This window comes from Melospiza melodia, chromosome 7 (assembly GCF_035770615.1).
Source record: "Melospiza melodia melodia isolate bMelMel2 chromosome 7, bMelMel2.pri, whole genome shotgun sequence".
NCBI lineage: Eukaryota > Metazoa > Chordata > Aves > Passeriformes > Passerellidae > Melospiza > Melospiza melodia.
In genome coordinates this window covers 8,432,645-8,576,136 of record NC_086200.1, presented here as the reverse complement: position 1 = coordinate 8,576,136, position 143,492 = coordinate 8,432,645, and positions in this window count along the sequence as shown.

The window sequence follows — 143,492 nt, the reverse complement described above, 5'->3', positions numbered from 1 at the left end:
CCCCAGGGCACAGAGTCAGGCCCTGTCAGGACCCAGTGCAGCCCCTGCCCAGTCAGGAGCCAAGGCTGGCTCTGGCCCTGGGCTCGCGGCAGGGCTCCCGCTCGGGGCTGCTCCTGTGCCTTGGGCCTCTGGGCACTCAGGGCCAGCTCCAGAGCAGCTGCAGCGGGAGGGACGTTGGTGCACGAGTCCCCTTTTCCCAGGGCTCTGAACGAGCTCCAAAGGCACCTCCAGCTTTGCCGGGCTGTGCAAGGGAGGCCCTGGTAGAAGAAGAAGAGCTGCAGCCACACAGCTCTGCCAATGGCTGAGCCCTGCTGAGCCTGGCACAGCAATTACCTTCTGTGCCTGTGCCCATGCCTGTGTTTGGCTCGGACTTCCTTCCTGCAGCAGGGGCTGCCAATCGGCCTCTGCTTTGTTGGGGAAACACCTCCTTCTGTCCTAACTTTTGGCCCATCACTTGAGAAACAAAAAGTACACCTTAAAAGATGGAGAAATTCTCCATTTCTTTAATGGCATGTTCAGAACGTCATGCTTATGCAAAATCAGATAAAATCAACAAATCATCTGGGCTTTTTCAGCTGGGCCATGGCCCACCGTCCTTCAAACACCTGCCAGTGCTGAGCAGAAGTTGTGAGTGGATCGTGCAGGGTGAGGGCACACACATGCATGGCTCTGTCCTGGCACCTGCAGCGATGCCCCCCTGGCCGAGCTTTGGGCTCTGAGCTGGCAGGTCTCACAGGGGAAAGGCCTTGGCGTACCCTCACCATCTCCCAGAGGCTCAATCCTGAACATGGGCTGGGAAGCCAGATCACCTTTAGCAACAGGCTCAGCTGCAAAGAAAGGCAGGACACAACAGCTCCAATGGCACTGCTGAAGATTCTCCTTCAGGCCCGAGTGGCAGTGAGGGCATCTGGGTGATTGGTGCCCTCCAAGGCACTCCCTTGGCTCTGCCTTCCACTCAGGAGCAGGGCCAGGGGGACCTCGTGCCTGCAGTGGCCCCACACTGGGATGGAAGGAGCCCCTTGTGGGGCAGTCGGGGCAGAAAGGACTCCCTGGAGCAGCCAGCAGCTTGAAACCCAGCCCCAGGCAGGGCCAGGGCTTAGCAGTGGCAGCAGAAGCAGCTCGGGCTCCCTGGGGGCTGCAAAGGAGCTGAGAAAGGCTCAGCCCCCAGGCACAGTCCTGGGCCCAGCCCCTTCCCTCTCTGCTCTTCTCTGTGGCTGCACAGAGCACACAGAAGGACACAGTGCCATTGCACACGGGAGGAGGATGGACAGCTAAATGCCCCTTCCTCCCACTGACAGTGATCCTGTGGGATCCCTCAGGGCTCCAGAAGGGAGCAGGGTGAGGTTTCCAGAACTGATCTACCTTCAGTGAAATTTAAGGGAACTGGCTCATGGTAAGCTCTTGGCATACTGACACAGATTATTCTGTCAGGAAAGGTACATTCAGAACATGCCTCCAACATCTGGCAAGGTCTTCAAAGCACCATTCACCAGCATTTCCAAGTAATCCCAGTCATGATCCCAGTCGAGGAGGGATCACAGATGCTACAGAACCATTTCCATGGTGTGTTGGGATCCCCTTCTCCCTTGGGGAATTGGGGACTGCAAGGGGGTGGGGTAAGGCTGTGGGAGCCTGTGGCTCCTGGTCACTCTGTACGCTCTTTGCAGGTCCTGTGCAACATGCCTGGAGGGGCAGCTGGAGCAGCCCAGGGCCCTGGGGCTCTCTCCCTGCCACACAGGAAACCCTCACTAAATGCTTGGGGAAATCTGCAGTGCCACAGCTGTCACTCCCAACCTCCGTCCCTCCCTCCTGCTTGCCCACCTGCCCATGGAACAGCTCCCACAGCCCACGGGCACATAGCCAGGCCCTCTCAGGACACACTGGAGCCTTGCTTTTCCCCTCTGCCCTTTCCCCACCACGGGCACCCTGTGCAGCTGCTCCCAGGTTTCGGGACATGTCTCCCACGGAGGGAGCCCAGCAGGACAGCTCAGTACCCGAGTGCCCTGAGCCTGCTCGGGACAATTCCTCTGGGCTGTGCCCATCTTATCCGGGCTGTGCCCGCAGTGCCAAGCAGCAGAGAGGGCAGCTCAAGCCTCAGCAGGGCTCAGGCCCAGAAGCAGAGCAACTACCTCCTGTGGCTGTGTCTGGCATCGCCTCCCTTCCTGCAGGAAATGCCACCTTCAATAGAGCCCCTCTGTCCATCCCTTGAGAAAGGAAGAGGCACAGCTGGATCAGATGGAATCATTGCACATCCAGGAGGTGGCCTGTTCAGGAGGCAATACTTGTCCAAAACATGGATAAGGATCAGGAAAATTGATCTTGGAAGGGCATTAAACCAAGAAACAAGTACTTCAAAACCCCTGGAGGTGGCTGCCATGGTGAGTTCCCTGAGGTGTCAAAGGCCAAGCCACACCCATGGCTGCTTTCCCTGAGGTGTCACAGCTGCAGCCCCAGCCCCATGGCCGGGTTTCCTGAGGGCTGGCAGTCCCAGTCTCGCTCCATGGCCGGTTTCCTGAGGTGTCAAAGCCCCAGTCCCACTCCATGGCTGGTTTCCCTGAGGGCTGACAGCCCCAGCCCCACTCCATGGCCAGTTTCCCTGAGGTGTCACAGTCCCAGTCCCGCTCCATGGCCGGTTTCCTGAGGTGTCACAGCCCCAGCCCCGCTCCATGGCCGCTTTCCCTGTGGTGTCACAGCCCCAGCCCCACTCAATGGCCGCTTTCCCTGAGGTGTCACAGCCCCAGCCCCACTCCATGGCCAGTTTCCCTGAGGTGTCTCAGCCCCAGCCCCGCTCCATTGCCAGTTTCCCTGAGGGCTGACAGCCCCAGCCCCACTCCATGGCCAGTTTCCCTGAGGGCGGACAGCCCCAGTCCCGCTCCGTGTCCGGTTTCCCTGAGGTGTCAGAGCCCCAGCCTCGCTCCATGGCCGGGTTTCCTGGTCGCTTTGAGGTGCTGTTCCTCTCTCTCTGTGGAGAAAGTAGAGGCCAAGGAGCTTGCAGAGCAAGCCCAGAGCCACGAGGGCTCTACTGCCTGCTCAGCCCTGAGTGAGCTCTGCTCCTTCATGCCTTCTCCTCCCGTTGTCAGGTCACACTGACACTCGGCCTGAGCCCAGTGTTCCCTTTTGGGGCCAAGGGAAATCTCTGCTCCTGCCTCTGGCACAGGGTGCTCTGCCAGCAGGTCAGGGAAGGAGACAGCCCTGGAGAGAGGCATGAGCAGTGGAGGAAAGCCAACATCACTGCAGTCTTGCAAAAGGGCACCAAGAAAGAGCCAGGAAACTGCAGGGCCATCAGCCTCAGCTCCATCCCCAGAAAGGTGACAGAACAGCTCCTCTTGGATGCCATCTCTAAGCCTGTGGAATAACAGGAATGGAAACCATGCTTGACCAATCCCATAGCCACCTGTGCTGCAGTGACTGGCTGGGCTTGTGAGGGGAGAGCAGTGGTTGTTGCCAGCTGGGACTTCAGCAAGGCTTTGTCCCTGCCTCCCATAACAGGCCCCTGAGGCAGCTCAGGGACAGTGGGGCAGAGAAGTGGACAGGGGAGCTCCAAACTCAGGTAGCTGTGAGCTCAGGGCGCCGTGCTGGGCCCAGCCTTGTTTGCCTTATTCCCCAGTGACCTGGCAGAAGGGACAGAGTGTTCCCTCAGTGTTTGCTGATGGGACAGAATTGGGAGCAGGGCCTGAGGCACCACAAGGCTCTGCTGCCCTTCAGTGAGACCTGGAGAGGCTCGAGAGTTGGGCAGAGAGGAACCTAATGAAGTTGCACTGGGAAAAGCCTCTAGAAGAGCTTCAGGCTTTGTAATTACCAGGCAACAGAAGTGTTTTAGTATAGTGGAGTCTATAACGTTGTCTTGTAATGTCCAGTCAGGGAAACCACTGCGTCTCTGTATGTCATAGGACCAGTCACTTGTATGTATGTCAAGAAAGTCTTTGGGAGAAACATGAATGAATTCAGAAACTTCCCCTGATATTATTTTGGATTTTCACGATTTTCTGGAATGCTGGGTGAAGTGTAAGGATGCCAAAAGGAAAGTGAAAGCAAACCAATAAATCTTTAAAAACTCAGAAGCCTCTCCTGTCTGTTCCTTGAAGAAGTTGCCAAACAATGTCACTTTTGCAATCCTTTGAAAGATCTTATAGGAAAAAGCATTGGCCAAAAGTGCTGCCCTGTGTTTCTGAACAGCAACATGCATTTTGTGTTGATGCAAGGTTTGTACCAGGGTTTGGGGTTTTTGTGTGTGCTTTGAATGTGAGTCTTTGCAGGACTATTAATAATTAGACCATGTACTGAAGAGAACATGTTACTGTGTTGTGCTGTTCAGTGCTGAAGAGGGTTGAGACAGAGCAGGTAGCTCTGTGTCTGTGTGTAATTGCATGAGCAGCACGGGAGCAGTGCCCAGGGCCTGGAGAAGCAAACGGGTTCCCGGTGCTGAGGACAAGGTGTCCAGAGCTCGGGATTGTCCGGCCAAGCTCTTCTGGCTCCTTGTGCTTCGAGACCTAGCCGGGAGCCCTGCAGAGCCCCGGGTGCAGCTTCCTAACTTCCCCCCTCTTCCTCTGCCTCCTCCCTGCCTCCAGGGTAAAGGCGCTCCCTGGCATTGCACTGGCTGTGCCTCCCTCCTAGACCAGTGAAGGGATCGTTTCCCAGCCAAGGTGGCTCTGCCATGGAGACAGGAAAATGGGCAAACTCCTGCTGCCCCAGCATCAGGCAGGTGCAGTGTGTCCTTGCCTGTCAGTCCCTGCCCTGCTTCCCAGAGATGCCACTGATTGTTCCAGAAGTCATGGATCTGCATTTCCAGGAGCATGTTTGCAAAGACACGAAAGAGAAAAATTGACAAGAATTGTTTGTGCTTCTCTTCCTAATTTTTTCCAATGTATTTTCTAGTAGGAAAGCATGGACCAAACTGGCAAAGTTCCTATAATGTAGGAAAAGCATCCTCCTGTATTTGACTTGAGTGGAGGACAGTTGCAAGCTCTCCTGTCAAATGTACACAGAAAATTCTCAGTGAATTTTCTGTCTTTCTGCTGAGTCAGTATAAAAGATGACGCTTCTCAGAAGCTTAATACTAATTTTTCCATTTATATGGAAAGTCAAAGTTGTTAGTTCATATGATGGCAGGATAACGGAGGCAGCTGTGGTGGTGTCCAGGTTTATCTCCTGTACCCAATGGTGATCAGCAGCAGCATCAAATCAGGTTCATCTTAGTTTTCTGCAGACAGGTCTTGATGAAAACATCAGTTCACCTAGAGCAGGGTTTGAATCCCTGTAGTGCAGCTGACTCCGCACGGGCTCTCTGGGCCACCGCCTGCCAGGGGCAGAAATTTCCCTTGGCCGGGGCCGGAGCCCTAGTGTGGCAGTGCCTGAACAGCACCTCCCTGCCTACAGTACCACCCTGGATGGCTGCCCCAGGGCCTGGCATTTGACCCTGCACTTGCTGCAGGAGTCCTGGCCCTGCTTCCACCCTGAGCAAACGCTCGGACCATTTTAGAAGCTCGGTGCCCAAGGGGGCCGCCACAAGTGGTTGCCAGGGACCTGGGGCCATGGCTGCCCCGATTTTGGGTACACGGTGCTGATGTCAGAGTGGCCATTGTGACCTGTGCCACCAAGGCCACAAAAGGGAACGCGGGGCTCAAGCCGAGTGTCAGTGCGACCTGACAACGGGAGGAGAAGGTAGGGCGGGGATGTGGCTGCCCAGGGACCAGAGGGGCCCCACACCTCGGGGCTCTGGGCCTGTGCTGCAGGCTCACCTGCCTCTCCCTTCCCAAAATCACAGAATCAGCAGAGGAACAGCCAGAGGACACTGCAGTGTTACTCAAGGCGACGACGGGAGGAGAAACAGACAGGAGCAGGGCTCACGCAGGGCTGAGCAGGGAGTAGAGCCTCGTGGTTCTGGGCCTGTTCTGCAAACTCCCCCCCCCCTTCTTTCTCCCATAGACAGAGAGGAACAGCACCTCGAAGTGACCATGTCCCTCGAGGAGATAGACTCAGCGTAGACAGCCGCCATGTCTGACAGAAAGCAGGAGGGTCCTGGTGCCAGGGAGCCAGGTGAAGGCAAAGCAGCTCTCTGATAGCTTGGCCCAGGGGCTCTTGTGGTAGCAGGCAGCGTGGGGATCAGAACAGAGGCAGGGGGAGGCAGGAGCTGCTCGGCCATGCCAGGGCTGGGAGCCTCCTTCCTGCCCAAGTGGGGCCCAGCTGGGCCAGGGTGCAGCTCCTGGGACAGCCGTGCCCACAATGGCCCCTGCTCTGCAAGGCCTCCAGCGCTGCCCATCAGCCAGGCAGGGACAGAGCAGCCTTGGGGCCGATGCTGCTGCAGGCTCAGAGCCCCGCACAGCTGCTCATGCCCGGTGCCATTGGCTCTGTCCCCTGCAGCCTGCATGCTGTGTCGCCGTGCCGAGGCTGACCCGGACATATGCGGTGACAAACTGCAGAAGGGTGGGCTCTGTGCCCACGTGTTCTGCATGGTGAGTGGCTCCGGGCGCTCCCTCCACCTTTGCAATGGGCAGCTCCTCCCGCCCCCTCCTCATCAGCTTCTCCCCTTGGCTGCAGTTCTTCGCCACTCTACTATTTCGGCAAGAGACGGACCGCGGGGGACTCATGGACTTTCTCCCTCGAGATCTCCTAATTGCAGTGCGGCGGGCGGCACAGAAGGTGAGAGCCTGACAAGAGCAGGGAGATTTGTGCCTGGCGAGGTTTGCCAGAGCTTAGCCCAGACTGCAGGAAAGAAAGGCCGGCCCAACAGTCGGGACAAAGTCTGGCTCCCAGCAGCTCTGGCACAGAGGCCCTGGCACAGCAGCATCCCTCCTCCAGCTGGCGGCTCTGTGGGCTGGGAGCCGGCAGCGGCCACGTCCTGCGCCCTGCCCTTAGCCCTGGGGCTGCCTGGGGAGGCCTCGAGGCTGCTGCTGCTGCTGCTGCTGCTGATGCAGCTGCTTGGCTCTTTCCAGCGCTGCTGCGTCTGCGGCCAGAGCGGGGCAACCATCATGTGCTGCAGGGAGAACTGTGACAGATGGTTCCACTTGCCCTGTACCAAGGAGGGCGGCTGTGTCAATCTATACGTTACTCCGTTCAGGTACCTCATCTCTCTTTATGGCCACCCCTGGGGAATGATCCAGCATTTCTCACTTTCCCCATCCCTTTGCCCCCAGCTCTTTCTGCCCTGAGCACCGTCCAGAGCAGGAGGTGGATGCGACTCCTGAGCCGGACACCGTTTGCCCCATCTGCATGGAACCTGTGGAGGACAGAAAGACCTTCACAACATTGGTGTGCCCAACGTGCAAAAAGGCCTGGTTCCACAGGGACTGCATCCAGGTAGGAGCCCTCCCCTGAGCCCTGGGGCACAGCAGGTGCTCAGCAGCAGCAGCAGCAGCAGCAGCAGCAGGGCCTCGCTCACCCTGCCTGTGTTTGCCCTGCAGGGACAGGCCTTGCGCGCTGGTGCTTTCTATTTCCAGTGCCCCCTGTGCAGAGACAGTGGGGAATTCCCTGTTGAAATGTTCATCTTGGGGATCCGAGTCCCCTTCAGGTTGGTGTCCTTCTGCCTGGCCCACCAGCCAGGAGGGTGCAAGTGCTGTGCTGTGCCAGGCCCTGCCCCAGGAGCCCTGGCCCTGCCCTGTCCTGTGAGTCTGGGCTTCAGCTTCAACCCCCAACTTGGAAAAGCGCTGGAGAAAGAGCTGGGACACCCTGGACCTCCGTGAGGGAGAACAGCAGAAATTCATCATCTCTTCCTTTCTCCATCAGACAGCCAACGTGGGAGGACAACGATGCCTTCGCAGATCTAGGAGTGAGGCACGGCCAATGCAATGCCAGGGATTGCCTTTACCCTGGGGGCAGGGAGGAGGCAGAGGAACAGGGGTAAGTTGGGAAGCTGCACCTGGGGCTCTGCAGGGAACCTGTGTCTCGACAAGGGCTCAAAGCAGGAAGAAGCAGAAGCGCTTGGTTAGACAACCACGTGCTGGTACACTTTTTGTTCTCAGTGCTATGAGCTTGTTTGCCTCCCCAGGCCCTGGCAATTGCTCCTGTGCTCCTCCTGTGCTGCTGAGGGCACCCACAGGCGCTGCTCTGGCCTGAGGAACAGCACACAGAGATGGGAGTGTGACAGCTGTGCTGGGCTCGGAACATGTATGAGTCAAAGTCCCCGGTGTCCCTGGGCTGGGGGCAGTGCCCAGGCCGGGCTTGGCAGAGCGCAGCATCCACTGCTGGAGGGCTGGAGGCACTGCTCTGGCCTGGCCTGGCCGGGGCCTGGGTGATCTTTGACATTCCTGCTTGCCCTTACAGCCTCCAGGGATGAGACAGAGCTCAATGGCCCCAGGCCGGCCAGACAGTCAGGACTACAATCTGCTCGTGGCTGGTCAGAATCTGAGGCCATCAGCCCCAGCTCCCACAGCCCTGTGCCATTGGTGCTGGTTTCCCCACCTCCATCTCCAGAGACGGGCAGCCACAGCAGGCCCCAACACGCAGCATGGCAGCAGGCGCTGCCATCTTCCTCACTGGACACCAGCAGCATCAGCAGATCAAGGGCAACACGCAGCACGTCCCCTGACCCTGAGGACAGGGTCCATTCCAGACGTGCTGGGCCCAGCCGCAGGCGAAGCTCCTCTCGCCAGCAAAGTCGCGCCCAGAGTCCACCTGTCTGGTCCAGGAGTCACCGTGACAGGAACAGTAGGACAGGGCCAAGGGCTGAGAGGCCCAAGCAAAGGGAGACACCATCACGGACATCCCCCAGACGCAGGTGCTCCCGCCAGCAAGGTCGTGCCCAGAGTCCACCTGTCCGCTCCAGGAGTTGCCATGACAGGGACAGAGGGACAGGGCCAAGGGCTGAGAGGCCCAGGCGAAGGGAGACATGGTCAGGGCCATCCCCCAGACGCAGGCGCTCCCGCCAGCAAGGCTGGGCCCGGAGTCCACCTGTCCGCTCCAGGAGTTGCCATGACAGGAGCAGTGGGACAGGGCCAAGGGCTGAGAGGCCCAGGCGAAGGGAGACATGGTCAGGGCCATCCCCCAGACGCAGGCGCTCCCGCCAGCAAGGCTGGGCCCGGAGTCCACCTGTCCGCTCCAGGAGCTGCTGTGACAGGAGCAGTGGGACAGGGACAAGGGCTGAGAGGCCCAGGCGAAGGGAGACATGGTCAGGGCCATCCCCCAGACGCAGGCGCTCCCGCCAGCAAGGCTGGGCCCAGAGTCCACCTGTCCGCTCCAGGAGTCGCCGCGGCAGCAGCAGTGGCACAGGGACAAGGGCTGAGAGGCCCAGGCGAAGGGAGACATGGTCAGGGCCATCCCCCAGACGCAGCCGCTCCTGCCAGCAGCGCCGGGCCTCGACTCAAACTGTGCGCTCCAGGAGTCGCCAGGACAGGAGCAGGACGACAGCAGCGAGTGCTGAGAGGCCCAGGCGTAGGGGGACATGGTCGGGGACATCCCGCAGGAGCAGCCGCTCCCACCAGCGACGTCGGACCTCAACTGGGACCTCCAACAGCAGCACGTAGCGCCGTCATCTTTTCTTTCTAGGCCGTGTGTTCCTTGCCAGAAGTGAAGGTGAGAACGGTCAGTGCAGGGACCCTGAGATGTGCAGCTCTGTGGGCAAACCCTATTAGCTCTTGATGTTTCTACTGGCAGGAAGAAGTCTGGGCTAAATACCTTGATTTCTGTGTAACTGTGTATTCAGTGAAAAGTCACTTAAGGATGTGGCTAATTAAAAAGGACTCTTGTTCCTGCCTTTAGACTTCAACCTCAGATGTTTCCCCACTGCTTACCCTTGATAATGAACCACTCCTTAATGGGCTTGGATATGCTTAGGGAGACATTCAGAGCAAGGTGGCTCTTAGGGAAGCTGTGTCCGAAAAGGACGTGTGCTGTGTTGCTATCCTTGAACAATCTCATTTCAGTAAAGCCAAAAAAAGAAGAAAGAGATGAGACACTGCCTCACTGTCTGAAGACAACTCCTACACCATTGCTGTGGATTTGAAAGAGGCCTTTCAAAGAACAAACCAGAATAGACGGTATTTCCTCCGTCTATTCTGGTTTATTCTTTGAAAGACCTTCAAAGAGCAAACCAGACTGAGGAAATACCCTGGGACAAAGAGGATGCACAGGACTCTGCCCCAGATGACCATTTGGGACCTTTGCCTGAGGATGATGCAGCTCAGGAGACGAGTTACTTCAAGTTTTCTTTCTTTGGAGGCACAGAGGAGTTGGGCATCAAAGAAGGTAACAGCAGAACCCTTCTAACAGTGCCATTGCTAAGGAAGAGCTTCTGGCAGGCACTGTAGGGCAATATGGTGTAAAAAAGGTCAGGATGCAGGGGATTTTCAGCAACAGAAGTCAGTAATTAGGCAGAAGCATTTTGATCTTCATTTCTGCTTGCTAGGGTTGTGGTAGATTATTGAGAGGTGCCTCATGCTTGCATCTCAGGAATTCTGAAAGGCATGCTTTGAGAAGGCATTGGGGGTTTTTGCTGAGTGGTGAAAAAGCTTGTTCTCATGCCCTGAATTCCTCAAACAGGGAAAAAGGTGACACACCAGTCATATCAAGTTTCATAGGAACTCACAAGGCTTTTAAGGAAATGTGCGTTAATGTAGAGGGAGGAGCAAAGTCCGAGAGCTGGCCCCAAGATCCATGAACATTCTGTTTGTTACTGAATTCTACTCTTGGACCTTTAGAAAAAGGAAATGGAATGACACATGATCATTGGGGTGTCCTAACCTTAGATAAAATGAGGCCGTCTGAAATGAAGATGAAACAACATTAACTCAAGTCCCAGTCATGTAGGAGAGAAAAGAAACCCCGTGAAGTTACCCAAAATATTAAAAAACCCAACGCAACAGCACAAAGCAATGAGCCCCCCAGACTTGCGCTGAACTGAAAAGGTATTCAGTGTCTTCTGAATGCAATGAGAAATGTTTAAGAATACATAAGGGATCCCTGGAACAAAGTGGAAAATACAAAGTGGAGCAGAAATGTAGCTTAGAAAATCTGGCAGGGTCAGATTCTGTCCTTCCTAAATCTCTCTTCTCCACTGTAAGTATTTCACGTGAAAGGAGGAATTCTTCCTGATGATTAGAGGAATAATCTGGTTTTGGCTTTTTTTCTCTATTGGTGCTGTCATTGCAGAGCTTCACGCGCTTGGGACAATAAAGCCAGTAAAAGCCACATGGCAAGAGGATCCACGTTTCCAGGACAGCAGTTCTGAGGGTGACGATGAGCCTGAGATGTCAGAAATTGAACAGGACCAAGAAATGCAAGTTCCATTTCTCTTTGTTGTCTACTTGGCTGTAGTAGTTGGATGCTGTGGGAATATTAATAGCAGCACTCAGGGAATGGGAAACTGACATTGCACACCTCTGAGCAATGAAAGTCATCTTAGAAAACCGTTTGTGCTGCACAGAGTCAAAACTCCCAGCAACCCATTGGATGTGAATGGGAATATGGAAAGAAAGAGCAGAGCACAGGAAATTAACTGGGTCATTTTGGTTTGACCAACTCCAAACTGAGTTTGGCCAAAAGCCAAAGACACAGTCAGTTTTCTCTTTAAAAGAGGATTTGGAAAATAAAAAGATTTATTTGGTTCCTAGGGAATAAAGCTTTTCAATGTATGGCATTTCTCTGAAGCACTACAGGATTAACTTGTGTTCATGAAATTTGATAGTACAATTTAGGATGCTCAAATCCCTTTGTCCTTTTCTAGGTTTCTTTCTTTACCATGCACAGGAAGTGCTAGAGTTTTTTTTTTTGTTCTCCAAAGATGATGAACGCCTAAGAGGTATGATAGAATTTCTTTACGCTCTTTTATATTTTTTTTTCCTTTTAAACCCTTCCTGTAATTCAGTGAGGAGGAAAAAATGCTGCCTAGTTATCAAAGTTTTCTAGTCAAAATTTGCCACCCTCACTTGTGATCCAAGTTGTGGTAGAATCCCGTGAGAAAGTCCTGGCAATATAAAGGTCAACCAGATTTTCTGGCTTTCTTTTCTTTCAGACAATTACCGAATAGGAATCTGGACTTTTAGAGGTTACCAAAAACTTAGTCACTTGACAGCTTATGTAGACATTTCGGATCCTTTCGGGTATTTAAATCATCTTTATCTTTTTCCTCTCTTTCTGGTGTTACCATTAGAAATGAGGAGTGTTCTTGTCAGCCACATATGTCCCTGTGGTTCTTTGTTCTAATGAATCTGGGGTTTTGCTTCTGAATGCAGTGAATTTTGTATTTAGAAACAAAGAAAACAACATCCAAAGGAAACATGCACAGTCCCCAAAACCTGCACAGGCCACCAAAACAATTGCTGGCTAGATTTTGTAGAATAGAGTCTTAAGCTTAAAGGATGTGCCTTCCATGAGACTGATTCCATAACTCTGCTGAAATGCACTGCTGTGTTCACACAGTTACCAGCCTGCAATCTTCCAGGCAGCCTGATTTACAGGGTGTGTTGAAATGGAGAGCTCAGGCCTCAGCAGGCCTCAGTTCTGGGGGAAGATGTGGGGTGCTGGTGCTGAGCTTCTAATGCAACAGCTGCAATTTCACTGCAATTCAGATTGCAGCATGTTGAGGAAAAGTGCTGCTGCCTTTGATTGTTCTTAGCACACCAGGCTGCAGTAGGGAACATTTCTGCTGGAGCCAAGGCGTGGTGGGGGCAGGAGAACAGGAAGGATGTGAAGAATTGATTTCTGATTTTAGTGCTGTGGTGGTCAAGATTGTTAGAAGTAGCAGCACAATCACAAGTGTTTAAGGCTATTAATTGGATGTTTCTTTTGTGCAGAGGGTCCAAGTTATTTTGTAGATTAGTAGAAGTCAGTGAAGAAAAAGAGGGTTAGGAAGACAGACGTAGATTATTGCTTGAGGTAAGTATGGAACATCTGTTCCCTGGTAAGTCTAGGTGAAAACTGAGCATGGGGAGGGATTGCAGGTATGAATGTGCATGTAAAATTAAGTCAGGACCTCGAGAAGAGCTTTAAATTTGTGATGAACAGGGAAGAGGAGTTTTTTAGTGTAGCGGTGTGTATAACATCCTGTTGTGTGGTCCAGTCAGGTAAACCACTACATCTTTGTGTGTTACAGGAGCAGCTACTTAAGTGTATGTAAGGATAGTGAATGTAGAGACTTCTCCTCATAGTGGATTCAAGAACTTCTCTTTAGAATTTGTTAGATTTTCATTATTTTCTGGAACGCCAAAGGAAGCATTAGGATACCCTATAGGAAGTGCAAGCAAACCAATAAAGTTTTTACTGATTAGAAGCGAATCACGTTTGTTCCTTGAAGGAGTTGCCAAACAAGGTTACTTTCAACATGCTTTCAAAGGTCTAACAGGGATCAATATCAGCAAACCCTGTTAGGTCGTGTTTGGGAGCTGGGGCTGAGGCTCTCGTGCCCTGGGGAGCCATGGGAAGGCTCCAGGCCTGAGTGTGCGGCCAGGCCGGGGCCATTGAGCTGCAGCCCATCCCTGGTGGATGCAAGGGCAAGCAGGAATGCCAAGGGACCCCAGGGCCGGGCCAGGCCAGGCCAGAGCAGTGCCCCCAGCCCTCCAGGAGCGGACGGGCTCTGCCAAGCCCAGCCTGGGCACTGCCCCCAGCCCAGGGACAGGCGGGTGCTTTGCCCAAGGGCTGGGCCCAGAGCAGCAGAGCTGTCACAGCCCCAGCTGGTTCTGGTCTGCGTGCGGCCCAAGCAGGGCCCGTGGGTGCCCTGGGCAGTGCAGGAGCAGCACAGGAACAGTTGCCAGGGCCAGGGGAGGCACAGGGCTCAGCCTCTGCACGGTGACACAGCATGCAGGCTGCAGGGGACAGAGCCAATGGCACCGGGCATGAGCAGCTGTGCGGGGCTCTGAGCCTGCAGCAGCATCGGCCCCAAGGCTGCTCTGTCCCTGCCTGGCTGATGGGCAGCGCTGGAGGCCTTGCAGAGCAGGGGCCATTGCGGGCACGGCTGTCCCAGGAGCTGCCCCCTGGCCCAGCTGGGCCCCACTTGGGCAGGAAGGAGGCTCCCAGCCCTGGCATGGCCGAGCAGCTCCTGCCTCCCCCTGCCTCTGTTCTGATCCCCACGCTGCCTGCTGCCACAAGAGCCCCTGGGCCAGGCTGTCACAGGGCTGCTTTGCCCTCACTTGGTGCCCTGGCACCAGCGCCGTCCTGCTTGCTGCCAGACATCGCAACTGTAAGCAGATAGTCCCTTTCCAGGAATGACGCAGTCACCTCCAGGTGCTGATCCTCTCTTTCTGTGGGATAAACAAGAGCTTGGGGCGCTGCCATGGCAGGGCTTCCCTCAGCTGTCGGCACTTCCAGCCCGGCTCTGCCAGGGGCTCTGGCAGTGCCACGGCGCACGGCAGCTCTGGCATGGCAGCTCTGCACTGCAGCCTCGGGCAGCAGCCAGATCTGCGGGCTGGGACTCCGCAGCGGCCGCACGCTTCTCCCAGAGCCCGAGCAGCGGCGGCTCGCTCCCAACACCGAGCCGGGAAGGCGCCGAGGTACAGCGCGGGCTCGGCTCTAGGCACGGACCGCCCCGCCCCTCACACCCGCCCGCCCTTTCCCGCCCTCTGGCCCCGCCGCGCGGCGCCCGCGCTGTCGAGGCGACTCTTGCCCACAAGGAGGCGCCCTGAGCCCTGCAATGGCGCCGCGAACCTTCTGGCGCTCTGGAAGGCGCGGGCCTGGACCTGTTGCAAGCTGGGCCCTACGTCCCATTTCCTGAAGAAAACATATCCTGTCATGCCTGGGCTGTCCGCACTTCCAAGCCTGATCAACAGGAAGAGACATTTAACCTGTGACACACATAGCAGCCTACAAGCTCGAAGTGATGGCCAGGTATTAGAAAAGCAAAGTAGTTGTTGCTAGAATTGTCTTTAAGACTCAGGGCTGGGCCCGTTTCACTGATCTCAGACCCAGAGGGAGGTTGACAAAGCTTGGGAAGAAGGATGCCCATTGATAGTGGACACAAAGGATGCAGAATTTAGGGGCCATAAGGACATCTGCTAGAACTGCCAAGTTAAGGAAAACAGTCCTAAAGTTGTCTCAGCAAATATGCTGAGCTGAGCACCAGCTGGGTAAAAAAGAGTGTGATGTTTGCAGGCAATGGGACTTTGGCACCCAAATTATCCTGGGCCTGGCCATGGGATGGTTCTGGTCACCAGAACACATGAAAAGACAGCATAATGCAAGCACTGGGCATTGTGCTTCATAGAACCCAGACAAAAAAGCTGGGAAGACTCTGCTGGATTCTTGTGTGGTATCTACCCCTTCTGTTCCTTCTTCTTCTCAAAATATATTGTAAGCCTGATTAAAAAACTTACTTAGAGCCATGGTCAGTGCCATATTCTGAAAACTTACAGCTGACTTACAGGTTTAGTATCTCACAGAGCAGGTTTGAGGCCCTGGAATTGCAGGGACAGACAAGTGATGAAGTGGGCAAAAGTCCTTCTGGAATAGAGGAGCACCTAGGGCAGGTCAGGCAACACCATGCATGGTGACCACCTCTGTTCCAAGGAAAGGCAGGGTCCCTTCAGGCCTTCCTAAAAGCATCCCAAGGGAAGGTTTCCATCTCCCCTGCCCTCTTTCCTTGACTTTAGCTGAATCTTTCTCTCACTGAAAGACAGGAAGCTCAAGTGTGTTAGGAGAATACTGTGAGCATTGGCAGCGGTGAACAGTCAGTGTGAAAAACACCAATCACTTGTTTTTAAAATTTTAAAAAGTTTCATAGTAATAAAATAGTTATAAAAATAGTAACACAATTAGAGTAATAACAATTTGGATAAATTGAATTAAGACAATATGAGACAATAAAAACAAAGAGTTACGGATGTCCGGGTACCTTTTTCTGGGCATCAGGAGCCTGAAAAAGGACACCCATTAACAAAGGATTAACCCTTAAGAACAATAGCCTGTTGCATATTCATATACTTCATACATGATGCATAAATTCCATTCAAATACAGGATTCTGTCTGGTCATTGTCAACTTCTTTCCTTCTAATCCTAACAGTGCCTCCAAGGTGAGAAGAAGTTCATTTTTTCTGATAAGAAGGCAAGAAATTCCCTTTCTCTGAAAGATTTAGATGTCCTGTGGCTGCTATCTCGCTGCAAGCCCTTTCTGTTAAACAAAGCATCTTACATAGCATAGTTTCTATTTTTATAACCTAAAACTATATTTAACACAGTGCTTAAGAAAATTAATACAGCATTGCTTTCTAACACAACACATATAATATTAATTTTAATATTTGCGAAAAGCCAATCATAAAATACATGCATTTTTCACAATCCCCACTCTTATTCTTTGTAAATCATTTGGCTTGAGCAATATTTTTTTTCTACTTATATCTTCTGGACTATGCTGGTAAAATAAAACACGGGATTACACAAGAAAGAAATATAAAAACAGTTGTAACACAAATGAAAGATCTTAATTTCTTCTAATACATTACCCCACCAGCTAGATTTTAACATTGTTTTCTAATTTTTGGACTGGTACCTGGGTTGTTATATGCGTATATATTTTTCTTTTTGATTTCTTTTGCTTTTGCTAGAATGACTTTTCTGTGGTCATCAATTTTCAACGATCTGATATATTGAACTTTCCACAAACACCCCCTTCTTTGGCCAATAAATAGTCTAAAGCGAACCTTTCTGATACCCTACAGTTTTTGTTTGGCTTAGCTGACTTAATGTTAACTCTAATGCCTGGGCAGCCTTATTTGCTATCATTTCTATAACTGCTTGGAGTCTTGTAATACAATTCAACAGATAATTTGGAGTCAATACAGAGTTAGATTGCTGTGCTGGTTTTACCTTTTCCTTTATTATTTGGGGTTTTTTTTCCAAATCTTGAACCGCATCTTCAAGATTAAATTTAAAACAAATCCCTCTCTCTCCTTTTGGACATTCAGTTCTAAATCTATTGCCACTTTTTCTTAAGTTTCTTGTAATCTAATAGTTTACTCTGTTTTGCCTACAAGTTCTTAATTTGGCTGGGTTATAACAGTGGCTGTTGACATAGGTGTGTGTAATAAAGGAGGAACTTTGGTTTCTTTCTATGTGATGCTTTCTGTAGCATTTGTGACACAATCCTGCTGGTATCCTGAAAGGGAAAAGACAACAAGTGAGTGCCAGAAACAGGAATAACAGAGGTCCAGTATGGCTTATACTCCCACCTCCCATGCCTGTGAGGTTGCAACCCACAGCAGGTTTATTTGATCTTCTTGGTGGTGAAATACAGAGGCCAATCTGGTCTTGCCCTCTATTTTCTTGTCACTTTCTCTTAACTAATTGCTAGGCAAATTGTTTTTGACACTCTTTAACTGTGGTCTCTTACTGTTCCTCAGGTATCTCTCATTTAACAGGCACTAATAATTCCCCTCCACAAAACCAAGTCAGTACTTTAACACTTTTTGCAATAAGAGCATAAATTTTGCGAATCACAACACTAATTACTCTTACAATTTAAGCATTTACTTATAACCCACCTAGCATGTCCAGTATTGGAATGAATCAAGTAAAGTTTACTAATGGAAATAGTAATTCCCCTTCTCCCTTGTACAATTCTAGGGCTAAGGTCAGAATACAAAAACGTTCTTGATCTTTCTATATGAGGTATTCCTCCCCCAAGGAGATGTTTTATTCAGGCAGTGCTCAAATCCAGTGATATAAGCATTATCTTATTTCTTAATTCAGTGTTATTCTTTGTACATTTCTTGGATCATTCGGGTTTTCTCAAACCATTACCACTCAGTCCCCATTGGAAAGTCAGTTCAGTATCACCCGGTTTAAATATGATAGTCCGTTCCTCAAGTTTCTTCACAAGTCCTTTGATTCTGCTGGCAGGAATTCACTCTCTTTCCGTGATTTTGATTGTTGCTTCAGTAGTACCTGGAAAGGACTTCTTAATAGCATAGATAATAAAAGAAAGATAATACTGCATTAACTTTTACGATTCGCTTTCCTTCTAAACTTTCTGGGTTTAGCTAAAAGCTTTCTCTACAGCAGCCTCTTCTTCAGGACAAAAGCCTTCTCGTTAACGGCAAACAAAACACACAAAAGAAAAAAAAAAAACAAAAAACCTCTTACTTAAGAAAAACAAACCGCTTTGTGAGGTTTGGAGAGTCAGCAATCTCTGCTTTGATTTTATCTTTTAGTGCTAGTCCCCCCTGCCTCTCTTTTCACAGCCCTGCTGTCAGTGCTGTTCTTGGCCCTTCCCCCGGTGCGGCCCCTTGGCTGCAGGGCCGGGGCAGGGGAGAGCAGCCCCGGGCATGGGGACCCTGGGGGCTGCCCTGGGTCTCTTTTGCCCTCTCCCTCTCCCTCTCTCTCTCTCTCTCTCCCCTTCTCTCTCTCGGCCTACTTCCAGGCTGACGCTGCCATCCTGGGCTCGGCACCCCGACAGTCTGGGAGCCCCCCGGCAGCTCTGCCCCGGAGCCAGCCCGCTCCTGGCCGCAAACCTGTGTCCTCTGCTGCCAGCCCCGCCCGGGGCACCTCCATGGATCGGTCCCTGCCGCAGCCCCCGAGACCCCGCCGATCGCAGGGAGCGCTCAGACACCTCCCAGCCTTGACAACCCCAAACCTGGCGTGCCCAGGTGCTCCTGACATTCTTTCTCTTTCTCTCGTCAACTTAGCCTCTTTTCTCTTCAAGGAGGGCCCGTTCTGCTAAGGCTTTTCCGGACCCCAGTGTGGCATTGAATAACCTCTTAACAACCATGTGTTAAGATACTTCTCTGCCTTTCATGCAAAAAACTTGCATTCACACTTCTGCTCTCTTCTATTACCAAGATGTCATCACTTCACATTCTAACATCTCAGAGTTTCCTACCTACTTCTCTACTTCAACTTCTCTCTTTCTCCTCTCTCAGTTGTAACCCTTATGGGGTCGATATTTATTCTTCCCCTATTTCTTTCTCCAGCCCAAACTTCTTTGTTGATTTTTTTTTTCTTCATCCTCTTGGCTTAATTTCAAAACTCTAGCTGTCATTTTCTTATTTTCTGATATAACTCTTACTCTTAATTGCACTTCTAAGACTCTTCCCAATAAATTGCTACCTGCCCCTGGGACCAATAACACATCTCCCACCTAAATTTTAGTTTCTTCCCTCAATTACCACATCTTTAATGACCAGAAATGTAAAACTTCCTCTTTTTGCCCCTGTTACTTTCACTATATGTTTGCTCACACTATACCCTTTTGGAATGTTTAACAGGCAGGTTTTCTCTGCCCCTGTGTCTATAACAAATTCCAATTCTTCTTCTTGGGGACCACTTTTAAAGTTATCACAGGCTCCTGATGGTATTTGTTCCCCCCCAAAAAAATTAAAGCCTATGACTTTTTTTTTTTTTTTTTTAATGGGCCCATTTCTTTAAAGATTTTCAGATCTTCTGCTTACTTAGGACCATTTTCCTTTTTCTCTAAAGTTTGTTTATCTATTTAGTTGGAGTTTTTTCTTTCCCCTCTAAAAGCTGTCTCTCAAAAATCTTTTGTTTTCACATTTCGCCTTTGATATGCTGTCTCATTTATTCTCTTGGTTATGTAATTACAATAACTGTTCATGTGTTTACTCCCCTCCTCATTATTTTAACCCCATTCAGGAGGTACAGTTGGCATTTTGTCTTCTCTGGGGGTCCCTGCAGATTATCTTTTTCTTAAGCTTTTATTTCAGTTGCTCTGATTAATTGCTTTTCTTCCTGAGAAAAATATTATTTTCATTACCAACCACATCTGTTCTCAAGTATACATGTTTGGACCTAAAAGTTGGTCTAATTGTTCAGCTATGCCTATGGGATTCTCCAAATATCTCTTTTATTTATTTCTTAAAATTTCAGACCTCAGACAAAGTCAAAGAAGCATTTACAAACTCTGATCCATCACCCCCCTTTGAGAACCTCTCTTAATGGAAATAGACCAATCTCTTTATCCCATTCTTTTTGGATTTTTATCTTCTACAGCCTTTCTCACGTATTTTTAGGAAGAATCAGGAGAGGGCTTTCTTCTAACTGATATTTTAGTGTTTCAATAAAGTGATTCCTTTAGAGAGTTTCCTTAAGCAGCCGGAGCTGTGGTTACCAAGGGAATGGAGCTCAGGGCAGGACGGGGAGGCTCGGCACAGCTCAGGGTCTGGGGGCTCCAGAGGCGGGGTCTGCAGCCGGGATGGCCCGAGGGGCTCGGCACAGCTCAGGGTCTGGGGGCTCCAGAGGCGGGGTCTGCAGCCGGGATGGCCCGAGGGGATCGGCACAGCTCAGGGTCTGGGGGCTCCAGAGGCGGGGTCTGTGGTTGGGATGGCCCGAGGGGATCGGCACAGCTCAGGGTCTGGGGGCTCCAGAGGCGGGGTCTGCAGCCGGGATGGCCCGAGGGGATCGGCACAGCTCAGGGTCTGGGGGCTCCAGAGGCGGGGTCTGCAGCCGGGATGGCCCGAGGGGATCGGCACAGCTCAGGGTCTGGGGGCTCCAGAGGCGGGGTCTGTGGCTGGGATGGCCCGAGGGGATCGGCACAGCTCAGGGTCTGGGGGCTCCAGAGGCGGGGTCTGCAGCCGGGATCGCCCGAGGGGCTCGGCACAGCTCAGGGTCTGGGGGCTCCAGAGGCGGGGTCTGTGGCTGGGATCGCCCGAGGGGATCGGCACAGCTCAGGGTCTGGGGGCTCCAGAGGCGGGGTCTGCAGCCGGGATGGCCCGAGGGGATCGGCACAGCTCAGGGTCTGGGGGCTCCAGAGGCGGGGTCTGCGGCTGGGATCGCCCGAGGGGATCGGCACAGCTCAGGGTCTGGGGGCTCCAGAGGCGGGGTCTGTGGCTGGGATCGCCCGAGGGGCTGTTCCTGTGCAGACCGAGCTGGAGCGGGGATCGCCCTCACTCGGCTCACGGGGGCTGATCCGGCAGAGACAAAGCCGGGACTGACCCCGGCTGCAGCGGCGGGAGCCGACAGAGTCAGGGCAGCCGGGGATGGGACAGACGGGACCCCCTCGGTGCGATCAGCGCGGTAACCACGGTGCACACGGCAGGACAGACCCCCACCCCCGGCAAGAACGCGGGCCAGGCGGCCGGACCGGGACAGACGGACCGGGAAAGACGGACCGGGACAGACGGACCGGGACAGACGGACTGTGCCGGAGCCGGCACAGGGGCTGGGAGGGCTGGTGCGAACGAGTGGGGGAACGAACGGGAATGGATGAGGTAATTTGTTCTCAGCTCTATACTTTCCCCGTTTTGCTTTTTGGATGCTTTGAAATGGTCGACGAGCTAACTGACGACCTTCTCATATTGTTTTTCTCATCACCCTTTTATTTATCTTTTGGCAAATTATACATGTTTCAGGTACTTGTTTTTTTTACTCTAAAAGTCTCAATGCACCCATAGTTCTTTTAAAAAAATGATCACACCTAGCCTGTGTATCCCACCGGGCTTTTTGATACACGTCCTCTGCTATTCCCTCGTAAGCGTTTTATTATCTAATTGTCTTCCATATCAAGATGTTTCTATTTCCCCGATTTATCTTGTTCGCCACAATCTTGTTTTAATTCCCCCCCCCCCTTTTTTTTTCTTCATTTGGAGTTAATATTAACTCTTTCAGCTCTATTTTCTGCTGCATCTTTAGCTTCTTGATCTGCCAGTTATTTATTTTATTTCTTCTTATTTCTAGGTCTTTACCTTTTGGTGTCCTTTAATATGTACTATTGCTATCTCTCTTAGGTAATTGTAATGCCTCTAAAACCTCGAAAATAAGTTTCTCATGTACTAATCTTTTTCTTCTTTAATTAAGCAATCTCCCTTTTAAAATTTTTCTTAAGGTATGTGCTACTCTAAAGGCATACCTTGAATCAATATATAACTCTTTTGTGTTAAATTTTCTAATGCTGTTTTTAAGTATATAATTCACAAGTTTGCATGTTTTTTCTCATCAACTTCTGCATACCCTGTATTTTGCAATGAGTTGTATTTCTGTTTGTTAACATAACTCCCAAAGTGCTGTCTTGGGGTATTTCTGTTGGTATTTTTTTTTCTGCTTTTCTTTTCCTGTATCCACCTTACTGAATTTCTGTCTCATTTTTCAGTTTTCTATCTATTCGTCCCCTGCTTCTGTTTTTCACTTTTTACTAACAACTTAAATACCACTTTTCTTTCAACTACTTACACCCAAAAAAACCCCTTTTTCTCACACTGCTTTTCAATACAATCCAACTCCCTCCAAGGAGATATGGTAAGGCTTAAAATGCACAATCGACATTACCTATACTTTCATTCGTCTACATTCACTCACTTTTATTTCTCATTCACTTTCACACATTCCTTCACACTCTCAAGACACAGAGTGGATCCTTATTGCTAGGAAATCACAGGTCCTTGTGGCCCCCTCTTTCGCTTTGGGGTTTACCTCCAGGTCTCAGTGTCACCAGGCCCCCTAGAAGGGCCCTGACTCTGGCTGCCTCTGGTGCCCGTTCCCCTGTGAGGCTGTCTGCGTGTCTTTCACACTCTTCAGCTACGGCCCCTCACACGCCCAGGGAACGCTAGCTTGGTTCGCAGGTCACTCGCTCCTCTTGGGCCCAGAAGCCCCCACCCAGCCGGGAGCTGCAGCCTGGTGTGCAGGTCACTCGCTCTTTCCACACCTCCCCCTTCCCACCTGCCCAGGAAGTTGAGGCTGGCTCTGTGTGTGTGTCACTCTCACACACCACAAAACAACAATAAGGTACCTTTTACTTTCACATCGCCTATTACAAGTTTAGGTGTTACTGGCCAGTCCCGGTGCTATTGGATATCCCTCAACCCAGCTGTGTTATCCAACCCCAAATGCTCTTGGGCAATTTTTCCCTCAATCCTGTCGTGTTGTCCAACCCCAGATGCTCTCGGGTAATTTTCCTTCAATCCAGCTGTGTTGTTCAACCTCAGATGCTCTTGGGCATTTTCTGTCCCTCAACCCAGCGGTGTGGTACAACTACAGATGCTCTTTGGCATTTAATTTGTTCTGCTGTGTTGTCCAACCCTGGATGTTCTTGGGCATTTTTTTATCCCCCAATCTAGCTGTGTTGTCCCACCCTGAGTGTTCTCGGGCATATCCTCACTCGGACAGAATTCTGCTCAACCCTGCTCTTGGATGCTCTTGGAATATAAATCCCTCAACCCAGCAGGTTTTAGGAGCCCCTCCTGTCCTGTTTCCTAGTGGATTGGGCTAGGAAACCTTGCTCCCCACCACCGAGGGGTCCAACCCCTCCCTGAGACCCAGTCCCAGTCACCCCCGGGGATTCTTTCACTCTCTTATGAGTCGCTTTGTCTCTTTACTGGCCGCTTTTCCAGCGCAAAGTCGGAAACGCAGCGTGGGAGACTCCGCACTCACTTGGCAGGTCTGGGACAACCAGCCCGCCTCTCATTCACACACATTCATCCCCCCGTACCTGCCCCCCGAGAAATACTTACCAATCCTTTTTCCTTCCCGGGTTCTTCGTGCGCACTACTACTCTTAGGGGGCAAATTACAGCAGTTGTAGGGACCCTTTTCCCGTTCTCTTTGTTTTATTGTCTCCTTTTGTCCACAGATCGTAACCTGCGTCTGTCGGTCACTTCAGGGGAAGCAGAGCGAGGCTGCCAAAGAGGGCAGGGCGCGCCTTCCCCACTCTGACTCTCCCAAAGCACCGGCAGCGAGGAGTTAGTAACCATCCTCTGCTACCAAATTGTGAAAAACGCCAATCACTTGTTTTTAAAATTTTTAAAGTTTAATAGTAATAAGATGGTTATATAGTAACACAATTAGAGTAATAACAATTTGGACAAATTGAATTAAGACAATATGAGACAATAAAAACAAAGAGTTATGGACGTCCAGGTACCTTTTTCTGGGCATCACGGGCCCAAAAAAGGACCCCTGGTAACAAAGGATTAACCCTTAAAAACAACAGCCCGTTGCATATTCATACACTTCATACATGATGCATAAATTCCATTCAAACACAGGATTCTGTCTGACCAGTGTCAACTTCTTCCCTCTAATCCTAATAGCACCTCCAAGGTGGGAAGAAGTTTGTTTCTTCTGATAAGAAGGCCGTAAATTCTTTTTCTCTGAAAGATCTAGGTGTCCTGTGGCTGCAAGTTATCTCGCTGCAAGTCCTTTCTTTTAAACAAAGCATCTTACATAGCATAGTTCTATTTTAACAATTTTTATAACCTAAAACTATATTTAACACAGTACTTAAGAAAATTAATACAGCATTGCTTTCTAATACAACACATATAATATTCATTTTAATATTTGTGAAAAGCCAATCATAAAATACATGCATTTTTCACACCCCATTCCTGGACATCAGGGCTCTCTGCTCCCCTTTTCCCGGCCATCCCATGGCTCCCAGCCTCCAGACTGGCCATTGGCTTGACCCTGGGATGCCCTGGAATGCCTTGGTCCCCCATTCCTGCCTTTCCCAGTCCCCAGCCCCAGCTGTGTGCAAAACCAGAGACCCCCTGAACTCCTCGTTCTCGAACATCCCTGGTGTCCCCACGCTTGTCCCCCCTTTTTGGGAAACCCTGGACTCCCCTTTCCTGGGCTCAAGGACCCCCTGGAACTCCCTTCTACCTCTCCACGTCCCTGCCCCTGTCTCCTGTCCCTCAGCTGTCCCCTGTCCCTCGGCTCTGTGGGCCCAGGGTTGCAGCAGGAGCCAGGGCAGCCCTGGGGGAGAACAACCCTGAGCCCCAGCTGGGCCAGTTCCCCCAGTTCCCCCCAGGTCACTCCCAGCATGGGCCCTGTGGCTCCCAGTCACCCCCAGGATGGTCCCAGTCACTTCCAGTTACACTCAGTGTGATCCCAGTATCATCCCAGTCACTCCCAGTATGATCCCAGGTGTTCCCATTCAGCCCTACTATAGTTCCAGACACTCCCAGTATGGTTCCAGTCCTTCCCAGTATGATTCCAGGATGAACCCAGTCACTCTCAGTACAGTGCCATTTGCCCCCAGTATGGTCCCAGTCACTCCAAGTCACCCAGTAGGATTCCAGTCACGCCCAGTAGGATTCCAGTCAATCCCAGATACTCCCAGTATTATTCCAGTGACTTCCTTTATGGTTCTTTTGTGATTCCAGTCACTCCTGGTCTCTCCCAGTACATCCCAGTTGTCCCTAATGTGTTTCCACTCACTCCCAGTTGCTCCCAGTAGCTTCCGGTATGATTCCATTTGCTCACAGCCACTCCCAGTCACCTCCAGCATGATTCCTGTCATTTCCTGTATATCCCAGTTGCCCCAACATGGTCCCAATTGCCCTCAGCCTGCCCCTAGTCACTTCCAGTATGATTCCAGAAGGATCCCAGTCACCCTCAGTGTGGTGCCAGTTGCTCCCAGTATGATCCCATTGGTCCCCAGCATGTCCCCATTTCCTCCCAGTGTGATCCCAGTTGCCTCTAGCACAGACCCAGTCCCTCCCAGTATGATCCTACTCTGATGCCATGATGATCCCAGTTGCTCCCAGCTTGGTCCTAGCTGCTCCCAGTTGCTCCCAGTCTGATCCCAGTTGTTCCCAGTGGCCCCTGTGTTACGTTTGGGAATGGGAGGAAATGTAGGGAAGTGATGCAAAGTTTTTTGTGTATCTGACAGTCTGTTGAGCTGCTGAAAAGCTAGACACGCTTTTGTGAAACACACATGGTAAAGACCAAAAAATTCAGAAACTTTTCTTTTCTTTGTTGGTCGGCAGGGAGGTGCTGGGTTTCGGTTTGGGCTTCAGCTCTGTGTCTGGGCTGGGCTGGGCCGTCTTGCTGCAGGCTGGGCTTCTTTTCTATTTCCTGGGCTGCTTGCTGGCTTCTCTCTCCATGGGCTCTGGTTTGGCCGGGCTGGGCTTCAGCAGCTGCCGGGCAAGGAGACAGGGGAGGCTGCGGAGCTTTAGCCAGAGCAGGGCTGGCTGTGGCTGCGAAGATCTCGCTGTCAGGCTGCTGCTTCTTCTTCTTAGCCTGGCTGAGACCAGAGACTTCTGTGGCTGGTGTAGAAAACTAAACACTAACTACAAAGCTGATCTGAACACAACTGAGCCACAGCTTTCTGTTAGTAGTTATTGGTGGGTTAGGTAGGCTTCAGGCGTGATGTTAACTTTTTCAGTGCTTCAGTCTTCTTCTGAGTGAGAGAAAAGAACAACATGCACGTATATTAAAAACAAGATGAAGATATTAAAGGTAATAAAGAAGAAGGTAAGTAAGTCCCAGATGGGAGGGGGAGAAGATGCTTTGTTTTTAGAGCTGAAATCCTCTTCTAAGCTATAAAGAAAAGACTCTTTTCCCTTATAACACATAAAACTATAAGGAAATGAAAGTGTTTGAATTGATATTAGGTAAAGGCTTCTATGTTAAAGTAAGCAGATGTTGAAATAGCTGTAATCTCATGAGAAGTTTGCACAAAGAAAGAGCACAGTCTTGTGCTTCTAAAAATGAAGATCTGTGCTCCCAGAGATGAAGATGATTTTAGAGATAGATAATGAGAACTTTTGCCTTTGAACAGTTCATCTTTAAAACAATACCCCATCAATCAACATAGCCCATCTCCAAGCTTTGGGAAGGTTTGTAGAAATAAGAAAGATTTTACGATAGCAAGGTTCCCCTGGCAGTTGTTATTCATGACAAAATTGAGAACCACGAGAAAACTGTTTTTTTCCTTTTGTAGAAAAGTCTCCATAACTTTATCAAGAGGGACTTCTCTCCCTAAGTGAACTAAAAAAAGACTCTTTGAGAGGTAGTAAACTGACTAGAAATCTTAAGTTTAGTTTCTTTACATTGTCAGTGAGAAAGAAAAAGTTGTGGGGAGAAATATTCTAAAAAGTTTGCTTTGATTCTTACTACCTTTTTTTTTCTTTTTACTTACTATTATTAAAATTTTTCTTTCTACCCTTTTAAAGTTTTGAGCCTGCTTTACCTTTCTCCTAATCCTATCTCACAACCAAAAATAAGTGTATTAGTAATAAACCAACACCAAACCCACCACATTCTTTAGTGCATTAGCCAAAAAAAATCTCAAAATTAAAGAGATCTTATATTAGCAAACCAAAACCACGACACCCTAGCACAGACCCAGTCACTCCCAGTATGACCCCGGTAGGAATCCACTGTGATCCCAGTCTTCCCAGTTGCCCCCAATGTAGACTCAGTGACTCCAGTCACTCTCAGTGTGTTCCCAGTCATCCCCAGTATGGTTGCAGTCACTCCCAGTATATCCCAGTGGGTCCCACTGTGATCCCTTTTGCCCCAGTTCTGGCCCTGCTGAGTCCCAGTGTGCTCTGATCCTGCTCCCAGTGGGTCCCAGTGCTGGGCACGGTGAATCCCAGGGTGTCCTGGTGTATCCTGGAGTATCCTGGTGTGTCTTGGTATGTCCCGGTGTATCCCAGTATATCCCAGTGTGTCCCAGTGTATCCCAGTGTGTCCCGGTGTATCCCAGTGTATCCCAGTTTATCCTGGTGTATCCCAGTGTATCCTGCCTGGTGTATCCCGGTGTCCCAGTCCATCCCTGCCTGTCCCAGTCCATCCCGGTCCGTTCCCTTCACTGGGAGTGACTGGGATCATACTGGTGGGAAGTGGAATCTTACTGGGCCAAGTGGATGTGACTGGGAATGACTGTGAGTATGCTGAAGGCAACTGGGATATACTGGGAGTGTCTGTAACCATGCTGGGGGTGTCTGGGAACACACTGAGAGTCCCAGCAGGTCCAAGGACACCGTGGTGGCACTATGGAACCTCATGGAACCAAGGGGAACATTGTGGCACCACTGGAGCCCATGGAACCAAGGGGCCTTGGTGACACAGCGGGGCTTCATGGACTCAGAGACCATTATGGTTCTGTGGGGCCTGATGGAACCATGGAGACCATTGGGACCCTTCAGGGCCTCGTGTCACCAAGGGGGCATTATGGCACCTCAGGGACACATGGAAGCAAGGGACCATTGGGTCTCATGGAACTGAGGGAACATGGAACAGGCCTGGCTGGCTTGGCCTCCCAGGGGCCACCGGACAGCTCTGGCTGATGTTGGAATGTCAAAGGCTGCCTTTCATCAGCTCCTGGGGCACTGCGGCTCTGTGCTTTCCTTGCTAGGAAAGGAACTGTCAATCTCTTCTAATTACTCATGGCCAGAACTGGGATTTCAACTCCAAATTTTTCCCATAGGAATATTGCCAGGACAAGTGTGGCAGGCAATGTTTTCAGGAGAGTCACCTCCCATCTGTCCCCAAAACACTGGGGAAGGCTCCGTGCTTTCCTCCCTATGAGAAAGAACTGTCCTACTTCTCCAGGCATGCATGGCTGAGATTGGTCTTCCACCTCCAGAATTCCCTAAATCCAAAGACTGCTCCCAAAAAAAATCTGCCATTCCTGACAAGTCTGGCTGGCCTTGGCCTAGTGAGACTCTCACCTGCCTTTCAAACACTGAGGCTCTGTGCTTTCCTTCCTATGGAACAAAACTGTCCTTCTCAGCCAGGTGCCCATGGCCACAACTGGGATTTCACTTCCAGCATTCCCTGTTGTGACAGACTGGAGGAGATTGTTGGCTCTAAACATTTTGTGTGGGGGGGAGGAAGGGGCAGGTCCAGCCTTGCCCTGCCCTGGAGCCCCAATCCCCCCAGAGCCTCTATCCCAGCCCAGCAGTGGCTGCCAGTCCCTGGCACAGCACAGGCAATGCTCCACAGCCACCTCTGCAGCCCCAGCCCAGCTCCTGAGGGACCAAATGAGCCCAAGCCCCACCTGGGGGAAGGGCCCAGAGAGACCAAGGGGTATTGAAGGCTGACCACAAGGCAAGCACACATCTTGACCCTACCTCCTGTTGTAATTTCTATCTGAACACTGCTGGAATCCAGGAGTTGGTAACTCTGTGTGTGCTCCTCTGTATCTTTTCAGCCAACAAAGCCAAGGGAAGGCACAGTTCCATCAAATGCAAAAGTCATTCCTCTGCTGGATATTAAATCCACTTTCCACAGCAGACAGCCTCAGAGCAGTGGAAAGCACCTTCTGTGCCCAGCACAGATCCCAAGGTCCCCCCAAACCCTCCCTGCCCCAATTCTGCCCAGATTTGCTCTTTGCACACACGAGTCACACACTGAAGTCAGGAGCTCCCTCCATGCCCAGAGGGAGGAAAAGAGAGAAAGGGGATGAAGAGCTCTCCTGTGCAGAGCCAAGGTCCAAGTGCTCTGGGATGTCCCAGCAGCATCTGACATGTCCACCATCCCCCAGAGATTTCCGCACAGGAACCGTTTTAGACAAAGGCAAAAGAAAAGGCAATTCTGTGAGATATAAACACAATTAAGATGTTGACTAATATGATATTTATTTCAGCTTCAGAAAGATTGGGCAATTCCCTGAAGCTCAAAGCATGAAACCAGTCAGCTGAAGGGCACTTGAATGACCAGAAAGCACCGGGAGGAGTGCTGAGGGTTTTTTGGAGGACAATGGACATATGCAACATGTTCACAATCCAGCCTTCATAGAACCTGAGTGAGGTCACCATGCCCTTGAAGGACACAAAAGAAGGAGAACACGCTCAGCAGCAGACGGTTCAGGATGCAAAGGCAGACAAGAAAACCACAGCGAGATGCATGAAGAAGAAAGACTAACTAAAATTAACTGGAATATCAAAATGCGTGCGTAAAAAGGATTTAACCAATCATGTGTCGACGGAAGGGAACCAGGACATCAGTTTGATCATCACAGGCTCAATTTTATTGATCAGTACGGCGGGTTAAATACAGTTAATAATGAGCTTCATACATATTGCAAAAGTTGAGCTCAGGATTGGTCAGCTTACATATCAGCACCTACGCCTACTTCTACATTCCTATGGCTCTACTTTTGATACTTTCTACATATTCTTAGGATATATTCAGGACTAATCTCAACTCCCTATCCTCATGTTGTAGCAAGGTCGCTGCTGACTCTTCCTTTCAGCTTGCTGACTGCTGACTTTTCTCCTTCAGCTTAACCAGTGGCATTATATCAGTGTGGCCTTTCTCAGCTAACCAATTATTAATAATACTCTCCACATTTCCCCCGTTTTCTTCTTGTGCAAGGAGATTCGTTTGCCATGTTTTTGCTATTGTACGGCTGACCATGTTTTGGATACAGTTAAAGATACAAGGCAAAATAAGCAAAAACAGTAAAATTACACCCAGCAGTCCTATAGCATAGATCACAAGGTTCCTCAGCCACGGTCCGAGTCCCAGGCCTTTAAGCCATTCGTCAATTCCTAAACCGTCTTCTTCCTTAAGTTTGTGAAGTCCCTGTTGTAATTCTTTTATCTTAGTGTGAATGGACACTGAATGATCAGACAGATTCATGCAACACATTCCCTCAAACTCTTCACATCCATGCCCTTGTGCTAAGAGCAAAAAATCTACAGCAGCTCTATTTTGCAAAACAGCATGGTTAACACTTTGCACATCTGCAGTTAACATGTCTAGAATTTGTGATGTCTTGTTCAGCTCATCCCTTGCCCAGCATCCTAATTGTTTTGCTAAATTCATGGCTTTATTGGCAGATCCTCCTGGTAAGATAGTTGAAACCACCACCTGTTTGAATGTGCCCCAAAACCGTGGATCTCCTATCTTGCTGCAGTCTAAGTCATGTATGCTACGTTTTCTCCTGTTTGAATTTTGACTCCGCTGCATTAGCAAGGACACATTAGGATGAAAAAGTGACAATTTTCCCAAAAAACAGGGTCCACCCTGTGGTTTAGCTGGTATACCATTCCATGCCCTGTCTCCACAAATCAAAAATATTCCTGTGGCTAATTTCATTGGTGCTGTGATATTTGTGCCGTTACATTGACTGTAATGCTGTGGAGAGAATTCACTCACATTCAGGGATGAATCTAGGGTGGCCCATGTTTCTTTAGGTTGGTTTAAATTCTGAGCACCCAAAAGTTTGAAGCTAAACCATCCACCAGCTGTAGTGTTAGATATGCTGTCATTTGTACTTCCAAAAAGATCCAATTCTTCAGGAGGAGAATGCAAAGAGGTGTTAAGTGATTGGATTAGTAAGCATTGACGATAGCCATCACTCTGACCTGCAGTATACCCTTGTTGCACCGGCAATGTGAGGTTTGACATGTTAGACATACATAAGGTTTGATTGTTTATCAAACTACAAAATTCTCCAGGAGACCACACCGGAAGTCCCACCAGGCATGTTCGAAATGGGTTAGTGACTCCTCCAAGACTAAGACAAAGTGATGATTGGTTAGTTTGATTAGCAAGCGTTACCCATAAATTTTCCCTTGGTTGACTAAAGTGTGTTACTCCTACTGCTTCACTTGCTACAGCATTGAGCAGTATAACAAAAACAAACCTCATTTTTCTTTCTGCTTGCTTTGCTTCTCCTTTTCTTCCTTCTGCTTACGTTGGTTTTTTTTTTTTTTTTTTTTTCTTCGCTGTCTTTTCCCTGGTTTGCTAGATTGTCTATTGTAAGGCTGAGTCAATTCTTGAATATACTGATCTAATTCTAAATCAGCATCCTTGCTCACAAGTATAGCACGAGGTAAGTTTGAAGGCAAATCAGCTTTGCAGCGAGCTGCTATGATGCGTGAGGCTTTAGTAATTTCAAATATTCTAAGGTTTTCCTGTAACTTCCACCTAAGATATGCTATAACCACTTGTTCTGCACTCTCAAAGAGCTGTAATCCTGTCCGTCCTGGCAGGCCAGTACTTTGTTCAAGAGCTCTAACCCAGATATGATTTCGAATCCACTTTCCAAAACAAGATGTACACCATAAATATCCTAATGACTTCTGTGAATACCAATAAACCTGATTACAATCTGCACAATGCAAAGCTACCTATGCATAGCATTTATCTTTATCCTTTTTGCAAACATAACAAGGAAGCGAATGTAAGTAAGGACCAGTATAAAATTGTGTATCTTCAACCCAAAGCAACCAATTCAATGGTGGTGATCGCAAAGCCTCTTCAGCCTTTTTACTATATGAGGCTAACAGCTCAAGGTCTTTCTTTAACACAAGGTGTATCTTATTTCGTAATCGTAGTTCTTGTTTGTTATCCTCCTCAACAACTATATCCTCCCGAGGGTCCCACAACAGTAAAATTGTTCTAATCATAGAAAATTAATTAGCAATCACTGATACCCCTATTCAAATGAGACCGTTCTCATTTTTGCCTTCTTTTTCTTATCAGTCTTCAATCTTGCTGCTCCTAATTTCACTGGTCCTGCCACTTTCAAACTTAATTTTTGCAACTTATCAATGCAGCAATCTAATGCTCTATCAGGATCCCCTTGGAAGGGTCCTACAACTGAATGCTGTGTTAAAGGCACTAATTTCCTACACCTTATAGAAACTATACGTGATTTACTTTGAACCTTAATTCTATTCACAATACATTGTATTTCCCATCGATAATAAGCAAGAACCTTCTGTTCAGGAGACTCATAAAGATTTAAAGCTATATATGCGTTTTGCCCCGTTTGTCTCCTTAATTCATCTTGCCAGCTTTTTCCCCACGTATGCTCGTGTTCACAAGTATGACACCACAAATCCCGTAATAATGATTGTTCTATCCAAAAAGTTCTTTTACAACCCCCACAACGTAGAGCTATCCAGGCAGCACAATGTGGATTGTGACAGTCAAGGCAATGTAGTGTCGCTGGATCTGTTAAGTGAAAAGTTGATAATGAGTCAATGAAACCAATCAACTCCTGGGCCGTCCGGTAGTGACGTGTCAGTGCTCTGTCCACCGCTTCCGAGTACCCCTTCAATTGAAACAGTAGTGGTTGTAGGACTAGAAGCAGTTTCTTCCCCAGTCGCTCCTTGTCCTCCTCTGTAAGGCAATCCACCAGAGGCTGCATCAAAAACAGGTTTAGTCCACTTAGCAGGCACCCACAAAGGCCCTGTAGGTGAGGAAACACAAAGATACCCCCGACCCCAATATAATACTTTTGCAGGTTTTTCCCATAATCCTGAACTTGGGTTCTTATACTTAACCCAGACCTCTGTTTCCTTAGTATTTTCCTGACCTGACCTCGGATGATGTTTCATTGCAGGGGGGTATCATCTTCCCCAAAAATGCATAAATGATTAATCACATACAAAACCTTAGCCAAACATGCTTGTGGATCTGTCAAATCTTGATGTTTTTCAATATACTGCTTAAGGGTACCGTTTGCTCTTTCCACTATTGCCTGTCCAGTAGAAGAGTGTGGAATACCTGTCACGTGCTTAACAGACCACTGATTCAAAAATTTCCGGACCCTAGCACTTACATAACCTCGACCATTATCTGTTTTGATACTTTTTGGAACTCCCATAACAGCGAAACAACTTAACAGATGTCTGATAACCTGTATAGCTTTCTGTCCTGCCTGAGCCGTAGCCCATATGTAATGACTATATGTGTCTATGGTGACGTGCACATGCTTGACTTTACCGAATCTAGCTACGTGTGTAACATCCATTTGCCATATCTCATTTATTTTTAAACCTCGAGGATTAACCCCGATGCCTAGACCTATCCCACCATTATGATAACTACATGTTGGACATGCTCTGACAATGGCCTTGGCTTGTGACAAACTCAGCTCAAAGTGTTTTGCTAAACCTCTTGCATTTTGATGATATCTACTATGTGCTTCTCTGGCCAATGTGTGCTTGTCAATAGGACAAGAATTATCAATGGGTAGGGTAACCAATTTATCTGCACGTTCATTGCCTTCTCCTAAACCTTCAGACCACTTATGGCTCCTAATATGAATCACAGAATATGCTGCCTTTCTTTCTCGTAAAGCCTTCCTTAACTGTATCAGTAACTCATACAATCGTTTATTATTCACTTCCTTAATTGCTGCTTCCTCTATTCGTTTGACTACTCCTGCAACATACATAGAGTCTGTGACCACATTTAAAGGCTCCTGTAAGTTTGACACCGCCCATACTACTGCTAACAATTCCAAAGTTTGTAAGCTATCTGCAGGGTCTGCTGTGAGGAGTTGATGCTTCCATTGTCCTTTTTCTTGCCAGGTAACAGCAGCACGCCTTGATTTCTTTCCTGCATCTGTAAAAGCTGTAATAGCTCCTTCTATGGGGTTTTCTTCTCTCAAAGGTCGAGTGATCCAGTTCCATTCTGTCATCCATTGCAAAACTCTAGGCACTAATTTACTAGTCTCTACTTTAGCAGGTGACATCAATAATGCTTCTTGTAAATTCTTTGAATTTATCAAGTACCAGTCCAAGGTTTCTTTTTCCATAGGTAATCTAATAGTAGCAGGTTCTCTACCATCCACTTCAAGAATTCTGAGACGCCCCTTTTTGATTAATGCAGCCAATTGTTCAATTTTTGAAGATATTGTTTTCTTATGCTGTAGTGGTGGTGACAACCATTCCAACACCCGTATCTCCCCCGTTTTCTTTTGCAACTGAGAGAGCACCAAGCAAGTGGCAAGGGCTATTCCAGATAGTAAGGTCAATGGGGTGGTCGAGTTGTCGACGAGACACATACCCTTGCTGTACACAGTTACTAATTTGCTGCAAGGCAAGATGATGCTCCTTTGTCGGGTGTACAGGAGTAGTAGGGTCCACACCTTTTAACAAAGGTCGTAGGGCTTCTAATAAGTGATTTGGTATTCCCACAATAGGCTTCAGCCACTGTAAGTCTCCCAGCAACTTCTGTGCATCATGTAGAGTTTTAATGTCCAATTGTAATTCCAGTTTTTGTGGTATCACTATTTGATCTGTCAAAGTCCATCCCAAATATTTCCAGGGCTTTGTAGTCTGAATTTTCTCTGCAGCAATAACAAGTGAATATGCAGCAAGAGTATTTTTAATGGTGTTAATCTGTAAAGAGGAGAATGGCTGTTGCTGTGCAAACAAAATATCGTCCATGTAATGATATATTATAGTTGCTGGCCATTTACGACGTAGTGGCTGTAATGCAGCATCAACATAAATCTGACATAAAGTGGGAGAGTTGCGCATGCCCTGCGGAAGAGATGTCCATTCAAATCTTTTATCTGGTTCCCCACGATTTATTGCTGGTAAAGTAAATGCAAATCTCTTCATGTCATCAGGATGCAGGCCAATAGTGAAAAAACAATCCTTTAGGTCAATAATTAAAAGTGGCCAGTGTTCTGGAATCATAGCTGGATTTGGAAGACCAGGCTGTAAGGCCCCCATTGGTTCCATTTGGTCATTTACAGCCCTCAAATCATGTATCAAACGATATTTCCCTGATTTCTTTTTGATTACAAAAATAGGTGTATTCCAAGGGCTTGTGGACAGTCGCAGGTGTCCCTTTGTATATTGTTCCTATACCAATTCATGGGCATGCATAAGACTCTCCCCTTTTAATGGCCATTGCTTAACCATCACCGGTGTATCTGTTTTCCAGGTGAGTGGAATGGGGAAAGTCCAAGCAATGGCAATTACCCCAAAGGGTGCTGATTAGTTAACACCACTCCCAATTGTGTTAAAATGTCCCTTCCAATTAAGCAGGAAACTGTAGGAGGCAGTTGAACAATTGAAAACACAGCAGATATTTGTTGATTCTCAATGCACACAGACAAAGACGGCGACCTGCTTGCCAATGTAAATCCTCCCACTCCTGTGAGCATGTTTGATGAGGGAAATAGAGGCCAATGTTGTGGCCAGGCTTCTGGAGAAATGATGCTAGTATCTGCTCCTGTATCCAATAATCCATAAAGGGTTATGCTTTGATGCCCATAGGTAATTTCAACCTTTTGTTTTGGTCTATTTTGTAAATCCACAGTTAAAAGTGTAACACCAGTAGAGCCAAAACATTTTTCATCCCGTGCTTGCCCAGTAAATGATTGTATTCCCGATGTCATTTGTGACAGTGGTACCAATTGTGCAATGCGTTGTCCTTTTGTAATTTTAATCGGAGGATAAAGGGTGTAAGCCATAATTTGTATTTCCCCTGTAAAGTCCGCATCGATAACACCAGGCAAAACAAATAATCCCAACATAGTTATAGAGGAACGTCCCAGCAATAATGCTCCACATGTTTGTCCATTTAATATAAGAGGGCCCTTTATTCCAGTGGGTATCCTCTCAGGCTGGTTTGTCATTAGTGTGACGTCTACTGCTGCTGATAAGTCCAAGCCGAGGCTCCCGGTTGTTGCGGGTTGCAGACAGGAGGTAGCAGCGATGTCACGGCAGTAACTTGTGTCTGTCCCTCATTGCCGCATCGGTAACACTTGATGAATGGTCTCGAGCCTCTTTACGTGACTGCCAGTGAGCCGCTTTGGAGAGGAGCAAGAGCAGCTAACACCCGATTTTGAGTAGACTATGCTTTTGCAACCCTAATCCTAATTCCTTTAAGGCTTCTGCTATAAATGCCTGTGAAGCTGTTGGCATTAATGCCATTCGCTCTAATGCTTCCTCAATAGTCCAATTTGCCCCTAAAGTAGCTAACACTCTTTGGGTTGCTGGATTGCTATTTTGCAAAGCACACCTGCTTCAATAGCGCCCTGCAACACCAGCCCGATCTATAGCAGTAGCTGCTCTATCGATAAAATTTCCAAATGATTCTTCTCTACCTTGTTTAATGCCCATATAAGCCGGTAACCCTCCTGGCTCTTTAACCATATCTATTGCAGCACGCACTAACCACATAGACTCTGTAAGTTTATCAGCTCCCAATATCATCTGTGCCTCTGTACGTAAAAATGCCTCTAAGCCCATCAGCTCCTCTACTGTCACCCCATGTAATGGGTCATGTGCATTAAACAATAACTGCTGATGCTGAGTAAATATCAACCGAACTATTCCTCTTAAATCATTAGGACATAAAACCTGAGTATTAAAAAGATAATCTAACATTTGCTTAACAGGTTCACTTTTTACTCCAAACTGACTAACCGTAGAACGTAGCTGAGTTAACAGCTTCCAATCTAAGGGAGTATATTCTGCTATATTATGCGTAAGGTTCCCCTGTGCATCATATTGTGGTGTGTATGTGACCGGACATGCAAGACTAGAAGCTATTTCCACCGCCTCACCATCCCCCATTTGCATTACTTCTTTCGCCAAAGCAGCCCAAGCTTCCCTCCTCTGTTTAGCCATCTCCCCCCATGGATCACGGTGTGCCCCTGGGATGGGATCTGGCCCTTTAAGGGTGCTATGCTGCTGGCGCTTCGGTGCAGACACCGAGGTTTCGCGCGGGGGGGGGGCAGTGAAGCAGAGGCTGGCTCGTGCGGGGGAAGCGGGAGCCCCCCCTCCCCCGCTGGAGCTGACAGTGAAACCGGAGCCGGCTCGAGCATAGCCGGCCTGCGGGGGGCAATCCGCCCCCCCGCTGGAGCCGGCTCGGGCGGGGGAGGTGACCCCCCCACCGAAGCTGTAACCTGAGCCGGCTCACTGAGGGGCACCGGCGGAGGCAAGGCTGGCGGCGGAGGCGAAGCTGGCTTGCCCCTACCCCCACCATCCGACCCACATGAAGCTGGTGGCGGAGGCAAAGCTGGCTTGCTCCTACCCCCAACATCCGACTCGCCCTCCCCCTCTGACAGGAAAGGTGCAGACGGTTCCACTGCGCCTATAGAGAAATCCTCCACACCACTTTGCTGGGGACTCTTAGGCATAAGTACCTTAGTTACAGAGGGTGCCAGGGGATCATCTTCACGACCATACCCTATATTCCTCTTATGAGCTTCTGTTGCCCTTTCTGCTGCCTTTCTCTCAGAGACCTGCTGAAGTAACGTGTTATACACCACCCGCCATAACTTCCCGAATTTCTTTGCTGACTTATCATCATCTAGTACTGTATCCCACAATATTTCCCCAAACTTTCTCCACTCTGATAACTCATGAACTGTATGAGGATTAGAAAAGATACCCTTAGCATGGCCATAAGCTAATAACCCTGGTAACTCCTTTTTTAAATCTATCCCTTTTATCCCACGCCGCTCTAAATAGGCGGTAAATAAATCATATGCCGCTTGCCTATCCATACCTATTAATCAGCGTGCGCTGTTGCAGCTCTCCAGGCTCCGGCGGACACGTATTGGCTTAAGTCACATTGTGAACCTTAAGGGTGCTTCAAATTCCGGCACCGTCCCGGCTGCTGGGACCCAAACCCAACTTCCGGACCGTGGCGTAATCCCTTTTTCTTTTAATCCGAGAAAAAGGGCAGAGATTCGGTTATGCCCGCATTCTCCACCATTTGTCGACGGAAGGGAACCAGGACATCATTTTGATCATCACAGGCTCGATTTTATTGATCAGTACGGCGGGTTAAATACAGTTCATAATGAGCTTCATACATATTGCAAAAGTTGAGCTCAGGATTGGTCAGCTTACATATCAGCACCTACGCCTACTTCTACATTCCTATGGTTCTACTTTTGATACTTTCTACATATTCTTAGGATGTATTCAGGACTAATCTCAACTCCCTATCCTCATGTTGCAGCAAGGTCGCTGCTGACTCTTCCTTTCAGCTTGCTGACTGCTGACATTTCTCCTTCAGTGTAACCAGCGGCATTATATCAGTGTGGCCTTTCTCAGCTAACCAATTATTAATAATGCTCTCCACACGCTGTGAAAGCAGGCATGTTGTTGCACTTTTGAGCTCCCCTTGGGATGTCTATCGCAGCTGCAGTGTGCCTTGAGATCAGGGCTTCTTCATTATAAAAATCATAATCCTACGACTATCCCTAAGGCTAACCCTAGGAAGGTAAATCAGGCTGGGATTAGGGATGTTCCCAAGGAAAAAGCCCTGGAGGGAGCAAGTTGAGGCAATTTTGCGCTGCCCTAGGGAAGTCTTTCGCAGCTGCAGTGGGCCTGGAGCTCAGAGCTTACTCATTTAAAAAACCCTTTCCCTATCCTGCACTGGAGGCAGGTAAATCAGACTAGGTATAGGGATGTTGCCAAGGAAAAAGAGGTGGAGGCAGCCATGTTGCACCACTTTTGCTCTCCCCTTGGGATGACTTTCGCAGCTCTGCAGTGTTCCTGGAGCTCAGGGCCTCTTGCTTTAAAAACCCTATCTCTAACCCTAACTGGAGGCATGTAAATAAGCCTAGGGGTAGGCATGGTCCCAGGGAAAAAGCTGTGGAGGCAGGCATGTTGTGGTACTTTTGCGCTCCTCTTGGGTAGTCCTTGGCAGCTGCTGTGTTCTTGGAACTCAGGGCTTTCTGGTTTAAAAACCACTAAAAATCCACTAGTTCTGGCAGGGAGAAACTCTGCCAGCACAGAAAACATCTCCCATCGTGTTCTAGAGTTTGCACGGAGATCTGCCAAGTGTTTGGCAGGGAGAAAAGGAAAGTTGTCCAAAACAGCTTCCAATCGAATGTTCATGTGATTGGAAAAGTCAGGAGAGTGGTAAGGTACTGTTTTCTACCAGTTGGCAAGCTGCGCACACAATCCCAGTGTTGTACAGCTTCCTTCTTCACCTTTCCGAAGCTGCCGCTCTCTCCGGCTCCTGGAGGGGAAGAAGCGGCTTCTTCGCACAAAGACGATTGTGCCGCTCACAGTGCTCTCCTTAGCGCGGCTTCTGCCGAAAGACGCCGGGAGCGACCCTTAGCTCCAGAGAGCACCGTACCTTCCCATTCTATTTTTAGGCTCGACAAACGAAATGGTATACTTGCAGCAGTAGGGCGGGACATTGAACTGGACTTTCTCCTTTTAGAGAGAAGCTAATGGAAAAGTTTCACCGGAATCAGAGCTGGCTGTAAAAGAAGAAAAGTGTCATGAAAATAAGCCAGCCTTATCCTCTTAGTCTTGCTTGTTGTGATTGGCCAAGAATGAAATGTGTCAACTCTGTGTTTTTGGGTTTCACATCAGTAACAGGTACTTCAGCTGCTGTACTTCTCTCCTAAAGTTAAGAACAGAATCCAAGGAATTGTGATTCCATGGTCTCAATTCACCCTATGGTGCCGAAAAAGGAGTGGAAGGTGCACGGGTCAATTAACTTGAATGGCCTATGTAAATCAGCGGCCACTGATTTCCTGAAGGCTTCAACAGGTTAGTTGCCTATGTTTTTCTTGGAATTGTTTTAACCTTTGGTCATGTTTTTCTTGCGATTCTTTTACCCTTTCCCCATTAGTTCAGCCTTTGCTCTCAAGCCTTTGCTGACATTTCCAATATCTCGGTAGCCTGGAAAAGTGTTGTCTTTATTGATCACATCATTATTCCCTTCCAAGGGTTGTTTGCCTCAAGTCTCAGTTTGGCTGGTTTTCTGCTAGTTGATTGTCAGAGGGCAGCAGGTGTTTTGTAAGAGCAAGTACACAATCCCATAGCTTGCTTTTCTTTGGATTTGGCCTGTCTAGAAAATGGAATGACTGAACATCTCTGAGAGGCTTTTCTCTCCCCATGAGGTTTCACTGGAAGGGCAGATGCAAATGGTCTACCTGAAGTCTTGGCACAGAAGAAAGTAGTGGTTTGCTGCTGCATAGAGCTAGAAGCTTACAAAAGGAAGGCCTTGGGCTGAGGCCCATTACTTTGGCTAAGTAGAAAAGGACTGTGGGAAGGTGAGGCAGCTGAATTCGAGGTAGATCAACAAGTTCTAGAACCATCGTGTGTTCACAGCGTGGTGCATGGTGGTTGGTTGAATTGTGTTTGTTATGGCTTAAAGCTATGGAACTGAGAAAGGCCTAAGTGTTTCAAAAGCCTGGTTTTTGTAAGAAAGCAGCTCTCCTTTGCGTCTGCCTGGAGACTCTGCATCACCACGGACCCTCACTGCCAGTTTGCCAAGGAGATGATCAGTAGGAATGTTGCAGAGCTGCTGTGTGCATCTGAATGGAATGGCAGAGAGCGAAGCGCTGGACATTTCTGGCTTTAGTTACAATGCTGCTGCATTGGTGCCAGTTGAGTTGGTTTTCCATCAGTGGCCTTTCTGTCTAGAAGTACACTGCCCAGAGTATTTGATGCCATTTCCTTCCTGTTGTTTTCATACCTTCCTTCAGTTGAAAGGATGATACAACTTTTCCATTTTGAAGATCCCTGTTAGGAAACACTATGCCAGAGGAGTCATCGCTCCCTTTTCTTCTGCCTCCTTTGCCATTTTCAGAGACTCATTTCAAATTTCTGCTCATGTCAAGAAGAATACTGAGACTACTTAGCAGGGTTGACGCTCTCAGCTGCTTTCTTTCCTCTTTCATACTGCTTCATACTGGATGTGACTTCAAGGCCTCGTTTTGTCATCTGCATTTTGCCGTGATCCAAAGCTTCCAGGCCTGTGATTCCAGGCCTGTGAACACAAAAAGAACTCTTAGTCTTTTGCAAGAACTACCCCTAGGAGGATTTGTGTTCACTTTGATCTCTACAGTGTTTCAGAAAAAAGGAGATTGTACTCTCTTCTTGTGTACTCTCTTCTTGTGCTCTCATTTCCCTCTCTCCGCCTTGCATGCCCTAGTTAATCTACCGGCGTGACTCATTTGGCATCATCTCACGGTGCAAATTCTGCATAGTTTCATGTCCTTACAAATGCCAGTTGCCAAGGAGCCTATCTAACCATTCAAGGGGCAAAGAATTGCAGGGCTGGCCAGTTCAGGTGCTGAAACTGTAAGTCATGCCATATCAAAGTGACAGAGCAAATCAATTGATCTAGGACTTTCAGCTGGACACCTCTGAGAACAGCAGCTTGTCAGCAATGACACAGCCATCTTCCTAGCTGTATTCCAGAAAGAGGAAAGGGATACCTTCAACGGTTAATATGTTTGGCATGAGAAAACAGCAAGAAATGTACCGCAAAATACTTGAGTCAGATCAAGTGCGTTTCTCTAGTGAGAATTTTGCTCTTGTTCTTTCTTGTCTGTGCCTTTACTTTTCACAGAAGACAGGGGAGCATTTCATTATTACCGTTCTTTTGTTTTCTCTTGTTGGCCTCCCTCTTTCCACCTGCAATTAACAAATTTGCCTTTCTTTACTGGCTTCTCTTTCTTTACTTCTACAAGTTGACATGAGGTCATCCAACCTTACCATCAATGTTCTCAGACAGTGGAGAGAAGTAGAAGGTACAGCTAAATGGATAAAAGAAACCCACAAAAATAGACAGGTTTTTACAGTCTTCTGTGAGAACATTAGGACACAAGATGTCTTTGAACTGAGTAATGCTCTATTGATTTAACTTTTAGTCCACTCTATTATTATTACTATTATTACATGTGTTTGGCCTTTAGTACAGAGCCTTGGAACTAATCCAGGCCAATACTTTGGCTAATTTTGTTTTATTTCTAGTGAGGACTTTGTTTCTTAAGGAATAGTCCAGAGAAAGAGCGTCCATGGTACAGTTACGGGTCATAAATTTCTGGTACAGTTTGTGCTGGTAATACATCTAGGAAAGAAAGGTTTGACATCTTGTTTGACTTTCAAATGGAACCATGATTTGAAAAACCTAAGAGTTGCGGTTCCCCCCCCACCCCACACCCCAAGTACTTCTCTTTGCACTGTTACTCAGGAATTACACATAAAAGCCCACCCTGTAAAATACGTTGCAGATACTTTGCAATAAGTGCAGCTTAGCAGCTAGAGATGATAACGTGGGTTAAATAACATTGCTTCTGCAGTGATGGAAACTCTGTCTACGCAGACATACTCAACAAAGGTTACGATGGCTTAGCTCCTGGGCTCAAGTGAACGTGCATTTTAGAACTTCCCAAGAAGGTGAATTCAACCTCCTTCATTGCTCTCTGCTGGAGTCCCAAGAGAATTTCAGTCTGCTTTTTGTCAGTTACAGCTGTCACTGCCTAGCTCTTGAACATGAGACTCCCTCATGACTGATGAAAGTTGTCTAGTTAAGAGTGGGTGAAAGACATGCTCTTGCTCTAGAAGGAGATGAGAAGGTTTCTGCAGTCTTTGTCATCTCTACTGCTTGTGATTTCTATACAAAACCAGCGGGAAGTTTTCTGAAGGCAGTCCAGAAGCTGGCAATATGGACAGCTTACAGCCGAACACTTGCTGCAGTGCAACCATGGTGACACCAGAAAGGACTTCAAAAATTTAAAAGGGCAAACAAAGCAGTTGGAAGGAAAAGAACATGAACCATTATTCCATTTTTCTAATCTATCTTTCTTTCAATCATCATTTTCGTGCAGTTTCGCGGCTTGCGTTGGTATCCCTCCGAAGGAATCTGAGACAGAGTAAGCTTTTGAATGGAGTAGAGGTGAGAAACGCAGGCCAAGTTGCCTTTTTTGCCATCAGATACCGGTTACGCTTGAACTACCCTTTGCTTAAGGTGCTTAGCTTACACTAAGAATTGATTAGCACATTTTGATGGGAGCAAATTTTACTGTCATGACTGAGTAAATTTTGCTGTCACTCAGAATGTTACTGTCGTCTGAATAGCAATGTTTGTGTCAAAATAGTATTTTGTCTCCTGTATCTGCAGCAGGTAAGCCTTTTGCTGTCAGCAGTGTTGCTTAACCTTTCATGTCATATCCCTCTTCACATCCATCTTCTGCTTAAGGCTTATTAATCTACTTTAGAATTGGCACGTGGAATAAGACTACTTTTCATTTTTGAAAGCTAATGTCATTTGACCTACTTACAGCAAATAATTCATTAATTGCAAGTCCCCAGCTAGCATCTTTTTGGCATATTCTAAACTTCTAAAGAAGTAACAAAAGCACTCTCCAATACTTGACTTTAATATCACAGTGGGAACGCTGGTCTTGTTTCCAATAAACAATCATGGGTATGGTAAAACAAAAGGAGGGGTTAGAGTTTTCTCTGTTAACCTATAGTGAGCTTGGATTTTGCAATATGCATGAAGTTAATTAACACTGTTATATAAAATGGCTAATTTAATCAATAAATTGGAGTCAATGCTGATCAACGACAAGGTGGATAGGCTTCCCTTCGCTTTCAACACAGTGCCAAGTCGGGCTGGTTTGATAGTACCAAGTGGCTCCAGAAATCTGCCATCCAGAAGCGGGGAAAGTGAGTTTTGTTTGCAAGGGAAAGGGGCCGTGGTTTTTGTTTGGGGGCCTGTGGATTGGAGTGGCCGGCTGGCTCCTGAAAATCCACGATACGCAGCATGGTTCCTAGACCCAAGGTGGCACCAGTGCCAAGTCGGGCTGGTTTGATAGCACCAAGTGGCTGCTGCAATCTGCCATCCAGAAGCGGGGCAGGTGAGTTTTGTTTGCCAGGGAAAAGGGCCAAGGTTTGTGTCTGGGAGCCTATAGCCTGGAGTGGCCGGCTGGCTCCTGAAAATCTACGATACGCAGGATGGTTCCCAGACCCAAGGTGGCACCAGTGCCAAGTTGGGCTGGTTTGATAGTATTAAGTGGCTCCTACAATCTGCCATCCAGAAGAGGGGCAGCTGAATTTTGTTTGCAAGGGAAAAGGGCTGTTGATTATGTTTGAGGGCCTGGGGCTGGAAGAGGCCGGCTGGCCCCTGAAAATCCACGATACGCAGGATGGTTCCCAGACCCAAGGTGGCTCCAGTGCCAAGTCGGGCTGGTTTGATAGTACCAAGTGGCTCCTGCAATCTGCCATCCAGAAGAGGGGCAGGTGAGTTTTGTTTGCCAGGGAAACGGGCGGAAGTTTGTGTTTGGGGGCCTGTGGATGGGAGTGGCCGGCTGGCTCCTGAAAATCTACGATACGCAGGATGGTTCCCAGACCCAAGATGGCACCAGTGCCAAACTGGGCTGGTTTTATAGTATCAAGTGGCTCCTGCAATCTGCCATCCAGAAGAGGGGCAGGTGAGTTTTGTTTGCCAGAGAAAAGGGCCGTGGTTTGTGTTTGGGGGCCTGTGGCTGTGAGTGACCGGCTGGCCCCTGAAAATCCACGATACGCAGGATGGTTCCCAGACCCAAGATGGCACCAGTGCCAAGTCGGGCTGGTTTGATAGTACCAAGTGGCTCCTGCAATCTCCCATGATCACATGAAGAAATACTTTCTGGTGTCTGTACTGGCCCATATGCTCTTTCTTCTCTCCCTCAACTTCTCCATCATCTCTCATCTGTTTCACATGCGCTATCTTCAAGGTCCACAGGCTTCTTTTCACAGAATCTTCAGGCCTGATGCAGTAAGATCGATGAATAAAACAGAGCTGGGATCTATTTTCCAGTTTGGATAAAATGCATTCTGCACACAAATCCAAGGAGAAGGTGCTGCCCGATGCCCAGAAAAACTTTCACTACTGCTAGTGTTCTACGTCAACCGCAACTTAGTCTGAAAGAAAAGCTTTTTCTCTGAGAGCATCTGAGAGGTTTGCATGAAGCACTGATATCTGACATATGCCATTTTGAATTGGAGAGGAAAAAGAAAATGGCAAGAAGTTTTTAATTTTAGTGGTTTCAATTTTAATTTCCGTGCACTTTTTCAAAACTTGTCAGCTCAAATGGCCATCTACATCTTTTAGTCATCTGTAAGTCAGTATTCATATAAAATGTGCTTCAAATCAAAAGAATTTCAAATTTGCACTCCAAGTTTCTATGCCTAGATTTATGATTTCCTACACATATTAGATGAAAGGAAGGCCTTTTTTACTGAGGGAGTGCTGGAACACTGGAACAGGTTGCCCAGAGAAGTTGTGGATGTCCCATGCCTGAAAGTATTCAAGGTCAGCTTGGACGGGACTTGGAGCAGCAACAAAGGAGAAGCTTGACGGTAGAGAAACAAAGTTGGACTATAGAAGAAACTGGGATTGAAGTATAGGAGCAAGTTTTCTCTCAGCTCTTGGGGTAAATTCAAAGTTGTACAAAATGACATTTATCTGTGATATTCACTACTGTAACAGAAAGGTTCATGAAAACTGTACAGAAGATAGCAAATTTTAAAAGAGATAAGAATTACAGCATAAAATCCACGGGATGGGTTACAACATGAGACACTCTCTAAGAGAAAATCTCTGTGTTTCAGCACTTCATCATGGTAAGATTTCATGAAGTGCCAAAGAAGGCGGCAAAATATCATTCGGGACATTATTGACTGGAATTCAGCCTGGCCATTAGTAGGAACTGGCTTTGAACACATCATGTAGATATACCACACACACTTTCCCTTCACTGAAAAATGACTGTTTACAACCAATAAGCAATTGACGATCACAATTGATTGAAAGCATCTTAAACATGTCAAGTATTTCATTGTAGATGATCTGTGATCCAAATGCTTCTTCCACCTTAGAGAGGGACAGAACAATTCTTCCATATCATGATGGTTTAAAATTGTATCAACCAATGTTTTCTGCTGAAAAGATATCATCTATTTTTTTCTATTTTTGGAAGAAAATATTCCTAGACATACAACAGGTGAGAACTAAGTAATTTTAAAGAAACAAATGAAATGAAAGTATTCTGTAAATAGAATTAAATGAAAAGCTGTGTTTTAAATAGGAGCTAAATATTAAACAGAATTTTTGTACCAGGCATTTGAATTACTGCACCAGCTCTTTTGCCCATAAAGAGAGCATTTCAGTCTTTTCCTGCCTGCTGCCCCTTTGGAGACAGCTGTGGCCCTAGGATTTGCGTCTGAGGGAGAGCTCCATCCTTGGACCTCCTGATCTTTCCCAAGTGGCCAAATGGGGATGCACCAGCAGCACTGCTGGGAAGGTGCTGGCTCAGTGGCTGTTTTTTGAGACTGTGCCCCCCATATCAGCTTTATGTGTGTGTGTGTGGGGGGGGGGGTGCTCTGGTGGCTGTGGTTACACACTCACTGGCCTTGGCAGAGCACAAGTCGGAACCTTTGAAGGTTCCAGCTGCTGTGAGGCGCAGGAGGCAGAGCTGGTGCTAGGCACAGTGTGGTACTGTGCTGAGGGAAAGGTGAATACAGTTAATAATCCACCCTCAGCTAATCACTGAGGGCTGATGGGAGGCACAGGCTTGGTGGAGTGGCTCAGACACTGCGGCTCCGCCGTGCAAAGCAGCATGGCTGAGCTGGTTGTTGGTCAGGTAAGGGCTCAAATATATTTCCTGCAACTTGCTCCAGCACAGTTCAGCCTGGAAAAAAGGCATTTTTCCAAGTGTAGGGGAGTCAAGCTCCAATAAATGTCAGCTGAGCCCTGGTGCTTGCTCCCCTGCATGAAGCCTCAGTGAGGCACCAGGGCCTCCTGTCAGCAGGAGGGGAAGGGAGATCAGAGTTGTTGGAAGAATACGTGACTGAAGGCTGAGCACAGGGTTGGTGGTGCTTTGCGTGGCTCTTGCATGACATCCAGGCTGGGTGTTGCAGTGTGAGCTAACCTTTTGTTTTGCATCAGGCGTTATGCCAGAGCCAGCCCCAGGCTGCACATTTTCACCCAAATCCATTTTTGTTGTTGCAAGACTGCTATACCTGCCACTGGGTTTCAACCAGTGTTACCAGCAACACAGGTCTGTTGGTGTGAGTGAAACACCCACACAAGCTCTTTACAGCTTCAGCACAAATTGCAATACAGGAAAGAGGCCTTCTCCTCACAGCCCCAACAGATAAGGCTGAGTAAGAATCCCAAGCCAGGACAAACTTCTCTGCCATCCCTAACCCATGCCACACATAGATTGAGGGATAGGAGTTTGCAACAACTGGAAACTGCCCTTGACCCACTGCTTTACCTGGAGAGGATGCAGCTGTTCCAGCTGAGGGTTCCCACACGGGCACAATGGCTGGTCATGGTTCGGAGACGTTTCTGCTGCTCAACGTCCCATAGCTTATAGGGGCCTGAGTAAATATATGTATTGCAGTAAAAGATCTCTGTATTGTATAAGTGACCCTGCCCTGATTCTAGTTATTGTAAATGGGCTGCAGCTGCACTGTCCTTGATTGGGCAGTAGCCTGTGGAGGTAGCTGGGATAAAAGGGGGTGGGGCATTCAGGGAGGGCTGTAGAGGAGCCCTGGCTGAGAAGGAACAACAGCACTGCTGTGAAGAGCTGCTGTGAGAAAACCACCCAGAAGGTATGAGACCCTAGAAATATTATATACAACAATGTAAATGCAACAATAGCTGGAGAGGCAAAGTAAAAAGTTCTTCAGAAGAAACCAAATCCTGTTTCTATGCCCTAGGAACCTCACTGCACAGGCTCTGGCATTCAGCTTTCTCAGTAAGGGAACAGAGAAAATGTGTATCTCATGACTATAGCACAGAAGGTAATGCTGCTTATCAGAAAACGCCCAAATCAAACCCTGCCTTGCACACTGGGCAGTTCCACCCCACACCAGGGAAGACAAGTCAGGTGCATGGCATCCTTCCTCTGCCAGCCAAGGTTTTGTCCCCAGGCCCCATAGTTCTGTCAATCCCTTGAAAACACCTCTAGTTTTACTCCTGCATTCACCTGAATCTCAGCACTACTTGTGCCAACAGCAAGGTAGTCTCCTTCTTTAATCCATGATGCAGAGGAAATGTAAACATCTGGATGCTCCGTCTGCAGCAGGGGGATAATCTCCCTAGTAGCGTGATTCCACAGATAAACAGTGTCATCCAGAACCACTGCCAGGAAGTTCTGGGAGCTCCAGTCTATGACATTCAGTTCTACAATTTGAAAGAGCAATGCAGGTCACACCATGATGGCTAGAGAGCCCTGCCCTTCACCCGTGCTGCTGCAGCAGGTGTGGGTGCACACGTGCACACACACACGTGCAGGTGAGGGGCAGCCTTCTGAGTGTCACTATGCCCAGCTGCTGGGGCCAGGTACCCTGCTCCAAGGCACCTACACTGTGCCCTAGACCACTGTGCCTGTAAGGCCACACAGGGACACTCCAGAAGTGGTCTGTGCTAGCCTGGGTACACAAAATAATACAGACAGCCCAGTTACCCAGTCCTAGGAACAGCAATCCAGTTCAGAATGTTCTGGATGCCCAGCACTCAACCCTGTAGCCTACTTACAGTAGTCGTTGAATATCTCTGGTGCATCCAAGACCCGTTCTGGCTTTGAGGGAATATATCTGCTCTTCTTCCTGCTCAATCCAGGTGCCATTTTCTGACTGTAGAGCACTTTCAGGTTATTCTGATAGCCTGTGTGCAGGGGAACAGGTTTGTTAACCTGAGTTAGTTTCCTCCCAGCTGAGTGCTGCTCACCCAACTAGGAATCCCTTGGAGTGAAAATAAAGTCCTAAGAGAAACACTCACAAGCCTGCAGTGCACTAAAATCACTGGCAGAATGAACTGCTGAGCAGGGGTGAGCTACAATTTCCTCATTCATGGAAACAAATTTAACAAACACTTGGGTTTTTGAATCCCATTATATTTAGTTGCAGTTTAAGCTAGAAAGTGCACAGCAGAGGGTTTGATGCTCTTACAGACTTCATGAACGTTTGGAACCTGCAGTACCGGTAACTGTCACCGACATCTTTCCATAAAAATCCTTTCTTTAGGATTTTTCCCCCTTCTGAGAAGCTGTGGCCTCAGCAACAAAAGGTAAACAATGGTTATCTGCTGCTGGGGAATGCAACAGGTGGATGCGTGATCAGTCTTGGGTGAATGTTTGGATTTACTGACCACTCACAGCGGAGCTGGGTCTCACCCTCTGCTGAGAAACAGCCCTTTGTTTATTCATTCTTTTCCTATTCTTAGCTTAGCTAGCTTCTGAGAACTTTCCTTCTATTTCTTTTAGTATAGTAATAATGTAATATATATCATAAAATATTAAATCAAGCCTTCTGAACATGAGGTCAAGATTCTCATCTCTCTCTCCACCCTGAAGACCCTTGCAAGCCCTGTAACAGGTGACCAACTGGCAGTCATAGCAACTCTCCTAAATAAATTCACTTTAACTGTTATGCCCTCCCTCGACCTCAGGAACCTTAAGAAAGGAGACTCCAGCCTGTACAGCTCTCAGAAACCAGTTGATTTCTCCTGTGACCACACACAGAGCCTCTGTGTTGCTGTTCCCCTGACCTGATCCCTCCTGCTGATTCAGCTCACACGGAGCCTGTATCATACCTTCTGGAGCATTCTGTGGTTTTCCTCTGAGGTGGAGGATCTTTGCCTCTTCCACATCAAAACCATTCAGATTCACTGCCCAGGCTTTCTGTTGCTCCTACAGAGACAAATCACCCTCAGTGCAATGCATTTAAAACAATTCCCACACTACAATTTAAACAGACATCTAAGTCCCCTTCTCTTAGAATCTGAAGATGTTTGACTGTGCTGCAAGGGTCAGTCACACAGAGGCAGGTCAAAGCAGTTTTCCTCAGACTTTCATACATTGTCCTGCTCACATTTTCAAACAATGGCAAATTCAGTGTCATTGCCAGAGGGAAAAGCCACAGCCACAAAGCGACCAAATGCTTCACAAACAGATTTCAGAACACAGTGTAAAACATTCCAGAAGTGTTCCCTGTGGAGACCTTGTCCTAGAATAGCTACCACCAGCAGTTTCACTTTGCATAGGCTTACAGCTTTGTGTTTTTGTTGCCTGCTACATTTTAAAGCCTCGTTAGTCAAAAGCTAAATTTTGCTACCAGAAGCAGCATAGGCTTCGAGTGCATGGCAGTCTCTACAGCTTCAGTCTCATCCTAGGCTCCTGAAGCCCAGAGCTGCAAGTAGTGATGGCTGGGACTTGTCAGTGCCGTGTGCCCCCTTGATAGAACCTATTGTTCACTGCTCTGTAAAGGGGCAGGAAGGCGTAGCAGTTATTGAAGTAATTGTAACTTAGCAACATGCTCACCTTCTTGGTAGGGGAATCCTCAGCAGGGTCATTCTCTTTGGTTAGGAGGAAATTTGCCATCTCCATCTGCATAGTGCTGCGTTTGGGAATGTAGCGATCCCCCCCAGCCTTTGTGGGGCTGCTTTGAATTTTGGATCCAGATTTACCTGCATTCACATATGAAAATATTGTCTTACAGCTATTTAACAGCCTGTATTAGAGCTTTCACGGGAGCAAACCCAACACTCTTCCACATCACACCCACCAGACAAGTAGGACTCTGAGGTCTCATGCCACCCAGTCCCAACTAACTTATATTTTCCTCCCTGCCACCAAGTTGGTTAGGGACTGTGTGGTGCAACTCCTTGGGTCTAGTGCAACAATTCCAGAGTCCAGAGATAAGGGGAAGATACAAAAACGCTCACAGGATGTAAAGCTGTCAGCTGACAGTCCTGCCCACACTCGTCCTAGCATACAGCTGTGCCAGCAAGGCTCAGCTGGGCGAACAGCAGCTCGCCAGCCCCAGTGCTCAGAGCTCTGCCCCTCATGCTGGCAAGGAGGTGGGTGGCTGTCAGGAGCACAGCCCACCTCCTCCTGCCTGAGCAGCAGCCGGTAGGGCAGCGTGGCAGGGAGCCCAGGGCCCCATGGCTACGGACAAGCAGCCTGGGCCAGGCTCCCGCACTCAACCTCTGCCGCCGGTGGCCGGCGCTCACCGGGTGTCTTGGACGGCGTCTTGCTGGGGCTGTGGGAGCGACATGCCGGCTTTATGGGGGACACGCCAACGGGGCTGGGCCCGGGGCCGCTCTCCTTGGCCTTGCGCTGCCATGGCGCAGGCAGCGCGTTCGGGATCAGCGTGTCCAGCTTCAGCAGCCCGTGCAGGTCCGCCTCCAACAGGAACTGCGCCGTGGTCCTGCGGGCGGGCAGGGTTAGCCGTGCCCACCGGCCGGGCTGAGCCTACTCCGACTGCCCCGCCGGCCTCCCCACCACCGGACCGTGCAAGCGCTCCGACCGCTCCTCCCCACTAAGGGACACCCCCACTCTCCCCAGCCGCTCCTCGGGACACCCCATCAGCCGATACGCCCTCCCTCCGCTTCTCGGGGGTCCTTGATCAGGCAGCACCCCTTCCAGCCGCTCTTTGGGGCTTCTTCCAATAAGCAACATTCTCCCTTCCCCTGCCTTTCAAGGGCAATCTCGTCCCTGCTCTTTCTCCTCCCCACCGTGCTTTGCCTCCGCCCTGTGCCCCTGGGGCTGCTCTTGGCCAGGCAGCCTCAGTGGGAGTCAGCACTGGCTGCAGCCCCAGCGGGCCCCCCCAGGACAGGGCCCAGCAATTAGGAGGCCAATGAAAGCTCTGGGCAGCAGCAGAACCCTCAGCAGAGTTCTTTGGACAATCAAGGACTGGCCACCCCTACACTGCAACCTCACTGGGAATGTTTTCTGTCTGACGTAGACTTTCAAAAGCAGCTGTTTGAGGGAAAGGTGAACTAAACACTCACCCTTTTCTCTTCCAGCAAGTCCAACTTCGGACAGAGCATAAGATGAAGATCAGCTCCAAGACAAGCAGGCCTGCCAGTAACCCTAGCCAGAAGCCTGTTCCCTGACAGAAACCCCTTCCAAGGCCCTTCTGGGAATCAGGAACATGTGCTGTGGTTCCAGCTGCACCTGTGGGAGCAATGGGGATCGTCAGCCCGTGCTGTGCTGCACTGCTGAGCTGGCAGCACGGTGGATGCGGGCAGGACATTCTCCGTTTCCCCCAGAGCTGGGGCCTGCAGGGACCTTGCCACCCCGTGGCACAGGCTGTGCCACCCAACAAAGCCCAGCAGGCCGAGAGGAGAGCCCGGGGGCAGCGCAGCTTTTTGGGCAGTTGCTGCTTGGAGGGACACGGGCCACACCCATCCCTGAGCAGCCCCTGCCAGCCCTGGCCCTCCCTGCCCCGTGACAGCTCCCCCAGCCCCAGGGCACAGAGTCAGGCCCTGTCAGGACCCAGTGCAGCCCCTGCCCAGTCAGGAGCCAAGGCTGGCTCTGGCCCTGGGCTCGCGGCAGGGCTCCCACTCGGGGCTGCTCCTGTGCCTTGGGCCTCTGGGCACTCAGGGCCAGCTCCAGAGCAGCTGCAGCGGGAGGGACGTTGGTGCACGAGTCCCCTTTCCCCAGGGCTGTGAACGAGATCCAAAGGCACCTCCAGCTTTGCCGGGCTGTGCAAGGGAGGCCCTGGTAGAAGAAGAAGAGCTGCAGCCACACAGCTCTGCCAATGGCTGAGCCCTGCTGAGCCTGGCACAGCAATTACCTTCTGTGCCTGTGCCCATGCCTGTGTTTGGCTTGGACTTCCTTCCTGCAGCAGGGGCTGCCAATCGGCCTCTGCTTTGTTGGGGAAACACCTCCTTCTGTCCTAACTTTTGGCCCATCACTTGAGAAACAAAAAGTACACCTTAAAAGATGGAGAAATTCTCCATTTCTTTAATGGCATGTTCAGAACGTCATGCTTATGCAAAATCGGATAAAATCAACAAATCATCTGGGCTTTTTCAGCTGGGCCATGGCCCACCGTCCTTCAAACACTAGCCAGTGCTGAGCAGAAGTTGTGAGTGGATCGTGCAGGGTGAGGGCACACACATGCATGGCTCTGTCCTGGCACCTGCAGCGATGCCCCCCTGGCCGAGCTTTGGGCTCTGAGCTGGCAGGTCTCACAGGGGAAAGGCCTTGGCGTACCCTCACCATCTCCCAGAGGCTCAATCCTGAACATGGGCTGGGAAGCCAGATCACCTTGAGCAACAGGCTCAGCTGCAAAGAAAGGCAGGACACAACAGCTCCAATGGCACTGCTGAAGATTCTCCTTCAGGCCCGAGTGGCAGTGAGGGCATCTGGGTGATTGGTGCCCTCCAAGGCACTCCCTTGGCTCTGCCTTCCACTCAGGAGCAGGGCCAGGGGGACCTCGTGCCTGCAGTGGCCCCACACTGGGATGGAAGGAGCCCCTTGCGGGGCAGTCGGGGCAGAAAGGACACCCTGGAGCAGCCAGCAGCTTGAAACCCAGCCCCAGGCAGGGCCAGGGCTTAGCAGTGGCAGCAGAAGCAGCTCGGGCTCCCTGGGGGCTGCAAAGGAGCTGAGAAAGGCTCAGCCCCCAGGCACAGCCCTGGGCCCAGCCCCTTCCCTCTCTGCTCTTCTCTGTGGCTGCACAGAGCACACAGAAGGACACAGTGCCATTGCACACGGGAGGAGGATGGACAGCCAAATGCCCCTTCCTCCCACTGACAGTGATCCTGTGGGATCCCTCAGGGCTCCAGAAGGGAGCAGGGTAAGGTTTCCAGAACTGATCTACCTTCAGTGAAATTTAAGGGAACTGGCTCATGGTAAGCTCTTGGCATACTGACACAGATTATTCTGTCAGGAAAGGTACATTCAGAACATGCCTCCAACATCTGGCAAGGTCTTCAAAGCACCATTCACCAGCATTTCCAAGTAATCCAAGTCATGATCCCAGTCGAGGAGGGATCACAGATGCTACAGAACCATTTCCATGGTGTGTTGGGATCCCCTTCTCCTTTGGGGAATTGGGGACTGCAAGGGGGTGGGGTAAGGCTGTGGGAGCCTGTGGCTCCTGGTCACTCTGTACGCTCTTTGCAGGTCCTGTGCAACATGCCTGGAGGGGCAGCTGGAGCAGCCCAGGGCCCTGGGGCTCTCTCCCTGCCACACAGGAAACCCTCACTAAATGCTTGGGGAAATCTGCAGTGCCACAGCTGTCACTCCCAACCTCCGTCCCTCCCTCCTGCTTGCCCACCTGCCCATGGAACAGCTCCCACAGCCCACGGGCACATAGCCAGGCCCTCTCAGGACACACTGGAGCCTTGCTCTTCCCCTCTGCCCTTTCCCCACCACGGGCACCCTGTGCAGCCGCTCCCAGGTTTCGGGACATGTCTCCCACGGAGGGAGCCCAGCAGGACAGCTCAGTACCCGAGTGCCCTGAGCCTGCTCGGGACAATTCCTCTGGGCTGTGCCCATCTTATCCGGGCTGTGCCCGCAGTGCCAAGCAGCAGAGAGGGCAGCTCAAGCCTCAGCAGGGCTCAGGCCCAGAAGCAGAGCAACTACCTCCTGTGGCTGTGTCTGGCATCGCCTCCCTTCCTGCAGGAAATGCCACCTTCAATAGAGCCCCTCTGTCCATCCCTTGAGAAAGGAAGAGGCACAGCTGGATCAGATGGAATCATTGCACATCCAGGAGGTGGCCTGTTCAGGAGGCAATACTTGTCCAAAACATGGATAAGGATCAGGAAAATTGATCTTGGAAGGGCATTAAACCAAGAAACAAGTACTTCAAAACCCCTGGAGGTGGCTGCCATGGTGTGTTCCCTGAGGTGTCAAAGGCCAAGCCACACCCATGGCTGCTTTCCCTGAGGTGTCACAGCTGCAGCCCCAGCCGCATGGCCGGGTTTCCTGACGGCTGGCAGTCCCAGTCTCGCTCCATGGCCGCTTTCCTGAGGTGTCACAGTCCCAGTCCCACTCCATGACCGCTTTCCCTGAGGTGTCACAGCCCCAGCCTCACTCCATGGCCATTTTCCCTGAGGTGTCACAGCCCCAGCCCCACTCCATGGCCAGTTTCCCTGAGGTGTCTCAGCCCCAGCCCCGCTCCATTGCCAGTTTCCCTGAGGGCTGACAGCCCCAGTCCCGCTCCGTGTCCGGTTTCCCTGAGGTGTCACAGCCCCAGCCCCGCTCCATGGCCGGGTTTCCTGGTCACTTTGAGGTGCTGTTCCTCTCTCTCTGTGGAGAAAGTAGAGGCCAAGGAGCTTGCAGAGCAAGCCCAGAGCCACGAGGGCTCTACTGCCTGCTCAGCCCTGTGTGAGCTCTGCTCCTTCATGCCTTCTCCTCCCGTTGTCAGGTCGCACTGACACTCGGCCTGAGCCCAGTGTTCCCTTTTGGGGCCAAGGGAAATCTCTGCTCCTGCCTCTGGCACAGGGTGCTCTGCCAGCAGGTCAGGGAAGGAGACAGCCCTGGAGAGAGGCATGAGCAGTGGAGGAAAGCCAACATCACTGCAGTCTTGCAAAAGGGCACCAAGAAAGAGCCAGGAAACTGCAGGCCCATCAGCCTCAGCTCCATCCCCAGAAAGGAGACAGAACAGCTCCTCTTGGATGCCATCTCTAAGCCTGTGGAATAACAGGAATGGAAACCATGCTTGACCAATCCCATAGCCACCTGTGCTGCAGTGACTGGCTGGGCTTGTGAGGGGAGAGCAGTGGTTGTTGCCAGCTGGGACTTCAGCAAGGCTTTGTCCCTGCCTCCCATAACAGGCCCCTGAGGCAGCTCAGGGACAGTGGGGCAGAGAAATGGACAGGGGAGCTCCAAACTCAGGTAGCTGTGAGCTCAGGGCGCCGTGCTGGGCCCAGCCTTGTTTGCCTTATTCCCCAGTGACCTGGCAGAAGGGACAGAGTGTTCCCTCAGTGTTTGCTGATGGGACAGAATTGGGAGCAGGGCCTGAGGCACCACAAGGCTCTGCTGCCCTTCAGTGAGACCTGGAGAGGCTCGAGAGTTGGGCAGAGAGGAACCTAATGAAGTTGCACTGGGAAAAGCCTCTAGAAGAGCTTCAGGCTTTGTAATTACCAGGCAACAGAAGTGTTTTAGTATAGTGGAGTCTATAACGTTGTCTTGTAATGTCCAGTCAGGGAAACCACTGCGTCTCTGTATGTCATAGGACCAGTCACTTGTATGTATGTCAAGAAAGTCTTTGGGAGAAACATGAATGAATTCAGAAACTTCCCCTGATATTATTTTGGATGTTCACGATTTTCTGGAATGCTGGGTGAAGTGTAAGGATGCCAAAAGGAAAGTGAAAGCAAACCAATAAATCTTTAAAAACTCAGAAGCCTCTCCTGTCTGTTCCTTGAAGAAGTTGCCAAACAATGTCACTTTTGCAATCCTTTGAAAGATCTTATAGGAAAAAGCATTGGCCAAAAGTGCTGCCCTGTGTTTCTGAACAGCAACATGCATTTTGTGTTGATGCAAGGTTTGTACCAGGGTTTGGGGTTTTTGTGTGTGCTTTGAATGTGAGTCTTTGCAGGACTATTAATAATTAGACCATGTACTGAAGAGAACATGTTACTGTGTTGTGCTGTTCAGTGCTGAAGAGGGTTGAGACAGAGCAGGTAGCTCTGTGTCTGTGTGTAATTGCATGAGCAGCACGGGAGCAGTGCCCAGGGCCTGGAGAAGCAAACGGGTTCCCGGTGCTGAGGACAAGGTGTCCAGAGCTCGGGATTGTCCGGCCAAGCTCTTCTGGCTCCTTGTGCTTCGAGACCTAGCCGGGAGCCCTGCAGAGCCCCGGGTGCAGCTTCCTAACTTCCCCCCTCTTCCTCTGCCTCCTCCCTGCCTCCAGGGTAAAGGCGCTCCCTGGCATTGCACTGGCTGTGCCTCCCTCCTAGAGCAGTGAAGGGATCGTTTCCCAGCCAAGGTGGCTCTCCCATGGAGACAGGAAAATGGGCAAACTCCTGCTGCCCCAGCATCAGGCAGGTGCAGTGTGTCCTTGCCTGTCAGTCCCTGCCCTGCTTCCCAGAGATGCCACTGATTGTTCCACAAGTCATGGATCTGCATTTCCAGGAGCATGTTTGCAAAGACACGAAAGAGAAAAATTGACAAGAATTGTTCGTGCTTCTCTTCCTAATTTTTTCCAATGTATTTTCTAGTAGGAAAGCATGGACCAAACTGGCAAAGTTCCTATAATGTAGGAAAAGCATCCTCCTGTATTTGACTTGAGTTGAGGACAGTTGCAAGCTCTCCTGTCAAATGTACACAGAAAATTCTCAGTGAATTTTCTGTCTTTCTGCTGAGTCAGTATAAAAGATGACGTTTCTCAGAAGCTTAATACTAATTTTTCCATTTATATGGAAAGTCAAAGTTGTTAGTTCATATGATGGCAGGATAACGGAGGCAGCTGTGGTGGTGTCCAGGTTTATCTCCTGTACCCAATGGTGATCAGCAGCAGCATCAAATCAGGTTCATCTTAGTTTTCTGCAGACAGGTCTTGATGAAAACATCAGTTCACCTAGAGCAGGGTTTGAATCCCTGTAGTGCAGCTGACTCCGCACGGGCTCTCTGGGCCACCGCCTGCCAGGGGCAGGAGCAGAAATTTCCCTTGGCCGGGGCCGGAGCCCTAGTGTGGCAGTGCCTGAACAGCACCTCCCTGCCTACAGTGCCACCCTGGATGGCTGCCCCAGGGCCTGGCATTTGACCCTGCACTTGCTGCAGGAGTCCTGGCCCTGCTTCCACCCTGAGCAAACGCTCGGACCATTTTAGAAGCTCGGTGCCCAAGGGGGCCGCCACAAGTGGTTGCCAGGGACCTGGGGCCATGGCTGCCCCGATTTTGGGTACACGGTGCTGATGTCAGAGTGGCCATTGTGACCTGTGCCACCAAGGCCACAAAAGGGAACGCGGGGCTCAAGCCGAGTGTCAGTGCGACCTGACAACGGGAGGAGAAGGTAGGGCGGGGATGTGGCTGCCCAGGGACCAGAGGGGCCCCACACCTCGGGGCTCTGGGCCTGTGCTGCAGGCTCACCTGCCTCTCCCTTCCCAAAATCACAGAATCAGCAGAGGAACAGCCAGAGGACACTGCAGTGTTACTCAAGGCGACGACGGGAGGAGAAACAGACAGGAGCAGGGCTCACGCAGGGCTGAGCAGGGAGTAGAGCCTCGTGGTTCTGGGCCTGTTCTGCAAACTCCCCCCCCCCCTTCTTTCTCCCATAGACAGAGAGGAACGGCACCTCGAAGTGACCACGTCCTTCGAGGAGATAGACTCAGCGTAGACAGCCGCCATGTCTGACAGAAAGCAGGAGGGTCCTGGTGCCAGGGAGCCAGGTGAAGGCAAAGCAGCTCTCTGATAGCTTGGCCCAGGGGCTCTTGTGGTAGCAGGCAGCGTGGGGATCAGAACAGAGGCAGCGGGAGGCAGGAGCTGCTCGGCCATGCCAGGGCTGGGAGCCTCCTTCCTGCCCAAGTGGGGCCTAGCTGGGCCAGGGGGCAGCTCCTGGGACAGCCGTGCCCGCAATGGCCCCTGCTCTGCAAGGCCTCCAGCGCTGCCCATCAGCCAAGGCAGGGACAGAGCAGCCTTGGGGCCGATGCTGCTGCAGGCTCAGAGCCCCGCACAGCTGCTCATGCCCGGTGCCATTGGCTCTGTCCCCTGCAGCCTGCATGCTGTGTCGCCGTGCCGAGGCTGACCCGGACATGTGCGGTGACAAACTGCAGAAGGGTGGGCTCTGTGCCCACGTGTTCTGCATGGTGAGTGGCTCCGGGCGCTCCCTCCACCTTTGCAATGGGCAGCTCCTCCCGCCCCCTCCTCATCAGCTTCTCCCCTTGGCTGCAGTTCTTCGCCACTCTACTATTTCAGCAAGAGACGGACCGCGGGGGACTCATGAACTTTCTCCCTCGAGATCTCCTAATTGCAGTGCGGCGGGCGGCACAGAAGGTGAGAGCCTGACAAGAGCAGGGAGATTTGTGCCTGGCGAGGTTTGCCAGAGCTTAGCCCAGACTGCAGGAAAGAAAGGCCGGCCCAACAGTCGGGACAAAGTCTGGCTCCCAGCAGCTCTGGCACAGAGGCCCTGGCACAGCAGCCTCCCTCCTCCAGCTGGCGGCTCTGTGGGCTGGGAGCCGGCAGCGGCCACGTCCTGCGCCCTGCCCTTAGCCCTGGGGCTGCCTGGGGAGGCCTCGAGGCTGCTGCTGCTGCTGCTGCTGCTGATGCAGCTGCTTGGCTCTTTCCAGCGCTGCTGCGTCTGCGGCCAGAGCGGGGCAACCATCATGTGCTGCAGGGAGAACTGTGACAGATGGTTCCACTTGCCCTGTACCAAGGAGGGCGGCTGTGTCAATCTATACGTTACTCCGTTCAGGTACCTCATCTCTCTTTATGGCCACCCCTGGGGAATGATCCAGCATTTCTCACTTTCCCCATCCCTTTGCCCCCAGCTCTTTCTGCCCTGAGCACCGTCCAGAGCAGGAGGTGGATGCGACTCCTGAGCCGGACACCGTTTGCCTCATCTGCATGGAACCTGTGGAGGACAGAAAGACCTTCACAACATTGGTGTGCCCAGCGTGCAAAAAGGCCTGGTTCCACAGGGACTGCATCCAGGTAGGAGCCCTCCCCTGAGCCCTGGGGCACAGCAGGTGCTCAGCAGCAGCAGCAGCAGCAGCAGGGCCTCGCTCACCCTGCCTGTGTTTGCCCTGCAGGGACAGGCCTTGCGCGCTGGTGCTTTCTATTTCCAGTGCCCCCTGTGCAGAGACAGTGGGGAATTCCCTGTTGAAATGTTCATCTTGGGGATCCGAGTCCCCTTCAGGTTGGTGTCCTTCTGCCTGGCCCACCAGCCAGGAGGGTGCAAGTGCTGTGCTGTGCCAGGCCCTGCCCCAGGAGCCCTGGCCCTGCCCTGTCCTGTGAGTCTGGGCTTCAGCTTCACCCCCAACTTGGAAAAGCGCTGGAGAAAGAGCTGGGACACCCTGGACCTCCGTGAGGGAGAGCAGCAGAAATTCATCATCTCTTCCTTTCTCCATCAGACAGCCAACGTGGGAGGACAACGATGCCTTCGCAGATCTAGGAGTGAGGCACGGCCAATGCAATGCCAGGGAGTGCCTTTACCCTGGGGGCAGGGAGGAGGCAGAGGAACAGGGGTAAGTTGGGAAGCTGCACCTGGGGCTCTGCAGGGAACCTGTGTCTCGACAAGGGCTCAAAGCAGGAAGAAGCAGAAGCGCTTGGCTAGACAACCACGTGCTGGTACACTTTTTGTTCTCAGTGCTATGAGCTTGTTTGCCTCCCCAGGCCCTGGCAATTGCTCCTGTGCTCCTCCTGTGCTGCTGAGGGCACCCACAGGCGCTGCTCTGGCCTGAGGAACAGCACACAGAGATGGGAGTGTGACAGCTGTGCTGGGCTCGGAACATGTATGAGTCAAAGTCCCCGGTGTCCCTGGGCTAGGGGAGTGCCCAGGCCGGGCTTGGCAGAGCGCAGCATCCACTGCTGGAGGGCTGGGGGCACTGCTCTGGCCTGGCTTGGCCGGGGCCTGGGTGATCTTTGACATTCCTGCTTGCCCTTACAGCCTCCAGGGATGAGACAGAGCTCAATGGCCCCAGGCCGGCCAGACAGTCAGGACTACAATCTGCTCGTGGCTGGTCAGAATCTGAGGCCATCAGCCCCAGCTCCCACAGCCCTGTGCCATTGGTGCTGGTTTCCCCACCTCCATCTCCAGAGATGGGCAGCCACAGCAGGCCCCAACACGGAGCATGGCAGCAGGCGCTGCCATCTTCCTCACTGGACACCAGCAGCATCAGCAGATCAAGGGCAACACGCAGCACGTCCCCTGACCCTGAGGACAGGGTCCATTCCAGACATGCTGGGCCCAGCCGCAGGCGAAGCTCCTCTCGCCGGCAAAGTCGCGCCCAGAGTCCACCTGTCCGGTCCAGGAGTCACCGTGACAGGAACAGTAGGACAGGGCCAAGGGCTGAGAGGCCCAAGCAAAGGGAGACACCATCACGGACATCCCCCAGACGCAGGTGCTCCCGCCAGCAAGGTCGTGCCCAGAGTCCACCTGTCCGCTCCAGGAGTTGCCATGACAGGAACAGAGGGACAGGGCCAAGGGCTGAGAGGCCCAGGCGAAGGGAGACATGGTCAGGGCCATCCCCCAGACGCAGGCGCTCCCGCCAGCAAGGCTGGGCCCGGAGTCCACCTGTCCGCTCCAGGAGCTGCTGTGACAGGAGCAGTGGGACAGGGACAAGGGCTGAGAGGCCCAGGCGAAGGGAGACATGGTCAGGGCCATCCCCCAGACGCAGGCGCTCAAGCCAGCAAGGCTGGGCCCGGAGTCCACCTGTCCGCTCCAGGAGCTGCTGTGACAGGAGCAGTGGGACAGGGACAAGGGCTGAGAGGCCCAGGCGAAGGGAGACATGGTCCGGGCCATCCCCCAGACGCAGCCGCTCCCGCCAGCAAGGCTGGGCCCAGAGTCCACCTGTCCGCTCCAGGAGTCGCCGCGGCAGCAGCAGTGGGACAGGGACAAGGGCTGAGAGGCCCAGGCGAAGGGAGACATGGTCAGGGCCATTCCCCAGACGCAGCCGCTCCCGCCAGCAGCGCCGGGCCTCGACTCAAACTGTGCGGTCCAGGAGTCGCCAGGACAGGAGCAGGAGGACAGCAGCGAGTGCTGAGAGGCCCAGGCGTAGGGGGACATGGTCGGGGACATCCCGCAGGAGCAGCCGCTCCCACCAGCGACGTCGGACCTCAACTGGGACCTCCAACAGCAGCACGTAGTGCCGTCATCTTTTCTTTCTAGGCCGTATGTTCCTTGCCAGAAGTGAAGGTGAGAACGGTCAGTGCAGGGACCCTGAGATGTGCAGCTCTGTGGGCAAACCCTATTAGCTCTTGATGTTTCTACTGGCAGGAAGAAGTCTGGGCTAAATACCTTGATTTCTGTGTAACTGTGTATTCAGTGAAAAGTCACTTAAGGATGTGGCTAATTAAAAAGGACTCTTGTTCCGGCCTTTAGACTTCAACCTCAGATGTTTCCCCACTGCTTACCCTTGATAATGAACCACTCCTTAATGGGCTTGGATATGCTTAGGGAGACATTCAGAGCAAGGTGGCTCTTAGGGAAGCTGTGTCCGAAAAGGACGTGTGCTGTGTTGCTATCCTTGAACAATCTCATTTCAGTAAAGCCAAAAAAAGAAGAAAGAGATGAGACACTGCCTCACTGTCTGAAGACAACTCCTACACCATTGCTGCGGATTTGAAAGAGGCCTTTCAAAGAACAAACCAGAATAGACGGTATTTCCTCCGTCTATTCTGGTTTATTCTTTGAAAGACCTTCAAAGAGCAAACCAGACTGAGGAAATACCCTGGGACAAAGAGGATGTTGCCTTCTGGATCAAGGCAGGCGACCTGGTTCTGAGGTACAGCTCGACAGCCCTCTCTCTAGGGCCGTTCGGGCCAATGACATACGCAGACACCAATGTGGTGGACGGTCAAAAGGCGTTTATTACTTCTTCTCATGGGGTCTTATAGTCTTAGGGGTCTCTACGTCAAAAAGGGGTTTGTCCTTCTTACCTATGTTTAGTAGGGAATGGAAAAGTACTGGGTAAGGGATGGAAAGTTACTGGCTTCAGTGGGGCAACATTCCTATTGTTAGTGGGACCACATTCCTATGTTAATTTCTTATCTATGAGTACCTGAGGGTCTTATCTATGGGGAACCGAGGGTCCTAGCTTTCCGTGACATCGCGAAATCTTCCGCAGCGCCTCTTCCCTAGCTACCACATCTCCCCCTCCCTTTTCACAAATGAATGAGGTAGTCGTGTACATAGATACTGAATTGAGGTATAAGGTTGTAACTTGACAAGGGAAAGGGATTTTAGGAAACCTGAGTAAGCTTTTGCCAGACAAGTTTCGAAAATCTTGTGACTGGCAGTGTTCTTTGGTTGAATTCTCTGGTTGAATTCACAACAACTGTCGTCGCCCTATGAACAGGATGTTGGTCCGTTCCAGGCGGCTCTGAACGAATGAGACCAGCTTGTTCAGCAGGCATGGTCCGAGGGTGACTGTTAGAAACAGCATCGCCAATGGACCTGTTATTATTTCTCTTTTGTGGATCCGGCTGGGTCCCTCAAGATGGTACATCTCTTCGTCTGAGTGGTACAAGACCCTAGGAACAATCAGAACTTGGACACAGAAGTCGTTAGAGTCATTGAATTTGGGAAGGAACACACAAGGACTCACTCCGGATCGCTGGCAAACCCACATCCCCGATGCGGATGGGACTGCCCACTTATTGTTTTTCCTGTTCAGCCTGCCAATTTTGGTGCAGATGTTACCTCCCCGCTTAGCTAGGGTTGAATTGCCAAAGCATCTGCCTCGGCCTGTGACTTGACTCAGGGTGATTCCTTTGCGAGGGGTGTCCCATCTGCACTGGTGAGGGGCGTCGGCTGTGGAATAACTGAAGGGAGTGTCTAAAGCGACTCCTTCGTAAAAGGGAGGTTTGACATCGTAACAAAGCCAGCAGGATTCGGTTAGGTTAGGGTTGGATTCGTTCAGGGATAGAAAGGTAGCCTCTAACATACGAAGGATTGGGTCTGCGTCTGACTCGGTTAAGCGACTCATCTGAAAGGTTTCCGCTTGACTGGTCGGGACATTGCTGACCCCTGTGGGTAAGGTTTTGGGGTAGGTTATGTTTCTCCCTTTCGGCACGCTTTTAATCACTTTGTTGGGTCCGACTGCTCGGGGTGCTGACGGCTGGAGCCTGATAATTTGCACGTTCACCCTCTCTTTTGACCCTTGAAGGACCACTGTCCACGTTCTGCCTGTGGCCCAGCTAGAGTGGTCTGGCTGCAAGACCGTCATGTTGTAATCAGTGCATGCCCGAAAGTTAGGGATTTTAATTTGGTTTCGATGGGGGTTTTCGCGAAAGAAGAAGGGTATTTTGCAGCCGATGGGTGCCCAGGTGAACTGTAATAATTTGTCTGGCTCTTGTGGATCCCACCCAGGCCCCGACGGTCTGGCATCCGTAACTATGGTTTCGCAGCCCCAGTGCCCACAATATCCCCACCCTGGGTGACTGCAGTAGCTTTTCCCAGGGTTTGAAGCTGGGCACCAGTAGGATAGGTACGAATGTGTGAGGTGTGGGGAATAGGGGTTTACCCTTGGCTGTCCTGGAAACAGGTCGGTGATGCGGAGCACGAAGGATGGGGTGTTTGGTGTGGTGATTTCTCTGAGTACTTTGCCACTACTAAGGTGTCGCATGACCCACCTGAATGGCCGATGGGGGTAGTGATCTGGGCTGGCTTTCCCTCTGGCGACAAGCCCCAACAGCAAAATCACACAGAAACACCTTTGGCGGTTGGGTCTCACCCGTGCGGGTCTCTCGGGTGCTGCCTGACGGCTTGGTGGTCTGTCGCTTTCGTCTGGAACCGGGATGTACGCGTCCCGAGGACGTCCCACGAGCAGGTCCTTTCATGATGAGGCTGGCGATGCATTCGATTCCCGGGGAAAATGCACGAGCGGGTCTTCCGAGGACCACCCATTGGATCGGTCGGGCCTTTTCGGAAGGTCCTTGGGCCAGTGCTCCCACTCCCCCCTTCGGTGTGAAGTGGACATACAGGTCCAGTGGCATGGCTGGGTTCCACCTGGCAAGCGTGCCAGTGGACATCTGGTTTTCGATGAAGTCGAGGGAGCTCGTTGCTTGCGGCGTCAGCTCCTTGGGATCCCAGGGGTTCTTCCCTTTCAGGAGGTCGTACAGAGGGTCCATGACCTCGGGAGGAATCAGAACGATGTTGCGAAGCCACTGCAGCGATCCCACCAGGCGTTGCATGTCGTGGAGCGTCTCGACTTCTCGGTTGATCTTCATCTCGGGGGGTGTCACGTAGGAGCTTGTGATTCCTACTCCCAGGAAGGTCACGCAGGGTCCTCTCTTGATCTTTGCGCTCGCGATCTCGAAGCCGTTGGCCTGAAGGGTCTCTGTGATTGTGGTCACCAGGTCATCTACTTGGCTTGTTGATGGTGCTGCAACCAGGATGTCGTCCATGTACTGGATGATGGTTGCGGTGGGATTGGAGTGTCGGACCGGCGTCAGTGCTTTATCCACGGTGATCTGGCATATGGTCGGGCTGTCGACTAGGCCTTGAGGAAGCACTCTCCATTGGAAGCGAAGGTTGGGCCGCTCGCCGTTCCGAAACGCCACGGAAAAGGCGAATCGTTCTCTGTCCTCAGGGTGCAGGGGTATTGAAAAGAAACAGTCCTTGATGTCCAGTACTGCGCACGGCTGCCCTTCGGGGATGGCTGAGTTCGCGGGTAGCAGTGTCTGGACTGGACCCAGGGGTCGGATCGTCTTGTTCACCTCTCTCAGGTCGTGGACGAGACGATAGCCTTGTCCGGACCTCTTGGGGATCACAAATACAGGGGTGTTCCATGGGCTGGTGGAGGGTTCTATGTGACCCTTTTGCAGTTCGCGGTCGACCAGTTCCAGCAAGGCTGCCATTCGAGGCTCTGTCAGGGGCCACTGCTCAACCCATACAGGGTCTGATGATTTCCAAGTCAATTTGATTGGCAGCAGGGGGTGCACGGCAGTGGCCTTCAGGATAGGTTTGTAATCCGAAATCCGAGCATGGAAAGGACGTCCCGTTTCCCCCGGGGCCGGGATGCTTGGAGTGAGGGTGCTGCCAGGGAAAGCTGTGCCGGCTGGGGACAGCTCGCTGAGTTGCTGCCCTTCCCCGGAAGCCTGGACTAACGCGGTCGTCCTGCCATTCCTGCTTAAATACAGTCCGCCCCGACCCATCAAAAAGCATGCGGCTTATTTGCTTAATATCAAAAGTGAGCAGATCGTTATTGCTAGAAAGGTCATCCTCAAGAGTGTGTACTACAGCTGAGTTGATCCCTATTTCTGAAATCGCTTTGGCTTCTTTTGGGTTAACCGGAGTATATGCCCTTTGTTGGTTCCCCCGCGCTCCGGCAACCCCCCCCGGGAAAGTGTGCATGGAGGCTGCCGGTGCCCGGTCCCCACAGGCTGCTTTTATTTTTCCCCAATCGCTGAGTTTGTGTTGCGATTGTTTCTCGATATTGTTTAAAGCTTTATTCGGTTTCGCTCGAAACCGCATTAATTTTGCTCTCTCGGTTTCCGAGTCCCAGCCGGACTCGGTCGGCTCTTCTGAGCTGTCTGAGCAGCTGTAACTTGACTCTGAGCCGGAAGCTGACTGCCGGTACACTTCCGGCGCTCCGTGCCGTTTTGTTCGGCTTCGACCTCGCTCCTCCCTTCGGGGGTGGTGCTGCTCCCTCCCCCTGGGCTCCCCCCGCCTCCTGCCGGGGGAGGTCCTTGCCCCATAAGGACCTAATTTGAATAGAGCGCTCTGGTTGTTCTTACGCTCCTCCGCGGGGGCCGCCCCGTCTCCCCGCTCGCCCGCGCATGCGATGTTAAGCAGGCTGACTCCGTTTCCGCCCCCCGCCTCCTCCCTTCCGCCCTCGCCATGTGGTTCGGCGCCATTTTTAAACGCACATGGCGGGGACGAGTTTTTACCGATCCCGGCGGGGTCCGACAATCCGGCCTTGTTCCGCGCCTCCTCCGCGAGTCCCTGCCAGAAGCATCGCGCGCGCTGCTCTGCTTCTTGCGCCGGACCGGCGGCCGGCGGGGAAGAGACGGATAGAGAAACCGCGGCTTTTTCGGACGGTTCCGCGGGGGGGCTAGGACCCGGCGGGCTCCGCGGGAAGGTCGGGGGGTCCCCTGGGGGTTCCGGGGGGTCTCCTGGGGGCTCTGGGGGATCTGGGCTCGGGCTCGGGAAGGGGTGGAACGCGCCCGGCCCCCGAGTATTCCCGCCTTCAATCCGATCGCTCTCAGAGGCGGTCTGCGTCGCGGCCCCCACCCCCGGCTTTGGTGTAGCTAATAAACGTATACGCGCGGCTTCCCGCGTCTCCTGTTCTTCTAACGTCTTGCGTAGGGCCTCTTCTACTTTCCCCCACGCTTTGAGGTTTTTACCACTGCCTGCGGACTTTGAGTCCTCTGCTGAGGCGGCAGTGCACTTCTCCCGCGCTTCCCAATATAATATATTTACCGGACGTTCGATCGTCCCCAGCTCTAGGAGCCTTGCAATAGCAAGATTAGAGTTCCTGAGGTCACCTTTAATTCCCCATTGCTCATGAGCCTGACTTACGACCTTCGCTGTGGATTCCATTGTCCAAGCTGGTCCGGGGGGCGTCCCCCCCCGCTGCGGTCAGTCCTGCTGCCGCAGCCGCCGTCCTCGTTCCAGGAGTGTTCCCCGTTCCCCGGGCGCAAGCCACTGTCCCGGGTTCTGGCACCAAATGTTGCCTTCTGGATCAAGGCAGGCGACCTGGTTCTGAGGTACAGCTCGACAGCCCTCTCTCTAGGGCCGTTCGGGCCAATGACATACGCAGACACCAATGTGGTGGACGGTCAAAAGGCGTTTATTACTTCTTCTCATGGGGTCTTATAGTCTTAGGGGTCTCTACGTCAAAAAGGGGTTTGTCCTTCTTACCTATGGTTAGTAGGGAATGGAAAAGTACTGGGTAAGGGATGGAAAGTTACTGGCTTCAGTGGGGCAACATTCCTATTGTCAGTGGGACCACATTCCTATGTTAATTTCTTATCTATGAGTACCTGAGGGTCTTATCTATGGGGAACCGAGGGTCCTAGCTTTCCGTGACATCGCGAAATCTTCCGCAGCGCCTCTTCCCTAGCTACCACAAGAGGATGCACAGGACTCTGCCCCAGATGACCATTTGGGACCTTTGCCTGAGGATGATGCAGCTCAGGAGACGAGTTACTTCAAGTTTTCTTTCTTTGGAGGCACAGAGGAGTTGGGCATCAAAGAAGGTAACAGCAGAACCCTTCTAACAGTGCCATTGCTAAGGAAGAGCTTCTGGCAGGCACTGTAGGGCAATATGGTGTAATAAAGGTCAGGATGCAGGGGATTTTCAGCAACAGAAGTCAGTAATTAGGCAGAAGCATTTTGATCTTCATTTCTGCTTGCTAGGGTTGTGATTATTGAGAGGTGCCTCATGCTTGCATCTCAGGAATTCTGAAAGGCATGCTTTGAGAAGGCATTGGGGGTTTTTGCTGAGTGGTGAAAAAGCTTGTTCTCATGCCCTGAATTCCTCAAACAGGGAAAAAGGTGACACACCAGTCATATCAAGTTTCATAGGAACTCACAAGGCTTTTAAGGAAATGTGCGTTAATGTAGAGGGAGGAGCAAAGTCCGAGAGCTGGCCCCAAGATCCATGAACATTCTGTTTGTTACTGAATTCTACTCTTGGACCTTTAGAAAAAGGAAATGGAATGACACATGATCATTGGGGTGTCCTAACCTTAGATAAAATGAGGCCGTCTGAAATGAAGATGAAACAACATTAACTCAAGTCCCAGTCATGTAGGAGAGAAAAGAAACCCCGTGAAGTTACCCAAAATATTAAAAAACCCAACGCAACAGCACAAAGCAATGAGCCCCCCAGACTTGCGCTGAACTGAAAAGGTATTCAGTGTCTTCTGAATGCAATGAGAAATGTTTAAGAATACATAAGGGCTCCCTGGAACAAAGTGGAAAATACAAAGTGGAGCAGAAATGTAGCTTAGAAAATCTGGCAGGGTCAGATTCTGTCCTTCCTAAATCTCTCTTCTCCACTGTAAGTATTTCACGTGAAAGGAGGAATTCTTCCTGATGATTAGAGGAATAATCTGGTTTTGGCTTTTTTTCTCTATTGGTGCTGTCATTGCAGAGCCTCACGCGCTTGGGACAATAAAGCCAGTAAAAGCCACATGGCAAGAGGATCCACGTTTCCAGGACAGCAGTTCTGAGGGTGACGATGAGCCTGAGATGTCAGAAATTGAACAGGACCAAGAAATGCAAGTTCCATTTCTCTTTGTTGTCTACTTGGCTGTAGTAGTTGGATGCTGTGGGAATATTAATAGCAGCACTCAGGGAATGGGAAACTGACATTGCACACCTCTGAGCAATGAAAGTCATCTTAGAAAACCGTTTGTGCTGCACAGAGTCAAAACTCCCAGCAACCCATTGGATGTGAATGTGAATATGGAAAGAAAGAGCAGAGCACAGGAAATTAACTGGGTCATTTTGGTTTGACCAACTCCAAACTGAGTTTGGCCAAAAGCCAAAGACACAGTCAGTTTTCTCTTTAAAAGAGGATTTGGAAAATAAAAAGATTTATTTGGTTTCTAGGGAATAAAGCTTTTCAATGTATGGCATTTCTCTGAAGCACTACAGGATTAACTTGTGTTCATGAAATTTGATAGTACAATTTAGGATGCTCAAATCCCTTTGTCCTTTTCTAGGTTTCTTTCTTTACCATGCACAGGAAGTGCTAGAGTTTTTTTTTTTTGTTCTCCAAAGATGATGAACGCCTAAGAGGTATGATAGAATTTCTTTACGCTCTTTTATATTTTTTTTTCCTTTTAAACCCTTCCTGTAATTCAGTGAGGAGGAAAAAATGCTGCCTAGTTATCAAAGTTTTCTAGTCAAAATTTGCCACCCTCACTTGTGATCCAAGTTGTGGTAGAATCCCGTGAGAAAGTCCTGGCAAAATAAAGGTCAACCAGATTTTCTGGCTTTCTTTTCTTTCAGACAATTACCGAATAGGAATCTGGACTTTTAGAGTTTACCAAAAACTTAGTCACTTGACAGCTTATGTAGACATTTCGGATCCTTTCGGGTATTTAAATCATCTTTATCTTTTTCCTCTCTTTCTGGTGTTACCATTAGAAATGAGGAGTGTTCTTGTCAGCCACATATGTCCCTGTGGTTCTTTGTTCTAATGAATCTGGGGTTTCGCTTCTGAATCCAGTGAATTTTGTATTTAGAAACAAAGAAAACAACATCCAAAGGAAACATGCACAGTCCCCAAAACCTGCACAGGCCACCAAAACAATTGCTGGCTAGATTTTGTAGAATAGAGTCTTAAGCTTAAAGGATGTGCCTTCCATGAGACTGATTCCATAACTCTGCTGAAATGCACTGCTGTGTTCACACAGTTACCAGCCTGCAATCTTCCAGGCAGCCTGATTTACAGGGTGTGTTGAAATGGAGAGCTCAGGCCTCAGCAGGCCTCAGTTCTGGGGGAAGATGTGGGGTGCTGGTGCTGAGCTTCTAATGCAACAGCTGCAATTTCACTGCAATTCAGATTGCAGCATGTTGAGGAAAAGTGCTGCTGCCTTTGATTGTTCTTAGCACACCAGGCTGCAGTAGGGAACATTTCTGCTGGAGCCAAGGCGTGGTGGGGGCAGGAGAACAGGAAGGATGTGAAGAATTGATTTCTGATTTTAGTGCTGTGGTGGTCAAGATTGTTAGAAGTAGCAGCACAATCACAAGTGTTTAAGGCTATTAATTGGATGTTTCTTTTGTGCAGAGGGTCCAAGTTATTTTGTAGATTAGTAGAAGTCAGTGAAGAAAAAGAGGGTTAGGAAGACAGACGTAGATTATTGCTTGAGGTGAGTATGGAACATCTGTTCCCTGGTAAGTCTAGGTGAAAACTGAGCATGGGGAGGGATTGCAGGTATGAATGTGCATGTAAAATTAAGTCAGGACCTCGAGAAGAGCTTTAAATTTGTGATGAACAGGGAAGAGAAGTTTTTTAGTGTAGCGGTGTGTATAACATCCTGTTGTGTGGTCCAGTCAGGTAAACCACTACATCTTTGTGTGTTACAGGAGCAGCTACTTAAGTGTATGTAAGGATAGTGAATGTAGAGACTTCTCCTCATAGTGGATTCAAGAACTTCTCTTTAGAATTTGTTAGATTTTCATTATTTTCTGGAACGCCAAAGGAAGCATTAGGATACCCTATAGGAAGTGCAAGCATACCAATAAAGTTTTTACTGATTAGAAGCGAATCACGTTTGTTCCTTGAAGGAGTTGCCAAACAAGGTTACTTTCAAAATGCTTTCAAAGGTCTAACAGGGATCAATATCAGCAAACCCTGTTAGGTCGTGTTTGGGAGCTGGGGCTGAGGCTCTCGTGCCCTGGGGAGCCATGGGAAGGCTCCAGGCCTGAGTGTGCGGCCAGGCCGGGGCCATTGAGCTGCAGCCCATCCCTGGTGGATGCAAGGGCAAGCAGGAATGCCAAGGGACCCCAGGGCCGGGCCAGGCCAGGCCAGAGCAGTGCCCCCAGCCCTCCAGGAGCGGACGGGCTCTGCCAAGCCCAGCCTGGGCACTGCCCCCAGCCCAGGGACAGGCGGGTGCTTTGCCCAAGGGCTGGGCCGAGAGCAGCAGAGCTGTCACAGCCCCAGCTGGTTCTGGTCTGCGTGCGGCCCGAGCAGGGCCCGTGGGTGCCCTGGGCAGTGCAGGAGCAGCACAGGAACAGTTGCCAGGGCCAGGGGAGGCACAAGGCTCAGCCTCTGCACGGTGACACAGCATGCAGGCTGCAGGGGACAGAGCCAATGGCACCGGGCATGAGCAGCTGTGCGGGGCTCTGAGCCTGCAGCAGCATCGGCCCCAAGGCTGCTCTGTCCCTGCCTGGCTGATGGGCAGCGCTGGAGGCCTTGCAGAGCAGGGGCCATTGCGGGCACGGCTGTCCCAGGAGCTGCCCCCTGGCCCAGCTGGGCCCCACTTGGGCAGGAAGGAGGCTCCCAGCCCTGGCATGGCCGAGCAGCTCCTGCCTCCCCCTGCCTCTGTTCTGATCCCCACGCTGCCTGCTGCCACAAGAGCCCCTGGGCCAGGCTGTCACAGGGCTGCTTTGCCCTCACTTGGCGCCCTGGCACCAGCGCCGTCCTGCTTGCTGCCAGACATCGCAACTGTAAGCAGATAGTCCCTTTCCAGGAATGACGCAGTCACCTCCAGGTGCTGATCCTCTCTTTCTGTGGGATAAACAAGAGCTTGGGGCGCTGCCATGGCAGGGCTTCCCTCAGCTGTCGGCACTTCCAGCCCGGCTCTGCCAGGGGCTCTGGCAGTGCCACGGCGCACGGCAGCTCTGGCATGGCAGCTCTGCACTGCAGCCTCCGCCAGCAGCCAGATCTGCGGGCTGGGACTCCGCAGCGGCCGCACGCTTCTCCCAGAGCCCGAGCAGCGGCGGCTCGCTCCCAACACCGAGCCGGGAAGGCGCCGAGGTACAGCGCGGGCTCGGCTCTAGGCACGAACCGCCCCGCCCCTCACACCCGCCCGCCCTTTCCCGCCCTCTGGCCCCGCCGCGCGGCGCCCGCGCTGTCGAGGCGACTCTTGCCCACAAGGAGGCGCCCTGAGCCCTGCAATGGCGCCGCGAACCTTCTGGCGCTCAGGAAGGCGCGGGCCTGGACCTGGTGCAAGCTGGGCCCTACGTCCCATTTCCTGAAGAAAACATATCCTGTCATGCCTGGGCTGTCCACGCTTCCAAGCCTGATCAACAGGAAGAGACATTTAACCTGTGACACACATAGCAGCCTACAAGCTCGAAGTGATGGCCAGGTATTAGAAAAGCAAAGTAGTTGTTGCTAGAATTGTCTTTAAGACTCAGGGCTGGGCCCGTTTCACTGATCTCAGACCCAGAGGGAGGTTGACAAAGCTTGGGAAGAAGGATGCCCATTGATAGTGGACACAAAGGATGCAGAATTTAGGGGCCATAAGGACATCTGCTAGAACTGCCAAGTTAAGGAAAACAGTCCTAAAGTTGTCTCAGCAAATATGCTGAGCTGAGCACCAGCTGGGTAAAAAAGAGCGTGATGTTTGCAGGCAATGGGACTTTGGCACCCAAATTATCCTGGGCCTGGCCATGGGATGGTTCTGGTCACCAGAACACATGAAAAGACAGCATAATGCAAGCACTGGGCATTGTGCTTCATAGAACCCAGACAAAAAAGCTGGGAAGACTCTGCTGGATTCTTGTGTGGTATCTACCCCTTCTGTTCCTTCTTCTTCTCAAAATATATTGCAAGCCTGATTAAAAAAACTTACTTAGAGCCATGGTCAGTGCCATATTCTGAAAACTTACAGCTGACTTACAGGTTTAGTATCTCACAGAGCAGGTTTGAGGCCCTGGAATTGGAGGGACAGACAAGTGATGAAGTGGGCAAAAGTCCTTCTGGAATAGAGGAGCACCTAGGGCAGGTCAGGCAACACCATGCATGGTGACCACCTCTGTTCCAAGGAAAGGCAGGGTCCCTTCAGGCCTTCCTAAAAGCATCTCAAGGGAAGGTTTCCATCTCCCCTGCCCTCTTTCCTTGACTTTAGCTGAATCTTTCTCTCACTGAAAGACAGGAAGCTCAAGTGTGTTAGGAGAATACTGTGAGCATTGGCAGCGGTGAACAGTCAGTGTGAAAAACGCCAATCACTTGTTTTTAAAATGTTAAAAAGTTTCATAGTAATAAAATAGTTATAAAAATAGTAACACAATTAGAGTAATAACAATTTGGATAAATTGAATTAAGACAATATGAGACAATAAAAACAAAGAGTTACGGATGTCCGGGTACCTTTTTCTGGGCATCAGGAGCCTGAAAAAGGACACCCATTAACAAAGGATTAACCCTTAAGAACAATAGCCTGTTGCATATTCATATACTTCATACATGATGCATAAATTCCATTCAAATACAGGATTCTGTCTGGTCATTGTCAACTTCTTTCCTTCTAATCCTAACAGTGCCTCCAAGGTGAGAAGAAGTTCATTTTTTCTGATAAGAAGGCAAGAAATTCCCTTTCTCTGAAAGATTTAGATGTCCTGTGGCTGCTATCTCGCTGCAAGCCCTTTCTGTTAAACAAAGCATCTTACATAGCATAGTTTCTATTTTTATAACCTAAAACTATATTTAACACAGTGCTTAAGAAAATTAATACAGCATTGCTTTCTCACACAACACATATAATATTCATTTTAATATTTGCGAAAAGCCAATCATAAAATACATGCATTTTTCACAATCCCCACTCTTATTCTTTGTAAATCATTTGGCTTGAGCAATATTTTTTTTCTACTTATATCTTCTGGACTATGCTGGTAAAATAAAACACGGGATTACACAAGAAAGAAATATAAAAACAGTTGTAACACAAATGAAAGATCTTAATTTCTTCTAATACATTACCCCACCAGCTAGATTTTAACATTGTTTTCTAATTTTTGGACTGGTACCTGGGTTGTTATATGCGTATATATTTTTCTTTTTGATTTCTTTTGCTTTTGCTAGAATGACTTTTCTGTGGTCATCAATTTTCAACGATCTGATATATTGAACTTTCCACAAACACCCCCTTCTTTGGCCAATAAATAGTCTAAAGCGAACCTTTCTGATACCCTACAGTTTTTGTTTGGCTTAGCTGACTTAATGTTAACTCTAATGCCTGGGCAGCCTTATTTGCTATCATTTCTATAACTGCTTGGAGTCTTGTAATACAATTCAACAGATAATTTGGAGTCAATACAGAGTTAGATTGCTGTGCTGGTTTTACCTTTTCCTTTATTATTTGGGGTTTTTTTTCCAAATCTTGAACCGCATCTTCAAGATTAAATTTAAAACAAATCCCTCTCTCTCCTTTTGGACATTCAGTTCTAAATCTATTGCCACTTTTTCTTAAGTTTCTTGTAATCTAATAATTTACTCTGTTTTGCCTACAAGTTCTTAATTTGGATGGGTTATAACAGTGGCTGTTGACATAGGTGTGTGTAATAAAGGAGGAACTTTGGTTTCTTTCTATGTGATGCTTTCTGTAGCATTTGTGACACAATCCTGCTGGTATCCCGAAAGGGAAAAGACAACAAGTGAGTGCCAGAAACAGGAATAACAGAGGTCCAGTATGGCTTATACTCCCACCTCCCATGCCTGTGAGGTTGCAACCCACAGCAGGTTTATTTGATCTTCTTGGTGGTGAAATACAGAGGCCAATCTGGTCTTGCCCTCTATTTTCTTGTCACTTTCTCTTAACTAATTGCTAGGCAAATTGGTTTTGACACTCTTTAACTGTGGTCTCTGACTGTTCCTCAGGTAGCTCTCATTTAACAGGCACTAATAATTCCCATCCACAAAACCAAGTCAGTACTTTAACACTTTTTGCAATAAGAGCATAAATTTTGCGAATCACAACACTAATTACTCTTACAATTTAAGCATTTACTTATAACCCACCTAGCATGTCCAGTATTGGAATGAATCAAGTAAAGTTTACTAATGGAAATAGTAATTCCCCTTCTCCCTTGTACAATTCTAGGGCTAAGGTCAGAATACAAAAACGTTCTTGATCTTTCTATCTGAGGTATTCCTCCCCCAAGGAGATGTTTTATTCAGGCAGTGCTCAAATCCAGTGATATAAGCATTATCTTATTTCTTAATTCAGTGTTATTCTTTGTACATTTCTTGGATCATTTGGGTTTTCTCAAACCATTACCACTCAGTCCCCATTGGAAAGTCAGTTCAGTATCACCCGGTTTAAATATGATAGTCCGTTCCTCAAGTTTCTTCACAAGTCCTTTGATTCTGCTGGCAGGAATTCACTCTCTTTCCGTGATTTTGATTGTTGCTTCAGTAGTACCTGGAAAGGACTTCTTAATAGCATAGATAATAAAAGAAAGATAATACTGCATTAACTTTTACGATTCGCTTTCCTTCTAAACTTTCTGGGTTTAGCTAAAAGCTTTCTCTACAGCAGCCTCTTCTTCAGGAAAAAAGCCTTCTCGTTAACGGCAAACAAAACACACAAAAGAAAAAAAAGAAAAAACAAAAAACCTCTTACTTAAGAAAAACAAACCGCTTTGTGAGGTTTGGAGAGTCAGCAATCTCTGCTTTGATTTTATCTTTTAGTGCTAGTCCCCCCTGCCCCTCTTTTCACAGCCCTGCTGTCAATGCTGTTCTTGGCCCTTCCCCCGGTGCGGCCCCTTGGCCGCAGCGCCGGGGCAGGGGAGAGCAGCCCCGGACATGGGGACCCTGGGGGCTGCCCTGGGTCTCTTTTGCCCTCTCCCTCTCCCTCTCTCTCTCTCTCTCTCTCCCCTTCTCTCTCTCGGCCTACTTCCAGGCCGACGCTGCCATCCTGGGCTCGGCGCCCCGACAGTCTGGGAGCCCCCCGGCAGCTCTGCCCCGGAGCCAGCCCGCTCCTGGCCGCAAACCTGTGTCCTCTGCTGCCAGCCCCGCCCGGGGCACCTCCATGGATCGGTCCGTGCCGCAGCCCCCGAGACCCCGCCGATCGCAGGGAGCGCTCAGACACCTCCCAACCTTGACAACCCCAAACCTGGCGTGCCCAGGTGCTCCTGACATTCTTTCTCTTTCTCTCGTCAACTTATCCTCTTTTCTCTTCAAGGAGGGCCCGTTCTGCTAAGGCTTTTCCGGACCCCAGTGTGGCATTGAATAACCTCTTAACAACCATGTGTTAAGATACTTCTCTGCCTTTCATGCAAAAAACTTGCATTCACACTTCTGCTCTCTTCTAGCACCAAGATGTCATCACTTCACATTCTAACATCTCAGAGTTTCCTAACTACTTCTCTACTTCAACTTCTCTCTTTCTCCTCTCTCAGTTGTAACCCTTATGGGGTCGATATTTATTCTTCCCCTATTTCTTTCTCCAGCCCAAACTTCTTTGTTGATTTTTTTTTTCTTCATCCTCTTGGCTTAATTTCAAAACTCTAGCTGTCATTTTCTTATTTTCTGATATAACTCTTACTCTTAATTGCACTTGTAAGACTCTTCCCAATAAATTGCTACCTGCCCCTGGGACCAATAACACATCTCCCACCTAAATTTTAGTTTCTTCCCTCAATTACCACATCTTTAATGACCAGAAATGTAAAACTTCCTCTTTTTGCCCCTGTTACTTTCACTATATGTTTGCTCACACTATACCCTTTTGGAACGTTTAACAGGCAGGTTTTCTCTGCCCCTGTGTCTATAACAAATTCCAATTCTTCTTCTTGGGGACCCACTTTTAAAGTTATCACAGGCTCCTGATGGTGTTTGTTCCCCCCCAAAAAAATTAAAGCCTATGACTTTTTTTTTTTTTTTTTTTATGGGCCCATTTCTTTAAAGATTTTCAGATCTTCTGCTTACTTAGGACCATTTTCCTTTTTCTCTAAAGTTTGTTTATCTATTTAGTTGGAGTTTTTTCTTTCCCCTCTAAAAGCTGTCTCTCAAAAATATTTTGTTTTCACATTTCGCCTTTGATATGCGGTCTCATTTATTCTCTTGGTTATGTAATTACAATAACTGTTCATGTGTTTACTCCCCTCCTCATTATTTTAACCCCATTCAGGAGGTACAGTTGGCATTTTGTCTTCTCTGGGGGTCCCTGCAGATTATCTTTTTCTTAAGCTTTTATTTCAGTTGCTCTGATTAATTGCTTTTCTTCCTGAGAAAAATATTATTTTCATTACCAACCACATCTGTTCTCAAGTATACATGTTTGGACCTAAAAGTTGGTCTAATTGTTCAGCTATGCCTATGGGATTCTCCAAATATCTCTTTTATTTATTTCTTAAAATTTCAGACCTCAGACAAAGTCAAAGAAGCATTTACAAACTCTGATCCATCACCCCCCTTTGAGAACCTCTCTTAATGGAAATAGACCAATCTCTTTATCCCATTCTTTTTGGATTTTTATCTTCTACAGCCTTTCTCACGTATTTTTAGGAAGAATCAGGAGAGGGCTTTCTTCTAACTGATATTTTAGTGTTTCAATAAAGTGATTCCTTTAGAGAGTTTCCTTAAGCAGCCGGAGCTGTGGTTACCAAGGGAATGGAGCTCAGGGCAGGACGGGGAGGCTCGGCACAGCTCAGGGTCTGGGGGCTCCAGAGGCGGGGTCTGCAGCCGGGATGGCCCGAGGGGATCGGCCCAGCTCAGGGTCTGGGGGCTCCAGAGGCGGGGTCTGTGGTTGGGATCGCCCGAGGGGCTGTTCCTGTGCAGACCGAGCTGGAGCGGGGATCGCCCTCACTCGGCTCACGGTGGCTGATCCGGCAGAGACAAAGCCGGGACTGACCCCGGCTGCAGCGGCGGGAGCCGACAGAGTCAGGGCAGCCGGGGATGGGACAGACGGGACCCCCCTCGGTGCGATCAACGCGGTGACCACGGTGCACACGGCAGGACAGACCCCCACCCCCGGCAAGAACGCGGGCCAGGCGGCCGGACCGGGACAGACGGACCGGGACAGACGGACCGGGACAGACGGACTGTGCCGGAGCCGGCACAGGGGCTGGGAGGGCTGGTGCGAACGAGTGGGGGAACGAACGGGAATGGATGAGGTAATTTCTTCTCAGCTCTGTACTTTCCCCGTTTTGCTTTTTGGATGCTTTGAAATGGTCGACGAGCTAACTGACGACCTTCTCATATTGTTTTTCTCATCACCCTTTTATTTATCTTTTGGCAAATTATACATGTTTCAGGTACTTGTTTTTTACTCTAAAGGTCTCAATGCACCCATAGTTCTTTTAAAAAAATGATCACACCTAGCCTGTGTATCCCACCGGGCTTTTTGATACACGTCCTCTGCTATTCCCTCGTAAGCGTTTTATTATCTAATTGTCTTCCATATCAAGATGTTTCTATTTCCCCGATTTATCTTGTTCGCCACAATCTTGTTTTAATTCCCCCCCCTTTTTTTTTCTTCTTCATTTGGAGTTAATATTAACTCTTTCAGCTCTATTTTCTGCTGCATCTTTAGCTTCTTGATCTGCCAATTATTTATTTTATTTCTTCTTATTTCTAGGTCTTTACCTTTTGGTGTCCTTTAATATGTACTATTGCTATCTCTCTTAGGTAATTGTAATGCCTCTAAAACCTCGAAAATAAGTTTCTCATGTACTAATCTTTTTCTTCTTTAATTAAGCAATCTCCCTTTTAAAATTTTTCTTAAGGTATGTGCTACTCTAAAGGCATACCTTGAATCAATGTATAACTCTTTTGTGTTAAATTTTCTAATGCTGTTTTTAAGTATATAATTCACAAGTTTGCATGTTTTTTCTCATCAACTTCTGCATACCCTGTATTTTGCAATGAGTTGTATTTCTGTTTGTTAACATAACTCCCAAAGTGCTGTCTTGGGGTATTTCTGTTGGTATTTTTTTTCTGCTTTTCTTTTCCTGTATCCACCTTACTGAATTTCTGTCTCATTTTTCAGTTTTCTATCTATTCGTCCCCTGCTTCTGTTTTTCACTTTTTACTAACAACTTAAATACCACTTTTCTTTCAACTACTTACACCCAAAAAAACCCCTTTTTCTCACACTGCTTTTCAATACAATCCAACTCCCTCCAAGGAGATATGGTAAGGCTTAAAATGCACAATCGACATTACCTATACTTTCATTCGTCTACATTCACTCACTTTTATTTCTCATTCACTTTCACACATTCCTTCACACTCTCAAGACACAAAGTGGATCCTTATTGCTAGGAAATCACAGGTCCTTGTGGCCCCCTCTTTCGCTTTGGGGTTTACCTCCAGGTCTCAGTGTCACCAGGCCCCCTAGAAGGGCCCTGACTCTGGCTGCCTCTGGTGCCCGTTCCCCTGTGAGGCTGTCTGCGTGTCTTTCACACTCTTCAGCTACGGCCCCTCACACGCCCAGGGAACGCTAGCTTGGTTCGCAGGTCACTCGCTCCTCTTGGGCCCAGAAGCCCCCACCCAGCCGGGAGCTGCAGCCTGGTGTGCAGGTCACTCGCTCTTTCCACACCTCCCCCTTCCCACCTGCCCAGGAAGCTGAGGCTGGCTCTGTGTGGGTCTCACTCTCACACACCACAAAACAACAATAAGGTACTCTTTACTTTCACATCGCCTATTACAAGTTTAGGTGTTACTGGCCAGTCCCGGTGCTATTGGATATCCCTCAACCCAGCTGTGTTATCCAACCCCAAATGCTCTTGGGCAATTTTTCCCTCAATCCTGTCGTGTTGTCCAACCCCAGATGCTCTCGGGTAATTTTCCTTCAATCCAGCTGTGTTGTTCAACCTCAGATGCTCTTGGGCATTTTCTGTCCCTCAACCCAGCGGTGTGGTACAACTACAGATGCTCTTTGGCATTTAATTTGTTCTGCTGTGTTGTCCAACCCTGGATGTTCTTGGGCATTTTTTTATCCCCCAATCTAGCTGTGTTGTCCCACCCTGAGTGTTCTCGGGCATATCCTCACTCGGACAGAATTCTGCTCAACCCTGCTCTTGGATGCTCTTGGAATATAAATCCCTCAACCCAGCAGGTTTTAGGAGCCCCTCCTGTCCTGTTTCCTAGTGGATTGGGCTAGGAAACCTTGCTCCCCACCACCGAGGGGTCCAACCCCTCCCTGAGACCCAGTCCCAGTCACCCCCGGGGATTCTTTCACTCTCTTATGAGTCGCTTTGTCTCTTTACTGGCCGCTTTTCCAGCGCAAAGTCGGAAACGCAGCGTGGGAGACTCCGCACTCACTTGGCAGGTCTGGGACAACCAGCCCGCCTCTCATTCACACACATTCATCCCCCCGTACCTGCCCCCCGAGAAATACTTACCAATCCTTTTTCCTTCCCGGGTTCTTCGTGCGCACTACTACTCTTAGGGGGCAAATTACAGCAGTTGTAGGGACCCTTTTCCCGTTCTCTTTGTTTTATTGTCTCCTTTTGTCCACAGATCGTAACCTGCGTCTGTCGGTCACTTCAGGGGAAGCAGAGCGAGGCTGCCAAAGAGGGCAGGGCGCGCCTTCCCCACTCTGACTCTCCCAAAGCACCGGCAGCGAGGAGTTAGTAACCATCCTCTGCTACCAAATTGTGAAAAACGCCAATCACTTGTTTTTAAAATTTTTAAAGTTTAATAGTAATAAGATGGTTATATAGTAACACAATTAGAGTAATAACAATTTGGACAAATTGAATTAAGACAATATGAGACAATAAAAACAAAGAGTTATGGACGTCCAGGTACCTTTTTCTGGGCATCACGGGCCCAAAAAAGGACCCCTGGTAACAAAGGATTAACCCTTAAAAACAACAGCCCGTTGCATATTCATACACTTCATACATGATGCATAAATTCCATTCAAACACAGGATTCTGTCTGACCAGTGTCAACTTCTTCCCTCTAATCCTAATAGCACCTCCAAGGTGGGAAGAAGTTTGTTTCTTCTGATAAGAAGGCCATAAATTCTTTTTCTCTGAAAGATCTAGGTGTCCTGTGGCTGTTATCTCGCTGCAAGTCCTTTCTTTTAAACAAAGCATCTTACATAGCATAGTTCTATTTTAACAATTTTTATAACCTAAAACTATATTTAACACAGTACTTAAGAAAATTAATACAGCATTGCTTTCTAATACAACACATATAATATTCATTTTAATATTTGTGAAAAGCCAATCATAAAATACATGCATTTTTCACACCCCATTCCTGGACATCAGGGCTCTCTGCTCCCCTTTTCCCGGCCATCCCATGGCTCCCAGCCTCCAGACTGGCCATTGGCTTGACCCTGGGATGCCCTGGAATGCCTTGGTCCCCCATTCCTGCCTTTCCCAGTCCCCAGCCCCAGCTGTGTGCAAAACCAGAGACCCCCTGAACTCCTCGTTCTCGAGCATCCCTGCTGTCCCCACCCTTGTCCCCCCTTTTTGGGAAACCCTGGACTCCCCTTTCCTGGGCTCAAGGACCCCCTGGAACTCCCTTCTACCTCTCCACGTCCCTGCCCCTGTCTCCTGTCCCTCAGCTGTCCCCTGTCCCTCGGCTCTGTGGGCCCAGGGTGGCAGCAGGAGCCAGGGCAGCCCTGGGGGAGAACAACCCTGAGCCCCAGCCGGGCCAGTTCCCCCAGTTCCCCCCAGGTCACTCCCAGCATGGGCCCTGTGGCTCCCAGTCACCCCCAGGATGGTCCCAGTCACTTCCAGTTACACTCAGTGTGATCCCAGTATCATCCCAGTCACTCCCAGTATGATCCCAGGTGTTCCCATTCAGCCCTACTATAGTTCCAGACACTCCCAGTATGGTTCCAGTCCTTCCCAGTATGATTCCAGGATGAACCCAGTCACTCTCAGTACAGTGCCATTTGCCCCCAGTATGGTCCCAGTCACTCCAAGTCACCCAGTAGGATTCCAGTCACGCCCAGTAGGATTCCAGTCAATCCCAGATACTCCCAGTATTATTCCAGTGACTTCCTTTATGGTTCTTTTGTGATTCCAGTCACTCCTGGTCTCTCCCAGTACATCCCAGTTGTCCCTAATGTGTTTCCACTCACTCCCAGTTGCTCCCAGTAGCTTCCGGTATGATTCCATTTGCTCACAGCCACTCCCAGTCACCTCCAGCATGATTCCTGTCATTTCCTGTATATCCCAGTTGCCCCAACATGGTCCCAATTGCCCTCAGCCTGCCCCTAGTCACTTCCAGTATGATTCCAGAAGGATCCCAGTCACCCTCAGTGTGGTGCCAGTTGTTCCCAGTATGATCCCATTGGTCCCCAGCATGTCCCCATTTCCTCCCAGTGTGATCCCAGTTGCCTCTAGCACAGACCCAGTCCCTCCCAGTATGATCCTACTCTGATGCCATGATGATCCCAGTTGCTCCCAGCTTGGTCCTAGCTGCTCCCAGTTGCTCCCAGTCTGATCCCAGTTGTTCCCAGTGGCCCCTGTGTTATGTTTGGGAATGGGAGGAAATGCAGGGAAGTGATGCAAAGTTTTTTGTGTATCTGACAGTCTGTTGAGCTGCTGAAAAGCTAGACACGCTTTTGTGAAACACACATGGTAAAGACCAAAAAATTCAGAAACTTTTCTTTTCTTTGTTGGTCAGCAGGGAGGTGCTGGGTTTCGGTTTGGGCTTCAGCTCTGTGTCTGGGCTGGGCTGGGCCGTCTTGCTGCAGGCTGGGCTTCTTTTCTATTTCCTGGGCTGCTTGCTGGCTTCTCTCTCCATGGGCTCTGGTTTGGCCGGGCTGGGCTTCAGCAGCTGCCGGGCAAGGAGACAGGGGAGGCTGCGGAGCTTTAGCCAGAGCAGGGCTGGCTGTGGCTGCGAAGATCTCGCTGTCAGGCTGCTGCTTCTTCTTCTTAGCCTGGCTGAGACCAGAGACTTCTGTGGCTGGCGTAGAAAACTAAACACTAACTACAAAGCTGATCTGAACACAACTGAGCCACAGCTTTCTGTTAGTAGTTATTGGTGGGTTAGGTAGGCTTCAGGCGTGATGTTAACTTTTTCAGTGCTTCAGTCTTCTTCTGAGTGAGAGAAAAGAACAACATGCACGTATATTAAAAACAAGATGAAGATATTAAAGGTAATAAAGAAGAAGGTAAGTAAGTCCCAGATGGGAGGGGGAGAAGATGCTTTGTTTTTAGAGCTGAAATCCTCTTGTAAGCTATAAAGAAAAGACTCTTTTCCCTTATAACACATAAAACTATAAGGAAATGAAAGTGTTTGAATTGATATTAGGTAAAGGCTTCTATGTTAAAGTAGGCAGATGTTGAAATAGCTGTAATCTCATGAGAAGTTTGCACAAAGAAAGAGCACAGTCTTGTGCTTCTAAAAATGAAGATCTGTGCTCCCAGAGATGAAGATGATTTTAGAGATAGATAATGAGAACTTTTGCCTTTGAACAGCTCATCTTTAAAACAATACCCCATCAATCAACATAGCCCGTCTCCAAGCTGTGGGAAGGTTTGTAGAAATAAGAAAGATTTTACGATAGCAAGGTTCCCCTGGCAGTTGTTATTCATGACAAAATTGAGAACCACGAGAAAACTGTTTTTTTCCTTTTGTAGAAAAGTCTCCATAACTTTATCAAGAGGGACTTCTCTCCCTAAGTGAACTAAAAAAAGACTCTTTGAGAGGTAGTAAACTGACTAGAAATCTTCAGTTTAGTTTCTTTACATTGTCAGTGAGAAAGAAAAACTTGTGGGGAGAAGTATTCTAAAAAGTTTGCTTTGATTCTTACTACCTTTTTTTTTCTTTTTACTTACTATTATTAAAATTTTTCTTTCTACCCTTTTAAAGTTTTGAGCCTGCTTTACCTTTCTCCTAATCCTATCTCACAACCAAAAATAAGTGTATTAGTAATTAACCAACACCAAACCCACCACATTCTTTAGTGCATTAGCCAAAAAAAATCTCAAAATTAAAGAGATCTTATATTAGCAAACCAAAACCACGACACCCTAGCACAGACCCAGTCACTCCCAGTATGACCCCGGTAGGAATCCACTGTGATCCCAGTCTTCCCAGTTGCCCCCAATGTAGACTCAGTGACTCCAGTCACTCTCAGTGTGTTCCCAGTCATCCCCAGTATGGTTGCAGTCACTCCCAGTATATCCCAGTGGGTCCCACTATGATCCCTTTTGCCCCAGTTCTGGCCCTGCTGAGTCCCAGTGTGCTCTGATCCTGCTCCCAGTGGGTCCCAGTGCTGGGCACGGTGAATCCCAGGGTGTCCTGGTGTATCCTGGAGTATCCTGGTGTGTCTTGGTATGTCCCGGTGTATCCCAGTATATCCCAGTGTGTCCCAGTGTATCCCAGTGTGTCCCGGTGTATCCCAGTGTATCCCAGTTTATCCCGGTGTATCCCAGTGTATCCTGCCTGGTGTATCCCGGTGTCCCAGTCCATCCCAGCCTGTCCCAGTCCATCCCGGTCCGTTCCCTTCACTGGGAGTGACTGGGATCATACTGGTGGAAAGTGGAATCTTACTGGGCCAAGTGGATGTGGGACTGGGAATGACTGTGAGTGTGCTGAAGGCAACTGGGATATACTGGGAGTGTCTGTAACCATGCTGGGGGTGTCTGGGAACACACTGAGAGTCCCAGCAGGTCCAAGGACACCGTGGTGGCACTATGGAACCTCATGGAACCAAGGGGATCATTGTGGCACCCCTGGAGCCCATGGAACCAAGGGGCCTTGGTGACACAGCGGGGCTTCATGGAACCCAGAGACCATTATGGTTCTGTGGGGCCTGATGGAACCATGGAGACCATTGGGACCCTTCAGGGCCTGGTGTCACCAAGGGGGCATTATGGCACCTCAGGGACACATGGAAGCAAGGGACCATTGGGTCTCATGGAACTGAGGGAACATGGAACAGGCCTGGCTGGCTTGGCCTCCCAGGGGCCACCGGACAGCTTTGGCTGATGTTGGAATGTCAAAGGCTGCCTTTCGTCAGCTCCTGGAGCACTGCGGCTCTGTGCTTTCCTTGCTAGGAAAGGAACTGTCAATCTCTTCTAATTACTCATGGCCAGAACTGGGATTTCAACTCCAAATTTTTCCCATAGGAATATTGCCAGGACAAGTGTGGCAGGCAGTGTTTTCAGGAGAGTCACCTCCCATCTGTCCCCAAAACACTGGGGAAGGCTCCGTGCTTTCCTCCCTATGAGAAAGAACTGTCCTACTTCTCCAGGCATGCATGGCTGAGATTGGTCTTCCACCTCCAGAATTCCCTAAATCCAAAGACTGCTCCCAAAAAAAATCTGCCATTCCTGACAAGTCTGGCTGGCCTTGGCCTAGTGAGACTCTCACCTGCCTTCCAAACACTGAGGCTCTGTGCTTTCCTTCCTATGGAACAAAACTGTCCTTCTCAGCCAGGTGCCCATGGCCACAACTGGGATTTCACTTCCAGCATTCCCTGTTGTGACAGACTGGAGGAGATTGTTGGCTCTAAACATTTTGTGTGGGGGGGAGGAAGGGGCAGGTCCAGCCTTGCCCTGCCCTGGAGCCCCAATCCCCCCAGAGCCTCTATCCCAGCCCAGCAGTGGCTGCCAGTCCCTGGCACAGCACAGGCAATGCTCCACAGCCACCTCTGCAGCCCCAGCCCAGCTCCTGAGGGACCAAATGAGCCCAAGGCCCACCTGGGGGAAGGGCCCAGAGAGACCAAGGGGTATTGAAGGCTGACCACAAGGCAAGCACACATCTTGACCCTGCCTCCTGTTGGAATTTCTATCTGAACACTGCTGGAATCCAGGAGTTGGTAACTCTGTGTGTGCTCCTCTGTATCTTTTCAGCCAACAAAGCCAAGGGAAGGCACAGTTCCATCAAATGCAAAAGTCATTCCTCTGCTGGATATTAAATCCACTTTCCACAGCAGACAGCCTCAGAGAAATGGAAAGCACCTTCTGTGCCCAGCACAGATCCCAAGGTCCCCCCAAACCCTCCCTGCCCCAATTCTGCCCAGATTTGCTCTTTGCACACACGAGTCACACACTGAAGTCAGGAGCTCCCTCCATGCCCAGAGGGAGGAAAAGAGAGAAAGGGGATGAAGAGCTCTCCTGTGCAGAGCCAAGGTCCAAGTGCTCTGGGATGTCCCAGCAGCATCTGACCTGTCCACCATCCCCCAGAGATTTCCGCACAGGAACAGTTTTAGACAAAGGCAAAAGAAAAGGCAATTCTGTGAGATATAAACACAATTAAGATGTTGACTAATATGATATTTATTTCAGCTTCAGAAAGATTGGGCAATTCCCTGAAGCTCAAAGCATGAAACCAGTCAGCTGAAGGGCACTTGAATGACCAGAAAGCACCGGGAGGAGTGCTGAGGGTTTTTTGGAGGACAATGGACATATGCAACATGTTCACAATCCAGCCTTCATAGAACCTGAGTGAGGTCACCATGCCCTTGAAGGACACAAAAGAAGGAGAACACGCTCAGCAGCAGACGGTTCAGGATGCAAAGGCAGACAAGAAAACCACAGCGAGATGCATGAAGAAGAAAGACTAACTAAAATTAACTGAAATATCAAAATGCGTGCGTAAAAAGGATTTAACCAATCATGTATCAGCTTGAGGGGTGAACAATAGAGAACAGTATAAATATGGCTTGCTTTTTGTAATAAATTGGTTTCCCTTATCATATTAATCATGGTGTCATGTCCCATTAATGATCCTCTGCACCTGGGGACCAGAAATGCATGCAAGCCTCCACCCCAAGAGACATTATGAATTCAAAAAACATGGCCATTAACTGCTTTATACCAACACAGAGTAATGGCAACCAAAATGCAGTCAGAACAGGGTTTTTTCCACTCTCTCTCAAGCCCCACACGTTGGGCACCAAATTTTGTCCTGGTTTGGGGCAAATTTGGGAGAAAACCTCCAAAGGGGCTCCTCCAGAAAGCAAACACACATTGCCCCTCCCCACAACTGGGTCAGGAAGGATTCCCTGGAGAGAAGTGGAAAGAACCTGTTTATTTAACAGGCAAAGCACCCCCAGCACACAAAATGAACAATACCAGGTGACAACACTCTTTCACCACTCTGAAAAAGATGACAAATTCAGAAAGTCTCTCTTGGGAGTGGTCGCTCTGTTATCAGTCCCTCCGGTGCTGGGGCAGCTGCTGCAGCCACAAGGTGCAAACTCTCAGTGTTTCCCAGGTCCGAGTCTGGAGCAGGTTTGAGTGGTTCCAAAAAAGAGAAAGGAAAAACAGTCCAGGGAAAAATTCGGAGTGCTTAGCTAAACTAATTAATGAGCAGAAACAAAAGCAAGAGCAAAGCAAAAAGCCAAGCAAAAAGCAAAAGCAGCACCATGCACTGCCCTGTCTCTGTGTCCCGCCAGCCGTGGGGGAGCGGCTGATAACAAAACCAAAACAAAACTTCGCTCTTCAGAGCCAGTCTTGAAGGCACAGAACATAATATCCAGCATAAACAGAACACATGGATGGGGATACAAGCATCATAACGTCACCATAGGACAGTCCTGCACCCAAAATTCTGTCCTGCACCCACTGCTGCATCCTGAGTCCTGTCCTGCACGCCGAGCCCCGTCCTGTACCCAAATTCTGTACTGTCCCATACCCCAAACTCAAAGCTGCCCCCAAACCCCAACCCCACCCCTCATTTATCACCACATTCCTGTTCCACACCTTCTCTTCAACTCCTCCCCCTCTCCCACCCCTGTCCCACCCCCAAATTTATCCCATGTCCCTGATCCCCTCCCTGTTCCCTCCCCAACCCAGCCCTTCCCCGCAGGCCAAGTGGGCGGCAGCAGCAGTGGCAGCTGGTGGGGGCCGGTGGAGTTGGAGGTGCTGCAGCCCCTGAGCCTCCTCACCCTGGACACGCTCCAGAAGTGCATCTTCAGCTATGAGACCCACGGCCAGGAGTGATTGACACCTGTCCCCACTGATCATCTGTAAGAGACACTCTGAGGTTTCCCTCAGCTGCCTCACGACCGCTGTGACGGAGACTGAAGCCCCCTCCCAAGGGCTGAGACTGAGACCCCTATGACTCTAACACAGGGGGCTGGCCGAACTGAAGCCAGATGTTTGCCAAGTGTTGCCTGCAGGTGTGTTCCCTGGACCAAGAAAACAATTGGTCTCACTCACTGCTGAGAACATGGACTGTCTGTAAACTCACCTGTTCCCTCTCGGTGCTTTCAATAGACTTACCTGCTCCCCCCCTTGGTGGAGGACTATAACAGAACCAAGACTTTGAGATTCTCCCTGACGTGACAAGACGGATCTATTGGCTGGACCACGAGGGTTTCATCTCTCCACTGGCAGCTATTCCTCCCCTCTTCCTCTCTCTCTCTCTCTCTCTCTCTCTCTCTCCTTTATTCTCCTTTCTAATCCTTCCATCACATCTGCTGTGGGCACTCAACAAGAGGTGCATTTGTTTTGATTAATACCAAAATCCCCTTCCGTGTTGCTTTTGCACTCAGATCAGTTAACAAACCATCATGACCCTCGCTTGTACGAGCGGATCATGACACCATCCTGGTGGCCCTACCATTGTCCCTGCTGGCCATCCTGGTGGCTGTGCTGGCTCTGCCATGGTCCCCACTGGCCATCCTGTCCAATCACTGTCCCTGCTGGCCATTCTGGTGGCCCCAATGGTCCTGCTATCATCCATGCTGGTGGCCACAGTGTCCCCACATCGTCCCTGGTACAGGCAGCCCAGCGAGTACATCCTGCTGCTCACCAAGGTGGGGCTGGGGTGGTGGCCATGGGGCATGAAAGTGGTCAAGAGAGTGGTGGTGGCCATGGAAGGATTGACCATAGAGGCCAGTAGGATGCTGGTGGCCATGGGAGGCTTGGACATAGACTGGTGGCTACAGGGGAACAGTGGTGGCCATGGGCAGCATTGACCATAGAGCTGGTGGCCAGTGGGATGGTGGTGCCATAGGGTGGTGGCCATGGATGGGATTTGGCCCCAGGTGGCCCACAGACTGGTGGCCCCAGTGGCCCGTGGCTCATCTTGCCTCTGCAGGACAAGAATGGCCGCACCCTGTCGGACGAGGACATCGCGGCTGAGGCTGACACCTTCATGTTTGAGGGTGAGCACGAGCTCCCAGGTGCCACTGGGGAGGAGCCACTCCAGTGTCCCCTCACTCACCCAGTGTCCCCACAGGCCATGACACCACGGCCAGTGGCCTGGCATGGCTCTTCTACAACCTGGCCGGCCATCCTGAGCACCAGGAGCGATGCCGCCAGCAGGTACAGGAGCTCCTGGCTGGCCGGGACACTGCAGACATTGAATGGTGAGAATTCCCCAGGGCCACCCCGGTCATGTGGCTTGGGGACACGATGCCACCCCCGCTTGTCCCCAGGGACGACCTGTCCCAGCTGCCCTTCACCACCATATGCATCAAGGAGAGCCTGTGGCTGCACCCTCCTGTCACTGCTGTGTCCTGGCGCTGCACCGAGGACATCCCCCTGTGTGATGGCTGTGTCATCCCCAAGGGTATGGCATGGCCAGGGTGTCCCCAGTGTCACCACCCATCCTCATCTGCTGTCCCTAAAGTGGCCATTCCCATCCCAGCAGGGGTCATCTGCCTGATGAGCATCTATGGGACCCACCACAACCCAGACCTCTGGCCCAAGCGTGAGGTAGGGCCACCCTATGAGGTGTCCCTGTCACCATGGTGGTGACAGCTGTGTCCCCTCGGTGTGACTGTGTTGGTGTCACCCCAGGTGTTCAGTCCTCTGAGGTTCAGTCTGGAAAACAGCAAGGAACGGTCCCCGTCGTCCTTCATCCCCTTCTCTGCTGGCCCCAGGTATGTGCTGGAGTGGGGACAGGAGTGTCCCCAAATGTCACCCCTGTCCCTGGCTGGGTTCACAGTGGGGTGACAATGGGGAGGAGCAGGGAATAAATGGCAGCATGAAAGGAACAGTATCATGGTGGTGGTGGGGATGTGTTGTCCTTGGCCATGGGACACCCCATGGCATGGACATGTCAACCCATGGACTTGTCTCTAGGCCACTTGTGTCACCATCCATGGCCATGTCCCCCATTTCCTCATCCATGGCCATAGAGCCCCATGTCACCATCTCTATCTGTGACACCTCCCATGCCCAATATCGCCATCCACAGCCATGTCCTTGTCCCCATCCCCACCATATCCCCACCCAGGTCCTTGTCCACATCCCCACCATATCCCCACCCAGGTCCTTGTCCCCATCCCCACCACATCCCCACCCAGGTTTTTGTCCCCATCCCTACCATGTCCCCACCCAAGTCCCACAATGTCACCATCCATGTCTTAGTTGAATGTCTTTATATTTACCCCAATGTTGGGTGAAGGATAATGAAAAATGAAAGAAAATAAAGGCCAAAATAAAAGCATTTATGTGTCCATGCTGGCTGAGTATCCGTGTGCCTGGGCGGGTAGAAAGGACCTTTTCTAGAAAGATTTCCACTCCATTGTCTCCAAAATCCTGGGTTTTGCCCCAGTCAATCACCATTTGGCTGTGGAAGATGCTGGTGGGCCAGAGAGAATTAGAATCATGGAATGATTCAGGTTGGAAAAGACCTCCAACACCATTTGGAATTCTGGATGCCACTCGAAGCAATGACTGGATGCAAAAGGTGAGACTGTTTTGGGGTCGAAAGTAAAAAACTGTGCTGTCCACTATGAAATTCTGATGTCTGTTTGCATCCCAATGGATTTTTCTCTGGCCGTGTCCAAGTGCCCAAGGAGAGCCAGGAAGATGTGGGGACCACCAGCCAGGTGTCTTCCCAACATGGATCACCAGGATCATGGATGACCAAGTCTCCGCCCAGCGAGGGTCACTGTGGACCATCCAGTGGGGGTCCCCAATGGGGGATGGAGTTGAAGCAGCACTCAAAGCTCTTCCTGTCACTGTAGCACACAAAACAACACAAGCGCACACACTGCTGCTCTCAAGGGGAAGAAAAGGGAAGTTTATTTCCTGACTCCAACATTTACAGTTTTCTAAAAGCGACCGTGGATTGGAGGGTGAAAGTGCCACCTCTCCAATGACACTGGACAAACTAACAGTCCATCATATTTTTCTTCTTCTATAAAAGAATGCCAAACAAGAAGTTATTTACAGAAAGTGTTTGAGAAAGTTTGCTACAAGAATGTAAACATTAGAAGGCTCAGAAAATCTTTAAAAATCAAGGCAACACTCTTCCTGCACACAGGGCACTTGTTGGGCATCCCTTACTGCTGCCTCCCTTGGTGTTGGGTCATGGCAGAGTTCTGGGAGAAGTTCTTCCCACACTTGGGACACTGTCAGGGCCTCTCCCCAGTGTGGATCCACTGGTGGGTGACGAGAGTGCAGTTTTTCTAAAAGCCCTTCCTGCAGTCAGGGCAGCAGAAGGGCCTCTATTCTGTGTGAATCTGCTGATGCTTGAGGAGACGGTATCGGCTCTGAAACCTCTCCCCACACTCAGAACACTCATCGGATCTCTCCCCAGTGTGGATTCTCTGGTGGGCAATCAGCCTAGAGTTCTGCCTGAAGCATTTCCCACATTCCCCACACCTGTAAGGCCTCTCCCTGGTGCGGATCGTCTGGTGCAGAATCAGCCTAGTGCTCTGACTGAAGCTTTTCCCACATTCCCCACACCTGTAAGGCCTCTCCCCAGTGTGGATCCTCTGGTGGACACTCAGGCCGGAGGGGTCGATGAAGCTTTTCCCACATTCCCTGCACTTATAGGGCCTCTCCCCAGTGTGGATCCTCTGGTGGGCATTCAGATGGCAGCTCTGCCTAAAGCTTTTCCCACATTCCCTGCACTTGTAGGGCCTCTCCCCAGTGTGGATCCTCTGGTGCAGAATCAGGCTGGAGTTCTCAATGAAGCTCTTCCCACACTCTGAGCACGTGTAGGGGCACTCCCCAGTGTGCATTGTCTGGTGGATGATCAGGCGGGAGCTGTCACGGAAGCCCTTCCCACACTCCCCACACACAAAGGGTCGTATCCCAGTGTGGATCATCTGGTGGAGTTCCAAGCTGGAGCTCCTCCTGAAGCCCTTCCCACATTCTCCACATTTATAGGGCCGTTCATTGGTGTGGATCCTCTGGTGGGCGATCAGGTTGGAGTTGATCCTGAAGCTCTTCCCACATTCCCCACACTTGTGGGGCCGTTCATTGGTGTGGATCCTCTGGTGGACAGTCAGGTGGGAGCTGATCCTGAAGCTCTTCCCACATTCCCTACACTCATAGGGCCGTTCCCCGGTGTGGGTCCTCTGGTGGATGAGCAGGTGGTCGCTCCTGCCGAAACTCTTCCCACATTCCAAGCACTGGTGGGGCTTCTTGCCATCATCAAGCTGCTGATGGACCACCACTTCAGCGCTCTGGCCAGATCTCTGGCTGCCTTCCAGGCACAGGCTGAGTCTCTCCTCCTCGGAGCACCCTGGGCTGGGTTTGCAGCCCCTCCTCTTGAGGGATCTCCGGGGCTTTTCCTCCCCAGTGGATTCCTGTGCCCTGGAGCCGCTCAAAATGGCCTCTTCCACCAGGTTCTGCTGTGAGGATTTGTCCTCCCTGGTCTCCATCCTCAGCTCCTTCCCTGGGGGAGGAAGGACAAGGAGAGGCTGGGATTTGCCTCCGTGCCACAGGGAAGGGGAAGGAGATCCCCCCAGTGCATCCCTGGCTGGACAGCATCAGCAGTGGGGCTGTGCTGCAGCTGGGGCCGTGCTGGGCTGGGAGACGGAGCAGGACAGAGGGGAAAAGGGGCACTGACTTCCTTCTCACCTGCCTCAGTGCCCTGGGGCATCTTCCTCTTCCTCACAGCCTTCTCCATCCAGATGAGGTTTGGGAGTGGGAAATCCTGATTTGGGGGAAAAACAAGATGTGAGTGCATTGCCTTCGGAGGTCCCACTGGCCAAGTCCATCTCTAGAAGTCACCGGACGTCTGGTGGCCAGAAATACCTCCAAAAATCAAGGAGTCCAAAAACCTCTCCCAGGAGTTCCCTGTTTCCAGTGTCCTCACTTTGGGCTTATGGGGGTCCCTCTTCTCAGAGCTGCTGGGGGGGCTGTGGGGCCTGGGCATTCCCCCTCTCCCGGGTCCTGCTTACACAGGCTGAGGGTCTTTTGGGGGTCCCAGGGGTGAAATTATGATGCTCGTATCCCCATTTGTCTGAAATAAGCTTTGCACCTTTAACACTGGTTCTGAGAGCAGAGAGGGAGGAAGAAGAAGCACGGAGTTTGTTTTCAGAACCTCTCTCACTCCTCCACATTCCTGCTCCTCTCTTGTCTGCAGATGGACAGACAGCGGGACAGAGCCCTCCTTTGCTGTTAGTCAGTTTGAGCTAGCAGAGGAAGAGAAGCTCCCTGGACTGTGGTTTTTGGTTTATCCTTTTCTTTGGACCTGTCTAAACCTGCTCTGGATTGAACACCCAGAAGAGCACCAGGTGCTCACACCTGTGCCCCACCGGGGCTGGGCCACGGCATTTCCAGCCCCAGAGAGACTGATAAGAGACTGATAAGAGACTGAGCAAGCCATGCTACAGCTCACGGAGGGACTTTGTGAGTTTTTCATCTCTTTTGGAGCAGCAAGAGATTTTATTGTTTAATACTGTTCATTTTTGGGGCTGGTGAGTGCTTTGCCTGTTCAATAAACAGTTTTTTCCACTTCTCTCAAAGAAAATACTTTTCCAGAACCAGCTGGAGGAGGGGCCACTTGACTTTGCTCTTCTACAGGAAACACCTTTAGAGTTTTTCCTCCCAAAATTGCCCTAAGCCAGGACATTGGCTTTGAAGGTCCCACTGGCCAAGTCCATCTCTAGAAGTCACTGAGTGTCTGGTGGCCAGAAATACCTCCAAAAATCAAGAATTCCAAAAACCTCTCCCAGGAGTGCCCCGTTTCCAGTGTCCTTATTTTGGGCTTATGGGGGTCCCTCTTCTCACAGCTGATGGGGGGCCTGTGGGTCCTGGGCATTCCCCCTCTCCCGGGTCCTGCTCAGGCATGCTGAGGGGGTTTTGGGGGTCCCAGGGCTCACCCTCCCCTGATTCTGTGGAAATTGTTTTTGTGACACGTGCCAATTGGGAATGGAATCAGCAAATGCTTCTATCTGCTGTGTCCAAAACAAGACACAAAGAAAGGTTTTGAAACTTTCTGACCAAATAGACAAATAAAGCATCAAAATCAAAGAAGTATAGTAGAGCAAAAGAGATGAGGCAGCAAGACGACTGATGCTTAGAATAAAATAGAGGAAGTTGGGGTAAAGCTAAGAGATATTGTAACAAAGCAATTAAAAGCTTATGTATAATAAAAAGCTTGATGCACTTGACAAATCATGTAGCAGACACCAGTGCAAGGCCTCCCTCCAGACAATCACAAGAAGGATAGCAATCAATGACCACCTAGAAATATTGTGAAATTACTGCTCCCAGCTTATTGATATTTGCTAATTTGGACTAACCAAGCATATTGGAAAATGCTTTGTAGGCTTAAAAACAGTATATATAATTTACTGAACTGTGTGTGCTATGAGTGGAGCAGTGACTCCCCAGCCACCCAGCGCTGCGTGCTTGCTTTAAAATAAAAGGTATAGAAGTAAAATTCACATTCGCTATTGAAATTTTACATCAGGTGTTCCAGGGTCCCCTTTCTCCAGCATCCCCCCACTCTAGGCACTCAGCGCTTCCCCTGCTCCCCTTTGCACTCCTGAGAGATCCAAAAGTACCCCCTTCATCAAATAAATTAAAAATACCTCTCTCAGCGACACCAAAATATATTTGGGACTCAACTCCTGTGAAAAACGCCAATCACTTGTTTTTAAAATTTTAAAAGTTTAATAGTAATAAAATGGTTCTAAAAACAGTAATACAATTAGAGTAATAATAATTTGGACAATTTGAATTAGGACAATACGAGACAACAAATACAAAGAATTATGGATGTCCGGGTACCTTTTTCTGGGCAGCACGAGCCGGAAAAAGGGCACCGGTTAACAAAGATTAACCCTTAAAAACAATAACCCGTTGCATATTCATACACCTCATACATGATGCATAAATTCCATTCAAACACAGGATTCTGTCTGGCCATCATCAACTTCTTCCTTCTAATCCTAACAGCCCCTTTGAGGCGGGAAGAAGTTCGTTTCTTCTGGTAAGAGAGCAAAAAATTCTTTTTTCTGAAAGATTCAGGTGTCCTGTGGCTGCTATCTGATGCGAGTGCCTCATTCCTTTCTTTAAAAAAACCTCACTGACATAGTTCTTCTTTTAACTACAAAAGTTACCTTTTAATTACAAGACTACATTTATTATTAAACTGTTAATACAGCACTACTAATCAATACACCAAAATACATATGGTAAATGTGAAAATGCCTGTATTTTATGATTGGCTTTTCGCAAATATTAAATGAATATTTTATGTGTTGTGTTAGAAAGTAATGCTGTATTAATTCTCTTAAGTACCATGTTAAATATAGTTTTAGGTTATAAAAATTGTTAAAATAGAAACGATGCCACGTAGGATACTTTTTTAAAGAAAGGACTTCCAGCGAGATAGCAGCCACAGGACACCTGAATCTTTCAGAGAAAAATAATTTATTGCTCTCTTACCAGAAGAAACAAACTTCTTCCTGCCTCGAAGGTGCTGTTAGGATTCAGAGGAAGAAGCTGACACTGACCAGACAGAATCCTGTGTTTGAATGGAATTTATGCATCATGTATGAAGTGCATGAATATGCAATGGGCTATTGTTTTTAAGGGTTAATCTTTGTTAGCGGGGGTCCTTTTTCGGGCTCATGCTGCCCAGAAAAAGGTACCCAGAGGTCCGTAACTCTTTGTATTTGTTGTCTTGTATTGTCCTAATTCAAATTGTCCAAATTATTATTACTCTAATTGTATTACTATTTTTAGAACCATTTTATTACTACTAAACTTTTACAATTTTTCACACACCATAAGCACACGTACCTTTGCTTAAAACAATGCTTGCTTATTTCGAATACAATACCTGCTTGTAAGCCTTAAAACACAACACACAGAGCTCCATTCTTAAGCTTTAACCTTCCTAATATCTTGCTTGTCGGCGGAAGGGAACCAGGACATCAATTTGATCATCACAGGCTCGATTTTATTGATCAGTACGGTGGGTTAAATACAGTTAATAATGAGCTTCATACATATTGCAAAAGTTGAGCTCAGGATTGGTCAGTTACATATCAGCACCTACGCCTACTTCTACATTCCTATGGTTCTACTTTTGATACTTTCTACATATTCTTAGGATATATTCAGGACTAATCTCAACTCCCTATCCTCATGTTGCAGCAAGGTCACTGCTGACTCTTCCTTTCAGCTTGCTGACTGCTGACTTTTCTCCTTCAGCTTAACCAGCGGCATTATATCAGTGTGGCCTTTCTCAGCTAACCAATTATTAATAATACTCTCCACATTTCCCCCGTTTTCTTCTTGTGCAAGGAGATTAGTTTGCCATGTTTTTGCTATTGTACGGCTGACCATGTTTTGGATACAGTTAAAGATACAAGGCAAAATAAGCAAAAACAGTAAGATTACACCCAGCAGTCCTATAGCATAGATCACAAGGTTCCTCAGCCACGGTCCGAGTCCCAAGCCTTTAAGCCATTCGTCAATTCCTAAACCATCTTCTTCCTTAAGTTTGTGAAGTCCCTGTTGTAACTCTTTTATCTTAGTGTGAATGGACACTGAATGATCAGACAGATTCATGCAACACATTCCCTCGAACTCTTCACATCCATGTCCTTGTGCTAAGAGCAAAAAATCTACAGCAGCTCTATTTTGCAAAACAGCATGGTTAACACTTTGCACATCTGCAGTTAACATGTCTAGAATTTGTGATGTCTTGTTCAGCTCATCCCTTGCCCAGCATCCTAATTGTTTTGCTAAATTCATGGCTTTATTGGCAGATCCTCCTGGTAAGATAGTTGAAACCACCACCTGTTTGAATGTGCCCCAAAACCGTGGATCTCCTATCTTGCTGCAGTCTAAGTCATGTATGCTACGTTTTTTCCTGTTTGAATTTTGACTCAGCTGCATTAGCAAGGACACATTAGGATGAAACAGTGACAATTTTCCCAAAAAACAGGGTCCACCCTGTGGTTTAGCTGGTATACCATTCCATGCCCTGTCTCCCCAAATCAAAAATATTCCTGTGGGTAATTTCATTGGTGCTGTGATATTTGTGCCGTTACATTGACTGTAATGCTGTGGAGAGAATTCACTCACATTCAGGGATGAATCTAGGGTGGCCCATGTTTCTTTAGGTTGGTTTAAATTCTGAGCACCCAAAAGTTTGAAGCTAAACCATCCACCAGCTGTAGTGTTAGATATGCTGGCATTTGTACTTCCAAAAAGATCCAGTTCTTCAGGAGGAGAATGCAAAGAGGTGTTAAGTGATTGGATTAGTAAGCATTGACGATAGCCATCACTCTGACCTGCAGTATATCCTTGTTGCACCGGCAATATGATGTCTGACATGTTAAACATACATAAGGTTTGATTGTTTATCAAACTACAAAATTCTCCAGGAGACCACACCGGAAGTCCCACCAGGCATGTTCGAAATGGGTTAGTGACTCCTCCAAGACTAAGACAAAGTGATGATTGGTTAGTTTGATTAGCAAGTGTTACCCATAAATTTTCCCTTGGTTGACTAAAGTGTGTTACTCCTACTGCTTCTCTTGCTACAGCATTGAGCAGTATTACAAAAACAAACCTCATTTTTCTTTCTGCTTGCTTTGCTTCTCCTTTTCTTCCTTCTGCTTACATTGTTTTTCCTTTCTTCGCTGTCTTTTCCCTGGTTTGCTAGATTGTCTATTGTAAGGCTGAGTCAATTCTTGAATATACTGATCTAATTCTAAATCAGCATCCTTGCTCACAGGTATAGCACGAGGTAAGTTTGAAGGCAAATCAGCTTTGCGGCGAGCTGCTATGATGCGTGAGGCTTTAGTAATTTCAAATATTCTAAGGTTTTCCTGTATCTTCCACCTAAGATATGCTATAATCACTTGTTCTGCACTCTCAAAGAGCTGTAATCCTGTCCGTCCTGGCAGGCCAGTACTTTGTTCAAGAGCTCTAACCCAGATATGATTTCGAATCCACTTTCCAAAACAAGATGTACACCATAAATATCCCAATGACCTCTGTGAATACCAATAAACCTGATTACAATCTGCACAATGCAAAGCTACCCATGCATAGCATTTATCTTTATCCTTTTTGCAAACATAACAAGGAAGCGAATGTAAGTAAGGACCAGTATAAAATTGTGTATCTTCAACCCAAAGCAACCAATTCAATGGTGGTGATCGCAAAGCCTCTTCAGCCTTTTTACTATATGAGGCTAACAGCTCAAGGTCTTTCTTTAACACAAGGTGTATCTTATTTCGTAATCGTAGTTCTTGTTCGTTATCCTCCTAAACAACTATATCCTCCCGAGGGTCCCACAACAGTAAAATTGTTCTAATCATAGAAAATTAATTAGCAATCACTGATACCCCTATTCAAATGAGACCGTTCCCTTTTTTGCCTTCTTTTTCTTATCAGTCTTCAATCTTGCTGCTCCTAATTTCACTGGTCCTGTCCCTTTCAACCTAATTTTTGCAACTTATCAATGCAGCAATCTAATGCTCTATCAGGATCCCCTTGGAAGGGTCCTACAACTGAATGCTGTGTTAAAGGCACTAATTTCCTACACCTTATAGAAACTATATGTGATTTACTTTGAACCTTAATTCTATTTACAATACATTGTATTTCCCATCGATAATAAGCAAGAACCTTCTGTTCAGGAGACTCATAAAGATTTAAAGCTATATATGCGTTTTGCCCCGTTTGTCTCCTTAATTCATCTTGCCAGCTTTTTCCCCACGTATGCTCGTGTTCACAAGTATGACACCACAAATCCCGTAATAATGATTGTTCTATCCAAAAAGTTCTTTTACAACCCCCACAACGTAGAGCTATCCAGGCAGCACAATGTGGATTGTGACAGTCAAGGCAATGTAGTTTCGCTGGATCTGTTAAGTGAAAAGTTGATAATGAGTCAATGAAACCAATCAACTCCTGGGCCATCCGGTAGTGACGTGTCAGTGCTCTGTCCACCGCTTCCGAGTACACCTTCAATTGTAACAGTAGTGGTTGTAGGACTAGAAGCAGTTTCTTCCCCAGTCGCTCCCTGTCCTCCTCTGTAAGGCGATCCACCAGAGGCTGCATCAAAAACAGGTTTAGTCCACTTAGCAGGCACCCACAAAGGCCCTGTAGGTGAGGAAACACAAAGATACCCCCGACCCCAATATAATACTTTTGCAGGTTTTTCCCATAATCCTGAACTTGGGTTCTTATACTAAACCCAGACCTCTGTTTCCTTAGTATTTTCCTGACCTGACCTCGGATGATGTTTCATTGCAGGGGGGGTATCATCTTCCCCAAAAATGCATAAATGGTTAATCACATACAAAACCTTAGCCAAACATGTTTGTGGATCTGCCAAATCTTGATGTTTTTCAATATACTGCTTAAGGGTACCGTTTGCTCTTTCCCGTAAAGCTTTCCTTAACTGTATCAGTAACTCATACAATCGTTTATTATTCACTTCCTTAATTGCTGCTTCCTCTATTCGTTTGACTACTCCTGCAACATACATAGAGTCTGTGACCACATTTAAAGGCTCCTGTGAGTTGGACACCGCCCATACTACTGCTAACAATTCCAAAGTTTGTAAGCTATCTGCAGGGTCTGCTGTGAGGAGTTGATGCTTCCATTGTCCTTTTTCTTGCCAGGTAACAGCAGCATGCCTTGATTTCTTTCCTGCATCTGTAAAAGCTGTAATAGCTCCTTCTATGGGGTTTTCTTCTCTCAAAGGTCGAGTAATCCAATTCTATTCTGTCATCCATTGCAAAACTCTAGGCACTAATTTACTAGTCTCTACTTTAGCAGGTGACATCAATAATGCTTCTTGTAAATTCTTTGAATTTATCAAGTACCAGTCCAAGGTTTCTTTTTCCATAGGCAATCTAATAGTAGCAGGTTCTCTACCATCCACTTCAAGAATTCTGGGACGCCCCTTTTTGATTAATGCTGCCAATTGTTCAATTTTTGAAGATATTGTTTTCTTGTGCTGTAGCGGTGGTGACAACCATTCCAACACCCGTATCTCCCCCGTTTTCTTTTGCAACTCAGAGAGAGCACCAAGCAAGTGGCAAGGGCTATTCCAGATAGTAAGGTCAATGGGGTGGTCGAGTTGTCGACGAGACACATACCCTTGCTGTACACAGTTACTAATTTGCTGCAAGGCAAGACGATGCTCCTTTGTCAGGTGTACAGGAGTAGTAGGGTCCACGCCTTTTAACAAAGGCCGTAGGGCTTCTAATAAGTGATTTGGTATTCCCACAATAGGCTTCAGCCACTGTAAGTCTCCCAGCAACTTCTGTGCATCATGTAGAGTTTTAATGTTCAATTGTAATTCCAATTTTTGTGGTATCACTATTTGATCCGTCAAAGTCCATCCCAAATATTTCCAGGGCTTTGTAGTCTGAATTTTCTCTGCAGCAATAACAAGTGAATATGCAGCAAGAGTATTTTTAATGGTGTTAATCTGTAAAGAGGAGAATGGCTGTTGCTGTGCAAACAAAATATCGTCCATGTAATGATATATTATAGTTGCTGGCCATTTACGACGTAGTGGCTGTAATGCTGCATCAACATAAAGCTGACATAAAGTGGGAGAGTTGCGTATGCCCTGCGGAAGAGATGTCCATTCAAATCTTTTATCTGGTTCCCCACGATTTATTGCTGGTAAAGTAAATGCAAATCTCTTCATGTCATCAGGATGCAGGCCAATAGTGAAAAAACAATCCTTTAGGTCAATAATTAAAAGTGGCCAGTGTTCTGGAATCATAGCTGGATTTGGAAGACCAGGCTGTAAGGCCCCCATTGGTTCCATTTGGTCATTTACAGCCCTCAAATCATGTATCAAACGATATTTCCCTGATTTCTTTTTGAATACAAAAATAGGTGTATTCCAAGGGCTTGTGGACAGTCGTAGGTGCCCTTTCGTATATTGTTCCTGTACCAATTCATGGGCATGCATAAGACTCTCCCCTTTTAATGGCCATTGCTTAACCACCACTGGTGTATCCGTTTTCCAGGTGAGTGGAATGGGGAAAGTCCAAGCAATGGCAATTACCACGAAGGGTGCTGATTAGTTAACACCACTCCCAATTGTGTTAAAATGTCCCTTCCAATTAAGCAGGAAACTGTAGGAGGCAGTTGAACAATTGAAAACACAGCAGATATTTGTTGATTCTCAATGCACACAGACAAAGACGGCGACCTGCTTGCCAATGTAAATCCTCCCACTCCTGTGAGCATGTTTGATGAGGGAAATAGAGGCCAATGTTGTGGCCATGCTTCTGGAGAAATGATGCTAGTATCTGCTCCTGTATCCAATAATCCATAAAGGGTTATGCTTTGATGCCCATAGGTAATTTCAACCTTTTGTTTTGGTCTATTTTGTAAATCCACAGTTAAAAGGGTAACACCAGTAGAGCCAAAACCTTTTTCATCCCGTGCTTGCCCAGTAAATGATTGTATTCCTGATGTCATTTGTGACAGTGGTACCAATTGTGCAATGCGTTGTCCTTTTGTAATTTTAATCGGAGGATAAAGGGTGTAAGCCATAATTTGTATTTCCCCTGTAAAGTCCGCATCGATAACACCAGGCAAAACAAATAATCCCAACATAGTTATAGAGGAACGTCCCAGCAATAATGCTCCACATGTTTGTCCATTTAATATAAGAGGACCCTTTATTCCAGTGGGTATCCTCTCAGGCCGGTTCGTCATTAGTGTGACGTCTACTGCTGCTGATAAGTCCAAGCCGAGGCTCCCGGTTGTTGCGGGTTGCAGACAGGAGGTAGCAGCGATGTTACGGCAGCAGCTGGTGTCTCCGATGTCAGGGCGGCAACTTGTGTCTGTCCCTCATTGCTGTATTGGTAACACTTGATGAATGGTCTCGAGCCTCTTTACGTGACTGCCAGTGAGCCGCTTTGGAGAGGAGCAAGAGCAGCTAACACCTGATTTTGAGTAGACTATGCTTTTGCAACCCTAATCCTAATTCCTTTAAGGCTTCTGCTATAAATGCCTGTGAAGCTGTTGGCATTAATGCCATTCGCTCTAATGCTTCCTCAATAGTCCAGTTTGCCCCTAAAGTAGCTAACACTCTTTGGGTTGCTGGATTGCTATTTTGCAAGGCACACGTTTTCAATAGCGCTCTGCAACACCAGCCCGATCTATAGCAGTAGCTGCTCTATCGATAAAATTTCCAAATGATTCTTCTCTACCTTGTTTAATGCCCATATAAGCCGGTAACCCTCCTGGCTCTTTAACCATGTCTATTGCAGCATGCACTAACTGCATAGACTCTGTAAGTTTATCTGCTCCCGATATCATCTGTGCCTCTGAATGTAAAAATGCCCCTAAGCCAATCAGCTCCTTTACTATTACTCCATGTAATGCGTCATGTGCATTAAACAATAACTGCTGATGCTGAGTGAATATCAACCGAACTATTCCTCTTAAATCATTAAGACATAAAACCTGAGTATTAAAAAGATAATCTAACATTTGCTTAACAGGTTCACTTTTTACTCCAAACTGACTAACCGTAGAACGTAGCTGAGTTAACAGCTTCCAATCTAAGGGAGTATATTCTGCTATATTATGCGTAAGGTTCCCCTGTGCATCATACTGTGGTGTGTATGTAACTGGACATGCAAGACTAGAAGCTATTTCCACCGCCTCACCATCCCCCATTTGCATTACTTCTTTCGCCAAAGCAGCCCAAGCTTCCCTCCTCTGTTTAGCCATCTCCCCCCATGGATCACGGTGTGCCCCTGGGATGGGATCTGGCCCTTTAAGGGTGCTATGCTGCTGGCGCTTTGGTACAGACCCCGAGCTTTCGCACAGGGAAGGCAGTGGAGCAGAGGCTGGCTCGCACGGGGGAAGCGGCCCCCCCGCTGGAGCTGACAGTGAAACTGGAGCCGGCTCACCCAGGGGAAGTGGCGGAGGCAAAGCTGGCGGCGGAGGCGAAGTTGGCTTGCTCCAACCCCCACCATCCGACCCACCTGAAGCTGGTGGCGGAGGCGAAGTTGGCTTGCTCCAACCCCCACCATCCGACCCGCCTGAAGCTCATGGCGGAGGCAAAGCTGGCTTGCTCTTACCCCCACCATCCGACTCGCCCTCCCCCTCTGACAGGAAAGGTGCAGACGGTTCCACTGCGCCTATAGGAAAATCCTCCACACCACTTTGCTGGGGACTCTTAGGCATAAGTACCTTAGTTACAGAAGGTGCCAGGGGATCATCTTCACGACCATACCCTATATTCCTCTTATGAGCTTCTGTTGCCCTTTCTGCTGCCTTTCTCTCAGAGACCTGCTGAAGTAACGTGTTATACACCACGCGCCATAACTTCCCGAATTTCTTTGCTGACTTATCATCATCTAGTACTGTATCCCACAATATTTCCCCAAACTTTCTCCACTCTGATAACTCATGAACTGTATGAGGATTAGAAAAGATACCCTTAGCATGGCCATAACCTAATAACCCTGGTAACTCCTTTTTTAAATCTATCCCTTTTATCCCACGCCGCTCTAAATAGGCGGTAAATAAATCATATGCCGCTTGCCTATCCATACCTATTAATCAGCGCGCGCTGTTGCAGCTCTCCAGGCTCCGGCGGACACGTATTGGCTTAAGTCCCAGTTGTGAACCTTAAGGGTGCTTCAAATTCCGGCACCGTCCCGGCTGCTGGGACCCAAACCCAACTTCCGGACCGTGGCGTAATCCCTTTTTCTTTTAATCCGAGAAAAAGGGCAGAGATTCGGTTATGCCCGCATTCTCCACCATTTGTCGACGGAAGGGAACCAGGACATCATTTTGATCATCACAGGCTCAATTTTATTGATCAGTACGGCGGGTTAAATACAGTTAATAATGAGCTTCATACATATTGCAAAAGTTGAGCTCAGGATTGGTCAGCTTACATATCAGCACCTACGCCTACTTCTACATTCCTATGGTTCTACTTTTGATACTTTCTACATATTCTTAGGATGTATTCAGGACTAATCTCAACTCCCTATCCTCATGTTGCAGCAAGGTCGCTGCTGACTCTTCCTTTCAGCTTGCTGACTGCTGACATTTCTCCTTCAGTTTAACCAGCGGCATTATATCAGTGTGGCCTTTCTCAGCTAACCAATTATTAATAATGCTCTCCACACGCTGTGAAAGCAGGCATGTTGTTGCACTTTTGAGCTCCCCTTGGGATGTCTATCGCAGCTGCAGTGTGCCTTGAGATCAGGGCTTCTTCATTATAAAAATCATAATCCTACGACTATCCCTAAGGCTAACCCTAGGAAGGTAAATCAGGCTGGGATTAGGGATGTTCCCAAGGAAAAAGCCCTGGAGGGAGCAAGTTGAGGCAATTTTGCGCTGCCCTAGGGAAGTCTTTCGCAGCTGCAGTGGGCCTGGAGCTCAGAGCTTACTCATTTAAAAAACCCTTTCCCTATCCTGCACTGGAGGCAGGTAAATCAGACTAGGTATAGGGATGTTGCCAAGGAAAAAGAGGTGGAGGCAGCCATGTTGCACCACTTTTGCTCTCCCCTTGGGATGACTTTCGCAGCTCTGCAGTGTTCCTGGAGCTCAGGGCCTCTTGCTTTAAAAACCCTATCTCTAACCCTAACTGGAGGCATGTAAATAAGCCTAGGGGTAGGCATGGTCCCAGGGAAAAAGCTGTGGAGGCAGTCATGTTGTGGTACTTTTGCGCTCCTCTTGGGTAGTCCTTGGCAGCTGCTGTGTTCTTGGAACTCAGGGCTTTCTGGTTTAAAAACCACTAAAAATCCACTAGTTCTGGCAGGGAGAAACTCTGCCAGCACAGAAAACATCTCCCATCGTGTTCTAGAGTTTGCACGGAGATCTGCCAAGTGTTTGGCAGGGAGAAAAGGAAAGTTGTCCAAAACAGCTTCCAATTGAATGTTCATGTGATTGGAAAAGTCAGGAGAGTGGTAAGGTACTGTTTTCTATCAGTTGGCAAGCTGCGCACACAATCCCAGTGTCGTACAGCTTCCTTCTTCACCTTTCCGAAGCTGCCGCTCTCTCCGGCTCCTGGAGGGGAAGAAGCGGCTTCTTCGCGCAAAGACGATGGCGCCGCTCACAGTGCTCTCCTCAGCGCGGCTTCTGCCGAAAGACGCCCGGGAGCGACCCTTAGCTCCAGAGAGCACCGTACCTTCCCATTCTATTTTTAGGCTCGACAAACGAAATGGTATACTTGCAGCAGTAGGGCGGGACATTGAACTGGACTTTCTCCTTTTAGAGAGAAGCTAATGGAAAAGTTTCACCGGAATCAGAGCAGGCTGTAAAAGAAGAAAAGTGTCCTGAAAATAAGCCAGCCTTATCCTCTTAGTCTTGCTTGTTGTGATTGGCCAAGAATGAAATGTGTCAACTCTGTGTTTTTGGGTTTCACATCAGTAACAGGTACTTCAGCTGCTGTACTTCTCTCCTAAAGTTAAGAACAGAATCCAAGGAATTGTGATTCCATGGTCTCAATTCACCCTATGGTGCCGAAAAAGGAGTGGAAGGTGCACGGGTCAATTAACTTGAATGGCCTATGTAAATCAGCGGCCACTGATTTCCTGAAGGCTTCAACAGGTTAGTTGCCTATGTTTTTCTTGGAATTGTTTTAACCTTTGGTCATGTTTTTCTTGCGATTCTTTTACCCTTTCCCCATTAGTTCAGCCTTTGCTCTCAAGCCTTTGCTGACATTTCCAATATCTCGGTAGCCTGGAAAAGTGTTGTCTTTATTGATCACATCATTATTCCCTTCCAAGGGTTGTTTGCCTCAAGTCTCAGTTTGGCTGGTTTTCTGCTAGTTGATTGTCAGAGGGCAGCAGGTGTTTTGTAAGAGCAAGTACACAATCCCATAGCTTGCTTTTCTTTGGATTTGGCCTGTCTAGAAAATGGAATGACTGAACATCTCTGAGAGGCTTTTCTCTCCCCATGAGGTTTCACTGGAAGGGCAGATGCAAATGGTCTACCTGAAGTCTTGGCACAGAAGATAGTAGTGGTTTGCTGCTGCATAGAGCTAGAAGCTTACAAAAGGAAGGCCTTGGGCTGAGGCCCATTACTTTGGCTAAGTAGAAAAGGACTGTGGGAAGGTGAGGCAGCTGAATTCGAGGTAGATCAACAAGTTCTAGAACCATCCTGTGTTCACAGCGTGGCGCATGGTGGTTGGTTGAATTGTGTTTGTTATGGCTTAAAGCTATGGAACTGAGAAAGGCCTAAGTGTTTCAAAAGCCTGGTTTTTGTAAGAAAGCAGCTCTCCTTTGCGTCTGCCTGGAGACTCTGCATCACCACGGACCCTCACTGCCAGTTTGCCAAGGAGATGATCAGTAGGAATGTTGCAGAGCTGCTGTGTGCATCTGAATGGAATGGCAGAGAGCGAAGCGCTGGACATTTCTGGCTTTAGTTACAATGCTGCTGCATTGGTGCCAGTTTAGTTGGTTTTCCATCAGTGGCCTTTCTGTCTAGAAGTACACTGCCCAGAGTATTTGATGCCATTTCCTTCCTGTTGTTTTCATACCTTCCTTCAGTTGAAAGGATGATACAACCTTTCCATTTTGAAGATCCCTGTTAGGAAACACTATGCCAGAGGAGTCATCGCTCCCTTTTCTTCTGCCTCCTTTGCCATTTTCAGAGACTCATTTCAAATTTCTGCTCATGTCAAGAAGAATACTGAGACTACTTAGCAGGGTTGACGCTCTCAGCTGCTTTCTTTCCTCTTTCATACTGCTTCATACTGGATGTGACTTCAAGGCCTCGTTTTGTCATCTGCATTTTGCCGTGATCCAAAGCTTCCAGGCCTGTGATTCCAGGCCTGTGAACACAAAAAGAACTCTTAGTCTTTTGCAAGAACTACCCCTAGGAGGATTTGTGTTCACTTTGATCTCTACAGTGTTTCAGAAAAAAGGAGATTGTACTCTCTTCTTGTGTACTCTCTTCTTGTGCTCTCATTTCCCTCTCTCTGCCTTGCATGCCCTAGTTAATCTACCGGCGTGACTCATTTGGCATCATCTCACGGTGCAAATTCTGCATAGTTTCATGTCCTTACAAATGCCAGTTGCCAAGGAGCCTATCTAACCATTCAAGGGGCAAAGAATTGCAGGGCTGGCCAGTTCAGGTGCTGAAACTGTAAGTCATGCCATATCAAAGTGACAGAGCAAATCAATTGATCTAGGACTTTCAGCTGGACACCTCTGAGAATAGCAGCTTGTCAGCAATGACACAGCCATCTTCCTCGCTGTATTCCAGAAAGAGGAAAGGGATACCTTCAACGGTTAATATGTTTGGCATGAGAAAACAGCAAGAAATGTACCGCAAAATACTTGAGTCAGATCAAGTGCGTTTCTCTAGTGAGAATTTTGCTCTTGTTCTTTCTTGTCTGTGCCTTTACTTTTCACAGAAGACAGGGGAGCATTTCATTATTACTGTTCTTTTGTTTTCTCTTGTTGGCCTCCCTCTTTCCACCTGCAATTAACAAATTTGCCTTTCTTTACTGGCTTCTCTTTCTTTACTTCTACAAGTTGACATGAGGTCATCCAACCTTACCATCAATGTTCTCAGACAGTGGAGGGAAGTAGAAGGTACAGCTAAATGGATAAAAGAAACCCACAAAAATAGACAGGTTTTTACAGTCTTCTGTGAGAACATTAGGACACAAGATGTCTTTGAACTGAGTAATGCTCTATTGATTTAACTTTTAGTCCACTCTATTATTATTACTATTATTACATGTGTTTGGCCTTTAGTACAGAGCCTTGGAACTAATCCAGGCCAATAGTTTGGCTAATTTTGTTTTATTTCTAGTGAGGACTTTGTTTCTTAAGGAATAGTCCAGAGAAAGAGCGTCCATGGTACAGTTACGGGTCATAAATTTCTGGTACAGTTTGTGCTGGTAATACATCTAGGAAAGAAAGGTTTGACATCTTGTTTGACTTTCAAATGGAACCATGATTTGAAAAACCTAAGAGTTGCGGTTCCCCCCCCACCCCACACCCCAAGTACTTCTCTTTGCACTGTTACTCAGGAATTACACATAAAAGCCCACCCTGTAAAATACGTTGCAGATACTTTGCAATAAGTGCAGCTTAGCAGCTAGAGATGATAACGCGGGTTAAATAGCATTGCTTCTGCAGTGATGGAAACTCTGTCTACGCAGACATACTCAACAAAGGTTACGATGGCTTAGCTCCTGTGCTCAAGTGAACGTGCATTTTAGAACTTCCCAAGAAGGTGAATTCAACCTCCTTCATTGCTCTCTGCTGGAGTCCCAAGAGAATTTCAGTCTGCTTTTTGTCAGTTACAGCTGTCACTGCCTAGCTCTTGAACATGAGACTCTCTCATGACTGATGAAAGTTGTCTACTTAAGAGTGGGTGAAAGACATGCTCTTGCTCTAGAAGGAGATGAGAAGGTTTCTGCAGTCTTTGTCATCTCTACTGCTTGTGATTTCTATACAAAACCAGCGGGAAGTTTTCTGAAGGCAGTCCAGAAGATGGCAATATGGACAGCTTACAGCCGAACACTTGCTGCAGTGCAACCATGGTGACACCAGAAAGGACTTCAAAAATTTAAAAGGGCAAACAAAGCAGTTGGAAGGAAAAGAACATGAACCATTATTCCATTTTTCTAATCTATCTTTCTTTCAATCATCATTTTCGTGCAGTTTCGCGGCTTGCGTTGGTATCCCTCCGAAGGAATCTGAGACAGAGTAAGCTTTTGAATGGAGTAGAGGTGAGAAACGCAGGCCAAGTTGCCTCTTTTGCCATCAAATACCAGTTACGCTTGAACTACCCTTTGCTTAAGGTGCTTAGCTTACACTAAGAATTGATTAGCACATTTTGATGTGAGCAAATTTTACTGTCATGACTGAGTAAATTTTGCTGTCACTCAGAATTTTACTGTCGTCTGAATAGCAATGTTTGTGTCAAAATAGTATTTTGTCTCCTGTATCTGCAGCAGGTAAGCCTTTTCCTGTCAGCAGTGTTGCTTAACCTTTCATGTCATATCCCTCTTCACATCCATCTTCTGCTTAAGGCTTATTAATCTACTTTAGAATTGGCACGTGGAATAAGACTACTTTTCATTTTTGAAAGCTAATGTCATTTGACCTACTTACAGCAAATAATTCATTAATTGCAAGTCCCCAGCTAGCATCTTTTTGGCATATTCTAAACTTCTAAAGAAGTAACAAAAGCACTCTCCAATACTTGACTTTAATATCACAGTGGGAACGCTGGTCTTGTTTCCAATAAACAATCATGGGTATGGTAAAACAAAAGGAGGGGTTAGAGTTTTCTCTGTTAACCTATAGTGAGCTTGGATTTTGCAATATGCATGAAGTTAATTAACACTGTTATATAAAATGGCTAATTTAATCAATAAATTGGAGTCAATGCTGATCAACGACAAGGTGGATAGGCTTCCCTTCGCTTTCAACACAGTGCCAAGTCAGGCTGGTTTGATAGTACCAAGTGGCTCCAGCAATCTGCCATCCAGAAGCGGGGCAAGTGAGTTTTGTTTGCCAGGGAAAAGGGCCGAGGTTTGTGTCTGGGAGCCTATAGATTGGAGTGGCCGGCTGGCTCCTGAAAATCTACGATACACAGGACGGTTCCCAGACCCAAGGTGGCTCCAGTGCCAAGTTGGGCTGGTTTGATAGTATCAAGTGGCTCCTGCAATCTGCCATCCAGAAGAGGGGCAGCTGAATTTTGTTTGCCAGGGAAAAGGGCTGTTGATTATGTTTGAGGGCCTGGGGCTGGAAGAGGCCGGCTGGCCCCTGAAAATCCACGATACGCAGGATGGTTCCCAGACCCAAGGTGGCACCAGTGCCAAGTCAGGCTGGTTTGACAGTAAGAGGTGGCTCCTGCAATCTGCCATCCAGAAGAGGGGCAGGTGAGTTTTGTTTGCCAGGGAAACGGGTGGAAGTTTGCGTCTGGGGGCCTGGGGCTGGAAGAGGCCGGCTGGCCCCTGAAAATCCACGATATGCAGGATGGTTCCCAGACCCAAGATGGCACCAGTGCCAAGTCGGGCTGGTTTGATAGTACCAAGTGGCTCCTGCAATCTCCCATGATCACATGAAGAAATACTTTCTGGTGTGTGTACTGGCCCATATGCTCTTTCTTCTCTCCCTCAACTTCTCCATCATCTCTCATCTGTTTCACATGCACTATCTTCAAGGTCCACAGGCTACTTTTCACAGAATCTTCAGGCCTGATGCAGTAAGATCGATGAATAAAACAGAGCTGGGATCTATTTTCCAGTTTGGATAAAATGCATTCTGCACACAAATCCAAGGAGAAGGTGCTGCCCGATGCCCAGAAAAACTTTCACTACTGCTAGTGTTCTACGTCAACCACAACTTAGTCTGAAAGAAAAGCTTTTTCTCTGAGAGCATCTGAGAGGTTTGCATGAAGCACTGATATCTGACATATGCAATTTTGAATTGGAGAGGAAAAAGAAAATGGCAAGAGGTTTTTAATTTTAGTGGTTTCAATTTTAATTTCCGTGCACTTTTTCAAAACTTGTCAGCTCAAATGCCCATCTACATCTTTTAGTCATCTGTAAGTCAGTATTCATATAAAATGTGCTTCAAATCAAAAGAATTTCAAATTTGCACTCCAAGTTTCTATGCCTAGATTTATGATTTCCTACACATATTAGATGAAAGGAAGGCCTTTTTTACTGAGGGAGTGCTGGAACACTGGAACAGGTTGCCCAGAGAAGTTGTGGATGTCCCATGCCTGAAAGTATTCAAGGTCAGCTTGGACGGGACTTGGAGCAGCAACAAAGGAGAAGCTTGATGGTAGAGAAACAAAGTTGGACTATAGAAGAAACTCGGATTGAAGTATAGGAGCAAGTTTTCTCTCAGCTCTTGGGGTAAATTCAAAGTTGTACAAAATGACATTTATCTGTGATATTCACTACTGTAACAGAAAGGTTCATGAAAACTGTACAGAAGATAGCAAATTTTAAAAGAGATAAGAATTACAGCATAAAATCCACGGGATGGGTTACAACATGAGACACTCTCTAAGAGAAAATCTCTGTGTTTCAGCACTTCATCATGGTAAGATTTCATGAAGTGCCAAAGAAGGCGGCAAAATATCATTCGGGACATTATTGACTGGAATTCAGCCTGGCCATTAGTAGGAACTGGCTTTGAACACATCATGTAGATATACCACACACACTTTCCCTTCACTGAAAAATGACTGTTTACAACGAATAAGCGATTGACGATCACAATTGATTGAAAGCATCTTAAACATGTCAAGTATTTCATTGTAGATGATCTGTGATCCAAATGCTTCTTCCACCTTAGAGAGGGACAGAACAATTCTTCCATATCATGATGGTTTAAAATTGTATCAACCAATGTTTTCTGCTGAAAAGATATCATCTATTTTTTTCTATTTTTGGAAGAAAATATTCCTAGACATACAACAGGTGAGAACTAAGTAATTTTAAAGAAACAAATGAAATGAAAGTATTCTGTAAATAGAATTAAATGAAAAGCTGTGTTTTAAATAGGAGCTAAATATTAAACAGAATTTTTGTACCAGGCATTTGAATTACTGCACCAGCTCTTTTGCCCATAAAGAGAGCATTTCAGTCTTTTCCTGCCTGCTGCCCCTTTGGAGACAGCTGTGGCCCTAGGATTTGCGTCTGAGGGAGAGCTCCATCCTTGGACCTCCTGATCTTTCCCAAGTGGCCAAATGGGGATGCACCAGCAGCACTGCTGGGAAGGTGCTGGCTCAGTGGCTGTTTTTTGAGACTGTGCCCCCCATATCAGCTTTATGTGTGTGTGTGTGGGGGGGGGGGGGGGTGCTCTGGTGGCTGTGGTTACACACTCACTGGCCTTGGCAGAGCACAAGTCGGAACCTTTGAAGGTTCCAGCTGCTGTGAGGCGCAGGAGGCAGAGCTGGTGCTAGGCACAGTGTGGTACTGTGCTGAGGGAAAGGTGAATACAGTTAATAATCCACCCTCAGCTAATCACTGAGGGCTGATGGGAGGCACAGGCTTGGTGGAGTTGCTCAGACACTGCGGCTCCGCCGTGCAAAGCAGCATGGCTGAGCTGGTTGTTGGTCAGGTAAGGGCTCAAATATATTTCCTGCAACTTGCTCCAGCACAGTTCAGCCTGGAAAAAAGGCATTTTTCCAAGTGTAGGGGAGTCAAGCTCCAATAAATGTCAGCTGAGCCCTGGTGCTTGCTCCCCTGCATGAAGCCTCAGTGAGGCACCAGGGCCTCCTGTCAGCAGGAGGGGAAGGGAGATCAGAGTTGTTGGAAGAATACATGACTGAAGGCTGAGCACAGGGTTGGTGGTGCTTTGCGTGGCTCTTGCATGACATCCAGGCTGGGTGTTGCAGTGTGAGCTAACCTTTTGTTTTGCATCAGGCGTTATGCCAGAGCCAGCCCCAGGCTGCACATTTTCACCCAAATCCATTTTTGTTGTTGCAAGACTGCTATACCTGCCACTGGGTTTCAACCAGTGTTACCAGCAACACAGGTCTGTTGGTGTGAGTGAAACACCCACACAAGCTCTTTACAGCTTCAGCACAAATTGCAATACAGGAAAGAGGCCTTCTCCTCACAGCCCCAACAGATAAGGCTGAGTAAGAATCCCAAGCCAGGACAAACTTCTCTGCCATCCCTAACCCATGCCACACATAGATTGAGGGATAGGAGTTTGCAACAACTGGAAACTGCCCTTGACCCACTGCTTTACCTGGAGAGGATGCAGCTGTTCCAGCCGAGGGTTCCCACACGGGCACAATGGCTGTTCATGGTTCGGAGACGTTTCTGCTGCTCAACGTCCCATAGCTTATAGGGGCCTGAGTAAATATATGTATTGCAGTAAAAGATCTCTGTATTGTATAAGTGACCCTGCCCTGATTCTAGTTATTGTAAATGGGCTGCAGCTGCACTGTCCTTGATTGGGCAGTAGCCTGTGGAGGTAGCTGGGATAAAAGGGGGTGGGGCATTCAGGGAGGGCTGTAGAGGAGCCCTGGCTGAGAAGGAACAACAGCACTGCTGTGAAGAGCTGCTGTGAGAAAACCACCCAGAAGGTATGAGACCCTAGAAATATTATATACAACAATGTAAATGCAACAATAGCTGGAGAGGCAAAGTAAAAAGTTCTTCAGAAGAAACCAAATCCTGTTTCTATGCCCTAGGAACCTCACTGCACAGGCTCTGGCATTCAGCTTTCTCAGTAAGGGAACAGAGAAAATATGTATCTCATGACTATAGCACAGAAGGTAACGCTGCTTATCAGAAAACGCCCAAATCAAACCCTGCCTTGCACACTGGGCAGTTCCACCCCACACCAGGGAAGACAAGTCAGGTGCATGGCATCCTTCCTCTGCCAGCCAAGGTTTTGTCCCCAGGCCCCACAGTTCTGTCAATCCCTTGAAAACACCTCTAGTTTTACTCCTGCATTCACCTGAATCTCAGCACTACTTGTGCCAACAGCAAGGTAGTCTCCTTCTTTAATCCATGATGCAGAGGAAATGTAAACATCTGGATGCTCCGTCTGCAGCAGGGGGATAATCTCCCTAGTAGCGTGATTCCACAGATAAACAGTGTCATCCAGAACCACTGCCAGGAAGTTCTGGGAGCTCCAGTCTATGAGATTCAGATCTACACTTTGAAAGAGCAATGCAGGTCACACCATGCTTGGCTAGAGAGCCCTGCCCTTCACCCGTGCTGCTGCAGCAGGTGTGGGTGCACACGTGCACACACACACGTGCAGGTGAGGGGCAGCCTTCTGAGTGTCACTATGCCCAGCTGCTGGGGCCAGGTACCCTGCTCCAAGGCATCTACACTGTGCCCTAGACCACTGTGCCTGTAAGGCCACACAGGGACACTCCAGAAGTGGTCTGTGCTAGCCTGGGTACACCAAATAATACAGACAGCCCAGTTAGCCTGTCCTAGGAACAGCAATCCAGTACAGAATGTTCTGGATGCCCAGCACTCAACCCTGTAGCCTACTTACAGTAGTCGTTGAATATCTCTGGTGCATCCAAGACCCGTTCTGGCTTTGAGGGAATATATCTGCTCTTCTTCCTGCTCAATCCAGGTGCCATTTTCTGACTGTAGAGCACTTTCAGGTTATTCTGATAGTCTGTGTGCAGGGGAACAGGTTTGTTAACCTGAGTTAGTTTCCTCCCAGCTGAGTGCTGCTCACCCAACTAGGAATCCCTTGGAGTGAAAATAAAGTCCTAAGAGAAACACTCACAAGCCTGCAGTGCACTAAAATCACTGGCAGAATGAACTGCTGAGCAGGGGTGAGCTACAATTTCCTCATTCATGGAAACAAATTTAACAAACACTTGGGTTTTTGAATCCCATTATATTTAGTTGCAGTTTAAGCTAGAAAGTGCACAGCAGAGGCTTTGATGCTCTTACAGACTTCATGAACGTTTGGAACCTGCAGTACCGGTAACTGTCACCGACATCTTTCCATAAAAATCCTTTCTTTAGGATTTTTCCCCCTTCTGAGAAGCTGTGGCCTCAGCAACAAAAGGTAAACAATGGTTATCTGCTGCTGGGGAATGCAACAGGTGGATGCGTGATCAGTCTTGGGTGAATGTTTGGATTTACTGACCACTCACAGCGGAGCTGGGTCTCACCCTCTGCTGAGAAACAGCCCTTTGTTTATTCATTCTTTTCCTATTCTTAGCTTAGCTAGCTTCTGAGAACTTTCCTTCTATTTCTTTTAGTATAGTAATAATGTAATATATATCATAAAATATTAAATCAAGCCTTCTGAACATGAGGTCAAGATTCTCATCTCTCTCTCCACCCTGAAGACCCTTGCAAGCCCTGTGACAGGTGACCAACTGGCAGTCATAGCAACTCTCCTAAATAAATTCACTTTAACTGTTATGCCCTCCCTCGACCTCAGGAACCTTAAGAAAGGAGACTCCAGCCTGTACAGCTCTCAGAAACCAGTTGATTTCTCCTGTGACCACACACAGAGCCTCTGTGTTGCTGTTCCCCTGACCTGATCCCTCCTGCTGATTCAGCTCACACGGAGCCTGTATCACACCTTCTGGAGCATTCTGTGGTTTTCCTCTGAGGTGGAGGATCTTTGCCTCTTCCACATCAAAACCATTCAGATTCACTGCCCAGGCTTTCTGTTGCTCCTACAGAGACAAATCACCCTCAGTGCAATGCATTTAAAACAATTCCCATGCTGCAATTTAAACAGACATCTAAGTCCCCTTCTCTTAGAATCTGAAGATGTTTGACTGTGCTGCAAGGGTCAGTCACACAGAGGCAGGTCAAAGCAGTTTTCCTCAGACTTTCATACATTGTCCTGCTCACATTTTCAAACAATGGCAAATTCAGTGTCATTGCCAGAGGGAAAAGCCACAGCCACAAAGCGACCAAATGCTTCATAAACAGATTTCAGAACACAGTGTAAAACATTCCAGAAGTGTTCCCTGTGGAGACCTTGTCCTAGAATAGCTACCACCAGCAGTTTCACTTTGCATAGGCTTACAGCTTTGTGTTTTTGTTGCCTGCTACATTTTAAAGCCTCGTTAGTCAAAAGCTAAATTTTGCTACCAGAAGCAGCATAGGCTTCGAGTGCATGGCAGTCTCTACAGCTTCAGTCTCATCCTAGGCTCCTGAAGCCCAGAGCTGCAAGTAGTGATGGCTGGGACTTGTCAGTGCCGTGTGCCCCCTTGATAGAACCTATTGTTCACTGCTCTGTAAAGGGGCAGGAAGGCGTAGCAGTTATTGAAGTAATTGTAACTTAGCAACATGCTCACCTTCTTGGTAGGGGAATCCTCAGCAGGGTCATTCTCTTTGGTTAGGAGGAAATTTGCCATCTCCATCTGCACAGTGCTGCGTTTGGGAATGTAGCGATCCCCCCCAGCCTTTGCTGGGGTGCTTTGAATTTTGGATCCAGATTTACCTGCATTCACATATGAAAATATTGTCTTACAGCTATTTAACAGCCTGTATTAGAGTTTTCACGGGAGCAAACCCAACACTCTTCCACATCACACCCACCAGACAAGTAGGACTCTGAGGTCTCATGCCACCCAGTCCCAACTAACTTATATTTTCCTCCCTGCCACCAAGTTGGTTAGGGACTGTGTGGTGCAACTCCTTGGGTCTAGTGCAACAATTCCAGAGTCCAGAGATAAGGGGAAGATACAAAAACGCTCACAGGATGTAAAGCTGTCAGCTGACAGTCCTGCCCACACTCGTCCTAGCATACAGCTGTGCCAGCAAGGCTCAGCTGGCCGAACAGCAGCTGGCCAGCCCCAGTGCTCAGAGCTCTGCCCCTCATGCTGGCAAGGAGGTGGGTGGCTGTCAGGAGCACAGCCCACCTCCTCCTGCCTGAGCAGCAGCCGGTAGGGCAGCGTGGCAGGGAGCCCAGGGCCCCGTGGCTACGGACAAGCAGCCTGGGCCAGGCTCCCGCACTCAACCTCTGCCGCCGGTGGCCGGCGCTCACCGGGTGTCTTGGACGGCGTCTTGCTGGGGCTGTGGGAGCGACATGCCGGCTTTATGGGGGACACGCCGACAGGGCTGGGCCCCGGGCCGCTCTCCTTGGCCTTGCGCTTCCATGGCGCAGGCGGCGCGTTCGGGATCAGCGTGTCCAGCTTCAGCAGCCCGTGCAGGCCCGCCTCCAACAGGAACTGCGCCGTGGTCCTGCGGGCGGGCAGGGTGAGCCGTGCCCACCGGCCGGGCTGAGCCTACTCCGACAGCCCCGCCGGCCTCCCCACCACCGGACCGTGCAAGCGCTCCGGCTGCTCCTCCCCACTAAGGGACACCCCCACTCTCCCCAGCCGCTCCTCGGGACACCCCATCAGCCGATACGCCCTCCCTCCGCTTCTCGGGGGTCCTTGATCAGGCAGCACCCCTTCCAGCCGCTCTTTGGGGCTTCTTCCGATAAGCAACATTCTCCCTTCCCCTGCCTTTCAAGGGCAATCTCGTCCCTGCTCTTTCTCCTCCCCACCGTGCTTTGCCTCTGCCCAGTGCCCCAGGGGCTGCTCTTGGCCAGGCAGCCTCAGTGGGAGCCAGCACTGGCTGCAGCCCCAGCGGGCTCCCCCAGGACAAGGCCCAGCAATTAGGAGGCCAATGAAAGCTCTGGGCAGCAGCAGAACCCTCAGCAGAGTTCTTCGGACAATCAAGGACTGGCCACCCCTACACTGCAACCTCACTGGGAATGTTTTCTGTCTGACGTAGACTTTCAAAAGAAGCTGTTTGAGGGAAAGGTGAACTAAACACTCACCCTTTTCTCTTCCAGCAAGTCCATCTTCGGACAGAGCATAAGATGAAGATCAGCTCCAAGACAAGCAGGCCTGCCAGTAACCCTAGCCAGAAGCCTGTTCCCTGACAGAAACCCCTTCCAAGGCCCTTCTGGGAATCAGGAACATGTGCTGTGGTTCCAGCTGCACCTGTGGGAGCGATGGGGATCGTCAGCCCGTGCTGTGCTGCACTGCTGAGCTGGCAGCACGGTGGATGCGGGCAGGACATTCTCCGTTTCCCCCAGAGCTGGGGCCTGCAGGGACCTTGCCACCCCGTGGCACAGGCTGTGCCACCCAACAAAGCCCAGCAGGCCGGGAGGAGAGCCCGGGGGCAGCGCAGCTTTTTGGGCAGTCGCTGCTTGGAGGGACACGGGCCACACCCATCCCTGAGCAGCCCCTGCCAGCCCTGGCCCTCCCTGCCCCGTGACAGCTCCCCCCGCCCCAGGGCACAGAGTCAGGCCCTGTCAGGACCCAGTGCAGCCCCTGCCCAGTCGGGAGCCAAGGGTGGCTCTGGCCCTGGGCTCGCGGCAGGGCTCCCGCTCGGGGCTGCTCCTGTGCCTTGGGCCTCTGGGCACTCAGGGCCAGCTCCAGAGCAGCTGCAGCGGGAGGGACGTTGGTGCACGAGTCCCCTTTTCCCAGGGCTCTGAACGAGCTCCAAAGGCACCTCCAGCTTTGCCGGGCTGTGCAAGGGAGGCCCTGGTAGAAGAAGAAGAGCTGCAGCCACACAGCTCTGCCAATGGCTGAGCCCTGCTGAGCCTGGCACAGCAATTACCTTCTGTGCCTGTGCCCATGCCTGTGTTTGGCTCGGACTTCCTTCCTGCAGCAGGGGCTGCCAATCGGCCTCTGCTTTGTTGGGGAAACACCTCCTTCTGTCCTAACTTTTGGCCCATCACTTGAGAAACAAAAAGTACACCTTAAAAGATGGAGAAATTCTCCATTTCTTTAATGGCATGTTCAGAACGTCATGCTTATGCAAAATCGGATAAAATCAACAAATCATCTGGGCTTTTTCAGCTGGGCCATGGCCCACCGTCCTTCAAACACCTGCCAGTGCTGAGCAGAAGTTGTGAGTGGATCGTGCAGGGTGAGGGCACACACATGCATGGCTCTGTCCTGGCACCTGCAGCGATGCCCCCCTGGCCGAGCTTTGGGCTCTGAGCTGGCAGGTCTCACAGGGGAAAGGCCTTGGCGTACCCTCACCATCTCCCAGAGGCTCAATCCTGAACATGGGCTGGGAAGCCAGATCACCTTTAGCAACAGGCTCAGCTGCAAAGAAAGGCAGGACACAACAGCTCCAATGGCACTGCTGAAGATTCTCCTTCAGGCCCGAGTGGCAGTGAGGGCATCTGGGTGATTGGTGCCCTCCAAGGCACTCCCTTGGCTCTGCCTTCCACTCAGGAGCAGGGCCAGGGGGACCTCGTGCCTGCAGTGGCCCCACACTGGGATGGAAGGAGCCCCTTGCGGGGCAGTTGGGGCAGAAAGGACTCCCTGGAGCAGCCAGCAGCTTGAAACCCAGCCCCAGGCAGGGCCAGGGCTTAGCAGTGGCAGCAGAAGCAGCTCGGGCTCCCTGGGGGCTGCAAAGGAGCTGAGAAAGGCTCAGCCCCCAGGCACAGCCCTGGGCCCAGCGCCTTCCCTCTCTGCTCTTCTCTGTGGCTGCACAGAGCACACAGAAGGACACAGTGGCATTGCACACGGGAGGAGGATGGACAGCTAAATGCCCCTTCCTCCCACTGACAGTGATCCTGTGGGATCCCTCAGGGCTCCAGAAGGGAGCAGGGTAAGGTTTCCAGAACTGATCTACCTTCAGTGAAATTTAAGGGAACTGGCTCATGGTAAGCTCTTGGCATACTGACACAGATTATTCTGTCAGGAAAGGTACATTCAGAACATGCCTCCAACATCTGACAAGGTCTTCAAAGCACCATTCACCAGCATTTCCAAGTAATCCAAGTCATGATCCCAGTCGAGGAGGGATCACAGATGCTACAGAACCATTTCCATGGTGTGCTGGGATCCCCTTCTCCCTTGGGGAATTGGGGACTGCAAGGGGGTGGGGTAAGGCTGTGGGAGCCTGTGGCTCCTGGTCACTCTGTACGCTCTTTGCAGGTCCTGTGCAACATGCCTGGAGGGGCAGCTGGAGCAGCCCAGGGCCCTGGGGCTCTCTCCCTGCCACACAGGAAACCCTCACTAAATGCTTGGGGAAATCTGCAGTGCCACAGCTGTCGCTCCCAACCTCCGTCCCTCCCTCCTGCTTGCCCACCTGCCCATGGAACAGCTCCCACAGCCCACGGGCACATAGCCAGGCCCTCTCAGGACACACTGGAGCCTTGCTCTCCCCCTCTGCCCTTTCCCCACCACGGGCACCCTGCGCAGCCGCTCCCAGGTTTCGGGACATGTCTCCCACGGAGGGAGCCCAGCAGGACAGCTCAGTACCCGAGTGCCCTGAGCCTGCTCGGGACAATTCCTCTGGGCTGTGCCCATCTTATCCGGGCTGTGCCCGCAGTGCCAAGCAGCAGAGAGGGCAGCTCAAGCCTCAGCAGGGCTCAGGCCCAGAAGCAGAGCAACTACCTCCTGTGGCTGTGTCTGGCATCGCCTCCCTTCCTGCAGGAAATGCCACCTTCAATAGAGCCCCTCTGTCCATCCCTTGAGAAAGGAAGAGGCACAGCTGGATCAGATGGAATCATTGCACATCCAGGAGGTGGCCTGTTCAGGAGGCAATACTTGTCCAAAACATGGATAAGGATCAGGAAAATTGATCTTGGAAGGGCATTAAACCAAGAAACAAGTACTTCAAAACCCCTGGAGGTGGCTGCCATGGTGAGTTCCCTGAGGTGTCAAAGGCCAAGCCACACCCATGGCTGCTTTCCCTGAGGTGTCACAGCTGCAGCCCCAGCCCCATGGCCGGGTTTCCTGAGGGCTGGCAGTCCCAGTCTCGCTCCATGGCCGGTTTCCTGAGGTGTCACAGCCCCAGCCCCGCTCCATGGCCGGTTTCCCTGAGGGCTGACAGCCCCAGTCCCGCCCCATGGCCGCTTTCCCTGAGGTGTCACAGCCCCAGCCCCGCTCCATGGCCGCTTTCCCTGAGGTGTCACAGCCCCACCCAGCCCCACTCCATGGCCAGTTTCCCTGAGGTGTCTCAGCCCCAGCCCCGCTCCATTGCCAGTTTCCCTGAGGTGTCACAGCCCCAGCCCCGCTCCATTGCCAGTTTCCCTGAGGGCTGACAGCCCCAGTCCCGCTCCGTGTCCGCTTTCCCTGAGGTGTCACAGCCCCAGCCCCGCTCCATGGCCGCTTTCCCTGAGGTGTCACAGCCCCACCCAGCCCCACTCCATGGCCAGTTTCCCTGTGGTGTCACAGTCCCAGTCTCGCTCCATGGCCGGTTTCCTGAGGTGTCACAGCCCCAGCCCCGCTCCATGGCCGCTTTCCCTGAGGTGTCACAGCCCCAGCCCCGCTCCATTGCCAGTTTCCCTGAGGGCTGACAGCCCCAGTCTCGCTCCATGGCCAGTTTCCCTGTGGTGTCACAGTCCCAGTCTCGCTCCATGGCCGGTTTCCTGAGGTGTCACAGCCCCAGCCCCGCTCCATGGCCGCTTTCCCTGAGGTGTCACAGCCCCAGCCCCACTCCATTGCCAGTTTCCCTGAGGGCTGACAGCCCCAGTCCCGCTACATTGCCAGTTTCCCTGAGGGCTGACAGCCCCAGCCCCACTCCATTGCCAGGTTCCCTGAGGGCTGACAGCCCCAGTCCCGCTCCGTGTCCGGTTTCCCTGAGGTGTCACAGCCCCAGCCTCGCTCCATGTCCGGGTTTCCTGGTCGCTTTGAGGTGCTGTTCCTCTCTCTCTGTGGAGAAAGTAGAGGCCAAGGAGCTTGCAGAGCAAGCCCAGAGCCACGAGGGCTCTACTGCCTGCTCAGCCCTGAGTGAGCTCTGCTCCTTCATGCCTTCTCCTCCCGTTGTCAGGTCGCACTGACACTCGGCCTGAGCCCAGTGTTCCCTTTTGGGGCCAAGGGAAATCTCTGCTCCTGCCTCTGGCACAGGGTGCTCTGCCAGCAGGTCAGGGAAGGAGACAGCCCTGGAGAGAGGCATGAGCAGTGGAGGAAAGCCAACATCACTGCAGTCTTGCAAAAGGGCACCAAGAAAGAGCCAGGAAACTGCAGGGCCATCAGCCTCAGCTCCATCCCCAGAAAGGTGACAGAACAGCTCCTCTTGGATGCCATCTCTAAGCCTGTGGAATAACAGGAATGGAAACCATGCTTGACCAATCCCATAGCCACCTGTGCTGCAGTGACTGGCTGGGCTTGTGAGGGGAGAGCAGTGGTTGTTGCCAGCTGGGACTTCAGCAAGGCTTTGTCCCTGCCTCCCATAACAGGCCCCTGAGGCAGCTCAGGGACAGTGGGGCAGAGAAGTGGACAGGGGAGCTCCAAACTCAGGTAGCTGTGAGCTCAGGGCGCCGTGCTGGGCCCAGCCTTGTTTGCCTTATTCCCCAGTGACCTGGCAGAAGGGACAGAGTGTTCCCTCAGTGTTTGCTGATGGGACAGAATTGGGAGCAGGGCCTGAGGCACCACAAGGCTCTGCTGCCCTTCAGTGAGACCTGGAGAGGCTCGAGAGTTGGGCAGAGAGGAACCTAATGAAGTTGCACTGGGAAAAGCCTCTAGAAGAGCTTCAGGCTTTGTAATTACCAGGCAACAGAAGTGTTTTAGTATAGTGGAGTCTATAACGTTGTCTTGTAATGTCCAGTCAGGGAAACCACTGCGTCTCTGTATGTCATAGGACCAGTCACTTGTATGTATGTCAAGAAAGTCTTTGGGAGAAACATGAATGAATTCAGAAACTTCCCCTGATATTATTTTGGATTTTCACGATTTTCTGGAATGCTGGGTGAAGTGTAAGGATGCCAAAAGGAAAGCGAAAGCAAACCAATAAATCTTTAAAAACTCAGAAGCCTCTCCTGTCTGTTCCTTGAAGAAGTTGCCAAACAATGTCACTTTTGCAATCCTTTGAAAGATCTTATAGGAAAAAGCATTGGCCAAAAGTGCTGCCCTGTGTTTCTGAACAGCAACATGCATTTTGTGTTGATGCAAGGTTTGTACCAGGGTTTGGGGTTTTTGTGTGTGCTTTGAATGTGAGTCTTTGCAGGACTATTAATAATTAGACCATGTACTGAAGAGAACATGTTACTGTGTTGTGCTGTTCAGTGCTGAAGAGGGTTGAGACAGAGCAGGTAGCTCTGTGTCTGTGTGTAATTGCATGAGCAGCACGGGAGCAGTGCCCAGGGCCTGGAGAAGCAAACGGGTTCCCGGTGCTGAGGACAAGGTGTCCAGAGCTCGGGATTGTCCGGCCAAGCTCTTCTGGCTCCTTGTGCTTCGAGACCTAGCCGGGAGCCCTGCAGAGCCCCGGGTGCAGCTTCCTAACTTCCCCCCTCTTCCTCTGCCTCCTCCCTGCCTCCAGGGAAAAGGCACTCCCTGGCATTGCACTGGCTGTGCCTCCCTCCTAGACCAGTGAAGGGATCGTTTCCCAGCCAAGGTGGCTCTCCCATGGAGACAGGAAAATGGGCAAACTCCTGCTGCCCCAGCATCAGGCAGGTGCAGTGTGTCCTTGCCTGTCAGTCCCTGCCCTGCTTCCCAGAGATGCCACTGATTGTTCCACAAGTCATGGATCTGCATTTCCAGGAGCATGTTTGCAAAGACACGAAAGAGAAAAATTGACAAGAATTGTTTGTGCTTCTCTTCCTAATTTTTTCCAATGTATTTTCTAGTAGGAAAGCATGGACCAAACTGGCAAAGTTCCTATAATGTAGGAAAAGCATCCTCCTCTATTTGACTTGAGTTGAGGACAGTTGCAAGCTCTCCTGTCAAATGTACACAGAAAATTCTCAGTGAATTTTCTGTCTTTCTGCTGAGTCAGTATAAAAGATGACGCTTCTCAGAAGCTTAATACTAATTTTTCCATTTATATGGAAAGTCAAAGTTGTTAGTTCATATGATGGAAGGATAACGGAGGCAGCTGTGGTGGTGTCCAGGTTTATCTCCTGTACCCAATGGTGATCAGCAGCAGCATCAAATCAGGTTCATCTTAGTTTTCTGCAGACAGGTCTTGATGAAAACATCAGTTCACCTAGAGCAGGGTTTGAATCCCTGTAGTGCAGCTGACTCCGCACGGGCTCTCTGGGCCACCGCCTGCCAGGGGCAGGAGCAGAAATTTCCCTTGGCCGGGGCCGGAGCCCTAGTGTGGCAGTGCCTGAACAGCACCTCCCTGCCTACAGTGCCACCCTGGCTGGCTGCCCCAGGGCCTGGCATTTGACGCTGCACTTGCTGCAGGAGTCCTGGCCCTGCTTCCACCCTGAGCAAACGCTCGGACCATTTTAGAAGCTCGGTGCCCAAGGGGGCCGCCACAAGTGGTTGCCAGGGACCTGGGGCCATGGCTGCCCCGATTTTGGGTACACGGTGCTGATGTCAGAGTGGCCATTGTGACCTGTGCCACCAAGGCCACAAATGGGGAACGCGGGGCTCAAGCCGAGTGTCAGTGCGACCTGACAACGGGAGGAGAAGGTAGGGTGGGGATGTGGCTGCCCAGGGACCAGAGGGGCCCCACACCTCGGGGCTCTGGGCCTGTGCTGCAGGCTCACCTGCCTCTCCCTTCCCAAAATCACAGAATCAGCAGAGGAACAGCCAGAGGACACTGCAGTGTTACTCAAGGCGACGACGGGAGGAGAAACAGACAGGAGCAGGGCTCACGCAGGGCTGAGCAGGGAGTAGAGCCTCGTGGTTCTGGGCCTGTTCTGCAAACTCCCCCCCCCCCCCCCCTTCTTTCTCCCATAGACAGAGAGGAACAGCACCTCGAAGTGACCACGTCCTTCGAGGAGATAGACTCAGCGTAGACAGCCGCCATGTCTGACAGAAAGCAGGAGGGTCCTGGTGCCAGGGAGCCAGGTGAAGGCAAAGCAGCTCTCTGATAGCTTGGCCCAGGGGCTCTTGTGGTAGCAGGCAGCGTGGGGATCAGAACAGAGGCAGGGGGAGGCAGGAGCTGCTCGGCCATGCCAGGGCTGGGAGCCTCCTTCCTGCCCAAGTGGGGCCCAGCTGGGCCAGGGGGCAGCTCCTGGGACAGCCGTGCCCACAATGGCCCCTGCTCTGCAAGGCCTCAAGCGCTGCCCATCAGCCAGGCAGGGACAAAGCAGCCTTGGGGCCGATGCTGCTGCAGGCTCAGAGCCCCGCACAGCTGCTCATGCCCGGTGCCATTGGCTCTGTCCCCTGCAGCCTGCATGCTGTGTCGCCGTGCCGAGGCTGACCCGGACATGTGCGGTGACAAACTGCAGAAGGGTGGGCTCTGTGCCCACGTGTTCTGCATGGTGAGTGGCTCCGGGCGCTCTCTCCACCTTTGCAATGGGCAGCTCCTCCCGCCCCCTCCTCATCAGCTTCTCCCCTTGGCTGCAGTTCTTCGCCACTCTACTATTTCGGCAAGAGACGGACCGCGGGGGACTCATGGACTTTCTCCCTCGAGATCTCCTAATTGCAGTGCGGCGGGCGGCACAGAAGGTGAGAGCCTGACAAGAGCAGGGAGATTTGTGCCTGGCGAGGTTTGCCAGAGCTTAGCCCAGACTGCAGGAAAGAAAGGCCGGCCCAACAGTCGGGACAAAGTCTGGCTCCCAGCAGCTCTGGCACAGAGGCCCTGGCACAGCAGCCTCCCTCCTCCAGCTGGCGGCTCTGTGGGCTGGGAGCCGGCAGCGGCCACGTCCTGCGCCCTGCCCTTAGCCCTGGGGCTGCCTGGGGAGGCCTCGAGGCTGCTGCTGCTGCTGCTGCTGCTGATGCAGCTGCTTGGCTCTTTCCAGCGCTGCTGCGTCTGCAGCCAGAGCGGGGCAACCATCATGTGCTGCAGGGAGAACTGTGACAGATGGTTCCACTTGCCCTGTACCAAGGAGGGCGGCTGTGTCAATCTATACGTTACTCCGTTCAGGTACCTCATCTCTCTTTATGGCCACCCCTGGGGAATGATCCAGCATTTCTCACTTTCCCCATCCCTTTGCCCCCAGCTCTTTCTGCCCTGAGCACCGTCCAGAGCAGGAGGTGGATGCGACTCCTGAGCCGGACACCGTTTGCCCCATCTGCATGGAACCTGTGGAGGACAGAAAGACCTTCACAACATTGGTGTGCCCAGCGTGCAAAAAGGCCTGGTTCCACAGGGACTGCATCCAGGTAGGAGCCCTCCCCTGAGCCCTGGGGCACAGCAGGTGCTCAGCAGCAGCAGCAGCAGCAGGGCCTCGCTCACCCTGCCTGTGTTTGCCCTGCAGGGACAGGCCTTGCGCGCTGGTGCTTTCTATTTCCAGTGCCCCCTGTGCAGAGACAGTGGGGAATTCCCTGTTGAAATGTTCATCTTGGGGATCCGAGTCCCCTTCAGGTTGGTGTCCTTCTGCCTGGCCCACCAGCCAGGAGGGTGCAAGTGCTGTGCTGTGCCAGGCCCTGCCCCAGGAGCCCTGGCCCTGCCCTGTCCTGTGAGTCTGGGCTTCAGCTTCACCCCCAACTTGGAAAAGCGCTGGAGAAAGAGCTGGGACACCCTGGACCTCCGTGAGGGAGAGCAGCAGAAATTCATCATCTCTTCCTTTCTCCATCAGACAGCCAACGTGGGAGGACAACGATGCCTTCGCAGATCTAGGAGTGAGGCACGGCCAATGCAATGCCAGGGATTGCCTTTACCCTGGGGGCAGGGAGGAGGCAGAGGAACAGGGGTAAGTTGGGAAGCTGCACCTGGGGCTCTGCAGGGAACCTGTGTCTCGACAAGGGCTCAAAGCAGGAAGAAGCAGAAGCGCTTGGCTAGACAACCACGTGCTGGTACACTTTTTGTTCTCAGTGCTATGAGCTTGTTTGCCTCCCCAGGCCCTGGCAATTGCTCCTGTGCTCCTCCTGTGCTGCTGAGGGCACCCACAGGCGCTGCTCTGGCCTGAGGAACAGCACACAGAGATGGGAGTGTGACAGCTGTGCTGGGCTCGGAACATGTATGAGTCAAAGTCCCCGGTGTCCCTGGGCTAGGGCAGTGCCCAGGCCGGGCTTGGCAGAGCGCAGCATCCACTGCTGGAGGGCTGGAGGCACTGCTCTGGCCTGGCCTGGCCGGGGCCTGGGTGATCTTTGACATTCCTGCTTGCCCTTACAGCCTCCAGGGATGAGACAGAGCTCAATGGCCCCAGGCCGGCCAGACAGTCAGGATTACAATCTGCTCGTGGCTGGTCAGAATCTGAGGCCATCAGCCCCAGCTCCCACAGCCCTGTGCCATTGGTGCTGGTTTCCCCACCTCCATCTCCAGAGACGGGCAGCCACAGCAGGCCCCAACACGCAGCATGGCAGCAGGTGCTGCCATCTTCCTCACTGGACACCAGCAGCATCAGCAGATCAAGGGCAACACGCAGCACGTCCCCTGACCCTGAGGACAGGGTCCATTCCAGACGTGCTGGGCCCAGCCGCAGGCGAAGCTCCTCTCGCCGGCAAAGTCGCGCCCAGAGTCCACCTGTCCGCTCCAGGAGTCGCCGTGACAGGAACAGTAGGACAGGGCCAAGGGCTGAGAGGCCCAAGCAAAGGGAGACACCATCACGGACATCCCCCAGACGCAGGTGCTCCCGCCAGCAAGGTCGTGCCCAGAGTCCACCTGTCCGCTCCAGGAGTTGCCATGACAGGAACAGAGGGACAGGGCCAAGGACTGAGAGGCCCAGGCGAAGGGAGACATGGTCAGGGCCATCTCCCAGACACAGGCGCTCCCGCCAGCAAGGCTGGGCCCGGAGTCCACCTGTCCGCTCCAGGAGCTGCTGTGACAGGAGCAGTGGGACAGGGACAAGGGCTGAGAGGCCCAGGCGAAGGGAGACATGGTCCGGGCCATCCCCCAGACGCAGCCGCTCCCGCCAGCAAGGCTGGGCCCAGAGTCCACCTGTCCGCTCCAGGAGTCGCCGCGGCAGCAGCAGTGGGACAGGGACAAGGGCTGAGAGGCCCAGGCGAAGGGAGACATGGTCAGGGCCATTCCCCAGACGCAGCCGCTCCCGTCAGCAGCGCCGGGCCTCGACTCAAACTGTGCGGTCCAGGAGTCGCCAGGACAGGAGCAGGACGACAGCAGCGAGTGCTGAGAGGCCCAGGCGTAGGGGGACATGGTCGGGGACATCCCGCAGGAGCAGCCGCTCCCACCAGCGACGTCGGACCTCAACTGGGACCTCCAACAGCAGCACGTAGCGCCGTCATCTTTTCTTTCTAGGCCGTGTGTTCCTTGCCAGAAGTGAAGGTGAGAACGGTCAGTGCAGGGACCCTGAGATGTGCAGCTCTGTGGGCAAACCCTATTAGCTCTTGATGTTTCTACTGGCAGGAAGAAGTCTGGGCTAAATACCTTGATTTCTGTGTAACTGTGTATTCAGTGAAAAGTCACTTAAGGATGTGGCTAATTAAAAAGGACTCTTGTTCCTGCCTTTAGACTTCAACCTCAGGTGTTTCCCCACTGCTTACCCTTGATAATGAACCACTCCTTAATGGGCTTGGATATGCTTAGGGAGACATTCAGAGCAAGGTGGCTCTTAGGGAAGCTGTGTCCGAAAAGGACGTGTGCTGTGTTGCTATCCTTGAACAATCTCATTTCAGTAAAGCCAAAAAAAGAAGAAAGAGATGAGACACTGCCTCACTGTCTGAAGACAACTCCTACACCATTGCTGCGGATTTGAAAGAGGCCTTTCAAAGAACAAACCAGAATAGACGGTATTTCCTCCGTCTATTCTGGTTTATTCTTTGAAAGACCTTCAAAGAGCAAACCAGACTGAGGAAATACCCTGGGACAAAGAGGATGCACAGGACTCTGCCCCAGATGACCATTTGGGACCTTTGCCTGAGGATGATGCAGCTCAGGAGACGAGTTACTTCAAGTTTTCTTTCTTTGGAGGCACAGAGGAGTTGGGCATCAAAGAAGGTAACAGCAGAACCCTTCTAACAGTGCCATTGCTAAGGAAGAGCTTCTGGCAGGCACTGTAGGGCAATATGGTGTAATAAAGGTCAGGATGCAGGGGATTTTCAGCAACAGAAGTCAGTAATTAGGCAGAAGCATTTTGATCTTCATTTCTGCTTGCTAGGGTTGTGGTAGATTATTGAGAGGTGCCTCATGCTTGCATCTCAGGAATTCTGAAAGGCATGCTTTGAGAAGGCATTGGGGGTTTTTGCTGAGTGGTGAAAAAGCTTGTTCTCATGCCCTGAATTCCTCAAACAGGGAAAAAGGTGACACACCAGTCATATCAAGTTTCATAGGAACTCACAAGGCTTTTAAGGAAATGTGCGTTAATGTAGAGGGAGGAGCAAAGTCCGAGAGCTGGCCCCAAGATCCATGAACATTCTGTTTGTTACTGAATTCTACTCTTGGACCTTTAGAAAAAGGAAATGGAATGACACATGATCATTGGGGTGTCCTAACCTTAGATAAAATGAGGCCGTCTGAAATGAAGATGAAACAACATTAACTCAAGTCCCAGTCATGTAGGAGAGAAAAGAAACCCCGTGAAGTTACCCAAAATATTAAAAAACCCAACGCAACAGCACAAAGCAATGAGCCCCCCAGACTTGCGCTGAACTGAAAAGGTATTCAGTGTCTTCTGAATGCAATGAGAAATGTTTAAGAATACATAAGGGATCCCTGGAACAAAGTGGAAAATACAAAGTGGAGCAGAAATGTAGCTTAGAAAATCTGGCAGGGTCAGATTCTGTCCTTCCTAAATCTCTCTTCTCCACTGTAAGTATTTCACGTGAAAGGAGGAATTCTTCCTGATGATTAGAGGAATAATCTGGTTTTGGCTTTTTTTCTCTATTGGTGCTGTCATTGCAGAGCCTCACGCGCTTGGGACAATAAAGCCAGTAAAAGCCACATGGCAAGAGGATCCACGTTTCCAGGACAGCAGTTCTGAGGGTGACGATGAGCCTGAGATGTCAGAAATTGAACAGGACCAAGAAATGCAAGTTCCATTTCTCTTTGTTGTCTACTTGGCTGTAGTAGTTGGATGCTGTGGGAATATTAATAGCAGCACTCAGGGAATGGGAAACTGACATTGCACACCTCTGAGCAATGAAAGTCATCTTAGAAAACCGTTTGTGCTGCACAGAGTCAAAACTCCCAGCAACCCATTGGATGTGAATGGGAATATGGAAAGAAAGAGCAGAGCACAGGAAATTAACTGGGTCATTTTGGTTTGACCAACTCCAAACTGAGTTTGGCCAAAAGCCAAAGACACAGTCAGTTTTCTCTTTAAAAGAGGATTTGGAAAATAAAAAGATTTATTTGGTTTCTAGGGAATAAAGCTTTTCAATGTATGGCATTTCTCTGAAGCACTACAGGATTAACTTGTGTTCATGAAATTTGATAGTACAATTTAGGATGCTCAAATCCCTTTGTCCTTTTCTAGGTTTCTTTCTTTACCATGCACAGGAAGTGCTAGAGTTTTTTTTTTGTTCTCCAAAGATGATGAACGCCTAAGAGGTATGATAGAATTTCTTTACGCTCTTTTATATTTTTTTTTCCTTTTAAACCCTTCCTGTAATTCAGTGAGGAGGAAAAAATGCTGCCTAGTTATCAAAGTTTTCTAGTCAAAATTTGCCACCCTCACTTGTGATCCAAGTTGTGGTAGAATCCCGTGAGAAAGTCCTGGCAAAATAAAGGTCAACCAGATTTTCTGGCTTTCTTTTCTTTCAGACAATTACCGAATAGGAATCTGGACTTTTAGAGTTTACCAAAAACTTAGTCACTTGACAGCTTATGTAGACATTTCGGATCCTTTCGGGTATTTAAATCATCTTTATCTTTTTCCTCTCTTTCTGGTGTTACCATTAGAAATGAGGAGTGTTCTTGTCAGCCACATATGTCCCTGTGGTTCTTTGTTCTAATGAATCTGGGGTTTTGCTTCTGAATCCAGTGAATTTTGTATTTAGAAACAAAGAAAACAACATCCAAAGGAAACATGCACAGTCCCCAAAACCTGCACAGGCCACCAAAACAATTGCTGGCTAGATTTTGTAGAATAGAGTCTTAAGCTTAAAGGATGTGCCTTCCATGAGACTGATTCCATAACTCTGCTGAAATGCACTGCTGTGTTCACACAGTTACCAGCCTGCAATCTTCCAGGCAGCCTGATTTACAGGGTGTGTTGAAATGGAGAGCTCAGGCCTCAGCAGGCCTCAGTTCTGGGGGAAGATGTGGGGTGCTGGTGCTGAGCTTCTAATGCAACAGCTGCAATTTCACTGCAATTCAGATTGCAGCATGTTGAGGGAAAGTGCTGCTGCCTTTGATTGTTCTTAGCACACCAGGCTGCAGTAGGGAACATTTCTGCTGGAGCCAAGGCGTGGTGGGGGCAGGAGAACAGGAAGGATGTGAAGAATTGATTTCTGATTTTAGTGCTGTGGTGGTCAAGATTGTTAGAAGTAGCAGCACAATCACAAGTGTTTAAGGCTATTAATTGGATGTTTCTTTTGTGCAGAGGGTCCAAGTTATTTTGTAGATTAGTAGAAGTCAGTGAAGAAAAAGAGGGTTAGGAAGACAGACGTAGATTATTGCTTGAGGTAAGTATGGAACATCTGTTCCCTGGTAAGTCTAGGTGAAAACTGAGCATGGGGAGGGATTGCAGGTATGAATGTGCATGTAAAATTAAGTCGGGACCTCGAGAAGAGCTTTAAATTTGTGATGAACAGGGAAGAGGAGTTTTTTAGTGTAGCGGTGTGTATAACATCCTGTTGTGTGGTCCAGTCAGGTAAACCACTACATCTTTGTGTGTTACAGGAGCAGCTACTTAAGTGTATGTAAGGATAGTGAATGTAGAGACTTCTCCTCATAGTGGATTCAAGAACTTCTCTTTAGAATTTGTTAGATTTTCATTATTTTCTGGAACGCCAAAGGAAGCATTAGGATACCCTATAGGAAGTGCAAGCAAACCAATAAAGTTTTTACTGATTAGAAGCGAATCACGTTTGTTCCTTGAAGGAGTTGCCAAACAAGGTTACTTTCAACATGCTTTCAAAGGTCTAACAGGGATCAATATCAGCAAACCCTGTTAGGTCGTGTTTGGGAGCTGGGGCTGAGGCTCTCGTGCCCTGGGGAGCCATGGGAAGGCTCCAGGCCTGAGTGTGCGGCCAGGCCGGGGCCATTGAGCTGCAGCCCATCCCTGGTGGATGCAAGGGCAAGCAGGAATGCCAAGGGACCCCAGGGCCGGGCCAGGCCAGGCCAGAGCAGTGCCCCCAGCCCTCCAGGAGCGGACGGGCTCTGCCAAGCCCAGCCTGGGCACTGCCCCCAGCCCAGGGACAGGTGGGTGCTTTGCCCAAGGGCTGGGCCCAGAGCAGCAGAGCTGTCACAGCCCCAGCTGGTTCTGGTCTGCGTGCGGCCCAAGCAGGGCCCGTGGGTGCCCTGGGCAGTGCAGGAGCAGCACAGGAACAGTTGCCAGGGCCAGGGGAGGCACAGGGCTCAGCCTCTGCACGGTGACACAGCATGCAGGCTGCAGGGGACAGAGCCAATGGCACCGGGCATGAGCAGCTGTGCGGGGCTCTGAGCCTGCAGCAGCATCGGCCCCAAGGCTGCTCTGTCCCTGCCTGGCTGATGGGCAGCGCTGGAGGCCTTGCAGAGCAGGGGCCATTGCGGGCACGGCTGTCCCAGGAGCTGCCCCCTGGCCCAGCTGGGCCCCACTTGGGCAGGAAGGAGGCTCCCAGCCCTGGCATGGCCGAGCAGCTCCTGCCTCCCCCTGCCTCTGTTCTGATCCCCACGCTGCCTGCTGCCACAAGAGCCCCTGGGCCAGGCTGTCACAGGGCTGCTTTGCCCTCACTTGGCTCCCTGGCACCAGCGCCGTCCTGCTTGCTGCCAGACATCGCAACTGTAAGCAGATAGTCCCTTTCCAGGAATGACGCAGTCACCTCCAGGTGCTGATCCTCTCTTTCTGTGGGATAAACAAGAGCTTGGGGCGCTGCCATGGCAGGGCTTCCCTCAGCTGTCGGCACTTCCAGCCCGGCTCTGCCAGGGGCTCTGGCAGTGCCACGGCGCACGGCAGCTCTGGCATGGCAGCTCTGCACTGCAGCCTCGGCCAGCAGCCAAATCTGCGGGCTGGGACTCCGCAGCGGCCGCACGCTTCTCCCAGAGCCCGAGCAGCGGCAGCTCGCTCCCAACACCGAGCCGGGAAGGCGCCGAGGCCCAGCGCGGGCTCGGCTCTAGGCACGAACCGCCCCGCCCCTCACACCCGCCCGCCCTTTCCCGCCCTCTGGCCCCGCCGCGCGGCGCCCGCGCTGTCGAGGCCACTCTTGCCCACAAGGAGGCGCCCTGAGCCCTGCAATGGCGCCGCGAACCTTCTGGCGCTCTGGAAGGCGCGGGCCTGGACCTGTTGCAAGCTGGGCCCTACGTCCCATTTCCTGAAGAAAACATATCCTGTCATGCCTGGGCTGTCCACACTTCCAAGCCTGATCAACAGGAAGAGACATTTAACCTGTGACACACATAGCAGCCTACAAGCTCAAAGTGATGGCCAGGTATTAGAAAAGCAAAGTAGTTGTTGCTAGAATTGTCTTTAAGACTCAGGGCTGGGCCCGTTTCACTGATCTCAGACCCAGAGGGAGGTTGACAAAGCTTGGGAAGAAGGATGCCCATTGATAGTGGACACAAAGGATGCAGAATTTAGGGGCCATAAGGACATCTGCTAGAACTGCCAAGTTAAGGAAAACAGTCCTAAAGTTGTCTCAGCAAATATGCTGAGCTGAGCACCAGCTGGGTAAAAAAGAGCGTGATGTTTGCAGGCAATGGGACTTTGGCACCCAAATTATCCTGGGCCTGGCCATGGGATGGTTCTGGTCACCAGAACACATGAAAAGACAGCATAATGCAAGCACTGGGCATTGTGCTTCATAGAACCCAGACAAAAAAGCTGGGAAGACTCTGCTGGATTCTTGTGTGGTATCTACCCCTTCTGTTCCTTCTTCTTCTCAAAATATATTGTAAGCCTGATTAAAAAAACTTACTTAGAGCCATGGTCAGTGCCATATTCTGAAAACTTACAGCTGACTTACAGGTTTAGTATCTCACAGAGCAGGTTTGAGGCCCTGGAATTGGAGGGACAGACAAGTGATGAAGTGGGCAAAAGTCCTTCTGGAATAGAGGAGCACCTAGGGCAGGTCAGGCAACACCATGCATGGTGACCACCTCTGTTCCAAGGAAAGGCAGGGTCCCTTCAGGCCTTCCTAAAAGCATCCCAAGGGAAGGTTTCCATCTCCCCTGCCCTCTTTCCTTGACTTTAGCTGAATCTTTCTCTCACTGAAAGACAGGAAGCTCAAGTGTGTTAGGAGAATACTGTGAGCATTGGCAGCGGTGAACAGTCAGTGTGAAAAACGCCAATCACTTGTTTTTAAAATTTTAAAAAGTTTCATAGTAATAAAATAGTTATAAAAATAGTAACACAATTAGAGTAATAACAATTTGGATAAATTGAGTTAAGACAATATGAGACAATAAAAACAAAGAGTTACGGATGTCCGGGTACCTTTTTCTGGGCATCAGGAGCCTGAAAAAGGACACCCATTAACAAAGGATTAACCCTTAAGAACAATAGCCTGTTGCATATTCATATGCTTCATACATGATGCATAAATTCCATTCAAATACAGGATTGTGTCTGGTCATTGTCAACTTCTTTCCTTCTAATCCTAACAGTGCCTCCAAGGTGAGAAGAAGTTCATTTTTTCTGATAAGAAGGCAAGAAATTCCCTTTCTCTGAAAGATTTAGATGTCCTGTGGCTGCTATCTCGCTGCAAGCCCTTTCTGTTAAACAAAGCATCTTACATAGCATAGTTTCTATTTTTATAACCTAAAACTATATTTAACACAGTGCTTAAGAAAATTAATACAGCATTGCTTTCTAACACAACACATATAATATTCATTTTAATATTTGCGAAAAGCCAATCATAAAATACATGCATTTTTCACAATCCCCACTCTTATTCTTTGTAAATCATTTGGCTTGAGCAATATTTTTTTTCTACTTATATCTTCTGGACTATGCTGGTAAAATAAAACACGGGATTACACAAGAAAGAAATATAAGAACAGTTGTAACACAAATGAAAGATCTTAATTTCTTCTAATACATTACCCCACCAGCTAGATTTTAACATTGTTTTCTAATTTTTGGACTGGTACCTGGGTTGTTATATGCGTATATATTTTTCTTTTTGATTTCTTTTGCTTTTGCTAGAATGACTTTTCTGTGGTCATCAATTTTCAACGATCTGATATATTGAACTTTCCACAAACACCCCCTTCTTTGGCCAATAAATAGTCTAAAGCGAACCTTTCTGATACCCTACAGTTTTTGTTTGGCTTAGCTGACTTAATGTTAACTCTAATGCCTGGGCAGCCTTATTTGCTATCATTTCTATAACTGCTTGGAGTCTTGTAATACAATTCAACAGATAATTTGGAGTCAATACAGAGTTAGATTGCTGTGCTGGTTTTACCTTTTCCTTTATTATTTGGGGTTTTTTTTCCAAATCTTGAACCGCATCTTCAAGATTAAATTTAAAACAAATCCCTCTCTCTCCTTTTGGACATTCAGTTCTAAATCTATTGCCACTTTTTCTTAAGTTTCTTGTAATCTAATAATTTACTCTGTTTTGCCTACAAGTTCTTAATTTGGCTGGGTTATAACAGTGGCTGTTGACATAGGTGTGTGTAATAAAGGAGGAACTTTGGTTTCTTTCTATGTGATGCTTTCTGTAGCATTTGTGACACAATCCTGCTGGTATCCCGAAAGGGAAAAGACAACAAGTGAGTGCCAGAAACAGGAATAACAGAGGTCCAGTATGGCTTATACTCCCACCTCCCATGCCTGTGAGGTTGCAACCCACAGCAGGTTTATTTGATCTTCTTCGTGGTGAAATACAGAGGCCAATCTGGTCTTGCCCTCTATTTTTTTGTCACTTTCTCTTAACTAATTGCTAGGCAAATTGTTTTTGACACTCTTTAACTGTGGTCTCTGACTGTTCCTCAGGTAGCTCTCATTTAACAGGCACTAATAATTCCCATCCACAAAACCAAGTCAGTACTTTAACACTTTTTACAATAAGAACATAAATTTTGCGAATCACAACACTAATTACTCTTACAATTTAGGCATTTACTTATAACCCACCTAGCATGTCCAGTATTGGAATGAATCAAGTAAAGTTTACTAATGGAAATAGTAATTCCCCTTCTCCCTTGTACAATTCTAGGGCTAAGGTCAGAATACAAAAACGTTCTTGATCTTCCTATCTGAGGTATTCCTCCCCCAAGGAGATGTTTTATTCAGGCAGTGCTCAAATCCAGTGATATAAGCATTATCTTATTTCTTAATTCAGTGTTATTCTTTGTACATTTCTTGGATCATTTGGGTTTTCTCAAACCATTACCACTCAGTCCCCATTGGAAAGTCAGTTCAGTATCACCCGGTTTAAATATGATAGTCCGTTCCTCAAGTTTCTTCACAAGTCCTTTGATTCTGCTGGCATGAATTCACTCTCTTTCCGTGATTTTGATTGTTGCTTCAGTAGTACCTGGAAAGGACTTCTTAATAGCATAGATAATAAAAGAAAGATAATACTGCATTAACTTTTATGATTCGCTTTCCTTCTAAACTTTCTGGGTTTAGCTAAAAGCTTTCTCTACAGCAGCCTCTTCTTCAGGAAAAAAGCCTTCTCGTTAACGGCAAACAAAACACACAAAAGAAAAAAAAACCAAAAAACTTCTTACTTAAGAAAAACAAACCGCTTTGTGAGGTTTGGAGAGTCAGCAATCTCTGCTTTGATTTTATCTTTTAGTGCTAGTCCCCCCTGCCCCTCTTTTCACAGCCCTGCTGTCAGTGCTGTTCTTGGCCCTTCCCCCGGTGCGGCCCCTTGGCTGCAGGGCCGGGGCAGGGGAGAGCAGCCCCGGGCATGGGGACCCTGGGGGCTGCCCTGGGTCTCTTTTGCCCTCTCCCTCTCTCTCTCTCTCTCTCTCTCTCTCCCCCCTTCTCTCTCTCGGCCTACTTCCAGGCTGACGCTGCCATCCTGGGCTCGGCACCCCGACAGTCTGGGAGCCCCCCGGCAGCTCTGCCCCGGAGCCAGCCCGCTCCTGGCCGCAAACCTGTGTCCTCTGCTGCCAGCCCCGCCCGGGGCACCTCCATGGATCGGTCCGTGCCGCAGCCCCCGAGACCCCGCCGATCGCAGGGAGCGCTCAGACACCTCCCAGCCTTGACAACCCCAAACCTGGCGTGCCCAGGTGCTCCTGACATTCTTTCTCTTTCTCTCGTCAACTTATCCTCTTTTCTCTTCAAGGAGGGCCCGTTCTGCTAAGGCTTTTCTGGACACCAGTGTGGCATTGAATAACCTCTTAACAACCATGTGTTAAGATACTTCTCTGCCTTTCATGCAAAAACCTTGCATTCACACTTCTGCTCTCTTCTAGCACCATGATGTCATCACTTCACATTCTAACATCTCAGAGTTTCCTAACTACTTCTCTACTTCAACTTCTCTCTTTCTCCTCTCTCAGTTGTAACCCTTATGGGGTCGATATTTATTCTTCCCCTATTTCTTTCTCCAGCCCAAACTTCTTTGTTGATTTTTTTTTCTTCATCCTCTTGGCTTAATTTCAAAACTCTAGCTGTCATTTTCTTATTTTCTGATATAACTCTTACTCTTAATTGCACTTGTAAGACTCTTCCCAATAAATTGCTACCTGCCCCTGGGACCAATAACACATCTCCCATCTAAATTTTAGTTTCTTCCCTCAATTACCACATCTTTAATGACCAGAAATGTAAAACTTCCTCTTTTTGCCCCTGTTACTTTCACTATATGTTTGCTCACACTATAACCTTTTGGAACGTTTAACAGGCAGGTTTTCTCTGCCCCTGTGTCTATAACAAATTCCAATTCTTCTTCTTGGGGACCCACTTTTAAAGTTATCACAGGCTCCTGATGGTATTTGTTCCCCCCCAAAAAAATTAAAGCCTATGACTTTTTTTTTTTTTTTTATGGGCCCATTTCTTTAAAGATTTTCAGATCTTCTGCTTACTTAGGACCATTTTCCTTTTTCTCTAAACTTTGTTTATCTATTTAGTTGGAGTTTTTTCTTTCCCCTCTAAAAGCTGTCTCTCAAAAATCTTTTGTTTTCACATTTCGCCTTTGATATGCTGTCTCATTTATTCTCTTGGTTATGTAATTACAATAACTGTTCATGTGTTTACTCCCCTCCTCATTATTTTAACCCCATTCAGGAGGTACAGTTGGCATTTTGTCTTCTCTGGGGGTCCCTGCAGATTATCTTTTTCTTAAGCTTTTATTTCAGTTGCTCTGATTAATTGCTTTTCTTCCTGAGAAAAATATTATTTTCACTACCAACCACATCTGTTCTCAAGTATACATGTTTGGACCTAAAAGTTGGTCTAATTGTTCAGCTATGCCTATGGGATTCTCCAAATATCTCTTTTATTTATTTCTTAAAATTTCAGACCTCAGACAAAGTCAAAGAAGCATTTACAAACTCTGATCCATCACCCCCCTTTGAGAACCTCTCTTAATGGAAATAGACCAATCTCTTTATCCCATTCTTTTTGGATTTTTATCTTCTACAGCCTTTCTCACGTATTTTTAGGAAGAATCAGGAGAGGGCTTTCTTCTAACTGATTTTTTAGTGTTTCAATAAAGTGATTCCTTTAGAGAGTTTCCTTAAGCAGCCGGAGCTGTGGTTACCAAGGGAATGGAGCTCAGGGCAGGACGGGGAGGCTCGGCACAGCTCAGGGTCTGGGGGCTCCAGAGGCGGGGTCTGTGGTTGGGATGGCCCGAGGGGATCGGCACAGCTCAGGGTCTGGGGGCTCCAGAGGCGGGGTCTGCAGCCGGGATGGCCCGAGGGGCTCGGCACAGCTCAGGGTCTGGGGGCTCCAGAGGCGGGGTCTGCAGCCGGGATGGCCCGAGGGGATCGGCACAGCTCAGGGTCTGGGGGCTCCAGAGGCGGGGTCTGTGGCTGGGATGGCCCGAGGTGATCGGCACAGCTCAGGGTCTGGGGGCTCCAAAGGCGGGGTCTGTGGCTGGGATGGCCCGAGGGGATCGGCACAGCTCAGGGTCTGGGGGCTCCAGAGGCGGGGTCTGCAGCCGGGATGGCCCGAGGGGATCGGCCCAGCTCAGGGTCTGGGGGCTCCAAAGGCGGGGTCTGCAGCCGGGATGGCCCGAGGGGATCGGCCCAGCTCAGGGTCTGGGGGCTCCAGAGGCGGGGTCTGCAGCCGGGATGGCCCGAGGGGATCGGCACAGCTCAGGGTCTGGGGGCTCCAGAGGCGGGGTCTGCAGCCGGGATGGCCCGAGGGGATCGGCACAGCTCAGGGTCTGGGGGCTCCAAAGGCGGGGTCTGCAGCCGGGATGGCCCGAGGGGATCGGCACAGCTCAGGGTCTGGGGGCTCCAAAGGCGGGGTCTGCAGCCGGGATGGCCCGAGGGGATCGGCACAGCTCAGGGTCTGGGGGCTCCAGAGGCGGGGTCTGTGGCTGGGATCGCCCGAGGGGATCGGCACAGCTCAGGGTCTGGGGGCTCCAGAGGCGGGGTCTGTGGCTGGGATCGCCCGAGGGGCTGTTCCTGTGCAGACCGAGCTGGAGCGGGGATCGCCCTCACTCGGCTCACGGTGGCTGATCCGGCAGAGACAAAGCCGGGACTGACCCCGGCTGCAGCGGCGGGAGCCGACAGAGTCAGGGCAGCCGGGGATGGGACAGACGGGACCCCCTCGGTGCGATCAGCGCGGTAACCACGGTGCACACGGCAGGACAGACCCCCACCCCCGGCAAGAACGCGGGCCAGGCGGCCGGACCGGGACAGACGGACCGGGACAGACGGACCGGGACAGACGGACTGTGCCGGAGCCGGCACAGGGGCTGGGAGGGCTGGTGCGAACGAGTCGGGGAACGAACGGGAATGGATGAGGTAATTTCTTCTCAGCTCTATACTTTCCCCGTTTTGCTTTTTGGATGCTTTGAAATGGTCGACGAGCTAACTGACGACCATCTCATATTGTTTTTCTCATCACCCTTTTATTTATCTTTTGGCAAATTATACATGTTTCAGGTACTTGTTTTTTACTCTAAAGGTCTCAATGCACCCATAGTTCTTTTAAAAAAATGATCACACCTAGCCTGTGTATCCCACCGGGCTTTTTGATACACGTCCTCTGCTATTCCCTCGTAAGCGTTTTATTATCTAATTGTCTTCCATATTAAGATGTTTCTATTTCCCCGATTTATCTTGTTCGCCACAATCTTGTTTTAATTCCCCCCCTTTTTTTTTTCTTCATTTGGAGTTAATATTAACTCTTTCAGCTCTATTTTCTGGTGCATCTTTAGCTTCTTGATCTGCCAGTTATTTATTTTATTTCTTCTTATTTCTAGGTCTTTACCTTTTGGTGTCCTTTAATATGTACTATTGCTATCTCTCTTAGGTAATTGTAATGCCTCTAAAACCTCGAAAATAAGTTTCTCATGTACTAATCTTTTTCTTCTTTAATTAAGCAATCTCCCTTTTAAAATTTTTCTTAAGGTATGTGCTACTCTAAAGGCATACCTTGAATCAATATATAACTCCTTTGTGTTAAATTTTCTAATGCTGTTTTTAAGTATATTATTCACAAGTTTGCATGTTTTTTCTCATCAACTTCTGCATACCCTGTATTTTGCAAGGAGTTGTATTTCTGTTTGTTAACATAACTCCCAAAGTGCTGTCTTGGGGTATTTCTGTTGGTATTTTTTTTCTGCTTTTCTTTTCCTGTATCCACCTTACTGAATTTCTGTCTCATTTTTCAGTTTTCTATCTATTCGTCCCCTGCTTCTGTTTTTCACTTTTTACTAACAACTTAAATACCACTTTTCTTTCAACTACTTACACCCAAAAAAACCCCTTTTTCTCACACTGCTTTTCAATACAATCCAACTCCCTCCAAGGAGATATGGTAAGGCTTAAAATGCACAATCGACATTACCTATACTTTCATTCGTCTACATTCACTCACTTTTATTTCTCATTCACTTTCACACATTCCTTCACACTCTCAAGACACAAAGGGGATCCTTATTGCTAGAAAATCACAGGTCCTTGTGGCCCCCTCTTTCGCTTTGGGGTTTACCTCCAGGTCTCAGTGTCACCAGGCCCCCTAGAAGGGCCCTGACTCTGGCTGCCTCTGGTGCCCGTTCCCCTGTGAGGCTGTCTGCGTGTCTTTCACACTCTTCAGCTACGGCCCCTCACACGCCCAGGGAACGCTAGCTTGGTTCGCAGGTCACTCGCTCCTCTTGGGCCCAGAAGCCCCCACCCAGCCGGGAGCTGCAGCCTGGTGTGCAGGTCACTCGCTCTTTCCACACCTCCCCCTTCCCACCTGCCCAGGAAGTTGAGGCTGGCTCTGTGTGTGTCACTCTCACACACCGCAAAACAACAATAAGGTACCTTTTACTTTCACATCGCCTATTACAAGTTTAGGTGTTACTGGCCAGTCCCGGTGCCATTGGATATCCCTCAACCCAGCTGTGTTATCCAACCCCAAATGCTCTTGGGCAATTTTTCCCTCAATCCTGTCGTGTTGTCCAACCCCAGATGCTCTCGGGTAATTTTCCTTCAATCCAGCTGTGTTGTTCAACCTCAGATGCTCTTGGGCATTTTCTGTCCCTCAACCCAGCGGTGTGGTACAACTACAGATGCTCTTTGGCATTTAATTTGTTCTGCTGTGTTGTCCAACCCTGGATGTTCTTGGGCATTTTTTTATCCCCCAATCTAGCTGTGTTGTCCCACCCTGAGTGTTCTCGGGCATATCCTCACTCGGACAGAATTCTGCTCAACCCTGCTCTTGGATGCTCTTGGAATATAAATCCCTCAACCCAGCAGGTTTTAGGAGCCCCTCCTGTCCTGTTTCCTAGTGGATTGGGCTAGGAAACCTTGCTCCCCACCACCGAGGGGTCCAACCCCTCCCTGAGACCCAGTCCCAGTCACCCCCGGGGATTCTTTCACTCTCTTATGAGTCGCTTTGTCTCTTTACTGGCCGCTTTTCCAGCGCAAAGTCGGAAACGCAGCGTGGGAGACTCCGCACTCACTTGGCAGGTCTGGGACAACCAGCCCGCCTCTCATTCACACACATTCATCCCCCCGTACCTGCCCCCCGAGAAATACTTACCAATCCTTTTTCCTTCCCGGGTTCTTCGTGCGCACTACTACTCTTAGGGGGCAAATTACAGCAGTTGTAGGGACCCTTTTCCCGTTCTCTTTGTTTTATTGTCTCCTTTTGTCCACAGATCGTAACCTGCGTCTGTCGGTCACTTCAGGGGAAGCAGAGCGAGGCTGCCAAAGAGGGCAGGGCGCGCCTTCCCCACTCTGACTCTCCCAAAGCACCGGCAGCGAGGAGTTAGTAACCATCCTCTGCTACCAAATTGTGAAAAACGCCAATCACTTGTTTTTAAAAATTTTAAAGTTTAATAGTAATAAGATGGTTATATAGTAACACAATTAGAGTAATAACAATTTGGACAAATTGAATTAAGACAATATGAGACAATAAAAACAAAGAGTTATGGACGTCCAGGTACCTTTTTCTGGGCATCACGGGCCCAAAAAAGGACCCCTGGTAACAAAGGATTAACCCTTAAAAACAACAGCCCGTTGCATATTCATACACTTCATACATGATGCATAAATTCCATTCAAACACAGGATTCTGTCTGACCAGTGTCAACTTCTTCCCTCTAATCCTAATAGCACCTCCAAGGTGGGAAGAAGTTTGTTTCTTCTGATAAGAAGGCCATAAATTCTTTTTCTCTGAAAGATCTAGGTGTCCTGTGGCTGCAAGTTATCTCGCTGCAAGTCCTTTCTTTTAAACAAAGCATCTTACATAGCATAGTTCTATTTTAACAATTTTTATAACCTAAAACTATATTTAACACAGTACTTAAGAAAATTAATACAGCATTGCTTTCTAATACAACACATATAATATTCATTTTAATATTTGTGAAAAGCCAATCATAAAATACATGCATTTTTCACACCCCATTCCTGGACATCAGGGCTCTCTGCTCCCCTTTTCCCGGCCATCCCATGGCTCCCAGCCTCCAGACTGGCCATTGGCTTGACCCTGGGATGCCCTGGAATGCCTTGGTCCCCCATTCCTGCCTTTCCCAGTCCCCAGCCCCAGCTGTGTGCAAAACCAGAGACCCCCTGAACTCCTCGTTCTCGAACATTCCTGGTGTCCCCACCCTTGTCCCCCCTTTTTGGGAAACCCTGGACTCCCCTTTCCTGGGCTCAAGGACCCCCTGGAACTCCCTTCTACCTCTCCACGTCCCTGCCCCTGTCTCCTGTCCCTCAGCTGTCCCCTGTCCCTCGGCTCTGTGGGGCCCAGGGTGGCAGCAGGAGCCAGGGCAGCCCTGGGGGAGAACAACCCTGAGCCCCAGCCGGGCCAGTTCCCCCCAGGTCACTCCCAGCATGGGCCCTGTGGCTCCCAGTCACCCCCAGGATGGTCCCAGTCACTTCCAGTTACACTCAGTGTGATCCCAGTATCATCCCAGTCACTCCCAGTATGATCCCAGGTGTTCCCATTCAGCCCTACTATAGTTCCAGACACTCCCAGTATGGTTCCAGTCCTTCCCAGTATGATTCCAGGATGAACCCAGTCACTCTCAGTACAGTGCCATTTGCCGCCAGTATGGTCCCAGTCACTCCAAGTCACCCAGTAGGATTCCAGCCACGCCCAGTAGGATTCCAGTCAATCCCAGATACTCCCAGTATTATTCCAGTGACTTCCTTTATGGTTCTTTTGTGATTCCAGTCACTCCTGGTCTCTCCCAGTACATCCCAGTTGTCCCTAATGTGTTTCCACTCACTCCCAGTTGCTCCCAGTAGCTTCCGGTATGATTCCATTTGCTCACAGCCACTCCCAGTCACCTCCAGCATGATTCCTGTCATTTCCTGTATATCCCAGTTGCCCCAACATGGTCCCAATTGCCCTCAGCCTGCCCCTAGTCACTTCCAGTATGATTCCAGAAGGATCCCAGTCACCCTCAGTGTGGTGCCAGTTGCTCCCAGTATGATCCCATTGGTCCCCAGCATGTCCCCATTTCCTCCCAGTGTGATCCCAGTTGCCTCTAGCACAGACCCAGTCCCTCCCAGTATGATCCTACTCTGATGCCATGATGATCCCAGTTGCTCCCAGCTTGGTCCTAGCTGCTCCCAGTTGCTCCCAGTCTGATCCCAGTTGTTCCCAGTGGCCCCTGTGTTATGTTTGGGAATGGGAGGAAATGTAGGGAAGTGATGCAAAGTTTTTTGTGTATCTGA